Below are 143178 nucleotides of genomic sequence, written 5' to 3'. Positions count from 1 at the left end.
CTTCACTCAACAGAATACCCTGGGTGAAATATGAGCGTCCTGTGACACGAAGAACATAGTTTAATTATTTATCGCGCCGACGGAGCAGCGCGCGGAGCGGCACTCAGCAAATGGACATCAGCGTGACATCATCCAGTGAGAGCCAAAAGAAGTTACGCGGCAGCCCTCGTCAAAAGCTCGTGACGTCACTTCATGTGCGCGGCCCCACAAGCGGCAAGCGGGCGCCACACCCATAGGCGTGCGCACAGGGGGGGCAGGGGGGGGCGGCCGCCCCCCCTAATCATCTGAAGGGGGGCGCCAAATTGGCTCATATTTAGCCAATGTAACACATTAAAGTAAAAATTTCTGCTCAGAAATATTTTGTATGTGTTGCAATTTCATCGCATTGAAATAAAAATTTTATAACATTAAAGTAAAAATTTCTGCTCAGAAATATTTTGTATGTGTTGCAATTTCATCGCATTGAAATAAACATTTTATAACCATCCCTCTTTGCACTGCGTTCGGACCGCTAGGCCCGCGCACTAGGCCTTCAGTGGGAAGAGGTCGGGAGTAGCTGTAAGAAGGGGGGGGGGGCAGCGGTAAGACTTTGCCCCCCCTAATCGAGAACTCTGCGCACGCTTATGGCCACACCCTCTCAAGCAGACGCCGGTGACGTCCGCACAAAGCAGTGAGGTCAGGCAGGGATTCTGTCATATGCGCCGTTCGGGATGAAAGCACGGGAATTTGAAACAAACGATTTTCAGGCCATTCAATGTAATTAACTATCGCGTGCTGAAGTATTCCAAGTGCTGTTTCAGGTTCGCCAGGCTATTAAGCATCGATAAAAGCAATAAAAGTGTAGCATAAAATTTTCGTGTCAGTGCTCCTTTAAGAGATTACTATGGTGTCTTCAGGGCTTGCTTCAGAACATAAGGCTTTTGTTTACATATAGCAGCTCATACGTTGGGCGGATTCATCAAGATTGAATCATTTGATGGTACTAATCCTTTCAACTGAGAGGCTTGTCTTATAAAACGCTGTTCCAAACTTGCGCATTCGCTATGTTAACCAGAGTTGCTGTAAATGAGTTCAACTGTACAAAGAAACTTAATTTATTCAAGCAGTCTGAGTAAGGCCTACAGAAAAGGCATGCAGGTCTAGTCAAGAATCTCAAATGTGCTCTTGCTCCTCAAGAACACTGAAGCTTTATTTCTTGGATGGAGTGTAAAATTGTTTACTTTAGGTTTGATATGTTGGAGTTGTTTCGGGAATGCGTCGAGAATGCAGCATTTATTTGCTGCACTAGCTCGCATCCTCATAACAGTTACTAAGTATTGGGTATAACAGGGATGCAGTTATAGCCAGTTCTTGCTTCATGCCTAGCATAAATTGCACGTCGAAATTTGTAAATGTGGGGCTAAAAGCATAGCTCCAAGCTTCATACATTCATAACACAAGGTAACGTGCTTATTGTGTGCTAACTTGCTTGAATAACACTAACATGCGAGTAGATTTTGTGAAGGTTTGTTGCACTGCAAATCTCTTTAAAGGTGATGAAAGGCTTAGCCAGGTAACTCTGAAATGACAGTGTGCAAATGTCGCAAAAAGTGGCTCAATTAATGCTCATTTTCTTAAAGGAGCACTGACACGAAAATTTTGTTGCACTTTTATTGCTTTTATCGATGCTTAATGGTCTGGCCAACCTGAAACAGCACTTCAAATACTTCAGCGCGCGATAGTTAATTACATTGAACGGCCTGAAAATCGTTTGTTTCACATTCCCGCGCTTTCATCCCGAATGGCGCATATGACAGAATCCCTGCCTGACCTCACCGCTTTGTGCGGATAGAGTGAACTAGAATCCGCTCGAGAGGGTGTTGCACTCGCTCGCTGCTTGTGGGGCCGCGCGCGTGAAGTGACGTCACGAGTTTTTGACGAGTGCTGTCGCGTCACTTCTTTTTCCTCTCCTGGAGTGATGTCACGCTGATGTCCATTTGCGGAGTGCCGCTCCGCGCGCTGCTCCGTCGGCGCGATAAACGAAATCCAATTGAACTATGTTCTTCGCGTCGCAGGCCGCTCATATTTCAGCCAGGGTATTCTGTTGAGTGAAGGAAGCGAACTGTGCAATAATATTAACGCCGAAAATTGGTGTGAGTGCTCCTTTAAAACCTGTGCAGTGCATAAAGAATTTTCGTTTGCTAAGAACCAGTAATTAATGAACAGCGTGGCATCCAGAACATTTTTCTGCTTACTGCCAATGGACGTATAATTATTTTTTTTATGTAATCTGTTTGAAAGCAGGTATCTCTTCTGTGGGACATTTTTGCAGCTGAGATGAATGATAGAGCTTCTGTTTAAGCCTCTCAAACTGAAGACAGTGGCTTTACTTCCTTGTGTAGTCTTGCGTTACTAATTTTGACTTCTGATCTACCCAGGTGGAGTTTGTGGACGAACTGCCCAAGAATATCGGTGGCAAAATTCTTCGAAATTTGCTCCGCGAGAAAGAAAAGGCTGCGGTTACTGCTCAAAGCTGAATTTTACTCTCACAACGCAGATAGATGTAAACACACAACACACAACGAAAATCGTTCAGCCATGCTGCCTCTGCAGTTGCTCAATTTACAGTTGTCAATTCCCGCTAGGACACACTGGTTTTTACAGTTGCGTGCATATCATTATGTTAAAGGGACCACTAAGACAACATTCAACGTTGCTTTATTTGTAATACTGTATTGTTTTTTTATAACTCACTTTAGTTTTGTTCACACAAAAGTACATTTTTGTCAGTGAGAAAGTCAAATTTATACGGACTTGATTGATTGATTGTAGGGTTTCACGCGCAGATGCAACGCAGGCGATGAAGCGTGCCATAGTGGAGGGCTCCGGATTAATTTTGACCACCTGGGGATCTTTACCGTGTGCCGAAATCTCGTACACACGGGTGTTTTTGCTTTCCGCCTACACCAGAAAAATTTATAGGGACACTAAAGGCTGAAAAAACTTTTTGGTCTTAACTGAAAGGTCACACATTCAAAGCTGTTTTGGCCTTTGTTTAATGGCAGTCGATGCTTTGTTTGTTTTGAAATATAGAAATAAACAATTAGAGCTGTCATTTCTCTCTCACTTCTCTCCCATTTTTGCGTGACACAAGAAATCACGTTTCACATTGTGAAGAGGGACCACTTACTACGAAGCCATTCAAGGTGTTTTCAGCACAGGAGTTGTTTCCGCCTAGGAGAAGCAGAAAAAGCTCTGTACGTAATTTTCTAACACGCGCGCAGCTTTCTGTCAGACATGTCATTTAGCCAGTCGTGCCGGTAATCTCGGAGTTTCATTGCTAAATGTCGTACATAAACAAACACACAGAACAAAAAGGGGAAATTTCTTTCGCATTCACTTGCCCAAGTCATCTGACGGTACCTACGACTATGCAGAACATTGGACCACGATTGCAACTCACACAAACCTAATTATCAGCAGTTGTAGTGAAAGAACCTGCTCAGTAATGTCTGAGTGTCAGAGTTTGTGCCTTCTTGAGACACACTGAGCACGAGTTTCCACATTCTGGCATTTTACATTTAGTGCAAGTCCCCGTTGCCTCTGCAGTGTGTTTGTTTCAGAAAAAAAATCTTCACCAATCCTGTGCGTCACCATTAAAGATTTGCGATGTCGCAAAACATAGCGCAGGAAAGTGTATGAGGCAATACCTGTTTTGGTGCTTTCGGCACTTGTGCCTTAATGCTGGAAGTGGTTTGTGGATAGATTGTGGATGATGCACTATCCAATGGCACACGGAATGGTCAGCAGTAGATTGTGGATGTCGCACTATTAAATGGCACACGGAATGGCCAGCGTTGGATTGTGGATGTTGCACTATTTGATGGCTGCATGTACCTGTGAACACGTACGTGCAGCCACTCTGTCACCAGCAGACCAATTGGCAGATATCAGTTAAAGTGTCAAACCCTTTTGCCTGCCACAAAGTGTAAGCGCTAGAGTTACAAGTGATAGTTCTGGCGTCCCAGGTGAGTGTTCCAGTGCAACAGATGCTAGCGACACATCTGCTGCTGATGTCATCTCTACAGAGAATACGTCACCGCCAAGGCCTGGGCAGGCTGTGATCAAGAAACCCAATATATGCTGCTACTTGCACAGGTGCGATGGCTTGAGAGCTGGTGGTGTGATTTTCGTTGTAACAACGGATAAACTTTTGTTTGATCTGTTTAACAATGGATAAACTTTTGTTTGATCTGTTTATTATTATTTTTTTTTTGCTGGGAGGAAAAAAGCGGCCGGTGCTTCTGAACTGGAGACAGAAGGTGCCAGGTGTCCCAGCGAATGTCATATGGGAAGTGTGAAGGGTGGAATTACATGGCTCAGAATATATAAATTCTGCATGCAGAATATATAAATAATACTTCATTTTTTGTCTGGTCCAGTGGCCTATGTGGACGCACACTGGTTTTTTCAAAAGTCACTTTTTCACACATTTATGGAGCTGTGGAATTGGAATGTTGGATATGTCTATACACAGTCTAAGAAAACAGGCATGTCATGATTAAATCATTCTAACAGCGAATACGCTTGATGCTTCCGAAATTGTGTGCACTAATATGAAGACAAGAGAACAACGGCACTTTGTAAAGAAGCAAAATCCTGAAGGAGAATTGGGCTATCCTGGACAGCAAATTTCATTTGGTTGAACTTGATGTTAAAGTAGAAAAGGTGTTCGGACGAGTCAAAAAAAGGCTGTAAAAAATATTGGCAGCCACATGTAGAAAACCTTGCCCGAACATTTTTTTTTAAAGCAGCGATGCTTTGGTATTGGGCCGGTGAACGTGCGCAGGAACGCCGAGCGATGACGTCATCGCGCGCGCCGTGGCGCCGCTCGACCTGCGAGAATACACTGCTCGGCGTTCGTGGCGTGACCTCTCGCGTGCTCCTACTTGACAGTTCAGGTGCATTCGCACCTGAAGGGAGAAGCGCAAAAAAGCTCGCGCTATAGATGCCGAGTTAATTCAAGTCGGTTGCCGGCTGTCCTAGCTAGCGCGCGCTAACGCGCTCCACTTCGAAACAGATAAGAAAGGCTGCGGGCAAAACGACCCGGGACTGCCAGTCATGATGAGAACTTTCAGCGGCAATTTCGGAAATCTGTGTGCGGTGCAACAGAAGAAGAGGAGGAAACGACGCGACGATTTTGGTCCAATGCCGAGTATCACGCCGGTGAAGCGGCGGCGAATTGCACAAGATCCGGAATTACGAGCTCGCGTAATTTGTGCATACTTTAATAGCCGCGTGTTCATTGCTCTCTGGGGGGCTAAAGACGACACCAGGCAGAAAACTTGACCGAGTCTTGAAGCATATAACCACACAGAAAACTTGGCAGATTCTCCAAGCATATATCAACGCAATTGGTTAGGCTAATTTATATAAATTAGCCGAACCAAGAATATGCTAAGTGTGGCCGCCAGCTTCGCTGTTTGCCCCATGCAATTTTTTTCTTGCAACAGGTAAGCACCATTGCTCCGATCAATCCGAAGCCATTTGTGTTCTCGTCCGTGCGCTGTTGATTTTGTGAACAGCATCCAACTAGCACAACTTTCAACATGCTTGGAGTGAACTCTGAAATATCGAGGGAAAGCCGATGATTGATTGATTGTGGTTTTTAACGCGCCGAAGCAACATATCCTCACTACAGAGCGTACACGTTTCAGTGCAGGAGCTCTCTAATTATCAGTTCCGGACACACCGCGGACTTTGCAGAAAGCTATCACGCATTCGTTTTTCACTCATATTAATACTATTCCCGCTTGGAAATGATCCACACTGTCAGACTGCCCGCGGACTAACCAGACTAGGGATTTGTAAACGCCGCTCTTTTACATACTCGGCAGCAGCGCCACTTTACAATTTCGTTGTTTTTTTTTTTCCTTCAGGGCATACCTTTACCCCTTCTATTATACGTATAAACAATGTTTCAAGCATGAAAAACAGTTTTGGATTTTGTTTTCACGCATACCACACAGTTAACTTTCCTGGTTTTGATGACGTAAAACGGTACAACTGGCCAATGGCGTTGAACCTGGTTGATCTGGCTATCGAAAGAAACTCTATGGTTTCGAAGCTCGAAGTAGCGGAAGGGTTGGGTAATCGCCTTGGGCGGCGAATTCCTCCCTGTTCTGTGGCGAATTTGGCCTTGATCTGGTGACGTGGGCGTCGTACACATGGAGGAAAAGAAGCAAAACCGACTTCTCCGTGGGCGTACGTCAGCTGTCACGTGTAGTAGATCGGTATTCAGTTGGCGTGGTGTTCAGCGGTTGGAAGAAAACTTCCGCGACCTGCGTGGGCGCTCGGCCGATTAAAACTTGCCGACATCGAGGAAAAAGCAAGCGCAGAGAACAGGCAGCATGCACTCACGCGGACATTAGTTGTTCCTAGGTTACAAAATGAATACCACAAGCTTTTTATTTCGCTGCCAACTGCTGTCAGTAGGTGGCAAGCGAAAACTACCAGTTCAAAAGCTGGAACTCGTGAGATCTGTTCACCGCCTTCACAAGCACCTTGCGTACGTATCGTCTGAATTTATGCCTTGAACTAATCTGGCGCTGTCTTGTTAGCACTTCTCGATGCTTTATATCGGTTGCAGCAACCGCAACTCTGAAGGCTACTGGGAAGTCTTGGACAATCCTCCATCCGAATTTAATTTTTCAAGAGACATAATCGACTTCTGGGCTGCTGAAAGACGGGTGCGTCAATCGTCTGATATATATTATGCAAGATCGTGTGTGGAACAGGCGTTTTTGTTTTTGAGAGCTCAAATGTTTAAAATTCAATAGCTATGTGACGTATTTTGGACACCTGTTGCATGATTTTTCGGCGCACAAACTTCGGTACAACTTCATGCTGTCTGATTTTAACAGTCCCTGTAAAGTACACTTCACCAAAGGTGTGTGGGAAATGGAAAGGAGCGAACTTTCAGGAGAACATTTCATGGGTGTACACAATTGCATAGTGAACTTGTAAACACTATGTACGAATTCTTGCGTGCATTTTAAAAGTTGGCGTTCTAATACTGCCGTAATTTTTCGCCATCTAGAAAACTGGCAATGGCATTCCAGCATTCTGGTTCGCTAAGGAGACCAGCCGTGAGCCGGATGTCAAGTTCTCTTTTGCCGATCTCAGCCATCTTTCACAGAGGTAAGCATCGGCGGAATATCAGGGGTATCAGCATACATTAATAAGCCAAGATGTGAGCAATGCTTGTTAGCTGAAATTATTGCCTCATAAATGTGGCTATACATTTTGTATATTCAAAACAGTATTAATTTGCTTTTGTGTTTTCTCGACTTAATTTAGCAGCGATTTCTACAATGCATTGCATGGTAGATTTCTACAATGCATTGCATTGTGGATTTCTACAATACAATGCATTGTGAAAATATGAATAATCAGTAATGTTTCATTGTGCAGGTCGTTTCTCGAAACTACAAGTGGTACCTCATTAATTTAACAAAGTTTATTTTTTTCATGACAAAACGTGAGAGCTGCTCTGAAATTTCTGCAGGTGGTTTTCAGCAGTCTTACTTTGGTGACGGCGCATTGTCTTCAGTTCCAAATTTACATGATACTATGTGAACAGACCACATGAATTCCATTTTAGCCACTTGACAGGGCTATAGAAGTTTAGGTGGCCACGCAATAGGAGTGAAAATATATGTACTGTCGACTCGTTATTTGACGTTGGTAATTTGATTTTACGAGTTAATTTGATCAAAATTAGGCTTCTGCCATGCTGCAAAGCCATTTATTTGGATCAACGAGTGTCGACTCCATAACACGTCTTACTCAAGAAGCTTTATTTTGATTTATTTATTTGGATAAGTGCCCACAAACAGCATGATGCCTTCAGCATGGTGCACAGAAGAAACAAGGAGAGGATAGGGAGATGTGTACAATAAAGGAAGAAGAGCATAAAAAATGAAAATAATTACATCAATGGAACAAACATCACATGACTGACTCGCACATGATTCTACAACATAACACGCTCAGGCTTTAGACACATTTTTAACAGCTCGGACACAAGTGCTATAAAAGTCACATATACTCAGATCATGACTGACTCACACGAGTTTACAACACAACGCACTCGGGCTTTAGTCACATTTTTAACAGCTTGGACAAAAGTGCTATAACAGCCATGGATACTCAGATCAGGTGCTTCAAGTGAGTTGTAAAGGAGTTGCGTTCTCTGGATAGGACTTTTATGATTGATGGCAGGATAAAATAGTGGCAAGAAACGGTGTTGTGTGGGCACGTGAAAAGTGATGGAAGTTAGCAAAGCGGCAGAGTCAACAGCACCATGACCGAGCTTGTGAAGAAAGCACACATGGGGGGTGTTCTTCTGTCACTAAGTCTGCTCAATCCAATGTGGTCAAGTATTCTGTCGTACAGGTAATATATTCTCCTGAAAAGGTAGTGATGATAATAGATTCGAACAAATCTCATCTGGACTCATTCCACAGACAGTGACAAGTATTGAGGAACAGAGTTCCATACAGCTGAGGAGTTTCCGGCTATTCTTTCCGGCTATCTTTCCGGCTATTGTGCGTTCCCGGCTCTAGCCGGGAACGCACAATAGCCGGAAAACCCGCCGCGGTGGCTCAGTGGCTAAGGCGTTGCGCTGCTGAGCACGAGGTCTCGGGTTCGATTCCCGGCCGCGGCGGCCGCTTTTCTGATGGAGGCGAAAAGCAAAAACGCCCATGTGTACGAGATTTCGGCGCACGATAAAGATCCCCAGGTGGTCAAAATTAATCCGGAGCCCTCCACTACGGCGCGCCTCATCGCCTGCGTTGCGTCGGCGCGTTAAACCCCACAATCAATCAATCAATCAACAATAGCCGGAAAGAGGGAAAAGTATAAGGTAGGATCAGTGAACTCTTTTGTGACACGTGTTAAGAGTGCAACGAACTTCATTGCCCTGCTGCCTGTTCTTTCAATGTGGTGTTTAAAACTCAATGATGAATCAGTGTGCACTTCCAAGTCTTGTACCGTTGACACTCGAGTAATGGAACCCCGTGCAGCTATACAAAAATTGAATCGGCACCTGTCGACCATGGTATGATATCACATTTGCCTTGGATGGGTTGATACGAAGCACATTTGCCGAGCACCGTGCTGTAGAAGAGAGCACTCGTCAACCCTATCTATAGGCCGAAAGATCTTAATGTCATCAGCGAAGAGCATTTCAGAGTGTTGCAAGTGCTCTGCCAAGTCATTGACAAAAATCAAGAACAATAGGGGGCCCAGGTTGCTTCCCTGAGGCACCCCAGAAGTTGAACGAAAGCCACCAGAGAAACAACTCGAGACTCGAACAACGTTTGTACGGTTACGCAAATAACTTTCAAAGAGCATCAAGTACGTCTTACATATTCCATAGTGATCCAGTTTATGCAACAGCAAGGAGTGTGACAAATCGAAGTAGATTGCATCAATTTGGTGTCTTGAGTGTACGGCAGGGGCCACTTTGCTAAGAAAATCACACCGATTCATCACAGGTGAACGATGAAGAATAAAGCTATGCTGTTGTGTACACAGTTTCTGGGAGAAGTAAGAGTAAAGGCGGTTGTACAGAATAAGCTCCAGAACTTTGGACAAAGAGCAGTGATACAGGTCGATAATTGACCACAACGGAAGGGTCGCCAGACTTAAATATGGGTGCAACAATTGAGTGTTTCCATAGGGTTGGAAAGACTGCAGATTGTATACAGAGGTTGAAGATATGTCTCAATATGGGTCTAAGTATTGGTCCACAGCCCTTAACAATAAAGCTAGGGATGCCGTCATGGCCGCATGATTTTTCGGCTTTCATTTTCCTAAGGGCTTCACGGATCTCCGTCTCTGTAACTAGTAGTGTTGCTGACAGGCAGTTGGCCTGTACGGTCTTATCTGCATAGCCAGTGTAGCCAGTAGTAACAGCTGAAAAACTGGAGCTGAAGTCGCTTGCCAACAAGTCGGCAATTTCTGTTGAGTTGGTACATGCCTTGCCTGCAGCTGCGTGGATCGTTGAAATGTTAGTTGATCGTGAGCTATAACTGTGCGTGAACCTTTGGAACTGTCTGGGGTCTCATCTTAGAGACGTTTGTACCCTGTCGATATTGGCTTGCCTTTCCCATTCCAGCAGCTGCTTGTCTTGTCTTCTATATTCACTGAACGTTTTGTACGCCATTGGGCAGCCTGAAACGTTGTGAAGTTAACAGTGCACATGGGTCTTTGGGACCGAAAAATTTCCCCAAAAAGCACTTTTTAGGTATCACTTTTCTTTTGATTTGCAGAGTTTTTCCTCCGAGACTTCGGTACTTGGAACAGTACCAGGTACTTATAAAAGCCATCGAGGCCCGATTTCAACATTTTTTCAATAATTCCCCACTTCTTGGCCGCGAGTGGTAGTATTGCAGTGATAGGAAATTCTTGAGAGCTACATCCCAGCACGTAGTGCAGCTATGAAGGTCTTTTTTTTTTTTGCACTGTAAAGCTGAATGTTTAAACCATCCAATAACGGAAGCAGATTTTGTATTTTTCGTTTCAGTAGTTGTTTAATTAGCGTTATTTTTAATGGGTTGTACTTCAAACCTGGAAGTTAGAATTGATGTAAGCTTGTATGTGATTGCAAAACAAAAAAAAAACTGCTTCCCACATTTCATTCCCCGCAACTTCTGATATCTATCCATGCCTTACTGGCAATTTTTCGTTGAATAGTTTTTCCCCCACTGTTCTCAAGAACAATCAAGGAAGGTTTTTCATTAACTCGGAAACTAATTACCTCACATTAAAGCTAACTGGATATTTGAAATTGATTGATTGATTGATTGTAGGGTTTAACGCACCGACGCAACACAGGAGATGAGGCGCGCTGTAGTGGAGGGCTCCGGTTTGATTTCGACCACCTGGGGATCTTTAACGTGTGCCGAAATCTCGTACACACGGGTGTTTTTGCTTTTCGCCTCCATCAGAAAAGCGGCCGCCGCGGCCGGGAATCGAACCGACGACCTCGTGCTCAGCAGCGCAATGCCTTAGCCACTGAGCCACCGCGGCGGGTGGATATTTAAAATAAGCTAAAAAAACTGAACAAGCACATGAAGTTCCCTCAAAATTCACTGGAAAGAGAAAAAAAAATTTCTAGAACCAGTGTGCCCCCTTAATACAGACAGGTGTGCCTTATGCTTGAGACATTGTCGCAGCTCATTAGAGAACCAAATTGAATAGACTAGATGGACGGGAAGGGGGCGGTGGGATGAACCTGGCCGTTGCGTCCTGCAGTGCAGCAGTCCATTTGGCTATGGTCAAATATCCAGCTTTTGCCCTGCTTTTTGCGAGAGGAAGTTGTATGTGTGAATATTGTATACAGTAAAAGCTCGTTAATTTGGATCTCACGGGACCGGGAAAAATGTCCGAATTATCCGAATGCCGAATTAATGAATGAACAGGACAAACAAGATTAAAATCACGTTGGAGAAGCATACCTTTATTTGCTGAAGTATTTTGTAATAGGCGTCTGCTTTTTCGCGCAAATTCCGGCTGACATTACAATTTTTTTTAACTCTTCCAAGTGGCCAACAGCACGCAAACTGTCGGAACTGCTCAGGCAAACGTCCTCCAATATCAAAAGCGCCTCCGAGACTTCTCGTCTTGAGGTGCGATGAGGTCGCGGCTGCACCTCCTCGCATGACTCTTCGTCAGAATCGTGGTCTTCCTGGGCGCCCGTGGCATCATTAATAATTTCTTCATCGGTCAAGAGACGACCATTTGTCCCAATTAAGCGGTGCGGAACCGAATTCTGACAAATTAACGAAGGTTTGGCCCCATAGACTAACATGCACTTTGGTCGGGACCAATAGAGCCGTCCAAATTATCCGAATTTCCGAATTAACAGGTGTCGAATTAACGAGCCTTTACTGTATGTGTGCACAATTCCAGGGTGTCGGGCTTCCTGCAGCGAGATCTCGGGCTGGAAAAGGGCAGTCGGCTGATGGTAATCTTGCCCAAGACGCCTGAATTCTGGCTTATACTCTTGGCCGCTATCAGATCTGGTGAGTAGCTTTGTGCATACATATACGGTGATTGTCAGCTTTGTGTGCACTCATGGCAGATTTCCATCTGCTGTTGAGAAGTGCAGATAGACCACTGAAATGGACGGTCATTTCAGATTTGTTCGCTACAAAAAAAAGGGGGAGGGGGGGGAGAGTGTCGTCCTCAAACGTTCTACGTAATTTGAGGTACCGTATTTACACGGTTGTAGGTAGACCCTTTTTTTTTTTCAAATTTGACAATTCAGTGTTGGGGGGTCGACTTAGAATCGAAATCGAACTGTTCATTCTACCGGTACAACATTCTCGAAATTCTCTCCCTTGCTCGTGAGGGACTCTTTCCGTGATAATGAGAAAACTAATGGCCAGTTATTTGTGTGTTATCTGTGCTGTCTTCTCCACAGGCATCCTGCTGACCACGTGCACAACAATGCTGACAGCCAAGGACATCAAGTTCAGGCTGTCCAAGTTTGAGCCAGACTGCGTCATAGCGGGACCTAATGAGATGCCCGCTGTTGATGAGGTCTCACAGCGTAATCCAATTTTACTTTATTATTATTATTTTAATTTATTAATTATATTCTAGTTTTTTTGCACCATCAGCCGTTCGGCATGCCATCTCCCAGTTACGATGGCAGATTTCAGCCTCGCTGTAATTTTGAATCCACTAATACCTTCACATTAATAAGGTTTATTTCTTCTGAAAATGTATTTTTTTTTCTCTACAGTTACTGTTTTCTGTATGTTTATCTACGACACAGTGTCGTGTACGAGGCATATTTTTAACATGAAACACCCACGTGAAGTATTGTATATTATCTTCAGGTTGAGTTATGAGCATCAGGGGTGAATAAACACCTCTTTTAACATTTTGTTACAGGTTGTTGGCGGGTTTGACTGTGTGCGACACAAAGTTCTCGTCTCCAAGGGTTCAGCAGGGTATGTTTTTACTCTTTGTGTTTGTTAACAGTGTCATTAATTGCACACATTTTTCTTACATATTTACTAGCGGTTGTGCTTGGTATGTACTGTTCTCACCCCTTTCTACGGAACAATCGTAATTTCCTCTTTTACAGAAATAACTGGAAGCAGTTCGACACCCTTCTCAGGAACTCTCGCAATCCACATGAGGTACGTATAGCTAATTTTTGAGGCGGAAGCCTTAGCGAAAGCATGGTATGCGTGAGATTCAAAAATCATTGTCAGGTGCTCAGAATCGTGCAAAATATTAGAGTGTGAGCTGAGGGCCGGTGACCACGCGCCAAAGAACAGCGGTGTCAGGGGAGGGTCAGAAGAGCGCTCTGGGAGAGAGCGACGGAGCACGCTTTGGGCGAAAGTAGGCCGCTGCAGTGCATTCAGCGCGAGCTGTCTTAAAAGCTAGAGGTAAACCAGGCAGGAGGTGGCCTTGTAGCCTTCAACCCTGTGTCAGAGCTAATTCCGGTACCAGTGCCACATCCTCCCCTGGTGAGCCTGGGGAAACATTAGCGCGTAGTAATTGCCTTAGCAACGGTGCTGCCATGTTGGCCTCGGAAGTGTTATAATTGTCATGACGACCACGTGAGGAGGTGCAATGGATGTGGGGAGAGGTGGTGATGTTCACTTTTTGGGGCATTTGATTCTGCACCCCCCTTCCTTCCCACCCCCCACCGGCTTTCCTCTCCCCACCCAGCCATGGCCGCCTCCGTTGGGCCAGACCGGAATGCCGCTGACGCAGGTAGGCCAGGTCAGTGTACGCCGCTTGGGCAGTAAAGACGCCAGCACAAACTGCACTTGAGCACTTCTTTCGCGCTAAGTACGCGAATGCAATGTGAGGCGAGAAACACTGATTCACAATATAGCATACAGTTTTCGTTAAGTGCAGGGCACACACAACACAATTCCTATTCCTCAGCTCAGCTTCACGGCACACGAACAAGTTTCTCACGTTTCGCTACCATGATGCAAAAAGACTTCTTGTTGTGTTTCGCCCTGGTGTGCTTGGCGTCTTTTTTTCGGCACCGTAATCCCCGAGAAAGCACACGAAAGAAATCTCCCGCATCGTGAGACCCGCGCATTCGCCTTGCCTTACAGCAGCGGAGGCAGCGGTGACCGTTATCACCGTGGAGGATGGGTATTGCGCATGGGAGCCCCCAATCGCACCGGGGAGAAGAGGAGAGAAAAAAAGTGAGAGGAGGACTGTTTCCCCAGGGCTGCTACTTTTAGGAGCGAAATAATATAACCAAAAAAATCCCGGACCACCTCCACTAACGTGAAACCTGGTGAGGGGCGAAGCATGCAGTGTATAAGAGTATTCCTGGCACCTTGGCGTTCTTGCTAACGGAGATGAAACCGTTGGGAGATAGAGGTATACGGCTTTGCTGTAAAAGTCTCTTGTCTTTGAAGCACGCAGCTCTCTAGCGCAACATGTAAACGAGTGTCCCGGTGTTTTAGTACCGGGACTACATGAAACGACGATTACGACGACGACGACAGGAGATGTCAACAGGCTTAGCCCCTAAAGGGCTTCTCCCCTAAAATAACATCAGCTTGACCCAGGTGGTAAACAGGTGGCTCGGCAGTGATGAGTGATCAGAACGAGCTTTGGACAGTGCTGACCCCGGGGGGTGGTCCAGTGGTGACGGTACGGCTGCAAAGTTCAACAGGAAGTTATATAGCAGATCAACAACAGAAGGCCCAACTAGGCTTTCACCCTCACGTTCTTTAAAAGTTCTAAGCACCCATAACCTATTTGTCACATAACCATGGACAGCCCCCACTGAAGCAGCATAAATAAATCGAACGTGCAAGAGGGTTGTGACGTTACTTCAAAGGTGACACTGAAGGGGCTGTCCTGATGATGGAGATGATAAATGTTCCAATAGCATCTATTTTACTATAGCCTCAAGATACTAAATGGAATAATTTGATAATGCTATGACTCGTTACTGACAAAAGTTGAAAAATCATTGATCAGGCTGATCCGAAGGGTAAAAGTGGTGCTATGCCGTTTAATGAGAAAAGATGAGTTTTTAAAATAAAAGGGTGTGGCGTATTGCTTCTTGTTCACCAATGTACGTAGACTGAATTAAACTTTTCAACCCAACTTTTAGCCATGGATGGGTGCGCTGTAATCGAATGGGTATGGAAATAGCTTTATCAACTCAACGCTGCCTTTAATCAGTGAACGTGTAATCGTTTGGAAGTCATGCCTTGCAGTGTGCATGTTTTGCTTGACTGTGGTGTAGCAGACGGGGAGTTAATTTCAAGTTCCCCATTGTCTCTGTGCGTGTGCAGGGAGAGGTGACGCTCACGGACGATCCCGCCTTTGTCTTCTTCACCAGTGGCACCACAGGGCCACCCAAGATGGTGGAACATGCACACCACTACTGCCTCGCTCACCTCTCCACCGCCTGGTGGGCCTCTTAAATTAGCTCAATAAGTTGACGTATTGCCTGTTTGCTACGCTCAATCTCTCTCTCTCCCTCCCCCCCTCTCTGTATCTCCCTTCCTCCCCCTTCTGTCTCTCTCTCTCTCTCTCTCTCTCTCTCTCTCTCTCTGTCTCTCCCAATCTGTCCTGCCTCTTCCATCTTTCTTACTGGTAAGGTGTCATCCGCAGATTTTACTGTAGGGTGGCGTTTCCGACACTTGAAGTATTGCTCTTGTGGCAGAGCGTAGAGACAGACGTGAAGGAAGAGCATGTACCTTTAAAAACAGTGCGAAAAACTCGGACAGAGAGAGTGCAAACATGCACGAGCGCTGATGAACAACTGCGGCGGTATTCTCGAGTTTTGTCCCTTTTACGTCCCTTTCAAAAGTGTCCCTTTTGGAAAGCCCTGATTGGCTAAAAGCAAACAACCGGAAGTGACGTAACGCAAGCGTGGCCAACCTTCCTTTATGCTGCCAACGTCCACTGCTGAACCGGAAGTACGTCACGATGAAAGGGACGCAAAAGGGACGTTTTCAAAAGGGACAGTTATGAGAATACCGCCCCTGGTGAAATTTTATTAGAGTTGGCAATAGATAGAAGTTCTTCGTGCTGTTTTTAAAGGTGCATGTGTCACCAACTAGCCCAAAGTCAAGCTTAAGAGCACGTACACTTGTCGTAAAGACTGTGCAGTCTCTATGACAAGTGTGCGCTATCTTCTTTCAAATCCGTCTTTGTGCTTTGTCCCAATTATTCTTCAAACGACGCATCACCAACTAGCCCGACGCTAAGCGTTACTTATAGGCCAACTGGACTGAAAATTTTGAACTCTTGAAAACCCTACAGTTAAACCTGGATGTAACGAAATTGAAAAAAGTTCGCAAATTTTCGTTACATCCAGGTTTTCGTTACATGCAGTTTTCAAGTAAACACCAGGGAAATCATCACGAACACCAAAAAAAACATGCGGCAGATGCCGATTTAGCGCAACTTACCTCAAATGTTTATTTAACACAAAAAAACTGCGTTATTTTCGCCTGTGTCTTTCGCGTCAAAGACGACGCAACGCGGCGGTCCAGAGAAACGAACTCCTCCAATGCTTCCTCATCATCCTGCGAGCCGACGTGACAAAACCTTGCGCTTCCTCGGCACGGAGCTCATTTTCACAGCGAGCGCTCACAACGATACCCACGACGTCGCCGCGCTGAGAATGCGCTACGCCTAACAACAGAACACCTACCGGACCAGCCTAACCAGAGTGCGCTCGCCCGTTCGGCACGGCAGCGCCACCAGACGTCACAAAACATCGATGCTCGCATGGATGGCACGCACTTGCTTGCTGCAATCGTATGCGTTCTACCCGCCATCTTGCCCCATATTTTTTCCCCTATTATATAGAACTTGCGCGTTGTATTTACAAATTTTGAGTAGTGTTACGGCTCAAAATCATAAATGATCAGTGCCGCGAATTCGTTACATTCAGGTCGATTACCGCAACACCTTCGTTACGTGGAGGTCACAAATACATGGACTTCTATGGAGATGGAGTTGGGGATTGGAAAAAATTTGTTAAATCTAGGAATTCCTTACATGGAGGTTCGTTACATCCAGGTTTAACTGTATTTCTGTACAGTCTGCCTTAAAGGACTGCCACGTACAAAATATGGCAGCAGAAACGTGCATTCACGGCGCAAGCGACCAGAAAAAATGGGAGATTTTGACACCGAAATTGAGAAGAGCATGGCTTAGACTGAGCTTAGGGGCAGCAAATATTTTAATGCCTCCACAGAAGCCTTATTTCCAAAGCGGCGCCAAACTTCTCTTTCTTAGTCACGTAGCTTTACTTGAAGTTTTCACTACTTTTGGGTGTCCTCTTCTCGTATGCCTGAGGTGTAGCTCTCGCACGTTAAATGCAAGACTTCCGCTCCTTGACCAAGTTTATTGAGTTACTTTTTCATTCACGTACCGGCGTTATTACCTGAGGTGATTAGTTGTCTTTACTATAACACTGAAAGTCTGTAAGTGAATTTAACGGTTGACCTATCACCGGCAAAGACAGTACTGTAGCAGTTCACGCACTGCTATAGTGGGGAACTGAGTTGCACCCACTTTGACTAGTGGGGGTGACAAACTAATAGGCCTCCATTCATGGTGTGCATGCTTGTTGGTTTCTTGGCGCAGCCACTATCAGAACCTTGGAGAGCGCGACGTGTTTTGGTGCATGTCGGACACTGGTTGGGCCAAGGTGTCCTATGGTAGCTTCCCCCCGTGGCTCGTGGGAGCCTGTGTCTTCCAGGCTGAGATGCCCAAGTTCCTTCCCACCGCAACGTTGGCAGTAAGTTATGATCGCCCATTCAGGATTGTAGCTGTCAAATAGTAATGACACATGGCCATATTTAGTATCTGCTGTTACCAAGCTGGGTATAAATTAAATATGTTGATGTCATATTTTAAGTAAATGAACAGTGAACAAAGTTCCACAAACAAAAATATTTTGTTTGTTTTACGTACAGAAGTATTTTATTTTTTATTGCCGATTGAAGAAGCTGTGTGCGAGAGTGCTAGAAATGGCATTTGAAATCCCAAATGTCTCTCTCGGTGCTCATTTGGCTCGAATGTCACTTGCGCCGAATGGCATTTCAAAACCTACTGTAGCAGCACAACTTGGCATTTGGTTCAAAGGACATTTGGTTCAAATGACATTCGGACGCTAGTGTAGCAGGAGTATTAGTCTTATTGCACTCCTTGATTTGTGCACAGTTCACTGGTACCTTGTTCAGCTGCATCCCTCCGGCAGCTATTTTTACAAAGGCTGTCAAAAAATCAAATATAAAAATCCAAAAACATTGGAATATAGTCGTGTTACACAGAAACACATTTTATATCTGCAGTCAGAATGAAAAACTACATGTGTCCTTCAATTTTCATCATAATAACTGTAAAAATAAATTTTTTTGGTTTAAGACCGGTGTGCCCCCTTAAAAGTTAGCCTATAAAACGTTTGCCAGATCGGTCCTTGAATACATGAACACCATCTGCTTTCCGTATACCAACCAGCTTCAAACTAGAATAGAACGTATTCAAAGAAAAGTGATTGGATTCATCTGTAATAAATACAAGCAAACCGACTGCCTCTCGAAACTACGAAGGAAGGCAGGCATACCCAGTGTTCTAAATTGAGCGCTACATGCTCAACTCAGACTTATGTACCAGTTGATCCACAACCAATTAAATATCGACACTTCCAAATATTTCTCATTTTCAGAAACCAGAGGAACATGTCACAAACATTTGTTAACTCTAATTGAACCTCCATTTCGCATTGACTGCTTCAAATACTCCTTTTTTCCTTCGTGCAGAAAGTGGAACAGCCTTGATTCATTGATCACTAGCAGTTTATCATCACAGATTTTTGGAATTAGTAGAAAAACACTTGGAACTGCTTCCTGAGCTTACCGTAGCGAGATTTGTACTCTTTTTCTATATTTGACACATTCTTACACATTTTTTTATGAACTCTGTTGTTGAACCCTGCTAGCTCATAAAAAATGTGTTCATGTTTGCCTGCTGCTCTCATTTTGCATAGACTGGTTAAAACAACGCAAGTGTAATCTGTAAAACTGTTCAATTCAGTTTTTTTTTGTCAACAAACAGATGTATGTATTTGTCTGTTTTGCCCCTCTGCGATAAGCCTCATTGGATTGGCTGTATGTGCAAATAAATGAGCAAATTTGTGGGACGTAGTTCACCTTTTCTGGTTTGTGTTCCATTTCCCCATTTTGCAACAAGTTTTCTTTGAACATGCATTGGGCGTGCTTCTGTTGGGTAGGGTGCATCCGGTGTCATGAACTCGCTGCAGCGTTGCGATTGACGTTACCTTGTTACATTACCTGTTTTCATTGCAACTGACATCAGCTTTAGAGTGATGTGAAATGCGCCAACCTTTCATTTTAATTTAATTTTCCTAGGTTCTTCGGGATTACCCCATCACCAAGCTCTGTGCGCCCCCGACCGTGTATCGGGCGCTGCTGCGAGAGGATTCCTCTATGTACCAGTTCAAATGCCTCGATGACTGCGTGTCTGCCGGGGAGCCCATGGTGGGTGTCAGCAGCTTTATTTGAGAATTGCCGGGTGCAAAGAGATAGAAAGGTATAGAGGATTCATGGACAGTGAGAGTACTGGTTCTGATGGAAGCGAAAAGCGAGAACGCCCGCGTGTTCGAGATTTCGCGCACGTTAAAGATTCCAAGGTGGTCAGAATTAATCAGGAGTCCCCCACTACGAACTATCTCATTGCCTGTGTTGTGTCAGCACATTAAACCTCATAAAGAGGAGGAGGAGGAGGAGGAGGAGGAGGAGGAGGAGGAGGAGGAGGAAGAAAAGGAGGAGATGAAAAAAGAAGAAGAAGAAAAAGGAAGAAGAAAAAGAAGAAGAATAATGGGGCTTGCGGTGCAGTACAGCAAGAGAGCATCATCTAAAGAGCCTAGGTTTGGGTCGTAGTGGTAGTCTGCAGCTCACTAAGTCTGTGCAGTGTTTGGGTATGTTTGTGTGGACCGGGTACTCGTTTGCTTAGAGCTTCCTAGGCAGCCTGCATCTTCACTGTTTGTGGGGAGACAGCCAGAGCTTTTGGGATGTGATTGAGATAAGATGGAGAAACGGGAGGGGGGGTACTGCACTGCCTTGTACACATGACGGGCACAGCTATGTTTTTACACACAGATGAACAATTGGTGCCACTTAATAGCCGATTCATAGCAAGGCTTCAGCAAATCGCCTCTGTGAAGTTAGTAAGGCGCTATACCTCAGTATCTCTTGCTTTTATTTGGCCTCTGTTTTGCGCTTTTTGATTGTTACGTTTTTGCTTTTTTGGGCTTTTTTAATTAAGAGAGCTGCCAACCTGTATGCATGTTTGTGTTCTGCTCCAGAATCCGGAGGTTGCCATGCAGTGGCTGCGACTGACCGGACTGGACATCAGAGAGGGCTACGGCCAGACAGAGACGGTGCGTGTGGACACGTATATAATTGCCCGGTTGTGAGCTCCGATTGTCTTAGAGCTGGCAGGGGATGTGGAATTGCTAGCAGGCCCTGCCTCACTGATTCGCACATTGTTTTTACACTATCAGCTGCAGTGTGGAGGCTTGCGTGTTTTCGGTGGCACTTTAAGTTCACCCTGTTCTCATGCAAGGCAGTTCAAATTGTTTTATAATGATTGGCAACACTAATGTGTTACAGCGTAATTCAAACACTGCAGCTATTTAATGTGAAAAAAAAGGTAGATTGACGCAAGGAATTGTGCGCTGCACACGTCGTACCATATGGAGTTGTGCCTTAGTTAACCTGTGAACACAAAGACTTGGTTGGAAATGTGCCACTAAAACTTCAATCTGCTATATTTTGTCCTTTTATTTTTGTTGAATTTGCCATTTTCTTGCCCAGGTAATCTTATGCGCAGCACCGAAACATCTGCCAGTCAAGCACGGCTCTATGGGTGTTCCGCCGCGGAATACATCACTGCAGGTCAGTTCCAGCTCTTACTACGAATGGTGGGTTCCACTTAGCCGTGCTTCCAGATTGACATCAAGCCATGAACAGCAGTTGGTTGCTCGTTACTTTTGAAATGCACGCCAGCTAAATTTGGAACGACAGTAACGGAAATTCTTGGTATGGGAGCATCTGCGTAGGATTGGGATGCCAATTTCCTCACCGGCGTAATGCATTCACCGTAACATACAACCACTGTGTGTTAAAGGAGCCATGAAGAGAAAATACAACTTCGTGTAATTTGAAAGAACTAGGATTCAGTATCTCACTCAGCTCCACTACAGCCCCAAAAGATGTTTTTTTCAAAAACTTTCAAATTTTGCGCCACAGGGACGTGTTGTGAGCAAGAATGACGTCATACGGGCCAACAATAAAACACAATTTTCAGTGCGTTAACTGCACGTTAGCATTCAAGTGATGCGGTCAAATGGAACTAGAGTCCCCATTACAGACGTCCAGTCATGTGTTGTCGTGACAGGTCAGTTAGGGGGCTGCCAATTGCAAAAACAAGATTCCGTGACGTCATAGAAAAGTTTCGGGAAATTGGCTAGGGGGTCGCGACTGCTTCACACGTTTTCTTTAATATCTCTGTTATTTGTTCAAAGATTGCGATGATATTGGTATCATTTTTATCGGTAATAAGCCGTTTTTCTAATGAACCCAACTTGTATTTTGTCTTCATGGCTGCTTTAAAGGGACCATTCAGACAAAACACAAGTTTGATTCATTCAAAATATTGCCTAGTAAGAAGCATACTGACACCACTTTTAATGCACACCTAGCTCAAATATGCTACATAATTCGGAAAAAAAGGGAATGACCATGCAACTAGCTCATTTCCCGTAACAGAACCTATGACATCATGAGCCTTGCTGTGCAATTGGCTGAGGCCGGCAAAAGCAAACTCAAATTAGGCACGGCTTATAGGCTTGTCAAATGAACTATTTGCACTTAAATGTAATGCATATTCATTTTGCAGCAGTAAGAATGGTGCGGTAAACAATGAAAGTTACGAAAATGCACCAATGCACACTGCTGTTGGTACTGGGTGCACTATGCTTGTTTTAGCTGCACAGCAGTCCACCGCTTTAGAGTTGTCTTACACGACACTGGCCGATTAGCGTAAGCGACATTGTCTTACGTGACCCTGTTTGTCGAGCATACCACATGTTTCACAAAACGATTGCTACCTACAGTAACACAAACAAGCCAGGTGCCAATACGGTCAAAAACAAAGCAACGGCAGACAACGGTTCGTGGATGAGTACAGTAGCGCCATCTGGGAGGATTGACGGCAAGCAAGGCTGCAGAGCCAAATGATGCAGTGGAAGTTCGTTTGAATACGTGCACTTATGACTTCATTGCTGACATCTTGAAAACATAGGATTTGGCAGGAGAATCAAAATTTTAACCTAAATTGATTAATTTCTCAGTGAATACGGCATCATTTGCTGCCGGACAAGCGCTGGGGGCACTATAAAACACGTAATCTTTCGAATAAAACAAACTTGTATTTTTTCCGCATGGCCTCCTTAATAAGAGTACTGCTAATGTTCGAAGCCCACGTGCATATTAGCTTATTTCTAAACCAAATTTATTCATCGGTATTTTATGAACTGTGTCTGTGAGTAGGAATTGTAAATACATCATTCGAACCTTAAATTATGGGTCTGTAGAGTTTTTCATGTGATTCCTCCTTCCAGATTCATGACGAGAATGGGACGGAAGTTGGTGTCAATGAGACTGGCCTCATTGCTGTGGATGTGAACAAGAAACGACCCTTGGGGTTCTTTACTTGCTATCGGGTAAGTCCTATTTTTTCTTTCAAGTGCAGAAACTTTAGGGGCTTGCCTTGTTGTCGTAGCTCGCTCGCTGGGCCTAAGTAGAGCCACACGGCGTTCCGTTGTAGCGGCTGTCATCGCGGCGTAACCCAGAGGCTTCGAAAGCCAAGCGGTTTATATATTCATAAGCGTTTGAAACTCGTGAACCACTGGTCATACATCTCCTTGTTGTTTAGTGCAAAGAAAACTGCAGGTACATTTGAGGCAAAATATACGTAATTAACCGGCAGCACCCGCATTCATTGAGTTGTGAGAACGCTTGTTGGGTTGGTTTTTACGATAGTAAGCAAAATAAAAAAAAGTGACACGGCAATGCAGGCACGTGCAGGAGGAAAAGCAAGCACAAAAAGAACAGAACTCCCGCTGGCGCAGTTTCAGGCAGGGGGTGCGCGAGCACTGCGAAGGCGGGAAATTTGAAATGCATTGGACAAACCTCCGCTGAATTCATCAGGAAAGGAGTGAGACAGGGCGGCGAAGAGCATGATGGGTGTGGGTAAGAGTGAGTGGATAACGGCGCTACAGCCCATTATGGCAAATCGCTGCTCTGCACTTCCGACAGCTTTCACATTGAGTGGAACAAAAAAATTAATTTTTTAATAAATTTTAATTTTGTGTGTTCCCATAGAGCTGCTGTCGTGCTTGAAAAAAAGGGGGCGATATCTGTAACTGAGTGAGTTTGAGGCTGCGAGGACTAGATAAATATTTTTTGCCACAGTTAACCAGCGACTCTGCCACAAATTTCTTAAGAATGAAGCATTATCGTTTTCATCAGTCTTCTTTTCGTCAATTCCAAGCATGTTTTCTGAACCTGCTTCACGTCAAGTTATTTCTGCACATGTTTGAAGCGTTTCCCATTTTTCATCCTTTTCTCCGATAAATGTGTCCTGCTAAACGTGTCCATCTGTCAGGCCGCAAGTCAGTCTTCACAAGATTTTGGTCTATATCCCTACAATGCTCTGGCGTGCATTATAAAATCATCTGGTACGAGAAATTGTAATCCGTAACAAAAAGGAGGAATTACTTCAAACTGATGTTTGAAATTTTTATGCAGGGTAATGAGCTCCTATAAAAAAGACAGTGAAAAAGTTGGTTTTGTGTTGCTGGAATTACGTGCCTTTTTTTGGTAGCTATCTGGTAGCTACAGGGGCAATAATGCTAAGTGGTAACAGCCTTTTCATGAGCTAGAAAATATTTCAGGGGCACACTGGTATTAAACCGAAAATGTTTATTATTACAGTTATGATGATAAAAATTGGAGGACTTGTGTAGTTTTTCATTCTGATTGTAGATATAAAATTTATTTTTGTGTGAAGTGAGTACATTCAAATTTATTCGGATTTTTATATTTGGTTTTGTGACAGCTTTTCTAAAAGAACTGCTGGAGTGATGTAGCTGAACAAGGTACCAGTGAACTGTGCAGCAATCGAGGAGTGTAATGAGACTAACAGTATCATTCTATCTAGTCTGTGCGAGAAGTTGCGAGCGTTTGAAGTTTGGGCTTAGGAAGGTGGGAACCAGAAAAACCGGTTTTGCCTTCCAAGCCCAAACTTCAAGTGGTCGTAACTTTTACTACAGACCAGATAGAATGATACAGTTAGTCTTATTGCACTCCTCGATTTGTGCAAAGTTCAGTGGTACCTTGTTTAGCTACATCACTCCAGCAGTTTTTTTACAAAACGCTGTCAAAAAATTCAAATTTAAAAATCCAAATAAATTAATTTAGTCATTTTACACAAAAACAAATTTTATGCCTACAATCAGAATGAAAAACTACACAAGTCCTCCAATTTTCGATCAAAGACCCATATGCCCCCTTTAAAATGAAAAGCCAAATGGCACCACCACAGCCCATTCCTTACTCTGCAACTGGTGACGTCGTAGGCAGATTTGTGAAGCTGGCCACAGGAAGACACAATCGCGTGGGGGATCGCAAAAGTACAAAAAGCTTGTCTGGCAAAAATTTTGGCAGGCTGCTTTTCATGTACGCTGCTTTGAAGAAGACGCTTAGAAATTGTGGTTTCACACTTTATGTAACACAAAAACTGCAAGATGAACGAGAAAGATAACTGTTAAATTTTTGAGCAAAGAATTCGGCTTTTCTAGAAAAGTTGCCGAGGAAGCAACACAGTTTTTTTTTTCTTTTTCAGACTTTTTTTGCCTTATTGCCCCTTTAACCTATTTGCAGTTTTTTATGACTACACAGGCATTTCAGGCGGCTTTTGCTAAAACAATCCAGCAGTACGGCAGCTAGTAAAACTACGATCCTTGTAACGTAGCAAATGAGGACTACTACCCATCGTATTTTTTCATTTGAGGCCATCGTATTTGCCTCCTTTCAGGACGAGCCTGATAGAACAGCCAGTGCCTTTCGGAATGGCTTTTATTACACGGGCGACCGTGCGTCGAAAGATGCCGATGGATATTTCTGGTTTTACGCTCGTGCAGATGATGTCATCATCTCGGCGGGGTATGTGTTCTTTGATTTGTCTCCTTTGTTCATTCTTTAAAACTTGCTTCAAGAAATACTTTGTTGGAGATCAACGTCGAGAGTTGAACATTGCTTGTGGCACGAAGCCTGGTTGGTGGCTTTGTGGTGATTGAATGGGAGGTCTGGTTTTAAAGGGGCCCTGAATAGGCCTTCCAAGGTTGCCGATTCAACCGTGTGTTCGTTAGAGTACCTTTTCACGACAACATATACCAAATGTTACATCTCTGTGTAAAGTAGGGGTCACACAAACATGCACAAAAGAACTTACTTTCTTTCCTTGTTTACCTACCATTCTGCCGTACTCTGACGTAAAGTTTTGGCTCTGACGCAGTCTCAATGACGCACAAAGCACTGAACAGCACAGCGTCGCTATTGGTGCGCGCCTTTAAGGGGGTACACTGCTCTTAAAACAGCTTCCTTTCATTGTGAAGTAAACTCTGACACTTGTCAGTCTTGCTGCTTTTTTTCCCACTGATTTCCAACCACACTAAGCCTCAAGGCTTAGTATGGTTACTTTCAATTAATGAACTTCCTATTTCTTGCTTTGCTGAGAGAACTCGGTAGGCTTGCAAGCATTTTCACGAAAGCTGATCCCATACTGTGGCCGCTGGTGTAAAAAGTTTTGTACGTAAAGATGTTCTCACTGGATATTCCGTATATCCTTACCTAACAAAATAGCTAATAGTGTATAATTTGTACATAGTATTGGATAAACTTGCATCTTCAGAAGCTATGGCATTTGATTCATTTTGAATGAGTTAGGTAAGTTTTTTGTATTCGGGTCAATGTAAAAATTGGCAATTTCTACAATATTGATGTGGCTGATTTGCGAGGGATTAACTGAAAAGCATTGGAGAAGTCATAAGGAATTCCGAGCTTCACCAGCTGTTTTTTTTTTGCAACGGATCACAGTTTTCACGTGTGCTGCTTATATTGGCACCCGCAGCTATCGCATCGGGCCCTTTGAGGTGGAGAGTGTGCTTGTGGAGCACCCGGCGGTCATGGAGTGTGCGGTCGTCGCCAGTCCAGACTTTGAGCGTGGTGAGGTGGTCAAGGCCTTCGTGGTGCTGCACGCAGACTACAGGACCGCGGACACGAGGCATCTGACCGAAGAGCTTCAGCAGCACGTCAAGAAGCACACCGCACCGTACAAGTACCCTCGCAAGGTCTTCCTCCATTCCTGCATTTATGGTTCTGCGCTGCCTCTGAAGCATACTGGTAGTTTTCTTGTAACAACAAATGGACAGGCTGCTTGTTTGCTTTGTTCGACATGAAGATGACTTGGGTCGTTTTGAGTGCAGAACATTTTAGGGGCTCGCCTTGCTGTCGTAGTTCACTCACTGGACCCAAGTAGAGCCGCACAGCGTTCCGTCGTAAAGGTGTAACCCAGAGGCTTCGAAAGCCAAGCGGTTTATGTACCGTATAATGCGGAATATAGGTCGAGATTTTTTACAGAAAAAATTGCCGAAAAGTCACCCCTCGACCTATATTGCAGTCATTTGGCAGTTGTCATCTGGCGACCGGGCAGCCCATCGAGCCCATCCAAACCCCAAAGGCACCATCGCCACCACCATCAATCGGACGCGACGCCATCTTTGTTTTGTTGCTTCTCTCGCTGTCGGCGGTTGTGTGCGTGCTGTTTTCTTCTTGCTCAAAATGCACTTGGTGCTAGTTCACAGCAACATTTAAAAAAAGGGTGGGGGTTTTCCAAGGCCAATGACGCGTCTGCCTTGCACCAGTTCGGTATCACCAAGAAGTGTTGCTGGCGGCGTTAGCTGAAGGGGCAGCTCTCGGTATGCAACGCTCGGACGACCTCGCTTCATGGGCGCTGCTCTGTGCACCTGTGCTGCTGTACAAAGGGGCAAATTTTGTCCTCTAGCGTCGTGCGATGTCTCTACGAATGGATACCCCAAGATGTTTGCTGACCGTCTGCACAGACTGGCTGTCGCTACGGTCTGCACACGAGTGTCCCATGCTTTACGCTCGCTTCACGATGGCATCGTCTTGCGAGTGTTTAAGAAGTGCTGATAAGCAATTCCCTGGACTGCACCGAGGACGGCCTGCTGTTTGGGCGACAGCGAGCCAGAAGCAGTCGTCCGACGATACTTCAGACAATTTTAAATGAGTAATCTGAGACGAAACAAGTTATAGTCTCAATAAAACAATGGTTGGTACCTAATTATTTTTTTTTTGCATTTTTCGGCTACAAGGTAAGGGGGTCGACCTATATTCCGCCTCGACCTATATTCCGCATTATACGGTAGTCATAGGCGTTTGAAACTCTTGAGCCGCTGGCGCTTGTCATGCATCTCCCCGTTGTTTAGCGCAAAGAAAACTGCAGGCTCATTTGAGGCAAAATATACGTAATTAACCGGCAGCGCCCACGTTCATTTAGTTAGGAATGCTCGTTGGGTTGGTTTTTACGATAGTAAGTGAGAAAAAATGGCAGTGCAACGCCGGCACGTGCGGGAGGAAAAGCGAGCGCAAAAAAGAACAGAACTCCCGCTAGCGCAGTTTCAGGCGGGGGGCGCGCGAGCACTGCGAAGGCTGGGAAATTTGAAATGCGTTGGGTGGTAGCAGTGAGCAGATAATGGCGCTACAGCCCACTATGGCGAATCACTTTTCTGCACTTCTGACAGCTTTCACATTGAGTGGAACGGATTTAAGTTTTTAACATCTGTGTGCGGTGTGTTTGAATGGATCAGTCATTTGATAGCTTCGAAGGGGTTTGAAGATGACAGACATAGAATTGTATGCGACATGTCTAGGGAGCTTGTAATGTCTTCCAGGCTTGCATCAGAGCATAATGACTCATATTGGGCAGATTTAATCACTAGATTCAACCATGAGACCAATCAGACACCTTTCAACTTTATAGTGTGAACACTGAAGCTTCAGTTTTTAATAAATGGAGTTCAAGGATTTTTCACTTGACGGCTAATATCTTGAGGTTTTTGTTCGGTCACTTATTGCAGTAATTAACTTATGTTTTGTAACCATATCATGTGGCTGTATCACTAATTCTTGCTCGTTTATTTATCTAGCACATGTCCAGTGTTTTAGCTTGGAATGCAGACAGACTCTTCGCCTTGTTTGCTTCCTGAGTATGCGTGCGCATGTGCTCACTTAAAGGCCAGTGAAATTTTGGGCCCCTAAATGCACTGTTTTCCAGTAGTGTTACTTTTTGCTACGTGCAAAATTTTGGGCCCCTAAATGCACTGTTTTCCAGTAGTGTTACTTTAAAGGTGCTATGTGCAAGATTTGGAGGCCCAAATGTGTGTCACTGCATCGTGAATGAATATCAAAAACGTTGTTTTTAAAACTGAATTGCGACACGCATATTCCGAACTCAGGCAGCTTGGGCTAATTCAAACTATTAAATATATCGAACTACAGTCGAACCCCGCTACCACGAATGCCGCTTCAACGAAATTTCCGCTTCAACGAAATATTTCCAATTCCCCGCCAGCTAGCCATAGAAGTCAATGCAACAAAGTCCTCGCCACAACGAACCATTTGTCAGGCTTGCTTTCGCTTCAACGAAATTTTCGATGATTTGGGCTGGGTTTGAACAATTATTTTACAATAAAATAAGCATAGCGCCAGCTATCTGTAACTTTTTATACATTCAGGACGCTTAGTTTCACCGAAAACATGCGCGTTGCGACCACACCGCCACCCAAAACAAAACAAAAAATAACTCAGGGGCACGCCATTGCTTGATGGTGATAACGATGTGGCTGGCCGTCTTTACACGAGGCGCAGGCCCGCTTCGCCAAGGCCATGGAGCATGGAGGAAAGAAAAAGTTAGGAGAGGCCCTGACGTCACATTTGTGAAGCCGAGTCCCGCCATGACTTGAGCCCACGGAGCCCAGCACTCTATACCATCATCCTTTGCTGTCTCCGGTTTGATTTGACTAACATGGCGTCGCCCTGCCCTCCCGCTTCGAAGCGAAAACAGCTTCGCCGCTAATTCCTCGGTGCGATGTCATCTTCTAAGCTGTTGATTTCGCCTTCAATTTGCCCATTCTAACCCTCACCCAAAGTTTCAATCGAAAAACGGCCTTCGTTTTTGAGATAGAAGGACGATTTTTCAGCTCTTAAGCCTGGCAAAGTAGCGTTTGTCGTCGTCATAGCAACAGGCTCGCGGGATGGCGAACGCAGACGCCTCCGACGGCAGAGTTTTAAAACTGGCCTAATCTAAAAACGTTTGTCGTAGCGACTGCGCTGGTTTGCAAGTGTAGCGAAGCAGCCACATACCAAGCGCCTTAAAAATCTGTCCGTTCTATTCGCCCAAATTTGGCCTCCGCAGTTGTAAACAAGTAAGCAACATTGTCCATGGGCTCAAGAAAAATCACGTGACTTCCTCCACACTTTTTGCAATGCATTGGGGTGCTAGGGGCCTCTCCTGAGTATTCTTTCCTCCATGCCATGGAGGAACAAGGCGGAGCCCCAGAGCTACAGCCAATCCGTATCCAGTTGAAATTGCATGAATGTGCTCCGCTGCTGGCGCGGTGCCATCATGTATGCGTTGTGAGCAGCTGTCCTTGCCGTTTTCCTTCAACCATTCTTCATAGCCAAGAGCAAAAGTCATGTTTGCGTGTTTGGTCTTGAAGCCTAGTCATCCTATCTTAGTCGCGAGTGCGCGGTCATGTTAAATGTAAGCGCGCGCGTCTTGCCTGCCAAGGTCAGTAGCTGCCGTGCCCTGTCGGAGGATAAGATAACGGCACTGCTCCTGCCACAAGCGAAGGGGGGGCTTCCGACGGCCTAGCGGCTATCTGCAAGTAATCAGCTCGGTGGACACGCCTTGTTGTACAGCGATACGTTTTGCGCCTGCATATCTTCACCCCCCTCCGTAACGCGTTCTTTGGGTGCAGTGAAAAAACAGGTAACTATTGGTATGTTTGTTATCCGAATAAACATGAGTTATGGCGCGTCGCTCCTTTTTCTAAACATTGTATTATGCTGCCAATGTTGCGGAAACGTACGGGGCTATTTTTCTGGCCTTTCTGTGGTGTGTTGGGGCAGATTTCGCCTCAACGAATTTTCGCTTCAACGAAATTTTTCGCACGTCCCGTCAATTTCGTTGTAGCGGGATCCGACTGTAGTTGTGGCCCATATTACAGTTCGCTACTGTAACTGGGTTTGACTCTACTCCCAACTTGGAAGTGCATCAGAATGTATTGTTGAACTCAAAATCCATGTGAGGTTTTGCCAGTTAACTGTGAAGTGACTGAGTGCAAATGTTTGAATTTCAAAAATTGTTCACTGAACATGTATTTCTAAAAAACCTGTGCAAGGGATAAAGTTTTTTGCACATTGGGCACCATAACTAACGCGGTGCGTTGCACTCCTGTACTTGTCCACAGGTGGAGTTTGTGGAAGAACTGCCCAAGACAATCAGCGGAAAGATCCTTCGGAATGTGCTCCGTGAAAAAGAAAAAGCTGCTGCTGCTCAACGCCCAAACATAGTGTTACCACACTGATGTAAAACGTGATAACACAGCGAAGGAGAAACCTTTCAGCCATGCCACCGTCCATGGCTGGCAAGCGCTTCCTGCCACCTTTCATGCAAGTTCTCAATTCACCCTTCTCAGTTCTGCTCAACTACCTGCTACAGTGGCTCAGTGGCTAAGGCGTTGTGCTGCTGAGCACGACGACGCGGGTTCAATTCCCGGCCGCGGCGGCCGCTTTTCTGATGGAGGCGAAAAGCGAAAATGCCCGTGTGTTCAAGATTTCGGCGCACTTTAAGGATCCCTGGGTGGTCAAAATTAATCCGGAGCCCTCCACTACGGCGCGCCTCATCGCCTGTGTAGGCAGCGGCCTTAAATCTTAATATTAATCAATCATCAAATTGGTTCTGCTGAACTTTACTCAATTCCAGCTACAAACACAACTGTTATTTTTTTCGTGGCATGCAGCATCTTTCAAAGGGACCAGAAAGACAACATTCAATGTTGCTTAATTCATAATATTACATTCTTTATAACTCGATCGCTGCAGTTTTGTTCTACTCAAAATGCCGTTTTTATCACAAAGCAAGTGGCATTTAAAGGGACGTATTTCCGACTATTTGCTCCCTATATAGGCTTATAATTCACCAGATGTTTTTATGATGTACTTTGGTGCAGTGATGTTTTTATAATGTAATTGAAATTGGTGCAGTACGGCAGTATGCGTATGCAGAAACCACCGATTAACATACTAAACCTAGTAGAGCATTGTATCTGCATCAAAATGTGACCACTAGTCCCGTGCATATTTTATACACTAAACGGCAAGCTTAGGTTCTAATATGTCTAGAAATGGACCACTTGAACCCAACTGAGCTCTCGTTTTTTTGTGTGAGAGAAAAGTGCCCCGAGTTTTTAATATTTCTTGCTGTTTTGACAGCACGCAAGTGGACTAGTGTGAGCGTCAATTTTGTAATGTTTGGTTAAAATGCAGTGCATAGGGAGGTCCTCATGGTCTCAGCGCAACATTTTTAATCAACAATTGTTTTTAACAACATCAGCTGATCTGTAGATGCCAGTCAGGAATGTCAGTCAGAGAGAGGGAGAAATACGTTGACGGGCTTTCACTGCCTCTATCTCAGATTCATCTTACCTAATCATCTAGCGCATGGTTTCTCAAAGTGGGTTCCGCGGAACCTAGGGGTTCCGCAGGCGCCTCCTCAGGGTTCCGCGAGCCACTGATAAATTTTCCCTGGTTCCGCAGTCGCAAAGTCTTATATGGTGAACTTGAGGTGCGATCGATCTAAGGAACCTCCATTACTCACGCCCGAGTGTCAGTAAGCACATCTAGGCGCATAACAGGAACGTGCGAGCTGCGCAGCTTGTAGCCAGCCAGACTCCGAAAACGGGCTACGTGGTTAAGCTATTGCACTTGAATCTCGGCCTTATATTACCCCCATGCGCATTTCTCCTGTTTGGAGATAGGTGCCGCTAGCGTACGCATTCGCGTAAAGTCGACGGCAAAAAAAAAAAAAGCGGTACCCTTGCTTGCTTTTGAATTTATTGCAAGTTAATGTAGCATGAACAGAATTAAAACTGGCGGGAGTGGGAGGGGGGGGGGGGTTTCTTGGCACTTAACGGAACTTAGCAGGGTTCCCTGGGACCAACATGCTTGAGAACCCCTGATCTAGCGTAATTAAACACAGTTTATGTTAAACTTGGCATGCTTGTTATCCTGCCAAGAAAGCAAATTTGGGAATTTTTTTTGTGATGCTTTAGGGGCTGAGCTGCCGTTTAACAGCATGACGTACAGTGAGAAACTCGAGATGTGAATATTTACTCTGTTATGTTTTTACAGTTTAATGTGTTTTAATGCTTCTACATAATATCTTTTGTAGGCACTCCCAGGAAATCTGCAGCCATGCTTTTAAAAACTGGCTAATTTAATTAACAGAGCCAAGATCACAGGAATAGAAACAATAAAAGGAAAAAAACGAAAACTTAAGTGAACCCGAAAGAACATGTGGCAAAAGAGAGAGGAAAAAAAGAACTGAAGAGTTTTTGGAGTGCAAAAAGGTTAATGGCATTTGGCTTGAAACGTTTTTTTACATTTATAGATGAAATTTAACCAGACTGGGGCACAAGTACAGGGCCCGTTTGCCCGTACGCATAAGCTCCCGATTAAGTGCCCGCTTATGAATAAAACGCCAATAAGTCAAAGTCGGCCACGGCAAATAAGCCGGTAGCCCGAAAACCCGACGGAAACGCTACCTTAACCGAGCATTTGCATCCGTTTCGGGCAAACGACTTATTACCTAGACAGCGCTAAAGCCGTAGTTGAGAACTTATTCCCACACTTATTGCATTCAGGCAAACGGGCCCAGGTGTCTGTGACAAAGTGACAACATATCAGTTTCCAGTTGTCTTGCTTGGTTTCCATGTTTTGATTGCATCCTACTAATGAAATTACTGAATAAATTAGGGGGTAGATTTTTTAATTTTTGCTCAACTTTCTATGCTCAACTTTCTATGATGTATTGTACACAATAAAGAAGCTGTTTGTTTCTTTGTTTGTTTGTTTTCTGTAACTTTATTATAGTGTCTGTGACAAAACTAAACAGGCATAAGCAGATTTTCAGTACACGCACCCATTTTTCTATTTCAGTGTTGGGAAGCGTACGAATGTTTTGCTAAAAAAGACTCAGGTGGGCAAATACTCAAACCTTCGAACACTTTTCTATAGTGTTTTGTACTGTTCGATCTGATTTGCAGCACTTATCATTAAAAATATTGGAATGTTCACAATTTACAAATAATAGAGCAAAAAAAGTTGGCTCTGCCGCACGACGTGCATATTTTCAAGTTTCACTGCGCAGCATGCCCCTGTGGGTGGGCTTTCTTGCACCACACTGTAGCTGTAAAGGAAGGTTTAACACGTGTAAGCCTTGCATGAAACGAACGTGTGGTAACCGTAGTGTATGTTAGCTGAAGTGGAACACTACTTGTGCAGTTCTCATACGATGGAAAGAAGTTTCTTGTCAATGTAAGGGTGTGAGTGAGAAACTAAGCATTATTTGTTGGCTCGCAGAGGAGTCAGTGATACACATGCTGAATGCGATGCGTCTTGAGGAGCTGTCTATTATTCACGGCAGTAGGTGCCAAATTTTAAGTGAAGAGCACTTCAGGGCTGCACCTTGTCGTCGTAGCTCACTCGCTGCACCCAAGTAGAGACACACTGCATTCCGTCGTAGCGGCTGTCGTCGCGGCGTAACCCGGAGGCTTTGAAAGCCAAGTGGTGTATGTAGTGTAGCGTTGGAAACTTTTGAACTGCTGGTGCTTGTCATACATCTCCCCGTTGTTTAGCGCAAAGAAAACTGCAGGTACATTACAGGCAAAATATATGCACTTAACCGGCAGCGCCTGCGTTCATTTAGTTAGGAACGCTCGTTGGGTTGGTTTTTACGACAGTGAGAAAAAGTGGCAGTGCAACGCTGGCACGTGTGGAAGGAAAAGAAAGCACAAGAAGAACAGAACTCCTGCTGGCACAGTTTCAGGCAGGGGTAGTGCCAGCACTGCAAAGGCAGGAAAGTTGAATTGCATTGGGTGGCAGCACTTAGAGGATAACGGCGCTACAGCCCATTACGGCGAATCACCGCTCGGCACATCGGACAGCTTTCACGCTGAGTGGAACGGCTTTAATTTTTTTCCAATAATTTTTGCTTTTCTTAAATAATTTTTAAATTAATTTTTAATTTTTTTCTAACCTGGCCCCTCAACTCGAGAGAGATTCTGTTGTGATGTTCTCTGCATGTTGCGTCGGCCTCACTTCTTTATAAGTTGCATGACCATGATCGTGCTGCGCTTCTCAATAATGTGAAGCAGAATGAAATGCCAAGTGCTGTCCCTCGCACTAAAAGGCGAGATTCCTTTACAAAAACATTGTGGAAAGCTTACAGCAGTGCACACCCATTTGAGGAAGAGAGATACAAAGGCTTGCATTCCTTTTACCCCCGTTGAGTCGGAGAGGTAGGGCAAAGGAAATAAACTGTGAGCATCATGCTTTGGCCACGGTCACAACTCTCGCGTCTCTTAGATCTGACTTTGAATTGCACTAGCACTAATGTTGTCTCGAACGTCACCCTATTGGATGCCGCTGTGCGGGTATCGTTTTCAGGTGAAGGTAACGTGCTTATTTCAATGCAGCCGACAACACCCAGTGGCTGTGATTCAACAAACACGAGTTTCTGATACCCAAAGTGGACTTGTTGAATACCTGTGCTTGCCTCTGTTCAGTGCGCACTAACATCGGCAAGTGAAAATAATTGGGCCTGGCGCTGCTCGGGGTCATTCCACTGAATATCCTGCACAATTTCATGACTATAAACAAGATCTCGCAGTAGGCAAAGGTACTGCTGTTAGAGGAATTTATTTTGTGGCATTTTCGCTCGATTCTCGTCAGATCAGGAGGGGCCTAAAGTGTGGGTCGATGTGGAGATCGTGTAGAATGATGACACCTGGCTCGACGTACGGCTGCGTGGAAAAGAGACGGCTGCATGGAAAAGAGCTTGTCGCAAATGAAGCAGCAGATGTAGCTGTAGCAGCACTGCCTGCAAATACAGGGTAAACAGAACATCAAAAACGGGTAGGCTGAAGTGGAAGGCTTGCGTTTTCGTGTTTCAAATCTTAAATACTGTGTAGGAAAACTATGAAACGAGAAGAAGAAGAATCGAAGTACTATTGCATGCCTTTGCATCAGTTTTGAATGCAGTTGATTGAAATAGGGATACAGATCGCTCCTATACAGGAGGTCACAGGCTCGATTCCTGGAAGCGTGCTCGTTCTTTTGTTTTTCGTTAACTAGATGAACTCCTACGTAATAACTGCTGTCACGTTGCTATAATTTCGAACACAGCTGTACACAAGCGCGCCCACATACAATCACTTGCATGAACACTCGCTTTGCAGTTTCGATGTTGGCCCCAGTGCAGAAATTCTCACAGATGTCACCAGTAGCTTCGAACGGTTTGTTAGAGACGAGCCGACGGTACTTCCTGTAGAATTTCCTGGTTCTGCGCGTACCCACGCACTAAGCTCAGTTTTCCCGTGCTCTACTCGAGCTGGGGATGTATCTGCCAACACCTTATAAAAATGCATCGTGTCACCTCTGAGAGAGCTTAATTAATTGACAAGCTAGAGTGAACTAGCAGCACGTATTCCTTGTACCTCTTCCCCGTTTCCAGCTATAGGCACGCTTTTCGATCAAACACATGTTGCTTGCTCTCTCCCTGTAGTGGGATTGCTTGCCTCTCGCCCTTTGTTGATTTGCGGGCCAGCGCACTGCTTTCAAGGCGCCGCAACTTATCTTCAAGGAGTACCGATGCGAAATTTTCATGTTACGTTTTTTTTTTTTTTTTTTTGCTTTTATGGGTGGTTACCATCCCACTAATCATAGAATTGCACAGTAGGCAGTCAGTCGCAGCGTAAATAATTATTTACAGCCTTGTTTATTTGTGTAAATTTTGGTTTCGACAAAATAAACACTGAGGTGGCCGCCGTGACAGGGCGGCACTGGTGGCATCGCCATTCTTGTCCCACTGCCTTGTCGCACCGTTCTTGTCGCACCGCCAGTCTGTACGCGGGCGTGTCCAGACCGGTACGCACGTACCAGTACACGTGGTACAGGTACCAGGTACATACGTGGTACACACGCCGGAGCAGCGTGCGTCAACTGCAGCCAGCGCGTTGGCCACGTCACGGGGGCCCTCACGATTGCAAAAAGGTATCCGTTCTGAGCGTTCTGATGTGCACAAAGGTTAAAATGGATTTTAAATATGTTATACTGAACGGTCACTGTTGAAACCTGCTGAGAGATATATCTCCATATACAAAGGAGGCCTTTTACATAGTTATATCAGCTTTGAAATTTCGTGTCAGTTCTCCTTTAAAGGAGCCTCGTTAAAAGGACTACGCAGACAAAATACAAGTTTGGTTCATTAGGAAGGTTATTTTGTCCCGATAACAATTACATCAATTTTGTCGCAAAGTTCAAACAAGTTATGTAGATATTGAGGAAACATCTGCAACCCTGGCGACCCTGTGGCAACTTTTAACAGCAAAGCTGTTTTTGTTGGCTGTAATGTGTGAAATGTGCGGCATCAAAATTAAGTTTGGTTCATAGTTACTCCCGCCGTTTATCGCGCGTGTTGGCTCGCGTTTTACATTTAACGTTCAGGAATGGTAGACGAGCCCTACTGCGCATGCGTGAAGAAAGAAATATTAAACAAATTTGAGAAAGCGACAACTGTTTTTTGCCGGATGTGACACCAGGGTTTGAGAAACTTGCTGAAGATGGATAGCAAAACCGGCTTCTCCGTGGGCATACGCCAGTTGTCACGTGTAAATTTTAGGGTGTCGGAACGAAACGAAAACCCTAACCGAGAAACAACAAAAAAAAAACAAGAAAAAACAAAAGTTTGGCGGTAACGAAAACAAAACGTTTTTTGTTGTTCACGAGCAAAACCGAAAAAAAAACCTTTGTTTCGGTTGTATGAGTGGACTCATTTCAATTTCTGCAGAGAAATGGGAGGATGCTGTCGGTTAATTCGTGTGCATTAAAGCTTATTGCCTGCTCCCAACTGTCTCGACTATCATTGCTGAGCTCCCTGTCTGATTGCCGCGCGCACCTGGCCGCGATGCAGAAGTCGCGGCCTTCTTTATTTATTTATTTATTTATTTATTTATTTATTATTTATTTATTTATTTACATTTAACCTCGCCATTCAATATTATGAAACACGACATAGTGAAGAAAAAATGTTATATTTGGCGGCAACAGAAGCATACACAATTATCAGAGAAAGCAGCAGATTTCAGCCGCACACTCAGTGAAAGGAGCAAGTCATGCTGATCTTGTACACAGTGCTGCCAGATCGAAGCGGGAAACGTTTCACAAGGGGCGGGAGTGTCGGGCAAGGTATTTATTGGTTTTCAGTGAAAGCTGCCTACAATTATAAGCAGCTTTAATGCTTATCGTAATGCGGATGCGCGCTTGATCTCATACAGATCGAGTTTTAAGTTTAAACACACAGAAAAGGCGCGCTCGAGTTTTAGGACGTGACCCTTAAGACAGAGCTTTTTAAACAGGTAAAGACAATATAGAGTCAATAATAAAGCCCACAGCCGGATTTTGGATTGCCACAAATTTATTCATAGGAATTTTTTAGTGTTCGGGTCCGAGACGGAATACTCACGAATCGAGCGTGCGCGCGCTGCACGCTACCTGGTTTTCTGGAGGCTTGAAGTGTTCGCACCAACTTCACCGGTGGGCCCGGGTGTCCGAAAAGAAGTAGCGCTCGACAATTTTTGGTCTACGACCGCATATCAATCAAACCTGGGACTGCCAGCTTGTAGTTTTTAAGGACCAAAGGGAAAACTTACGACGTGCATCTGGTATAGCTGAGCCATCAAGCGGTGCACGACCAGAAGTGCACCGGATTTCTTCGTGTGCAGGAAGATATTTAACATATATATTTGCAAAAAATAATAAGCATTACCTAATGTTTTTTTAACATACATAATTCTCATTTTTTTTTTTCAAATTCATAACCCTCGATCGTTTAATTCATAACCCAAACAAGCCGTCTGCGTAGGGCTGGCTTTCCTGATTCGCTACTCTTCGGCGTGGGCTACAAAATCTTGAAAGGACCAAAAAACTACCCAAGGAACAGTTTTGCCTCCATCAAAGAAGATAGCCGTGATCCCCTACATCCATGGCGTGAGCCACAGGCTGAAGAAAATAGTAGGGCGGTCGGGTGTTGAGCTCGTGTTTTCTGCTCCTGCCTCTTCCGCAAAGTGAACAGTGAAAGTCCAGCGAAGGAAAAGTGCGCGAAGAAACATGCCAAGCCCTACGTTCAATGCCAGGGGGAGGTTATCTACGAAATACCACTGTCTTGTATAAGCGGTCATACGTGGGACAAACGGGGTGTTGCCTCAATGATCGTCTTCGGGAGCATGCGTGCGATGTAAAAAACACCACAGGTAGCACACTCACTGTCATCATCATCATCATCATCATCACCAGCCTATCTACGCCCACTGCAGGGCAAAGGCCTCTCCCATTAATCTCCAATTACCCCGTTCCTGTGCTAACTGCGACCAATTTATCCCTGCAAACTTCTTGATCTCATCTGTCCATCTAACTTTCTGCCGCCCCCTGCAACGCTTGCCTTCTCTAGGGACCCACTCTGTTACTCTTAATGACCAACGGTTATCTTGCCTTCGCATTACATGCCCTGCCCACGTCCATTTCTTCTTCTTTATTTCTACTAGTATGACGCGTTTGTTCCCTGACCCACTTCGCTCTCCTCTTGTCCCTTAATGTTACACCTATCATATTCCGTTCCATTGCTCGCTGAGTCGTTCTCAATTTAAGTTGAACCCTCTTAGTGAGCCTCCAAGTTTCTGCCCCGTAGGTGAGTACCGGTAAGATGCAGCTGTCATACACTTTCTTCTTTGGGGACAATGGTAGGCTGTCATTCATTATCTGAGAATGCCTGCCAAATGCACTCCACCCCATTCTAATCCTTCTAATTATATGTGCCTCATGGTTGGGATTCGGGGTCACAACTTGGCCTAAGTATATATATTCGCTTGCCACTTCCACGGCCTCGCCACCTATCTCAAACCGCTGTGCTGTCTTGAGGTTATTGATCATTACGTTGGTTTTCTGCATATTAATTAACACTCGCTGTACACGTTGCCAAGTGCCCAAGCTGATCACCCCTGTTTGAGAAAAGCCACAAGCTGGCGCGATACCGGGACCGGATGCGATGAGAGATTAGAGAAGCCTGAGAAATGCACACCCAGAAACAGGATTGCGTCAGCGCACCCTCCATTACTCTCACGGAAAAAGAAATTCACTTTCTTGGTGATACGTAGGTAGGGCTGTGATACATACCAGCTATGCGTGGTAGTTACTACATTTGTGTTAGTAATGCAGATTAAAGTACCTTACAGATCTAACTGTGCATTTTTTATTGCCTTTAGTTGTTCCTTTCTTTCCTAAAGATGGATATCACGTGTCTCTTATCTGATCCTGTATATTGCCCGTTCAGTGACAATAAACTCATTTAGTCAGCGCCCCGTCTGTGTGCCCTTTCTGTAGTCTAGTTTCCCGCGCTGTTTTATAACTTAGTAGATAGGGGATTGTTGTAGCATATACTAGAAGAAGACGGGAGTGGGTCAGAATTTGTAGGGCTGCTCAGGGCATTATATGAGGATAACAAGGCGCATATTACATGGGAAGGGCGTACGGGCACAGAGCCCGTGTACATACGAAGAGGTTTAAAACAGGGGTGCCCCCTTTCGCCATTGCTATTTACACTTTACAGTAGAGGAATGGAAAGACGATTGGAGGAGAGTGGATTAGGCTTTGACTTGTCGTGTACAAAGCAATGGAGAGTTGGTGGAGCAACCGATTCCGGGATTGATGTACGCGGACGATATAGTGTTGCTGGCAGATAATGCGAAAGACCTTCAAAAACTGGCCGACATTTGGGGTGATGAGGCAACGTGCCTAGGCCTACATTTTAACAAACAGAAATCTGGAGTCATGGTGTTGTAAAGAGGAAGCTCGTACAGCACGACTAAGGATTCAACAGGAAGCCATACCATTAGTAAATAAGTACAAATACTTGGGGATCTGGCTTAATGAAGGAAAAGGCTACCTGAATGCCCATGAAGAACACCTCGAACTGAAAGGGAGACGAAACGCAGCAGTAATGAAACATAGAGCACTTTGGGGATACAATAAGTACGAGGTAGTGCGAGGCACTGGAAAGGGGCAATGGTGCCGGCGCTCACGTTCTCTAATGCCGTATTATGCTTAAAGTCAGATATCCTGTCGTGACTGGAGGTTAACCAAAAGGCAGTCGGCAGATTAGCACTGGGAGCTCACAGTAAGACTACGAATGAGGCGGTACAAGGCGATATGGTTTGGGCTTCATTTGAGGCGAGGGAAGCGCAAAGTAAAATACGTTTTGAGGAGCGGCTTAGACATTTAGATAAAAAGAACTGGGCAGCCAGGGTGCACAGGTACCTGTACCTTAAATGTGTGGACACCCAATGGCGGAAGAGGACGCGAAAGCTGGCGACTAAATATAACTTGACCGCGATAAATAAGCAATGGGGGACAGTTAAAAAGCAAGTGAAGGAAACAGAGACGCTCATGTGGTCGGAGAGGATGGAAAAGAAGGGATCACTGGGAATCTATAAAGCAAACAAACAAGAGATCCGGAAAGAGAACTTTTACGACAACAATAAAGGTAGTGCGTTGCTCTTTGAGGCACGGGCTGGCTGCTTGAGAACTCTAACCTCCTTCTTAATTTCCCGTTTCTCTGCCCTATAAGTCTCCAGGGTTTTTTTCGCTTCCATTCTCTGTGCCCACTTTGTCGTCTGTGCTGCAGTTACCTGCTTTTTAACTGTTGTGTAAACCCCACGAAAGGGTAGCAGGTCTTGTAATTACGCTCAATAAAAGGTACAAACGCAAGGTGGTACAGGGCTACGCGCCCACATCCAGCCACGACGACCAGGTAGTGGAACGCTTCTATGAAGATGTGGAATCGGCAATGGCTAAAGTAAAAAAAAAAACAGTATATCGTAGTTATGGGAGACCTCAATGCTAAAGTAGGCAAGAATCAGGCTGGAGACAAGGCAGTTGGGAACTATGGTCTGGGCTGTAGAAATAGCAGGGGGGACCTACTAGTCGAGTTCGCAGAACCTAATAACCTACGCATCATTAATACCTTCTGCAAACGGGAGAGCCGGAAGTGGACGTGGAGGAGCCCGAATAGGGAGCATAAAAATGAAATTGACTTCATATTATGCGATAGCGCTGGCGTCGTGCAGGATGTGGAAGTGCTCGGAAGGGTAAGGTGTAGTGACTACCGTATGGTAAGATCTCGAATTGGGCTAGATTTGAGGAGGGACCGCAACAAGCTAGTACGAAAGAAGCCGATTAATGAGCTGACAGTAAGACGTAAAGTAGAAGAATTCAGGATCGCGCTGCAGAACCGATATTCAGCTCTTAACGAGGAAGCAGAGTTTACGACACAGGAAGCCAGCGACAACCTTGCACGCATTATCACGGAGTGTGCAGTAGAAGTCGGGGGATGGCTAGACAGGATACTGGTAAACTTTCCCAGGAGACGAAACATCTAATTAGGAAACGGCAAACCATGACAATCTCCACCCCAGCTGACAGAATAGAACTACTTTAGAAGGTAATCAATAAGCGCAAGACAGCTGACATACGGAAATATAATATGGAGAGGATCGAATACGCTGTAAAGAACGGAGGTAGCCTGAAAGCAGTGAACAGGCGTCTTAGCGTGGAGAAAAATTTAGATGTATGCACTTAAAGACAACCAAGGCAATGTCATCACAAATAGGGATAAAATAGTCACAGCAGCCGAGGAGTTCTATAGGGATCTGTACAGTAGCCGGGTCATCCAGGATAATGCCGAACGAGAAGGTAGTGCAGAGGAGATAGACACCCCACCAGTAACGACCGAAGTAAGGAAGGCTTTGAAAGAAATGAAAGGGGGCAAAGCACCTGGTGAGGATCAGATAACAGCAGAGCTCTTGAAGGATGGCGAGAAATTGTACTTGAAAAACTGGCAAACCTGTATACGCAATGCCTAATGACCGCAAATGTACCGGAATCTTGGAAGAACGCGAACATTTTCCTAATCCATAAGAAAGGTGACATGAAGGACTGAAAAATTACAGGCCGATCAGATTACTGTCAGTCATCCACAAGGTACTTACCAAGGTAATCGCTAACAGAATTTCTGCCACCTTAGCTTTCAGTCAACCTAAAGAGCAAGTAGGGTTTCGTAAAGGCTATTCAACAGTGGACCATATTCACACGATCAATCAGGTGATAGAGAAAGGCGCGGAGTATACTCAACCCCTATATATAGCCTTCATAGATTATGAGAAAGAATTTCACTCGGTCGAAACCTCAGCAGTCATTCAGGCATTACGGAACCAGGGTGTAGATGAGCATTATGTAAGAATACTAGAGGATATTTATATGTCCACAGCTACCATCATCCTCCATAAGGACAGCAGTAAAATACCTATAAGGAAAAGCGTCAGACAAGGAGACAGAATCTCTCCAATGTTATTCACAGCATGTTTACAAGAAGTATTCAGAACATTGGATTGGGGACAGGTGGGAGTAAGGGTTAATGGAGAATATTTCAGTAACCTCAGATTTGCTGATGATGTTGCCTTGCTAAGTAACTCGGCGGACGAGGTGCAAAGCATGCTTTCCGCACTGGACAAACAGAGTAGAACCGTGGGCCCAAAAATTAATGTGCAGAAAATTAGAGTAATGATCAATAATCTCGGGACAACACAGCAGTTTGAGATAGGTGGCGAGGCCGTGGAAGTGGTAAGCGAATATATCGACTTAGGCCAAGTTGTGACCCCGGATCCCAACCATGAGGCACATATAATTAGAAGGATTAGAATGGGGTGGAGTGCATTTGGCAGGCATTCTCAGATAATGAATGACAGCCTACCATTGTCCCCAAAGAAGAAAGTGTATGACAGCTGCATCTTACCGGTACTCACCTACGGGGCAGAAACTTGGAGGCTCACTAAGAGGGTTCATCTTAAATTGAGGACGACTCAGCGAGCAATGGAACGGAATATGATAGGTGTAACATTAAGGGACAAGAAGAGAGTGGGGTGGGTCAGGGAACAAACGCGTGTTAAGGACATATTGGTAGAAATTAAGAAGAAGAAATGGACGTGGGCAGGGCATGTAATGCGAAGGCAAGATAACCGTTGGTCATTAAGGGTAACACAGTGGATCCCTAGAGAAGCCAAGCGTTGCAGGGGGCGGCAGAAAGTTAGATGGGCAGATGAGATCAAGAAGTTTGCGGGGATAAATTGGTCACAGTTGGCACAGGACCGAGGTAATTGGAGAATAATGGGAGCGGCCTTTGCCCTGCAGTGGGCGTAGATAGGCCGGTGATGAAACCCCACTGTCCGCTACCGACTTTCCGTACCGCTTGGTAAGCTGTCTGGTCCTCCGTCTCCACCGCGTGTGCACGCTCCTCATATACAGGTACTTAAACACCCTCGCGGCCCATTTTCCGTCCTCCATGTCACGAAGTCGCTCCTCAAACTTTATCTTGCTCTGTGCCTCCCTCGCCTCGAAAGACGACTAGCCCATATCCTCCTGTACCGCTTCATTTGTAGTTTTGCTGTGGGCCCCCAGGGCCAATCTGCCTACCGCCCTGTGATTTACCTCCAGGCTCGCTTGGGTCTCTGGTTTCATGCACAGAACCGAATTTGCGAAAGTTAATCCTGGTAGCATGCCCCTTTCCAGACTCCCCTTACCACCTCGTATTTTCTGTATCCTTAGAGGGATCTATGCTTCATTATAGCCGCGTTCCGTCTTCCTTTCGTCTTAAGGTGATCCTCATGCGCGTTCGTGTAATCTTCGCTTTCGTCCAGCCATACTCCTAAATATTTACACTCTTCCACCAATGGTATTTCTACTTGCTGCACTGATACTGCTTTGTGCTCCTCGCCGTCATTAACTACCGTGATCCCCGATTTTTCTCTGCTAAAGGATAGCCCTAGGTGCGTCGCTTCTTCACCGCATATATCCATCAAGCCCTGCATACTTGTCCGGTTGTCCGCCATCATCCATATGTCGTCTGCATACATTAGTTCGGGGACCCGTTCCCCTAATATCCTATTTTCTTCTACCCACTGCTCTAGTTCGAACTTCACTGCCTGCATTTCTAACCTGTACAGCACTGACGTGACGGTTACTGGCCTATACGAGCTCGGGTTTGTCCTGTCTCCTTTGCCCTTGTACACTAAGTTCATCCTGCTCATTTGCCACGCAGCCAGTATTGCCTTTTCTTCTATCCTTGTTCTGATGGCTTGTAGTAGCTTTCCCTTGCTCTTCGGTCCTAACTGGTTAATCAACTCCATCGGTATGCCATCCGTGCCTACCGCGGTATTTTTGGGGACCTTTTCCTCTGCTCTTTTCCATTTCAGCTTGTCCCCATCGATCTCCAGACATTCCGGCCTACCCGCCGCGACATCTCTGTGTTTCTGCGGGGCCTCTTCATCCACCTTACCGAACTTCTCCGTGATGATTTTGTGTAGGTATGCCAATGCTTCATCTCCCTTGAGAGGAAGCATTGCTCGTTTTCTTTAGTACCGCCTTCTGTGGGTCTCGGGCGTTTCCCTAATGCCTGCACATGGTTACAAAACTTTTTCGGCGCGTCTCTACCCTTCCCTCATATTTGCGCTACCCATCGCTCGCTGTCCCCCTTTATTTTCGCCTGCACTTCCTGTTTCATTTGCTGATATTTCTCCCATTTTAGGTCCACCTCCTCCTGATGTCTCCCCATGCTCTTGGCCCGCCTGTGATCTCTAGACGCCTGTTTACGCCTCTCTATCGCCTCCTTTCTTTCTTGTTCCACCAGCTTTTGGGTGTTTTCTTTCTTCCCCATCTGTTGGCCCTCTCTGCCTTGGCTATTTTTTCCTGCATAGTTTTGATGAGCCTGTCATATTCCCACTCTTCTCCAGGATTTCTTTCTATGTCAGCCTCTATGCTTCTGGCTATAACCGCAATTTGTTTGCTGTTTAACTTTGTGCGCTGCCCCGGTCGACCCGTGTTTTCGCCCCCAAATTCCCCAAAACTGAGGTTTATATGCTTGTAGTCACTGCTCAGACTGTGGCCCCCTTCCTCATCTATGCTCATTCCATTCAACCATTCATAAAGTCCCTCTGAAATAAGGCAGTAGTCAATACTCGACTGTCTCCTACCACACTCCCACGTGATTTGACCCTCGCATTTTTGTTCCCTGTTTACTATATATGATCAGCTTTTGGTACTCACACATACCTAGCATTAGATTTCCGTTGAAGTCTGTGTACCCGTCTAAATATTCAATGTGGGCATTCGTGTCCCCTACCAATAGTACTTCCCGGAACATTTCAAATCCTCGATGTCCTTTTTTAAACACGCCACCAGTTTTTCGTTTTCTTCTTTGCTATCCTTACCCGTCCACAGGTACGACACCCCTAAAGCCATCTCCCTACCCTCAACTATCCCTTTCATCCACACATGTACTTTACAGTCTTCTTTCACTCTCTTCCAATTAGCCCCCGGCCGTATAAGCATACCTACTCCTTCGCCTTTTCTCAATCAAGCCGTCCTGTTACAACCTTCCCATACATACTCTCCGATTACCGGAGGTTCTTCTAAGTCCCGTAGGTGCGTCTCGGTCACAGCGTATACCTGGATATTTTCCTCTTCTAGCTGCTTACTAATCTCCATCCACTTCTCTTTTTTCTTGCCACCCTGCATGTTTATGTATGCGAACTTCAGCTTCCCCCTCTCTTTTTTACACGCCGTCGTCGTCCTTTTCATTTGCCTGCACCAATCTGCACCGACCCCGCTATCTCCCTTTGCTCCTTGCATTTGTCTACGCCATCTTCGCAAAGGCCTGTGGCCCCCGTAAAAAAGCCCCAGTTCCCCCCGCGTGTCGTCTTCCGATAGCTGTTCCCCCCTGCCCGCTGAAATGAACTCCGTCACGCTGGAACGCCCTTTTTCGGCCCACCCATCGGGCATCCCTGTTGATGTCTACGACAGCGAAACTCGGCTCCTTGCCCAGCTTCCGTATGTTTCGGTTTACCGCTACAACTTCCCTTTCTACATGCACTACTCTCCCAATGATCTCGGGTACTGTGCTCACGACGACCTGCACATGTGGGCACAGTGCCCGAAGTTCCTTCACCCCCTTTTCTAGCTGCTTGCGCACTCCCGCGCCCCTTCCCTGCAGAACGTCATTGGTTCCTCCTGCGATAATCGCTAGGTTCTACCCCTGCATGTTTTCCCACATTTTATCCTTTGCCTTTTCTAACACTACCCTGACCGTCTGCCCCGGGAACAGGCCAACCTGCACTCTCTCGTCCTCTCTCACCCGGCCTCTAATATCCATCTCTGAGTAGCGCATGCTGGAGACCCTCGCCACGATCACCATGCGTCTTTCGTCCTCTTCCTGTCTGCCCCCCGGCGCGGCCACCTGCTCCCGCACCGGCCGAGTCAGCGCCACTGCGGGATCGCTTTCCGGCGTGGCGTCTTTGTCATCCTGCTTTCCCTTCTCGGGGTCATGCACTGTAGACACACCTGCCTCGTGACCTACGTCATTCTTTCTCGGGATGTCACCTTCATCTTCAGTTTGACCTCAATTTGCGCCAAGCTCGCTTCGAGTGCCTTTCTCTGCTTTTGTTCATCTTTCAGCTCCTCCTATAGCTCGCCTACTTGAGCCCTGAGCTGCTCCTTTTCTTCCTCGAGCCGGTCGAGGCGCGACGCCAGCACACACACTCTACACCTGAATTCCTGCCCTTCCGCGTCCTCGACCGACTCGAACCACTCGAACCTCGTCTCCTCGAGCGGGTATTCGTGCTCGCAACCCGTGCACACCCCACCCGGCTTCTTCGGAGGCATGGTACCGCCCGTCCAAGGCGTGCCCAACTCTGACTTACTTCCCTGTCGCGTTCTCGCGCGCTCCCCTCCAATCTAAAAGTAAAACGCAACGTGCGATTCTTTCCTACAGCATCAATTCTTCTTTCACGAATTACTAACTAGAATCACCAACTATCACGCTTTCAAACCGCCACGGGCAACAACGGCGCGACACATCTGATTCGGTCACTTCCCTACGCTAAAAGCTACCGCTCCTTTCCACAAACCCTATTGGCTAAAACTACATCTCTCTCTAAGACATGGTCACTCTAAAAAAGGAATATTAAATTTCAAACTTATCCGTTGTCGATGCCTCCGCCGCACTCTGTACGTCTGCGATGATGATGATGATGATTAAATCGGGGTGACGGCTTGCGCCATCTAGCCTATCTTAGTAGTTTGAATTTGAATTTAGTCCATCAAACTCGGATTTCTTTTAAATTCTGACCTGCCGCTACCCCTGGCTGGGATGTGCGACCTTGGGCTACGCGCGCCGCGGTGCGGCAAAATACGCGGCCACGCCCCCTTTTCAACTTACGCTCTCTCCAAACGATTGGGACGGCCGGAGCGACGGCGCACCGCCGGCAGCCGATCGCGGCGGCCACGTACGTCTTTATGCAGTTGGCGTGGTGCTCGGAGGATGAAAACTTCCATGGCCTTCGTGGTCGCTCAGCCGGTTAAAACTTGCTGACATCGAGGAAGAAGAAGCGCAGAGAACGGGCAGCATGCACGCACGCTAGCATCAATTAGTCAGCTATAGGTTACAAAATGAATGCCAGATGCAAATTTTTATTTCGCTGCCATTTGCTCTCAGCAGGTGCCAAGCGGAAACTGCCAGTTCAAAAGCTGGAGCTCGTGAGATCTGTTCACCGCCTACACAAGCACCTCGTGTACGTATGTCTGAGCCGCGCTGCTTGAAGCCGGCGCTGTCTTGTTTGCTCTACTGGGTGCTTCTGTCGTTTGCAGTAACCGCAACTCTGAAGGCTACTGGGAAGTCTTGGACAATCCTCCATCGGAGTTCAATTTTTCGAGAGACATAATCGACTTCTGGGCTGCTGAAAAGGGGGTGCGTCAATCGTTTAAGATATATATTATGCAAAATCCTGCGCGGAATACGCGTTTCTTGTTTTAAAGTACGGAATTATTAAAGAAAAATTTTTGCTATGCCACGCATGTTGAACGCGTGTTGCACAATTGTTTGGTGCACAAACTTCGGTACGGCTTCATGCCGTCTCCAATAGTTCCGGGCCTGTAAAGAAGGCTTCACTAAAAGCATAGAAAAAAAAGAAAAAAAAAACGAACTTTCGGAAGCCAATTTGATGGGTCTATGGACACAATTGGGAAGTGAACGCACAAACCCTAGAGTAAATGTAGCTGGTCCTAGGTAATTAATGGTTAAATTCCTAGCTGGGCCCTGCTGGTCCTGCCTGCAAAGAAGGCTTCACTAAAAGCATTGGAAAAATGAAAAAAAAAAGCGAATTTTCAGAAGTGCATTTGATGGGTCTGCGGACACAACTGGGTAGTGAACACAGAAAAAGAAAATGTAACTGGTCCTAACTGATTTATGGTTAAATTCCTAGCTGGCTGTGATGGTCCTAGCTGGTTGTTTCTGGGACCAGCTAGTGCTAGCTGGAAATGTAACCATAATTAAACAGCTGGGAACAGCTACCACTTTCGTTTGGGTTAATTTTTGTGTGCATATTAAGAGTTTGCGTTCTAAAACTCCCACAATTTTTCGCCATCTAGAAAGCTGGCAATGACATTCCAGCATTCTGGTTCGCTAAGGAGACCAGCCGTGAGCCAGATGTCAAGTTCTCTTACGCCGATCTCAGCCATCTTTCGCAGAGGTAAGCATCGGTGGAATTGTATGAGGGGTACCAGCATACAATAATTAGCCAAGATGTGAGCAATCCTTGTTAGCTTCAATTATTGCCTCAGAAGTGTGGCTCTTATACATTGAAAACAGCATTTGCTTGCTTCTGTGCTTTGTCGACTTTTCACAAAGAATACGAAGAGAGTTTACACAACAACCGAGGGATGATTTTTATTCGTGAATGCACTGTTGAAGGATGGATAATCAGTAATTTTACTATACGGGTCATTTCTCGACAAGTGGTACAATTTTACGAGTGTCGAGGTTTATTTAATTTTTGACAAAAACTGAGAATTTCCCTGAAATTACTGCAAGTGATTTTCAATAGTCTTACCTTGGGGACGTCACATTGCATGCGTTCATTGCCAAATTTAGGGTGATGACACTGTGTGAACAGAGATAAAACCACATGTTCCCATTTTATCCACTTGACATTTAAGTGCTATAGAAGTCTACTAGGTGTTCGCGCAATAAGAATGAAAAAAATATATATATCAAAATTATCTTCTGCCAGGCTGCAAAGCTGTGTATTTAGAATTTGTTATTTGAATCATTTACTCAGTTTGTCTAAATTTTGGCAGCCTCATGCTATAATTTGAATCAACGAGTGCAAACTCTAGGCCTTATAACCGTACAGGGCTTTGCTTTTTGTCAAAAGAAGCTGCGTGTGTGAATATATATGTACGCACAATTCCAGGGTGTCTGGCTTCCTGCAGCGAGATCTTGGGCTGGGAAAAGGCAGTCGACTCATGGTAATCTTGCCCAGGACGCCAGAATTCTGGCTTATACTCTTGGCCGCTATCAGATCTGGTGAGTAGCTTTGTGTATATTGTCAGCTTTGTGTACTAAAAAGCAGATGCCTGGCAGACTTCCATCTGCTGTTGGGAAGCGCAGATTGGCCACTGAAATTGAGTCATGCCAGATTTGTTCTTACAAAAGGGGGAGGAGTTTGTACCGAACTGCTGTGCATAGTTTGGGATTGGACTTGCATCAATTGATGAAACGACACACGCTATGTGACGGTAATTCCATGTTTTATTGTGGAAGGTGATGGCTTTTTAGGTGGCTCAAATGAACTAGGTTTTATGGTCTGTCTACACAACTCTCAGTAAACAATACTAGGCTAACTTTGACAGCACTTTGCCTAATATGTGCTTGGAAAATAGTTCAAGTTGGGACATGTACTGTAAAAGTGTGTATGAGCAAGGTATTTGGAGAAGGGTATACCGTATGAACTTTTGTTTTTCCCTATAAAGGTCTGTGTAAACAGGTTCGGTACATTTGGACGAGATTTCGATGGTTGATCTGTTTTCATTAGTCTCTCTACTGAACTTGAAACAGTCAAACCTTGGTATAGCAAACATTACTGAAAGATTAAAGTTAAAATCGGATTGGTCGTGCTGATTTGAAATGGCGCTTGTGCTTTTTATAATGAAAGCTGTATAGGATATAATGTGGCTAAAAACATGTGTGAGCTAGCATGCAGGGTCAGAGGCTTTCCAAAAACTCGTCCCTTGTCTTAAAGGTTCCATTACTTGGACAATTGTATAGGGAATATGTGTGGTATTTTAGTCTTTCTCTGTGCGCGCTACAAGGGGAAGTGGGTTATATGCACGGAAATACGGTATATGTGTTATAGTGCAGCACAGGTCTGAAAATAGGGCTCTTTAGCTTCATACCATTGTGCATTTGAAGTGCCTGCTGCGTGCTGGGTTCATCTGGCATTCTTTGTCCAGCAATTTATAGGCGTATACTTTTGTAACGGACATCAGTTAAAACGAGCGAATACTGGCTCTCCGTGTGATTTTCAAGTGATGAGGTTCGACTGTTCAGTTAACCGGTAAAATATTCTCCTAACTCTCTTCCTTGCTTGTACTGTTGTTCTTTTCATTAACAATGAGCCAACGAGTGGCCAGTTGATTAGGTGTTATCTGTGCTGTCTACTTCACAGGCATCCTCATGACCTCAAGTACAACGATGCTGACAGCCAAGGACATCAAGTTCAGGTTGTCCAAGTTTGAGCCGGACTGCGTCATAGCGGGACCTAATGAGATGCCTGCAGTTGATGAGGTCATACAGCGTAATCCAATTTTACTTTATTATTATTAATTCAGTTATTTTACTTTATTCTCTCTGTGCCGTTAGCCATTTTGTGTTTCATCTCCCAGTTACGACGGCACAGTTTTGACCTCACTGGATTTCTTAATCCACTGATGTTTTAGCATTTATAAGGTGTTTTCCTTCTAGGGGTGGTTTCTTTTTCTGACAGTTTTTTTTAAATATATTTTTGCTTACAAAATGCTCATATGAGATGTGTGTATTGGTAATCTAAGCAACTGTGCTAAGTATTACAGTCAAACCCGGTTATAGCGAACTACAATATGCGTCGATTAGTACGATATATCCAATAGTTCGAAATAGCTGAACCCCCTAATAACGAGTTTCTTGTTACGAGTTCGCAATACGCAAACCCCCCCCCCCCTCCTTCTGACATCCCCGCATGAAGAAACGAACATAATAAAATATCCCTTTACCTTCCACAGAACTATCTATTTATTGCAACCAATAAAGCTTACTTTCCGCTGTAACTACCTACTTTCCCAAAAAGCAGTGATTCTTGTTTTCACTTTTGTTTTCACTACATTAGACATTATTTGCGTCAGTTGCAGTCCGTGTCCTTCAATAGCGAATCAATATTGGTGCAGAACATTCACTCGATCGCGACATCCTCCGCCTCTTCGGTGCTTCCAGCCATGGAGGAATCTTTCCTCCATGTTTCCAGCAGCGCCAGCAGCCACGACATCGGTGATGGTGTCGGCGTCCGAGGGGCTGACAGTTAGGGCAACGTCGTCGTTGACACTCAGGCAACCCTCGAAGGACACTCCTTTCAGCACCAGTGGCGTAAATCCAGAAAAATCACAAGGGGGGACAAACATCTTGCCAAGGCGGCCATTTTGTTTTGTGCTTTATTTTTATTTATATACAAATTACTATCGTGATTTGAATTAAAATAAGAAAAACGAGCATGCTTTCATACCTCACGTAATTGCACTGTGCTATTGCAGACGTTAAAAAAAGATCAATAAGAAATACTCTGTACAATATGAGTACTGATCACCTATAACATGTTTCCTAGCTTTCGACACTTCTAGAGGGTCCAAAAACGAGAGCGCGGTTTTTGCACGCACTGACAAAGTTTTTCAACAACCCTGGCAACGTTATGAGGTCTATAATGCCTTGATGAACGTGTGCCAAAGCCATACAGTTGAGGCGTTCCTCCCCCATCGTACTACGCAGCCATGTTTTCAGTCTTCTTAAGGCTCTGAACGATCTCTCTGCTTCACAGGAAGAGACCGGCATCACTAAGATAATCGTGAGAACACTCTCCACTTCCTTGAAATACTGGCGGGTGGACGTGTGCATGTTCCGGAGTACTGCTGCCACGTCGTCGACGGACTTGAGGTTGCAGTGTTCTTCGTGCAACAAGCGCACGCGAAACACGACTTTACCGATATCGATGCTCTTGTATCGTCGGATCACGTCCAAATCTGCTTCTGATGACCGGTTCAGAAGGACAAGTTCCAGTGCCCTGTACGTCACGATTCCCTCAGAATCTGGATTAAACCTCTTCTCAATGCCCGCTACAGCTGCATCAATTATTGAAAAAAATATTCGTCGAAAGTAGGCCCTTGCTTCATTTAGCACAACATCTGGAACTTTGGCGGGCTCTTTCCACAGCTCGCCGATGCTTCCATCTTAGTCCGGACTCGCTGACTGGGAGGGTTTAATCGTGAGTCACGCGCGTCGGAAACAGTTACGGACAGTGCCGGGAGTCACGTCGCTTCGTGGGAGGCTCAACATCTCCATCGTAGCCAATCAACATCTCGATCGCCGTTCCGAGGCCATGCATTTTCGTGGCAATTCTAGTGGCGCCGAGTTCGATATATCAGATGTGAACTTCGTTTAAGGAATATGTTTCGCGTGTATTTTCGTAACTGATCTTTCTTTGTTCGATATATAGCATAATTCGCTCTATCCGGGTTCATTATAACCGGGTTTGACTGTATCTTCAGGTTGAGTTATGAGCATCAGGAGTGAATAAACACCCATTTTAACACTTTGTTGCAGGTTGTTGGCGGGTTTGACTGTGTGCGACACAAAGTTCTCGTCTCCAAGGGTTCGGCAGGGTATGTTTGTAGGCTTTGCATCTGTACACTGTAAAAAATTTCTGTAAATTTACAGAGTTTTCACAAACAATGTCTGTTGCCGCACAGAAGTTTTCTGTGATGGTTAGTAAACAGAAACCCGTTAACAGAAAAAACACAAATTTTCTGTTATTTCCTCATCTTGACCAATAACAGGCGTGAAATCGTGAAAATATTGTACTATTTATTTGCATAAAATAGAATAAAATATGAATAATTTTTTTAATGTTCAACAAGAATTTTCTTAACCGTCAAACAGCGCCCGGCCGACGTTTTGTTGCGCTCCTGCAATTTTGAAATGCGGTACAGCGGCGGGCTTTTTTCTTCAATTTTTCATCTTCCCAGGGTGAGTACTAAATTTTAACTATGTCGTGTGGAGGCGGCGCCTAGTTCCTATTTATGCCTATCTTTTTCGTGCCTGCACTGTTGTTTGTTGGCTTCTTGGATGGAAATAGATTGTTATGAAGTGCTCACCCCGTACCGTAACGATAAGTCGCCTCGTGGGACAAGTGCGTTGTGCCGTGCCTATGTAGTGACGCTCGCCTTAATATGAGTTTTTTTTATGAATGTTGTACGCAGACGCGGCCGCCGTACTCTCCTTTTCCTCTCTATTTACCCGCTGATGACCTCGAATCAACACCACCTCGCGCGTTGTCTGTGGTTATACATAGGCATTGTCTAGCGTGGGTTTCTAAAAGTTCCGTAAAGACGAAATGAAATTCGGCGGATCAGATGCCGTTTTCCGTCGTGGAGTTTAGTGTGAAGGTTAGCCTCTGCTTACGGATGTTAAAATTACGGGTTCGAGTCCCCCCAAGCTTTCCTCTTTCTTTTTTTCTTTATGTGGTCGTGGCCTGCCTTTTGTAACAGCTGTAGATATACTTCACGCCCCGTATGAACAGATCGCTACTGGAAAAAGTTCCATTGGACCTTTTTCTAGTGGCAATCTGCACATGAGCGGGCTGCCGGTCCACCATGCTTGGCAGTTGCCTCGGGTGAAATAAACAAAAGGGCGCCCCCTCAGCTTGGTGCTTGGAGAGCGGCTATGCTTCTTAGGGCTGCACGTTTTTATTTTCCCTTTCCGGGAAGTTCGCGGTGAGTTCGTACATGCACACAAAAAAGGATTTCAAAGAAAGAGAAAAAATGTTTGAGGCTGACCACTCTGCGAGAACTTGGCTACCTGTGAGGGAGCAACGAAAATGAAAAAAATTGAAGGAAAGGGGGTGCTTTGGCCACTGCAGATTAGTCACGCGAGCGTGCGCCTGCTACCGTGGCATTAATGTGAGAGGCACGAGTGACAGCTGGGTGCGGGAGGGAGTGCAGGACCAGGATATTTCGCGCAGGGGTTCCCCGAAAGCCAAACATTTTTGGGGACGTGCCTTACAGCAAGTTTGATTCGCCGTGGTGGCCACCTGGAGGGCCGGTACTGGAGAACGGTCGATTCACTCCGTGAGGGCGGTCGGTCTTAATTTTTATTCAGCCGGCCAAACCGCTGCCGCTTAGGCTGAAGCCAAGGCTGATGTAGCCATTGATAGAGCTACGTAGGATAATCTGCAAATATTAATATTGATTAATAATTAGCACTAACTGGCTACTCAGTGAGCGGGAGCAGTTTGGCCGTTTGGAAAAAAATCGAGGTTGACTGCTCCCGCTGTGTACTGTGAAGCGGGTAGTGAAGACAAACAGTGAAATGTATTTATTCACCCCCTTGCAATGTTGGTAGTCTGCTATATATATTTCTTGCCTTTGCTCAGGTGGTACGTTTGGATCGCCTCAGTAGCACAAGAAAACGGAATGCAGTTATCAAACACCTGAGTCTAGCTTAACACTTCATTTTAAAAAAAACTGGCAGCTATTATTACAGCATGATACCATACATAAAACCCTGCAAACGATGTTGTTTTGTTGGTGCACATGTATTTTATATGCGGAACGTATGCTATTCTTGTTGCAGGGTTATTGCAGCCATCAACCCTGACATGGAAGCAAAGAAGGAGAAGTCAAAGCAAAAGCAGCATTTCCTGTTTCCAAATGTCGCATCCCTGATCACTGTGGTGGAAGACCACGAAATCTACTAGGCTCTCCAATTTCCCTGGGCAGCAATGAAGATGTCTCTGATGGAAGCGCCTTGCACCAAACGTGCCGCATCTTTGGTTACTTTGCTATTGTATGAATTGACATTTATATGTTCTCTGCTTTTTTGTGATTTCATTAATGTGGAAAAGGTGGTATGTTCCTAGTCTCACAACACTTCCTCCCTCATTTTTCATTACCGTGCTATTTGCGTTATGTTGCATCTTTCTGCTTCCATAAAGCGGGAAAAATGTCGGACTTTATTTTATTGATGTTCTTTTTTTTGGAAGTAGAAGAAAATGTGTTTCTAGTCCTATCGGAGCTCTCACCGTAGTAGTATTGTACTGTAGTAATACGAGATGTGAACATTTTGTAGCTTAATGTCACTGTAGAAAAAGTGTTCTCAGTTTAACGTCACTGATTAAGTTCAGTAAATAGTTCGTTTTGCCTCAGTGGCGTGTTTGTGGGCATTTCTGAAAGTTGAAGAAAAGGTGATCTTCCTAGCCTAACAACACCTCTGTCACGGAAAGTCTCCTTTTGTTCACTGTGCCACAATATCATGAATTGTGATTTTGTTTTCATACTCATAGATCCTTATATTTGAAATTGTTGATACGTTGTTCGTAACTGAGTTAATTCTAGGTAGCAACAGCCAAAAGTTTGGCAGAAAAATAAATAATGTCAATGATACTTTCACCCTGCTTTCTTGTGTGCCTGAGTGGTCACTTTATGCTGTGTACTGTACACCAGTAATTGTGTTGGCAGCTTCAAACAATATGATACAGGGTGATGTTTTATTTTCAAGGCAAGATTATTCTCACCAATGAAGCATAAAGCCGTGAATTCAACTGGAGTACTTTCAAGATGTGAAAAAGTAACAGGAAATATATTTTATGAAGGACGATAACCGAAACTGTGTCAAGGAGCTGAATACTTTTGCTTTGATTTATTTTGCCAGAGATTGATGTCAAAATAAGTCAGAGCAAAATTATTTAACCTTACTTGTTAAATGAGCAAAACAATTTAACCAGAAACGTGAAACAGTACATTATTATAATTTTCGTAAGAAAAAACTATGTATGCACACCACAAATAGTCTATAAAAAAGCTTCCAGTGAAAAACAGAAGGTTCAAAGATTTTCTGTGGAGGAAAACACAACCTTAAAAAACAGAAAAAGTTTATAAAAAAGCAGAAAACGGAATTGACATAAATTTTCTGTAGTGAGAAACAGAAAATGCTTGTAAAATAACAGAAACATGAAAAACCGAAAACAGGGAATTGACATAAATTCTCTGTAGTGAGAAACAGAAAATGCTTTTAAAATAATAGAAACATTAAAAACAGAAAACATAACTTTACAGAAAATTTCTGGCAGGACAGCTGCCAGAAAATGTCTGTTTTTTCGAGCAAAACTTTTTTACAGTGTAGGTATGTTTGTAGGCTTTGTTTGTAGGCTTTGCAGGGTATGTTTGCATCGTCTTGGCCGTCACGCTGTAGACAAGGAAAGGGCGATAATTGTAAAATTTAATACTTTTAAAACAAAGGACAAGATTCTTTCAAACGGCCGCAAACTCAAAGATACCGATTACAGCGTTGGCGAAGACTTTTCCGCCACAGTTCGAATCGCTCGCAGGCATCTTATCGCTTTCGCAAGGTCCCAGTCCTGTTTATTTATGTTGACCTTTAAAACCCTACGCATGGGCAAAAAACGCTTCATATTTGACGAATCGACACAAACGGTTAAAGAATTACTATAGCTAGTTCCTCGCAATCCACACGTGCGTCATGGCCCCAGATCCACCCCACGCCCACTACTTTCCCTCTCAGTTATCTTTACTAATATACGCAGTTTTCTACCAAAGCGAGACGTCATTTCTAATCTTGTTTCCTCGTCGAGCAGTAACATATTAGTTTTATCAGAAACGTGGCTATACCCTGACATCAGCGACCATGAAGTTCTAGCAGACCTTCCAAATTTTACAGTTTTTCGCAAGGACCGTATAGATAGGCGAGGCGGAGGCGTGGCTATTGCAATCAGCAAAGATATTTCTTGTACTGCAATTAACATTCAGACTGACCTCGAAATTATATGGCTTCTTTGCCACGCCACTCCTGAAACTGTTTTAATTGGTGCCTGCTATAGACCTCCCCACAGCACTCCCGATTTTGCTCCTAAACTTAACGACATGTTAAATGATCTAACTACTGCATACCCTAACGCCCGCATTCTCCTTTTTGGGGATTTCAATCATCCTCTCATTGACTGGGTAAACCAAATTACTTTGACGTCAGGAGAACCCGAAGCGCACGACTTTCTTGATGTGTGCCTAAACTTTAACTTAACCCAACTTGTAACTGAACCAACTCGCGTAACTCATACGTGCGCCAATATCCTTGATTTAATACTAACGGATCACCCTGAGAGCCTTTCGTCCATTTCATATCTTCCAGAAATTAGCGATCACAAGGTAATTCATGCTGAGTTTACGTTCAAACCGGTGTCTCGTCAGAAAAGTAAAAAAACTATACGTCTTTATGACAAAGGAAATTATACAGCTATCATTGATGAACTCCGCTCTTTCTTTCCATCATTCGAATCATTATTCCAAAATAGACGCGTGCAAGATAATTGGAAAATATTTACGGACAAAGTGGAAAATCTTGTGAGCAAATATATACCCACATTTAATTTCCAGGCCGACACTCAAAAGCCCTGGTTCACCAAAACATTAAAACGCCTAGAAAACAAAAAGAAACGCCTCTTTCGTTCAGCCAAACAGAAGGGAAGCCAATGCGCATGGGAAAAATACTATGTAGCTGAACATGACTACCTAGGAAAGATATGCGAAGCAAAGCACTCTTTCTATAACTATAACTTGCCGAACATTCTAAAAAGTGACCCACGCAAGTTTTTCGAAATAATCAACCCTCACCCAACTCAATCGACTAACTTCACCGATGATGCCGGCAGACCAGTGAGTGACGTCGATTGTGCAAACATCTTTAACAACGCATTTGGATCAGTGTTCACAAAAGAAACAGAAACTGACCTTCCATTTTTCATGCCGACTTTCACTATCGAACTCTTCATGCCATCCATCACATTTTCCGTGTCCGGTATAATATCTATAATAAACAACCTAAAGCTGTCGTCCTCCGCTGGTGTAGACAATATTAACTCCAAGTTCCTTAAAAACACTGTAGATGTCTGTGCCGAATACTTATGTTTATTGTTTTCGCAGTCACTCACAACAGGCCAACTGCCCGACGATTGGAAAAAAGGGAAGGTCATTCCAGTCTTCAAAACCGGTAACAAAAACTCGCCCCTAAATTATCGTCCAATCTCCTTAACGTCGGTGCCTTGCAAAATCATGGAACACGTCATATTCACTCACATTATCAGTTTTCTTGACAAGGTTAATTTTTTTCATCCGGCACAACATGGCTTCCGAAAAGGATTTTCATGCGAAACACAGCTAGCACTTTTTGTCCATGACCTTCATTCCAATCTCGATAATAACCTTCAAACCGACGCCATATTTCTAGATTTCACCAAAGCATTCGATAAGGTACCCCATAAACGCCTGTTACTGAAACTTTCCCACTTAAACTTACACCCCGCAGTCTTAATCTGGATCCAAGAATTTTTAAATAACCGTTCCCAATCTGTCCTTGTAAATAATCAGCTCTCCAATTTTATTCCAGTTACATCAGGTGTCCCTCAGGGTTCCGTCCTTGGCCCCTTGTTATTTCTAATATATATTAACGACCTCCCAACGAACTTAACTTGTAACATACGCATGTTTGCTGATGACTGCGTTTTGTATCGCACAGTAACTAATGTATCCGATCAAATTAGCCTCCAATGTGACCTTAACCAAGTACAGCGTTGGTGTGAACACTGGCAAATGGAACTTAATCCTAACAAATGTAAACTTATGTCGTTTCAGCGTCGCCATAACCCGCTGACCACTTCCTACATAATTTCTAACACTAATGTTCAACTTGTGCAATCATACAAATACCTTGGCCTAACTTTGTGCAGTGACCTAACTTGGACTGAGCATATCCGGACTATCATCGCGGCTGCTAATCGTACTCTCGGCTTCCTAAAACGTCATCTGCGCAACGCACCTCGCCATGTAAAATTACTAGCTTATCAATCCCTCGTAAGAAGCAAGCTGGAATACGCGTCGTCAATTTGGAACCCACACCACGCGTATCTCATTACTGCACTCGAATCACTTCAAAACCGGGCTACTAGATTCATTCATTCCTCATATGCCTATCACATTAGCGTGTCATCTTTAAAAGTAGAAATTGGCCTGTCCCCTCTGTCTTCCCGCCGCCGCATTGCTACCCTTTGCTTGTTTCATAAACTTTTTCACAGTCCACTTGCAATCGAACCTTACATCTCCCCCCCATTTCGCAGATCACATCGCATTGGCCATATCTTTCAAGTTACCCGTCAACGTTCCCGCACCGTTACTTTTGCCGCCTCATTTTTTCTTCGTGCAGCAAAAGACTGGAATGACCTCCCCCACCATATTGCAGCAATCACCTGTCCATCAACATTTATGCATAGCGTCACAAGCCATTTTTCAAACTAATTCATGGCTTTTTTGTACGTTTTTGTGTAACCCCACCCCTTATGTAATGTCCCTCCGGGGACCTTTAAGGTAATAAAATGAAATGAAATGAAATGTGTTTGTTAACAGTGGCATTAATAGCGAACGTGTTGCTTACATATTTACTACCAGTTGTGCTTGGTATGTACTGTTCTCACCTCTTTCTACGGAACAATCGTAATTTCCTCTTTTACAGAAATAACTGGAAGCAGTTCGACACCCTTCTCAGGAACTTCCACGATGAACACAAGGCACGTATAGCTTAGCATGGTATGCGTCAGATTCAAAAAATCGTTGTCAGGTACTCAGAATTGTGCAAAATATTAGAGTCTGAGGCGAGAGCCGGCGATCATGCACCACGGAACAGCAGTGTCAGGGGAGGGTTAGTAGAGGGCACTGAGAAAGGGCGGCAGAGCGTGTGTTGGGGGAAAAGTAGGCCCCTGCCGCGCGTTTAATGTGAGCTGCCTTGAGAGCTAAAGTTACCCAGGCGGCTTCTGGCGAGGTCAGTGAGGGGAACAAGCTTTGGAGGGTGCCGTCCAGGTGGCTAGCTGGTCCAGTGCTGATGGGTACGGCTGCTGGAACACTACAAAGTTCAACAGCAGATCAACAGAAGGCCTAACTATGCTTCGCGTTCACATTCAGAGAAAATTCTAAACAACCCTCGGCAATTTTTTTCTCACGACCGCGGAGAGCCCTCACTGCATAATTATAAATAAATTGAATGCGCAACGTGACTGTGACGTCACATTGAAGGTGACCCTGAAGGTGTTGTCTTGATGACGAAAATGATAAATGTTCCGATGCATTTAATATGGCCTCAATGCACTTTTATATGGCATGCATTTTAATATGACGTCAGCGTACTAAATGAAATAATTTGAAAATACTATAAATAACTGACAAAAGAAGAAAAATTATTGGTCAAACTGATGTAAATTTTGTAAGTGGTCGGTAATTTATGAGAAAAGATGAGTGTTTAAAATAAAAGTGTGTGGCCTATGTTTCTTGTTCATTAATGTACATAGACTGCATTAGGGGCGGATCCAGGTTTTTCTGAGGAGGCGGTCAGCTCCTATCAGTGATGATGATGAGAAGAACGAGGGTAGTAGCCTTTTCTGTTCACCGCAATTTCGTAAAGACAAACCATTAAGAAATAGAAAAAAACGCCAACTAGATGTTTTCTAGACATCTAGACATCTTCATAACTAGACGTCTTCTTGGGAGTATAAATAGAAATATTATGGGGCGGGGTCAGGACATCCGGACAGCCCCTCTGGATCCGCCAACGGACTGAATTAAACTTTACAACCCAGCCTTTAGCGATTGAAGGGTGCGCAGTAACCAAATGGGTATGGAAATAGCTTTATCAGCCCAACGCTGCCTTTAATCAGTGCAGGTGTACTCGTTTGGAGGACATGTCTGGCATCCTGCATGTTTTGACTTTGGTGTAGCACAATTTAGAGTTCTGCATTCTCTGTGCATGTGCATGCAGGGAGAGGTGACGCTCGCAGACGATCCCGCCTTTGTCTTCTTCACCAGTGGCACCACAGGGCCACCCAAGATGGTGGAACAGGCACACCAATACTGCCTCGCTCACCTCTCCACCGCCTGGTGGGTCTCTTAATTAGCTCAATAAGTTGACGCATTGCCTGTTTGCCATGCACAGACTCCTACCCCCTCCCCCTTTGTTTCCCTCAATGATTCCTGTCTGTGCCATCTTTTTTACTGGTAAGGCCTCATGCGCAGATTTTACCATCCGGATGTGTTTTCGAATTGGGGAATTCTCGTTTAAAGGATTGATCTTGGGGCTGAACAAAGAGGCAGACTTGAAAGAAGAAAACGTACACTTGTAAAGACTGCGCAGTCTTTGCGACAAGTGCACGCTTTCTTCTTCCAAGTCCGTCTTTGCATTTAGCACCAAGAGCAATCCTTCAAACAGTGCATCGACTAACTGTCGCGACAGCAAGCATTCGCAAGGAAAATTCCCCCCTTGAGGAAACCATGACTTGGCCTACTTTCGGTTAAGAACTGCATCACGTAAGCTGGGATTTAAGGGGAGTAGACAATTTCACACAAACGAACAAGAGTAAGTGAAGCAAGTGCATTCTCAACGCCTTCTGACGTGGAATAGAAATTGGTTTCACAATTTGCAGGCTTCAGCGTGCTTCCATTTATTTTCTTTGAATCCCAGGGGAAAATATTGTTTTTTCTAGCTGGATTATTGTGCCAGAAATTTTGTCTATTCCCGGTTACAACTTAAGAACGGCAACGGAAGTTGCCGCTGTGCCTCATCACCGCAGCCGGATGTTACTCCGCGTGGCGCAAGTAGTGCATTACTGGGAAACTTTTGAACATGGCACGAGCCGCTTCCCTTATTGTAAGGACTTAATATGCTTATAAACAACTGCAGCGACGACAAATAACTACACGAGAAAAGGCAGGCGATATCACGCATTCATAGCAATCTGTTTTCAAAACGCGCGCGCTTATTGACATCTGGGTATGTCGCTTAGACGTAGTGATACCGTACATGAGCTATTGTCGTTCTTAACTTGTTTTCTAGTATAGCTAGAAATATTTCTAGCTAGAGATAGGCAGAATTTAGAGCTAGAAAATCAGTTTCTAGCTCATTTCTAGCTGGAAGGAAATTTTTTTCGGCTGGCAGCTAATACTTCCAGCTAGCATTTGTCAGTCTGGCTGGGAGAAAAACAAAACATGCAAGCTGGAAATAATCTTCTCTAGCTAGACGTAGATAGACTTTTTCTAGTTAGAAGCTGTCGATTCGAGCTAAAATATATAAATCTAGTCAGAAATGAAGCTGGAAATTATTTCTTGCGAGAAATGCTCTTTCCATTTTCATGGGGGATGGTCCCTAAGGCATCATGCTTGAAGACCATTGGTCTTATTGTGGCATGCAGTTCAGTAAAGCTTCTGTGGTTAAGCGTTGAAAACTTGTCTGCCAGCACACAATCTAGAAAACTCTGAAAATGGTGGCAGCGCATGAAGAAGTGGGAGTGTATCTATTTTCAGGATATGTATTCAAAGTACCATATCATGCAGGCATGATATCCACATGATCAGTGAACTTCCAACAGATGTAATAGCCTGTTTTTTTGTAGTGGCCCTTTGCTACATACCCCGTAGCTGACAGATACTGCTGTGTGGCTTCCTAAGCTCGAAATTTTGTATGTCCACACAAGAGCACCTTACTGCAGTTGTTTTTTCTTTCTTCAAACGAGTGAGCATCATTCACTCATTGCTAGCTCATTTGGTAAAAAATCACGCCGTCCCCAGATCCACATAGCCACAAAATGAGGCCTGCCACAAAAATTCCCATTGGCTGCAAAGCTTGGTATGCAAATCCGGATTCCTATTGGCTGCGACCTGTCGTGGTGCTCTGTACGCAGGTATGCACTGGCTCTAAAAGTGGGTACACACTTTCCCGATATCCCCACTGGTAAGGTGAACAAAACTAAAGCCGTCCCACTCAACGTGAAATCTGTCGGAAGTGCAGAGCAGTGATTCGTCATAATAGGCTGTAGCGCTGTTATCCGCTCACTGCTACCACCCAATGGAATTCAAACGTGCCCCGTGCCGGGAAGAGCGCCACCGGGAGTTTTATTCTTTTCGTGCTTGTTTTTGCTCCTGCACGTCCTGGCGTTGCACCGCCACTTTTCTTCGCTTGCTATCGTAAAAACCAACCCAACAAGCGTTCTTAACTATATGAACGCGGGTGCTGCCGGTTAATTACGTATATTTGTCCTCAAATGTACCTGCAGTTTTCTTTGCGCTAAACAACGAGGAGATGTATGGCAAGTGCCTGCGGTTCACGAGTTTGGAACGGTTATGACTATATAAAGCCATTATGACTATATAAAACTACATATAGCGCTTGGTTTTAGAAACCTTTGTAAGGAGCCCTCAGAGGGGTACGCCGGGCTGTACTTGGGTCCGTTGTCTATTTGCGCCGCCTGATTACTGCAATCGCTTGACATCGAGCGTTACAGTGAGCTATAATGACAAGGCGAGCCCCTAAAGTGCTTTGCACTAAAAACAGGCGTTCGCCGGTGTGATGTCCTCGTTGGCTGTGAAGCCAATGAGGACTGAAATGGAGCGAGCAACAGAAATGGGGAAAGCTTCCGCATCATCGTTTACGTCCGCATCGCCTGGTGGGCATCCGTAACTTGGTTGGGTTGTCCGCTTAGGTTTACAGTCAAGGAGGGGCAGTAGCGTTATGTGGTGCCTAAACATGCCAAGCGAGCAACGTTTTCGGTTTCAGGTCGAATTGGGGCTGTATTATCATCTTAAGCAGCATCAGCATTAAACTCAGCAACACCGAACTCTGACATAACTTGGGGGGCAGTGAAGCTCAGACATTCTCACATTGTAAAAGGAAGTGTAGGTACCACTAAAGTTTGTCTTCTCAAATTCACCCTTATGATAATAATAGCAACAAGTGGCCAAGGGGTAATCCGAAACGTCCTTGTGGGAAATTAGGGTCTACAAATATATTAATGTATATAGAGAAGCCCGATTTTCAAAGGGGCACCACACTTTTCTTTTTAGTTACGTAGCTGCAATGTGAACTTGCCCTATATTGCTTTGACATCCATGATGGTACAGGTGCAGTTTTGAACGTTGAATGCAAGACTTCCACCCCTTCACCTAGCTAGAGTTATCGTTGCGGTCGCCTACCAACCTCTTTTTTAACCAAGACGATGAGTGCACTGTAACACTAAAAAGTCGGCTGTGAATGGCGCAGTTGACCGATCATTGAAAAAGACAGGACGTAACGCGGCACTGCTTTAGTGGAGTGCTGAATTGCACTCGCTTTGACTAGTAGGGGTGAGAAACTGATGGGCTTCCATTCATGGTGTGCATGCCTGTTGGTCTCTCGACGCAGCCACTTTCAGAACCTTGGAGAGCGCGACGTGTTTTGGTGCATGTCGGACACTGGTTGGGCCAAGGTAGCCTACGGCACCTATTCCACGTGGCTCGTAGGAGCCTGTGTCTTCCAGGCCGAGATGCCCAAGTTCCTGCCCACCGCAACGTTGGCTGTAAGATTTTATGTCCAGTTCGAGATTGTGCGTTATGTAACACTGTAACAGAGCCCTGTGCATAAAATTTGACCTGCTTGGAAGGAAATCATGCTTTTCGTGTCTGTTTCCTAGTTGGTGTTTTCTGGTTCGTGTTTCGTTTGTTCATTGCTCTACTTTCTAGGCAATTTCACAATCAGTTGCAGCAAGCTTTCTTTGCTTGAACGTGCATTGGACATCCTTCTGTCGGGTATGGCACATACAGTGTCACGAACTCAATGCAGTGTTGCATTTGACGTTGCCTTATAACATCGATTTTAGTGTGGTGTGAAGTGAGCCGGCCTTTCATCGTGTGCAGGTTCTTCGGGATTACCCCATCACCAAGCTCTGCGCGCCCCCGACCGTGTATCGGGCGCTGCTTCGAGAGGATTCCTCTATGTACCAGTTCAAATGCCTCGATGACTGCTTGTCGGCCGGGGAGCCCATGGTGGGTGTCAGCGGCTTCATTTGAGAGTTTCCATGTGCAAAGAGATTAAAAGTTACAGACGATGCGTGTACGCCGGCAGTGAGAGTACTGCTTCTTATGGAGGCGAAAAGCGAAAACACCTGTGCGTTCGAGATTTTGGTGCCCATTAAAGGTCCCCATGTGGGCAAAATTAATCCGGAGCCCTCGACTACGGCGCGCCTCATTGCACTTGTAGCGTCGGTGCGTTAAACCTCCCAATCAATCAATCAATCAATCAATCAATCAATCAATCAATCAATCAATCAATCAATCAATCAATCAATCAATCAATCAATCAATCAATCAATCAATCAATCAATCAATCAATCAATCAATCAATCAATCTGAATCGTATCGTATCGTATTGAATCAAATCAATCAGTGAGACTACTGAGAGACAGCTGTTTATTTGGCATGGAGACTTCGTCGTTCTCATCGGCAGTGACATTTTTTGGTGCTCTGAGTGGAAGACGGGTGCACGATTCAGCCCAAACTGGAAAGGTTGCAGGTGACCTAGCTTTGGTGCGAATGTTTATGCATTTTAGATCTTGTATATGCAGCTATTCTGTTGACTGGGAGTATGATTACGCACGCCACTGCTTTGTATTCTTTGGACTGATGTGCCTGTTCAGTGCAGAGTGGCCAACAGTAATTTTAATTATGAAAAGCAGAAAAGGAAGGTGTTGCATCACTACGTGTTAGATTAAATGAACACACAATTCTTAAATGCAGGTGATGCTTTTTCAAACGGTTTGATTATTTGTATCAAACTGCTTGATTATTAGTAGCACTTGAATATGCAAATTTTTTCCGTCCCCATCAAGTTTGAAAAATCGGTCGTCAGCGTAAAGGCACACTGGGTGAACGTGCTATATGTATATTGTCCCGAAGCGAAAGTCGACACAGTTGTCTTCAAAGAACACAAGTTTATTGGAGCGAACTTGTGCTCCCCTAACAACTCAAAGAATACACAGGCTGCGAGACAGCAGTCAAGAAAATGACGAGCGTACGTGAGCGTCGAGAGTCGAATACCGCGGCGTCTGCTCCTCAGGCTCTTATCTTTCGGCGCCATTCTCCAACCGTCGATTTACATCCAGAACAAAGAAGAATATTCTAGGCTGTTTACGTTAGTTCGGAATTCTCTCCCTACCAGAAGAGATAACTCATGCGGCATAGAAAGAAAGAATGGAACACGCGCTTCCCTTGGCACACAGATAACACAGATAACACAGACCGGCGCAGCCGGGTGGTAAAAGCAAAACATAAATAAACAAACCCAATGCATGGTTCGCGGCATTAACCCCCTCTAAGACTGAATCGACCCGATGCTAACATAAGCGGCAGTCCGAACAAATCAAAAATAAAAGTCCGTCATCGTGAGTAGGAAGGCTTTAAGCGAACCACGTGGACGACTTCGGGTCGCGTGCGTCGTCACGCGGTTTTTCTACTCTTGAAATGCAGTACCAACTAGCCCAACAACACGCGGTACTTAGTAAGGCACTGTATCTCCTTATCTGTTGTGTCTGCTGTGTTGTTTTTGCAGTTCAATTATCGTCCCAGTGCTTATTTTTATCATTTTCTAAGGGTTGCCAACCTGTAGGTGTTTCTGTGTTCTGCTCCAGAATCCAGAGGTTGCCATGCAGTGGCTGCGGCTAACAGGACTGGACATCAGGGAGGGCTACGGCCAGACAGAGACGGTGCGTGTGGACACGTAAGAGTGGCAGTACTGTACAAGTGCTACACAAATTTCGTGTGAAAAAACCGGGGTAGATTGACACAAAGAATTGTGTTTTGCACACCTCATAGCACATTCATTTGTGCTTAAATTAACCTGTGAACACAAGAACCATGCTGGAAACGCACCACTGAAAACTCGAGCTGCCTTATTCTTTACTTTGAATTTTTCAATTCGCAATTTTCTTACGCAGGTGGTCTTATGCGCTTCACCGAAGGATCTTCCTGTCAAGCATGGATCTATGGGTGTTGCAGCACGGAATATATTGCTGCAGGTCAGTTTTTGCTTTACTATGTATAGCTATGTTCTTAAGTGCTCAGCAGTCAACCTCAAGATTGGCAGAAATTGAGCCATAAACAGTAATTAGCCACACAAATATTTTTAAACAGATGCCAGTGTAATCCAGTTGAAATGGCAGTAATGAAAATTCTAGGTGGGAGAGCACCTGAGTAGGGGAGGGATGCTGAATTTCCTCGCTGTGACATAAGGCCATCTTGTGCCAAACACTCTGTGTAACTACCTTGTTGCAGCATGTATTCTCTGACTGCTTGCAGCTCTTAAGCACCTGCATGTTAAATTATTACCCCTCTTTTCTTACCACTCTACCACACCCCTTGCCACCCAAACCAGCCTAAATGGACATTTGATCTCCTCATGAAATTAGCAGCCCCACTATACTCTTCTTTAAAGCCCACGTGCGTATTGGTTCATTTCCAAAGCAAATATATTCATTAGTATATCATAAACCCTGTCTGTAAGCAAGAGTTAGAAAAATAGCCGCGTATCTGCTCCTTTCGTTGCAAATGTTGCCGAAAGACGATAGCCGACTGGTGCCCCCACCAAATAAAGGCCTCCCTCTCTATTTCCACTCACCTCTCATGGCGTTCTTCTCCCGTCTCGTTCTTCGCAAAATAACACGCTAGATGTTTGCTCAAGTCAATTGAAATTCACCGGATTGCACTGCTCCAAGTCGGGTGTCTCGATGTCAGCGCTGCCGTGCGGCGAAGACGCGCGTGAATTAAGGCACCCCGCTACAACATTTATAGAAGCACGTTTCCCTTCTCCACGAGCGTTCTAAGCGGAACGTGGGACCTATCTAGTGGAACCTTTCGTTGCTATTGCCCTTTGATTTCTTAAATGCCGCCGGGAGGTAGCCCTGGCAACACCGGGCGACGGTTTTGTGCCGTTTATGTAGTTTTTATTTGCTATCGCAAAAACCAAGCATCTATGAATTTTTTAATAAAGGAACGCTGATTTGCTGCCTTATAATTGCGCAATGTTTTGTTCTTGTTCAAAAAATGTTGACAAGTATGAACACTGACACCGGACTTAGACGTTTAGATTTGGCTGTGAGTGTATAAGACTATTGCGCAGCTTTCGTTTCGCTTTGACTGGGTGTCTGAATCGAGTCACAGACAGACAGATAGACAGACAGAGAGACCAAAATTTCTGCGTTCAAGCAGCCCAAAAAAGAATTTCATCTTTAAAGTTTTATTTAAACGTCGATTTATGGTTCTGTAGAGCTTTCGTGTGATTGCTTCTTCCAGATCCACGACGATAATGGGAAGGAAGTTGCCATCAATGAAACTGGCCTCATTGCTGTGGATGTGAACAAGAAGCGACCATTGGGGTTGTTCACCTGCTATCGGGTAAGGTTTCTCTCTTCCTTGTGTGGTCTTTTATAGCCCTGGCTGTGTTCAAGAATTAAGGCAACGTTTGCAGCTAAGCGGGGACTGGATAATTTTTTTCCCACAGCCAGCCATGAAACAGCCACAAATTTTGTCATTGCTGTTCTCAACTCCAATCCTGTCTTTGAACCTGCTCCATGCAGAGTTTTCTCGTTCTTCGTCTTCTCCTTCTCCAGGTCTTTTTACTTAAAGGGGCCCTGAAAGGCATTTTGAGCACACTAAATGAAGTAGCGCAATCGTTAGATTGGGTCGTCAAGGTAATCTGGACCAAGTATTACTCTTTTACGCGCAGCGGAAAGCTCACACTTTTGTTGCAAAGTTTGTCGCTTTTTTCTCACCCTTTACTTCGTGTTTTTGGACGCCGCCATCTTCACATGTCTACATCATCGATTCCCAGATGTTCGTCATGAGCTAGACATCCTGCTATTGGGCGGCTTTTTCACGCACTTCCGGCAAAGAGATGAGTCGTCTGCTCAGCGTCGACTCGCCGGCTGATCTGCCAGCGTAGTGCCGGAGTGCTTGGACATTGTACGACAAACGAAACAAGTGTAAACAAACGCTTAACCGTTCGTATTGAATGCAACACGGCCATAACACGACATGGATATTCTGTTACCGGAGTACGTTCCATAAAGAAAGCGTTGAAGCCCCGTGGCACTTTCGTGCAATCGCAGAGAACGCCCTGAGCCGAATGCCCGGGTATGACGGATACATTTTTTTCACTTCAAAACAATCCAGAGATGCGTTTCGAACGAACCCAACGTCACAACATGCGTTGCAAGTCTGAACCGCGATTGACAGACGATGGGTTGCCTCCTCCTGCCCGTCGTAAATTCGGCACTCACCTCGCGCGCGGTTTGCGGGGACGAACAGCAAGTCACTTAACTCTGGCGCGCAAGCCGAGATGGCTTTTAGTCACGCACACTGCACATACCCCATGCGAGGTTGAGTCGTACGTCGCTCGAGAAAGATAATTCAGACCATGGGAAGCACTATCCACCCGCAGAAGCGCAACGTCGCATTTCATCGCGAAACAAAGGCGTCCACAACACACACACCATCGCCTCCTGTAATGCCAAACGCATCTCACACTTCCTAATGAGAGTGAGTGGTACGTCTGCAGTGCCCACATGTCGCGAGGTGGGGCCTCGAGCTGAACCGGGATCACGCAACCGTAACTGACCTCTGGGGTGGTTTGTGCCTTGTTGCCAAGGCAACCGATGTTTGAGATCGTCAAAGAAAGGCGCTCGCTCCAGCGCTAGAAAGCTCAGAGCCGCGCCGGAGCATGTTTTGCTAACGTTGCCGCTCTCCACCACGCGTCGCCCCAAACTGAACTGGTCACATGATTGAAGCGTTTTGTGCACTGGTTCTGTATAGGTTTAAAATGTCTTTTTCACATGGCGCCGGCAGGAATCACCACCACCGCAAAATAAGACCCGGCACCAGCGGGGCCACATCTGAATCTGATACGGCGCTTTTTGGATAAACAGTGCGCGGTGCATGAAAGGGACCGAGCGCAAGATCCTCCCCAGCGGCTGCGAGTTCGCCGCCGATTAAAAGTACGTGCTGCACTGCAGCAACGCACACCGCGAAAGGGCAAGGCCAGGCCACCGCACACACGCGGCCAGATTTTTCATTCGCTTATCCATCCTTGAGCGGAGTGCGGAATTCGTGGTGTCAACAAAACTTGCCCGTAGCAGACGGCAGTCGGAGGAGCGTAATGCGGAAGTACGTCACCGCTGACTAGCGCAGCATCATGGGAGGGAGTGCTCGCGCGCCGTCAACAGTTGAAAAGAGGAGGAAACGCGGCGCGACGATAATGCGCGGTTTTTGATTTACGATTTCTCAGCTAATACTCATCGCTTTAACAAAACTCTTGCGGGAGGAGATTGCTAATACATTGTCTTATTTGGTTACATGTACATCCATGCATCGGCGGAAGGTATTTCAGGACCCCTTTAAGTGGAGGCAGCGGTCTTGAGGACGGAAAATTTGCTAAAAAATCAATTTTCTGTATTTTTTTTTGCACTTTACAGGGCCCCAAGAATGTACCTGAAAAATATTATAGCTGTACCATAAGTATTTACGAAGCTGTTGCTCTTTGAATTCACCCAAATGTCTGTTTTTACCTATGTTTCCAAACTTCGTGCCTTGTATTTTAAGAACCAATTTTTTCCCCACTAGGTAAACTGTCGGGTACAATATCTTGGGATGTACTGGTCACATTCACATCATTCTTACTCCATTTGGGAGCTTATGAACTGATCAGTGCAATAAAAGGACAGAAATATAGAATTTCTTTTTGCAAGCACAAGATTTTATGTAGCTCGTTTTATGAAAAGGTTGGTAATTGATGACTTGACATTTAATAAGTTTACAGCATTTGCAAAAACAGTGCTGAAATTACGGATGGGGTATAACTGCACTTCCTGGTCCTTCTAGAGCACAAAGGGATAAAAAGTGATCGAGTAGTTGATAGGCAGATAATGGAAAAATTGCCCGAAACGGAACCGCATAACATGTTGCACAACTCCGAACTTACGCCACACGGATGAAAATTTACTGCATATTTGTGCTCAGGATGTTAAAATACATGTAATGTGTAAAGCTTAAGCAGATAGGTTAAAAAATAGCAAAGATGTCCTCAAGACCAGTGTCCCCCTTAAAGTCCTGCGCAGTAGAAAAGGTAGGTCAAGTTAAGTAACTTAAGGTGAAATTCACAGCAACACTAGATTGGACCAGTCACGTATACTATAGACTTCATCAGAGCCAAGGATTCGCGTTTAATTCATTTTTCCAAAAGAAATTTCAGCGACGCGCCGCAAACATTCAAGGAAACTGTGCGCGCCCAATTCTAGAGTATGGTTGTGTTTCTTGGGACCCTTTCACTAATGTATTGAAAAAAAAGTTGGAGAGGGTGCGGAAAAGGGCTGCCAGGTTTGTGACAGGTAATTGTAATTTTAGAACAAGAAGTTCTAAAATTCTATAAGCCTGAGGAAGCAGCTGTATGTGAACGACGGAAAGTTCAAAGACTCAAATTTCTTTATGATATATACCATGGTAATACTGGAATAAATACAGAACGGTATTTAAAGACGCGTAGTTATATGTCCGAACAAAAAGATCACGCATATAAAATTAGAAAATATACCTGTCGATTGAATGTTTTTAAATACTCTTTCTTTCCAAACTCTATTAGCGACTGTAACGCTCTAAAAATACCAATATTCTCCGATACTAATTTCCTAACAGCCATAGAAACAGCATTTTGAGTTGATGAAATAACCCATATATATATATTTAACGTTTGCTTTGTACTTCTTTTGGTTGTTTATTTTGGATATGTATAATTGCTGCTTTCGTTGTACTACTGTGTTTGGTACATTTGTTACAATGCTGTGGTGTAAGTGTTTAGATTTCTCTTGTATAATGTTATGTATCATTTTAGTCTTTTTATAATTTGCTGTTTGTATTCTATTTTCCACTGTAACCCCCCTACAACAATGCCCAACGGGTGATGTAGGTACTTGTAAAAATAAATAAATAAATAAATAAATAAATAAAATGTGACTTGCTGTACGTGAAATGATGTTTACCTGCAAGTTAGTCCTCGCAAGATTTTGGTCCATATCTCTGCAACATTCAGGTGCACGGAATAAAAGCATCTGGGGCAAAAAACCATCACAATAAATAAAGGAATAAAATTGAAATGATGCTTCGAATTTTCAGATGTGTAGTAAACGTTTTGAAGTGTGAAATCGAAATGACTGACCAAGTCAAAAATAAAATGTTTTGACATTTCGGAACCTGTGCGGGTTGCTTGTTCAAAATACGACCCCTGACCAGACGAAGTTTTGTAGAACATTTGAATAAGTATAGTAAGCCCCTTATAAAAAAAGGCCAAAGGCAACCAAAAAATTGGTTTTTGCTGATAGAATGCTAAGCCTAGTTTAGATATGCACTTTACTGGGTGGCAACAGCCCTTTAAAAGGCTATAAAATAATGTCTGAAGTGAAAAGCAGAGTGGTATTTTCTACTTTTCAAAGTCCATTTTCTACTTTTCAATTTGCGACCTAGCAGGCAGTTTTACAAAGCATGTTCTAGGTCATGGTCTCTGAGGAATAAAAATCACGTGGGAGTTGCAAACGTACAGTGCGCGTCAGGCTTGTCTAGGGCAAGTGAGCGCGCGGCTTGGGAGCGTGCGGGCGACATCTGCTGATAGCGACTGGGTTAGAGATAGCTTGCCATTGCGCGTGCGCCGATCTCGGACAGGGTCAGGCCGGTCTTCGTTTCGCATGTGCCGCTCGATTTTGCAGACGCCACCACCCTCGAGGGGAGATTGTCTTTCACAGTGGCAGCCGGGAGCGTTGACAGGCCAGATAGACGCGTCGTTCGACGCGGTGCAGTAACCCATCAGGCGGTTACGCAATGCTAGAAAACTACCTCCGCTAATCTTCTGAATCTCATGTTTAGCAAACGAAAAGCACGCAACAAGAAAGCACTGCAGCGCTTTCCGTCAAAACTTTTGTGCGATTAAGTAACGGCTGCACTGATAATGCATGGCGTCAAATTATGCGCTTACCCTGTGTCACCGCCTACGATTGGCACTTCAGAGTAAAAGCGCCCCTTGTGGGGCGTGGCGCCTCTAAGCTTGAGAGGCCCATGCTATAAGATGACCGACCCGAGCCTGTCCGAGATCCACGCGCGCGCAATGGCAAGCTATCTCCAACCCAGCCACTATCAGCAGATGTCGCCAGCATGCTCAGAAGCCGCGCGCTCGCTTGCCCTAGACAAGCCTGACGCGCACTGTACAAAAAGTTGACCTGGCAAATATTTCGGCAGTCTGTTATGCTTGCTGCTTTGATGTAGACATTTGGGATTTGCGGATCCTTACTTTATGTAGCAAGAAAAGTGAGGATAACTTTTTAATTGTAGGGCAAATAAAACAGCTTTTGCGGTCAAAAAGTTGCCAAGGAAGCAATGAAGGGTTCTATCTTCAAATTCAGTACAATCCAGCAACAGTGCTTTCACCATTTGTGCAGCCAATGAAATTACGTCTTTTGCAAAAGTGCAAAGGACTGCCTATTTTCTTTTTTTCAAAAGACGATTGGGCTTGCCTTTCAGGATGAGCCTGAGAAAACGGCCAGTACCTTCCGGAACGGCTTTTACTACACGGGTGATCGCGCATCGAAGGATATTGATGGATACTTCTGGTTTTATTCTCGTGCAGATGATGTCATCATCTCAGCAAGGTACATCCTTGATTTGTTCACTTTATTCGTTCTTTAATTAAGATTGACTTCTCTACAGGGCAGGAACTTGCAGGTTCACTAAAGGGTTCAACTTAAATTGAGGATAACTCAGCGAGCAATAGAACGGAGGTTGATAGGTGTAACGTTAAGGGACAAGAAGAAGAAAGCGGAGTGGGTTAGGGAACAAACACGTGTTAAGGACATATTAGTAGAAATTAGGAAAAAGAAATGGGTGTGAACAGGGCATGTAATGCGAAGGCAAGATTGCGCCTTAATTGGTCATTAAGGGTAACAGAGTGGATCCCTAGAGAAGGCAAGCGTGCAGGGGGCGGCAGAAAGTTAGATGGGCAGATGAGATCAAGAAGCTTGCGGGGATAAATTGGTCGCAGTTAGCACAGGACCGGAGTAATTGGAGCTCTATGGAAGAGGCCTTTGCCCTGCAGTGAGCGTAGGCAGGCTGATGATGATGATGACTTTGATAAATACTTTGTAAGGATCAACATACAAAGTTTTGACATTTCACGTTCGTCGACGCGTGGTTACTGGCTTTGTGGTAATAGAGGTATGCCTTTTAATGCTATAGCAACGAACATTCCATCGGCGGGAAAAACTGTCGTCGCCATTGTCTGTTGTTTGTAGCAAGCAGCAAAATTCCTATGGCTCTGACTTGTATAACGCGTACCTCAGAAATAAAACATTAAAGAAAAGGTACGCACACATTTGCTGCAAATGTGGGTATTAACTGGTCTGATGTCCCCATAGGCTGCGGTGTATAATGTGGCTGGGAACGCAACACAAGGAAAAGGAGCGAGACTTTGAAATGGATACTTAGCGAAGTGGGTATGCGCCTGCCTGACTCTAAGCATAATGTTCCGTTTTGAGGTATGTCGCCAACCGGTACCCCCTCTTGACGTACAATGAGTTTGACGTTGCTTGGTATGCCCTCAGTCTTAAAGGGGCCATGAAGACAAAATGCACGTCTGATTCATTCGAAAGATTGCCTGGTTAGAATAACATTGACACCACTTTTAACGCAAACTTCACTCCAATAAGCTACATAATTAGGGAAGAAGAAATGGCCATGCTACCTGTTAGCTCATTTTCTGCACTGACGTAAAATATGACGTAATATATGGGCAGCTGTGCGAGTGGATTTGGCCGTCAAAAACGCCAATTAGGCAGGGCTTAAGCTTTCAGGACGAGTTATTTGCCGTTAAATTTAATGCATATCTTTTATAGCAGTGAGAATGGTAGGGTAAACAATGGAAGTTACGAACGCACATGTAGACATCGAAGCACCAGTGTGTACTGCGCGCACTATGCCAGTTATACCTGCCCAGCCATTTGGCGCGTTGAGCTTACACTGGCCAACTGGCACGAGTGACATTGTCTTCTGCGACTCTGTTTGTTGAGCGTACTCCATGTTTCCCGGAACCAGTACTTTCAAATGTAACAAACGTCTTGGCACAAATCTGGTCAAAACAAAAGCGAGGGTGTACAGCGGTCTCGAGCAGTATCATGGCGCCATCTAGGAGAACGACCGTAAATGAGGCAACAACTCATTTGGCCGTTCGCTGCAGCTTGACACTTGTACTTGATACTTGTTTCAAATTCCTGCCCGGGATCCGTCATAGCATGCTGCATACATCATAAAACACGATTTGCTGGGAGAATCAAAATTTTACCTTAAATTGTGCAATTTTTTAGTGAATAAAGCATCGCTCGTTTGCGGACAAGCGCTGGGGGCACTATAAAACACCTAATCTTTCGAATAACACAAACTTGTAGTTTGTCTTCAAGACCCCTCTAATATTAGGGCTACCAAATGTTTAGCCTAAACGTAGGTCTAAACAAGCGTGATTAGTCGTGGCCCTCAGCAATTGCAATGAAAAGAAGAATAGATGCAAGGTAAAAGATGATGGTGCTTTCATGTGGGTATCTTAACCACACAAGCATACTTCACAAATCAAATCAAGCTCGCTAACAGTGGCTCATGCCGACACTGACTTAGTGTATGCTACAGTGCCTTACTGTGCTGTACTGCCGTACGGGACATGTCATTCCGAGGTGAAATAGCATGTGGTGTAGAACTGGTGAATTGAAAGCACATGTTTTATCAAAGATTCAGTTAAAGCTGAAATCTCAACTATGGCTGCTTTGAATTAACAAAGTTGTTATTCTGCACTTTACTGAAGAGGTAACACGGAAGGTTTTCAAGCGTTTGCTGATAGCTATGGCCACTGGTGCAAAATTTTTATGCTTAAAAAAATTCTCACCAGATTTTTTGTGCGTTCGTGCCTAAAATTTCAGTTAATACTATCTCACAGGTACCTGGTGAATAAACCTTTACATTCAGAAAGTATAACATTTGATTCAATGCACTGAGCCTTTTCTATCTGAGTCGGTGTCAATGTCAGCAATGCCTATGATACTGTCAAAGCTAATCCTTGAGGTATTGATTGACAAGTGCAGACAGACTAATCATAAAAAAGCCTAACGTTCACCAGCATTTTAAGTGCAGAACACTTTATGGGCTCGCCTTGTCGTCGTAGCTCGCTAACAGACGATTTCAAGCTACTGCCGGAATCAGGCGGTGCAGCAAGATAATGAACCCAGGTAGAGCATGGTGTACCGTCATCAGGGAGTCACGCTGAGGCTTCGAAAACCACGCGGTTTATACGGTCGTAACCGTGAGAATCTCGTGAACCGCTCCCCATTCTTTAGCGCGAAGAAAATTGCTGGTACATTTCAGGCAAAATCTGTGTATATTACCGGCAGCCCCCTCGTTCATTTAGTTAGGAACGCTCGTTGGGTTGGTTTTTACGATAGCAAGCGGAAAAAGCGGCCGCGCAAGAAAAAAAATGGCGCGTTCGAAATGCCGCAGAAAGGCTCCAGCCGCGTAAAAAAATGGCGCACTTGAAATGCCACAGAAAGGCTCGAACCGCGCAAGAAAACAATTACGCGTTCAAATGACACAAAACAGCTCCAGCGCACGAATATAAAGCAAGGACAAAAAGAACTGAACTCCCGCTGGCGCAGTTTCATGCAGGGGAACGCGAGCACTGCGAAGGCGGGAAATTTGAAATGCATTGGGTGGCAGCTGTGAGCAGATAACGGCGCTGCAGTCCAATATGGCGAATCAGTGCTCTGCACTTCGGGAAACTTTCACATCGAGTGGAACGGCTTTAATTTTGTTCTTTTCAGCTGACCGTAATCCCTACCTCTGCATATATTTTCACCCCCCCCCCAGCTATCGCATCGGGCCCTTTGAGGTGGAGAGCGGGCTTTTGGAGCATCCGGCGGTCATGGAGTGTGCGGTCGTCGCCAGTCCAGACTTTGAGCGTGGTGAGGTGGTCAAGGCCTTTGTGGTGCTGCACGCAGACTACAGGACCGCGGACACGGGCCGTCTAACCGAAGAGCTTCAGCAGCACGTCAAGAAGCACACCGCACCGTACAAGTACCCTCGCAAGGTGTGCAACTTTTCAAGCATGCTGTTCGTTGTCTTGTAACGGGAAATCAGCAGGCTGTTAGCTTTGTTTGCTATACAAAGATAACCTTGGTCCCTTTGAAGCTTCTAATGGAGTCCGTCTAAATTTCTCGTAGAACAGGCCAGTCAGTCAATAGCTTCTGAGGAGATTGTCAATAGCAGAAATAGCAGTGGGGCACATCTAAACAGCTTGCAATGTCTTCGAGGCTTGCTGCAGAACGTCACAACTCATACTGGGTGGATCCAGTTGTTAGATTGAACCATAGGACTCTATACAAACACCTCGCAACCTAATACTGTGGCATCCCAGGTGAAAATAATATTTTCCCTGGCCGAATTATTGAACCAGAAATTTCTTCTAGCTAGAAATATTTCTAGCTAGAAATGCGAAATTTCTAGCTAGAAATTAAGTTTCTGGCTTTGTTTTGTTCAGACTGGCAGCTATTATTTCTAGCTAGCATTTGTTACTCCAGCTGGAAGAAAAAAAACCTGAAAGCTATAATCGTCTCTAGCTAGACTAAAAATTTGTTTAGTTAGAAGCTGTCAATACAGCTAGAATCTATAAATATAGTCATAAATGAAGCTGGAAATTATGATTTCTTACCAGAAATTCTCTTTTTATTTTCACGGGGGATGACGGCATTGCAGTGAGCAGCAAAACACGGTTGTAATGCCAAGCCATTGAGTGAGATTGTCGAGTACATTGTGCCAACCAGCTCTTTTATATGAATCTGACTGAAAACGAAACTAATTCAAATTATTGTAGTAAATGAAGCATAGATAAATGATGTGCCAATCTAGCCATTCTTAAAGGAGCCAGCTAAATAGCCTATTCTATGGGAGCAGTGAAATTTCACATCGTAAATGAATCCCGAAGATGTTTCACTTGGAATTTCATATCTTGGGGTGTTTTGTTTGGTCGCTCATCACAGGGGTTAAATTGTGGTTCATAGCGCTATCGGATGGATGGGCCACTAATCATCACCCAATTTTTCCGGTGGCACATGTTCAGTGTTTCAGTTTAGGACTCAGGCAGATTGTCTCATGTTCACCCTTTTAGTGTATGTGTGCTTAGGCACACATAAAGGGCATTTCAGACTACATTGTGCAAATGGGTTTTAATTAAAAACACTATAAATGCAAAACCAATGAATGTTTTAGGTGGGAAATACGGCTAGGTGGACGTGAGTACACAGAAGCAGTGCATTTTAAATAAACAATCAATACTTAATAAATCCCTAATTGCTTGGCTTAGAGTGCATACATATACAGTCGATTCCGAATAATTCGAAGCTGCTTAACTCTTTCGTTAGAGCGGGAAATCGATCAGTCCTTAGGGGTCCAAGAAAACATTTTATTTGTGTTAAACGTATCGATTAGACACATATTGCAGTGACATAAATTGCAGGTGATTCAAAGCCCTTTCAAGCGACACCACTTTGAATAATGTTTGATAAATAATGGGTGCGAAAAAAATTATCAAGTTAAAAATTTGTGTCCAGACGGCAAAGAAAATGACAAAAAAAAGAAATTGTGCACAACAAACCATCAGTGCTAGAAGAAAAATTTTGAATATACATTTTGTAGGCAAACATTTCAAAGTCCTGCCCTAGAAAAAAGTTGAGTTGCGGTGAGCAATTTGTCACATATAAATAAAAGTCAGCGTGCATGCTGCCCGTTCCTTTGGGGGAAGGCCAACCTCCATTTCAAATTGCTTAATTTCGGATGGTTCTCTGGAAGACATCTGGTGGTTTTATGTTATTAGAGGCACCAGTTAGTCCCCATGTGCTGTAAATACACCTTGTCAATGACTACGGCCAGCACAATATTCAGGGCAAGCAAGCTATGCAAAGAAATCCGCTTGGAGTTCAAAAACCGAACTAAGTGGTGGATGCTTGTTGACATATGTTTCAGGACTTCGCATGCAGTTTATTGTCATCTTCTGACTTGCTATGGTAGCCATGCTTGCAGGTTTAAGGTGCGATGCGCTAGAACCGTCCACGGCAAGCTTTCACGGAGCAGCTGTAGCGCGACAAAAAGAGTTGTTTACGAACCTCCTGTGTTGCAGCTCTACCTAACATTTTCACAACGAAACAATTTCAAGCCTCTTGGAGACGTCTTCTGAATAGATAGTTATTCTAAAAAGCGAAGAATAGACAGTTCTACTAAAAAGGGTCACCAGAGCTCCGGAAATACCCTCGTAGAGAAATGAAACTGGTCTGTGCTTGCGGTATTCAGGGATGATCGGGAGCGCTCTCCTCGTCTGAAGTGATATCCAACGACTTGGTGTTGTATTTCGACTTTCAGCTGGAGCTGTTATCGAAGAAGTAAGGTACGGGTGAAGTGTAATCACAAGCAATGTTCTTTTTTTTTGAGGAACAGTAGCGACGACGGAGGTGCCATGGCAAATCGGCTTGAAGTTGGGTAGCCGTGTAGTAGCTCCAAATATAAATTTTACATGGCAAAAATAAAACTGAAAGCGCTGGAAACTTGCTGAAAATGCTAGGTCCACTTGTTAGACGTGTGGGTGACCTTCAAAGATAAGCTTTGGCAGAATAGCCAAAGCTCAACAGTGAATAGCTGGTGTCATTTTCAGTTAATTATCTGCTCTCAACGCTGTCGGATTATAAAGGTGACAACAGAATTTGGTATTTGACTTGCTAGGAACCTTTCGATCAATAAAATTTGATGGTAAAGCAGCATGACCACTAGCGGCATGCTTTTTAACACGAAAGTGTTTTATGCCGGGGTACACCAAGATTTCACTGACTTCGTATCCGTCACGGATATGACACCGCCAGAAAAAGTGCAATTAACGCGGCGGCGCCCGGGTTCGAGCCCACGAACTCCCTCGCCGCAACGGAGGTACGGGGCGCTCTGCCAAGTGGCTACGAACTCAGACGTAAACATCTCTACGAATGCGCCTTATATCCTTCCCTATGACTCATTCAGATGGTGCTGCCGTCTCGGAGAGGCGGAGCGAAGTAGCACATCATGACGCTAATGAGCGACGACAGTTGGCGCCTCGATGCCAGTGCCTTTGCGTACGACGGACACGCGTAAATTGAGGCACCCTCCACTGCTTACTGCTTTGGGTGTGATGGCCCCTTGTAAGAAAAAAGTCACACCATCTTCCCGAGGGGAACCCTGAGGTGATGCGAAGCATCGCAGAGTTCTAATCCAATCCAATCCAATCCAATCCAAGCCAAGCCAAGCCAATCGAATCCAATCCAATGCCCCTCGCGAGAGAGTGTTCGCTATCGGAGAGGAGAGGGGTGAGCGGCGGAGAGCGTAGCTGGCACGGCAAGGAGAATGGGGGAGGGGTTGGCGCCGACAACACCGACAACAACGCCGGATGGATGCAGGGACAAGGCGAGTGAATGAGATGCGTCGCATCTAAAACTTGTATTAAGCGCCGCCGAAAGGCAACAACTATGACGGGTGAATGTCGCGTTCGTGACTGCTATGGTGCGATCAAAGACACGCCAGCGGGAAGCGGAACGCGTTCACGCGTTCACGGTCCAAACCATGAACTGTGCCTCTCGCGTTCAACAAGCTGAGCTCATCGCAACGCAATCGTCTGCCGTACACGCCACGGAGCAGAAAATGGTATTAAGTTCAGTAGAGTGTTAACTTTAGAAAAACAGGACCATGGCTTAAATTTCGTCGTAAGTAGCCAGCATACAAGTAGTGTTTGATGTGACTGAGTCTGTGTGCAATTTCCAGGTTAGGTCCGATGATAAGGTGACGCCGAGATAACAATGGGATGACACGTTTTCTAATGTAACATCAGTTAGTGTGTAAAAGGCTGAACATATGTCACGCCGAAAAATACGCATAACCTTGAATTTTAGGGGGTGAAGCTCCATTTCCCATGTTTCGCACCACTTCACAATGTTATTAAGTCAGACTGCAGCTCGCGATTGTCGTCATCACAACTAATTTGATGCTAAATGACGCAGTCGTCCACCAATAGATGCACTGAAGAAGACACATGGTTAGGTAGATCATTAATAAATATTAAAAAGAGTAAGGAACCTAGAACTGAACCTTGGGACACACCAGATGCCTCAAGGGCACACCAGATGCCACAATTTCAATTAATTGGAATTGTTGGTTAATTATAAATGAAGTGAGGGTACCATCATCTCTGCTTGCCATGCTGCGGAAAAAATGCACCATAATTGTAAGTGAAAAACCTATAATTTCGGTTAATTAGAAGTTATTTTGCAATCTAAAGCTTCGAGGCCATCGGAACAGTTGATAAATTTGCTATTTGGAAAGTGCAAATAGAGCTTTGTGTGCGGCGAGACGTCGGATGTGCTGACGGACATTGAAACCACTAAGATTTCTCAGCCCCGCGAGGCTAGTAACAAAATTAAGATCGACTACAACGTTGAAACTGAGCCACAACCGCTGGCTGTTGATGTAGAAACACAAACGTTGATGTTGAAAGGCCACACAGGCCTTTCCCTTGTGCAGAGGTTTTCATGCTGATATCAAATGCAGGAGAAGCTAGGACAGAATTTTAAGGGCTGGGGTTGTTGGCGTCTCCTGTCGTCATCGTAATCGTTGTATCATGTAGTCACGGTACTAAAATACCGGGGCCATCGTTTCGCCTCGCGCTAGAATGTAACGCGTACTAAAAAACACCGGGACACTCATTAACCCCTCGCGCTAGCGAGCTTTGCACTTCAAAGACAAGAGACTTTTACAGCAAAGCTGTATACCCCTACCCTTTCAACGGTTTCAGATCTGTTGGCAAATACGCCAAGGCGCCAAGAATACACTTTCACGTTAGTGCAGATGGCCCGGGATTTTATTTTTTATAAACAGTGAGCTTTCAAAGAATAAAATGTCCATTTTTGTTCTTTTTGAAGTTTTTGCGGTCCCCCTGAACTGCTTATTAACAGGTGTTTACTGTATTTCCAAATACGAAGTGCATGACTATATTGTTAAACTCAAAATCTGTGTGAGGTTTTGTCAGAAATCTCCAAAGGGACAGAATGCCAATGTTTACGTTCCAAAAATTGCTCATTATTGTTTGTTTTTTAAATTTTTTGCCATGGATCAGTCATAAGCCGCTTGGAAGGCATAGCTGACTCGGTATATTCTACTCTTGATCTCTACAGGTGGAATTTGTGGAAGAACTTCCCAAGACAATCAGCGGCAAGATTCTTCGGAACGTTCTTCGTGAAAAGGAAAAAGCTGCTGCTGCTGCGGCTGCTCGACCCTAGTGTTACCACGCTCACAGAAAATGTGATCACACAACGAAGGGGAAATCCTTCAGCCATGCTGCCTCTAAAATTGCTCAGTAGAAACTTATCAGTTCTGCTGAGTTTGACGCAATTCCAGCTATGACGCCACCTATGATTTTTGTCCTAGCACGCATATCGACGTTAAAGGGACCATAAGGACAATATTCAACATTGTTTTATTCGTAATATTACGTTGTTTTAAATCGGTCGCTAAAGTTTTGTTCAAGAGAAATTTACATTTTTATAAAAGTGGAAACCACGTCTAAGGGGAGACATGACTTAAAACAATTTCTTTTAATTTTCAAGTAAACTAGTGAGACTTATCAGTCATGCTGATTTTTCCCAGTGATTTCAAATATGCATTATTTTTTCAGTTGGTCAATTAGTTCCCAAGATAACTAGAGCTAATTAGAGATTAATAGAGAGCGATGGAAGCACTTGCTTGCAACTTCATTTTCTTCATGGTAGGAGCATGGTTTTTGATTAAAACATGGCTCCGGGGGTGACGACACATGCGTAGCCAGCACGTCAACCTATGAGGAAGTGTTTTTCATCTTTTTCATCTTCTGAGTCATACCATGTTTATATTGTGTCCGGAAGGGAAGAAGACAGGGATGACTCAGAATGGAGCAGTTATTTTATTGCTGGTGAGGATATCCCAGAAGCAAACATTGTGGGTGCTTGTCAGCTGCTCTTTCGTTCCCTGCTTTGAAATTTTGCTACAGAGTCTTGATGCTTCCCGAGTGAAATAGCCAGAGGTTGATCACCCTACGCAACTGAAGAATAGTGAGGTGTTTGCAACTTTTACCATTCTTCTTCTTCTTCTTCTTCTTCTTCTTCTTCTTCTTCTTCTTCTTATTATTATTATTATTATTATTATTATTATTATTATTATTATTAGCAGTCACAGACAGAGGCCAGATTGACGCAGTTTACTGTGATCGAAGTAAGGATTTTGACCTTCTTGTTCATCCACTGTTGCTCAAAAAACTTGCTCTGTGGCGTCAATGCTCCTTTAGTTACCTTCCTAGGCAGCTATCTTTATAACAGACGCTTTTATGTCAGTGTAAATGGCCAAAGATCTGTCGGCTACATTCCTACCAGCGGCGTACCTCAGGGGTCCGTGTTGGGCCCCCTTCTGTTCTCTCTTTTCATTAACGACGTACCTACCTCTATTAAGAGCTCGTGTTTTCTTTTGTATGCTGACGATATAAAGGTTTACAAAATAATTAATTGCCCAGAGGACTGCCTCGCCCTTCAACATGATATCTCGTCTTTCGCACGCTGGTGTCCTGAGCAGGGATTAATTCTAAACTCTCATAAAACTGAAGTTATCACCTCGGAAAACACATCCATTCCAATTCTCTTACACGCTTAATAATGTTCGTCTTTCAAAAGTTTCTGACGTTAGAGACCTTGGAGTGCTGTTAGACAGTTCCCTCAGTTTCACTCCCCATGTACGACAGATGGTCGGGCGGACCCTCCGCTCTCTGGGTGCAGTGTGCAGGTTTACAAGAGATTTCACTTCTCCTGTTTTTTTTTAAGCTTTACTCATCGGTTTGCCGCCCCAATTAGAATGCTCATCTTTCGTTTGGAATGGAACCTGCCCGTCCAACCGCCAGTATGTTGAACGAGTGCAGAAAAAATTCCTGTCAGTATATAAACACCGGCTAGGACGCAGTTCTGTTTCGTCCTCTAGTCAACATCAGCTACCTAAGCTCATTTCCTTGAGTTCTAGGAGCGATCGAGCTGATCCTCTTTTTCTGCACAAGCTACAACACGGAGTCATTTCCTGCCCAGAACTTCTGCCCCAGCTTATGCTCCGGGTTCCCCAGAAGTGCACGCGATCGTGCTATTCATTCCATACTGGTGCAAATAGTAGTCGTCACTCGCCTATCCACCGACTGCAAAGCCTGTACAACTTTCTTGGTGACAAATTGGACGTTTTTAATGGCTCCCTGGGCCAGTTTTGTGCAGTGCTGAGTAGTGCTGTTTGTCGCTAACCGTATATGTCTTACTCCGTTCACATAATCTTGCTATGCCACCTTGCTTTCTTTGCTCGTTACTGCATTTTATTTAACTTCTCGTTTGTATAGGTTTTATCCTTACCTCACTATCTTCTAATTGTATGTGTGTTCACTTAACTAGTACATTATTTGTGGCTAACTCTTCCGTTCACAGAGTGTGATATCATTGTTACTACCGTTCTTTGTGCTTGTATTAGTGTAGCGTACTTTTAGTGATCCGGGTTGTATGTATCATGTCATTTTGTTTTTTTTTATGTTTGTTAGTGTACCAGCACTAAGGCAACACCACCGTTCCAGGGCACTGAAAATACATTTATTATTATTATTATTATTATTATTATTATTATTATTATTATTATTATTATTATTATTATTATTATAGTTTGTATTTTGTTCGCACCAGGCAGCTGGTTTCCTATGCCATGTTCAGAAATGAACAGTACCGCGTCGATTTCACTTAGTGTAAGGTGTAAATATTTTTTTCAACACCGAGTAGTCGCTTTTTGCTTTTTAGCACCGCAAGATTCAAATTCAGCAATAAGAAAATAGGCACTTTTCGTCCGAAACAATTTAAAAAAAATTACACTTAAAGTTAAAGAGATATACTCCAGCCTACCTACTTCCTAAATTAGCTTATAATGCACCAGATTAGCTTATAATGCACTAAATTAGCTTATAATACCCGTTTTTTGCCTGCACAGCAGACAAAAACCGGGCAGTCAATACGCTGACTACATTCAAAATGACGCAGTGCGGCAGTAAGCAGGAGTCTCCCTTTCATGTACTAAACCTAGTAGAGCATTGTATCTGCGTCAAAGTGTGACCACTAATCCTGTGCAGTCTTCAAACACTGAACCGCCAGCTTAGGTTCAAATAGGGCTAGAATTGATCAACTTGATTTCAACTGAACTCTCGTGTTCCTCCGAAAAAAAAAAAAAACAATTGGCCCAAGTTATTTCTCGCAATGTTGACAGCACACTGCTGGATTAGTGTTAGAATCAGTCTTGTATTGTTCTGTTAATAGTGCCACATAGAGGTGGCACTGTGGCCTCAACCAAACATTTCACGCCTAAATTTGTTTTTAGCAGCATCAACGGATCCGTAGAGGCCAGTCACTAATTGGGGCTGATGACATTACCTAATCAGAAAAAGGGGGAAATACACCGAAGAGCTTTCACTGCTGCAATTTTTAGTTATCGTTCATAATTATCTAGCCTAATGAGAGTTCATGTTAAAATTGACGACCTTGTTTTCCTGCCATGAAAGTGAATTGGCATGTTAATAAATTAAATTATGCCAATTCATATTGCTTTAAACATCGTGAGGTACAAAACACCCACCGCTTGTAGAAAATGTTCAGTCCACCCGTGTAAACAGGCACAAAATGCCTCCAAAGTTGGAGGTCTCTTCACCTTTTTTCTTAGTTGACGGTCTTTTCTTACACCCTTTTTCTTTACGTCCTTTTTCTTAGTTTCGAACACCCTAATTTAAAGCTTTACGCCCTTCTGGGGAAAAAGGTGTTAAAATAACGAACACCCTTTTTGAAGGGTGTTGACGTGGCGAGGAAGACTTGTTTGGTATTTAATAAAATTCTATAAGTTATGGAACACAAAAACCACGTCGTAATTAAAAAGTTTTTGAAAATCCGCGTGTTGATTTGTGTATTCTCATAGTAAAATCCATACTTCCAAAATAAGCGCTAAAATATCTGTTTTTTTGCGACAAGCCCATCCACTCGATTGGGGGGCTTTACTCTGCTGGATATAAAAGCAAGAACAGCACATGTATTAAGTAAGTATGGTCTCCCTGTACCGCTTGCATCCCGTTGGTTTTCTTGCTCAATTCATTTGTGTTTCAACTGTAACTTGTGCGTATTAACTGTGTTGAATGCTGCGCGCTTCGCCGATTCACATTGCCACAGCGCATGCCGGATGCTCAACACCATTTTTTTAGGGTGTTGAGCATCCTCAGCTGAACACCCTTTTTTCATCCGTACACCATTTTTTTTGCCAAAACACCTTTTAAGGGTATTAGCCATGGGACGAGATTTTTACACCCTTTTCGGCCAGAAAGGGTGTAAAATTTAGTGTGTACCGTTTTCGACCACATTCAGCTCCTTTACCACGCAAGCGACTTCGTGTGTGCCTTGAGCGGCATTTTGAAGGGCGGTTCGAAGTGGTCGCTCGAGCGCCCCGCACCACTTTGCGTCCGAAGCCGCCTTCATGTTGCCACCGCCGGCCGCGCCGCGGGCTGCGCGCGGGTGACTCCACGGTGCGTTTTCGCGAGCAGAAGACAGCCCGACCGTTCCCGGAGAAAAGGTGACAAAGAGGGTAGAGAGAGCCCGTACGTCGCCGTCGCTTGCTCGCTCGGCAGTCGGGCGCCTTGCCGGCTCGTTCGTATCATCCGCCGGGCCGTGCAGGTCCGTTCGTAACAGCCGAAATCTTGCCCATTGCAAACAAATGCAATTTCGCCGGGGCCTTTTAGAAATTGATATCATCCCAAAACTCGTATCACCCAGAATCGTATCATTGAGGTTCCACTTACATGGACACTCAAATTTGTTAAGACCTGGCTGCCCAAGTTTTCTTTTGTGGGTGTGTTTTAAAAACTCCGTACACACTAAAGCAACGATATTCGTATCAGAAAATATTCAACTCAATTCGCGGTCCCTCATTTGATACTGGCACATCTTTACTTCTTTGCCATGATGGCCAGTACTCCAACTTAAAGGGACCCTGCAACACTCTTTGAACAGTGCAAGTAAACCTGCGCGATGTTTAGATCACACTGCCAGGAAAACCTGAGCCAAGCATTGCACGTCCACTAGAAGCGTTGAGATCGTAAATCGCTGTGAAAGACGCGGAAAACCCAACCGCACTCTCTTCAATTTTCCTCATTATGCACCCTGGCATGGCTTAAACGACGTCATTGAGGCCATGAATGTCCTATTGGCTGTCTCTGGTCAACTTCGCGGCTTATTTCTCGCATTTCCTGTGATGATCCGCTGTCGTCGGCGCTGTGTACTATGCCTGAACCTGTACGCGCAGTTATGGCGTTTTTTTGTGTTTTGAGTGCACGAGGAGTTTGAGTGATCAACTCAATACTCCCCTTTCAACGAGACCACTGGACAACAAACATTTATTGCTTCGAAAACGCCCTACCAGCCTGAGTGCGGGCTTATGAGCAGGCAGCCATGCCTGCTTTTTTGTGGCACCTAACAGTAAATAGACCCCTCCACGTTGCGGAGAAAAGGATGAAACTCCCCGGCCTGTAATATATCCAAGGCCGAAGGGAAGGCCGCGAGCCGCCCCCCTCTCCGCGAGAGCGCGCAGCCTTCGTCGCGTTGTCCGCGGTCGAGTTGAGAGGGAACAATTATGCGCAATTTCTCATCGCACGTAGCTTCGGTGATAGTGAACGGATTTTCATAATTCTTGCGGTAGGAGATTCCTGGGACAGTACATTTTAACCAAAAATATATCCCTAGTAGTCGATGGTAAGTGCTGCAGGGCCCCTTTACAATACTATGAGAAAGCACCCATCATGGGCAGTCTGTGTACCACACAAGGACTCCTTTTGGAGCTGTAGTGGCCCCATATGTTAAATTGCTCCTAATTTTTTAAGTGCAGAGCACTTTATCAGGGGCTCGCCTTGTCGTCGTAGCTCGCTGGCTGGACCCAAGTAGATCTACACACGGCGTTCCGTCGTAGCCGCTGTCGTAACCCAGAGGCTTCGAAAGCCAAGCGGTCATAAGCGTTCGAAACCCGGGAACCGCTGGTGCTTGTCATACATCTCCCCGTTGTTTAGCGCAAAGAAAACTGCTGGAACATTTGAGGCAAAATATACGTAATTAACCGGCAGCGCCCGCGTTCATTTAGCTCGGAACGCTCGTTTGGTTGGTTTTTGCGACAGTAAGCGAAAAAAACTGGCAGTGCAACACCGGCACGTGCGGAAGGAAAAGCAAGCACAAAAAGAACAGAACTCCCGCTGCCGCAGTTTCAGGCAGGGGCTACTGCGAAAGCGGGAAATTTGAATTGCATTGGGTGGCAGCAGTGATGGGATAACGGCGCTACAGCCCATTGTGGCGAATCACTGCTCTGCACTTCCGACAGCTTTCACGTTGAGTGGAACAGCTTTAATTTTTTTTAATGATAGCACCTTGTCTTTTTTTACAGACTGCCTAAATTCCACTTTGAGGTTCTCTTTATTAGTACTGTTGGAACTACCTGTCAAAAAATTGAACAGGTGCGTCTGCAAGTTGTATATCCCTCAGCTTCTCACAAGTGGCAGGTCCATGACTGCCGTTGTCTCAACAATGTGAAGCAGGAAAAAATGCAGCTGTTCCTCTCACTAAATGACGCGATTCCTCCTCTACAAAAACCTTGTGGTATGTTCCCAGCGTTGCCCATTCATCCTAGTAAGGAGGATACAGGCTTGCATTCCTTTTTTCTCTGTTGAGTCAGAGACGTGGGGGGAGGTGAAATCAACTGCGAGCACCATTTTTGGGGCCCGTTCACAACTCTTGTGTCTCTCGTAAATCAAACCTTGAATAGCATTAACGGTGTTTTGAACTTCACCAAATTGGACGCTGTGTGGGTTGTTTGAAGGTGCAGTTAAACGTACTTGTTTTAGACAGCCAACGATGTCAGTGGCTATGCTCCAATTGACACGAGTTTCTTATACTTGAAGTTGACTTGTTGAACACGTTTGCTTGCCTCTATCATCAGCGTGCAGTGAAATACCTGGAGATACTGGTGGTTTCAGGGCCCTCCCCTGAATACCTTGCACAATCCTATAGTGTAAACTAAATCCCATCGTAGCCGGAAGTTGACTTGTTGAACACTTTTGCTTGCCCCTATCATCAGCGTGCAGTGAAATACCTGGAGATACTGGTGGTTTCAGGGCCCTCCCCTGAATACCTTGCACAATCCCATAGTGTAAACTAAATCCCATAGTAGCCGGAAGTTGACTTGTTGAACACTTTTGCTTGCCTCTATCATCAGCGTGCAGTTAAATACCTGGAGATACTGGTGGTTTCAGGGCCCTCCCCTGAATACCTTGCACAATCCCATAGTGTAAACTAAATCCCATAGTAGCCCGAAGTCGATTTGTTGAACACTTTTGCTTGCCTCTATCATCAGCGTGCAGTGAAATACCTGGAGATACTGGTGGTTTCAGGGCCCTCCCCTGAATACCTTGCACAATCCCATAGTGTAAACTAAATCCCATAGTAGCCCGAAGTTGACTTGTTGAACACGTTTGCTTGCCTCTATCATCAGCGTGCAGTGAAATACCTGGAGATACTGATGGTTTCAGGGCCCTCCCCTGAATACCTTGCACAATCCCATAGTGTAAACTAAATCCCATAGTAGCCGGAAGTTGACTTGTTGAACACTTTTGCTTGCCTCTATCATCAGCGTGCAGTTAAATGCCTGCAGATACTGGTGGTTTCAGGGCCCTCCCCTGAATACCTTGCACAATCCCATAGTGTAAACTAAATCGCATAGTAGCCCGAAGTTGACTTGTTGAACACTTTTGCTTGCCTCTATCATCAGCGTGCAGTTAAATACCTGGAGATACTGGTGGTTTCAGGGCCCTCCCCTGCATACCTTGCACAATCCCATAGTGTAAACTAAATCCCATAGTAGGCCCCAGTACGGCTGTTTTACGCTTTTATTCTGTGACATTTTCGCTCAATTCTCGTCAGATCAGGAGGGGCCCAAAGCGTGGGTCGATGTGGAGATCGTGCTGAACGATGACACCTTCTGGCTCGACGTATGGCTGCGTGGAAATGATCTGGTCGTGGATGAGGCAGCAGATGTTGTAACGGTAGCAGCACTGCCTGCAAGTACAGGGTGAAGGGAACATCAGAAAGGGGCAGAGCGGAGCAGAAGACGTGTTTTTGTGTTTCAGATCTTAAACACTGTTCAGGAAAACTGGACGAGAGAAAAAAAATTAAATACCGTTTCACACCTTCACGGTAGGTTAGCTTTAAACGCGATTGAAATTGTGATACAAATCACTCCCGTACAGGATGTTGCGGGCTCGATTCTTGGCAACGTGCTTGTTCCGTTTTTTAACCAAGACTATAAAAAGAAAACACTCCTACTTTGTTGAACACGTTTGCTTGCCTCTATCATCAGCGTGCAGTGAAATACCTGGAGATACTGGTGGTTTCAGGGCCCTCTCCTGAATACCTTGCACAATCCCATAGTGTAAACTAAATCCCATAGTAGCCCGAAGTTGACTTGTTGAACACTTTTGCTTGCCTCTATCATCAGCGTGCAGTTAATTACCTGGAGATACTGGTGGTTTCAGGGCCCTCCCCTGAATACCTTGCACAACCCCATAGTGTAAACTAAATCCCATAGTAGGCCCCAGTACGGCTGTTTTACGCTTTTATTCTGTGACATTTTCGCTCAATTCTCGTCAGATCAGGAGGGGCCCAAAGCGTGGGTCGCGTTGCCATAATTTCGTGTTGGTACACAGCTGTACACGAGCGCACCCACACACAACTGGTTGCGCACACACCCATCGGCTTCAGTGTCAGTCTTGATGATGTCCCCAAGCCAGATATGTTCACAGATGCCACAAGTAGCTTCGAACTGTTTGCTAGAGACGAGTTGACGGTACCTCCTTTAGAAATTTCTTGTTCTGCGAGTACTCATCACGGACCACGAACAAAATAGGAGAGGAAACTGAGCTTTCTGGGGAAGCCTGATAACGTCACAAGCACTTGGCGAACGTCAAGTTTCCGGCATCTGGTGGCAAGCGAAGGAAGTGCGCGGTCATCACCACGGCCGGCGCACGTTCTGTTCGCGCTCGCCAAGTCCAACCCGGCCGCGGCATCGCGTCGGCATTTTGCCGGGCCGCCGAAACATTCTGTGGCCGAAGCGAGAGTGTGTGCACTTTTCTGCGCTACCGTTGCCTGAAGAGCCCACCTTCGCGATTAATTTTCTGTCAAATATAAACCGGCCGGTATGAGCGAATAAAAAAGGGACATTTTCTTTTAATGCGTAAGCAATCTTGCGCGAACACCAAGCCCAAAATACAAACCTGTAACAGCAAAAAAATGTAAAACCTGTAAACGCACGGCCTTATCTCGCCTGCGATGCGCTAGAAGCGAGTTGAGTGCACCGGCCAATTTATGGCGCGCGCACGCGCGCGCGCGCTACGTCCGAGATAAACGCGCGTTCCATCCCCGCGTCGTGCAGCAGCTCGAGCGCATAGCGATTCACGCCTTGTGGCGAATGCTGCAAACAACAGTAGGGCTTTTAATACATTCAACCAGGTGCCGCTGTGAAATTGTTCGCCGCCGCAGCTGCGGAGCTCCGTAGGTCACCATAGTTATCATTGTGACATTATCTGGTCGCTCGATCGCGCCGGCCGCAATGGGCGTTTCCTCTCCTGTATATTCTTGCTCGGTGGTACTCACCCAAGCGGCAGAGGCCGATTGCCAATGATTGGAAACCCCATGGGTCCCCATTGGCTTCCCAGCTATCGGCCACCCATCGGCAACTCGGCTGAAAGATTGATTGAGCGCCATGCAAACGGTGACCGGAAGGAGCGTCACAGGGAAAGCCCATCGGAGGCCGAGCTTTAGCGAACCAATAAAAGCCGTTCTTGTCCAAGCCCATTCTGTGCTCGCGGCGTGTGCAGACATGGCGGCTAGCAAGGTGAACCCGCAACAACACATAAAAGTAGTTACCTAAACAGCCACAGCACCGGGTCACGAAACAACGCCTACTATAACTAGAGTGTAGCGTTTTCGTGCGAGATAGTGTTACATGTTCTGTAGAAATGGGTCATTTGTGCGCCCTAACGCAACGGTTTCAGGCGGACTACTTCGATGGGCGCTGCTTCTGCGCTCCCTTTGTCTCCGTGGCTTCGGACCGGACAGACGTATCGCAGTGATGGTTCTGTCTTTTGTGCATTCAAAACGCCGTAGTAATCTTGTAGTTGTCTCTGAAGTGTGTCTTGGTATCGGTGGCTAGTCTGCCTGGTGGAATAACGCCGTTTGCCTACTGCGACCGGCAGCTGAAAACTTGAGTCACCATGTCATTTTTCAGTGTGCGGTACGCGAGAGCTCGCGCTCGTTCCCGCCTAAACTTCAGCTGTCATTCATACCGGTTGATGCACTTGAATGCTGCTTAGTGTTGTTGGCTCTTGCGAAAAATTAAGCGGTCACATACATGTGCTTCCAGTTGTGGGACGCCAGCTCTAGCTATTCTCTTTCCGGCTTTGTGTTTCCGAACAAGCGGCCGTGCTCCCCCTGCGTGCAGATTGACAACTTCCAGCATACGTCGAAGCAAGACTCGTGTCTAGTATAATAGTTACGGATGTATTAAGCTGGCCTGCTTAAACCTTAGCTATAAATGAAGCTTTCGTTTTATTATTTTCGTTTCGGCCGCATTCAGCCGCATTCACTTCTGCCACCTTCAACGACTTGCACGACTTTCTGCTAGCACAAGTTTGGAGATTGCCCCACCGCAGTACCGCGGCGTTGATGTGTTGAACATCTCAAGGGTTTTTGAAATTAGCGGGGAAGCGACCGCGGTTCGCTCAGTTCAGTTCGACAAAGCTACAAGATTTTTAACTGTCAGCTCTAAGTTCCCGAGTAGCACAAGTGCCGCGTGTGTCGCAGTAAGGCAGCGACTGGCTAACGGAGCGCCTAGGCTACAAGTTTCGCTACAACTCCGTCAGCATGACCGCTATTCTGTTGGCATGGCTACGACGTATGCAAAAGCTCCACAGGAACCGCACAAAGGTAGGCTCATGCATAAATTCATTAATGAAGTGTAAAGTCAGGGTAACGAATCTTCTCTCCTGGTTCGCATGCCTTCGTATTGTGGCTGGTACCGTCGTAGTCACAGACACTGTTTGGACTTTTGTCAACCACCCTCGTCCGCGTAGAGTGGTTATTGGAGCACGACGCGTCGCAGACCAGATATAGCACGACCGGGGAAAATAAAACCAACGCAGTTTCCTATGCACAAGTAACCTGACAAGCATTCAAAACAAACTATAATAACAGCAAAGTCGAACAATTTCACAATAATGAAGTGCGCATGTTACTCACCTACGAAGGTTTTCGGCAATGCCGCAGAACATACGGCAACGTTGGTAGCCCTGGCGAGTCAATTGTGCTTGCGCCATTTCAGAGACGAGCAGCAGTGTTGTGGCAAGCAGGAGGACAACGTTTGTTTTCGCCGACATCTTTCAGGGTTGTTACCGTTCTCTGAGTGCGAAATGGAGCCACAGTATAGTCGGTAACTCTCCGAACGACGACTGTATACACCGGAAACTAACCCGCCCTCCTTATACCGCACATGACGTTGAGACGATGCCGAAGGCCCCTCCGAAGTCCATTCTTTATCCATTTTCGCCTTTCGTGATACCGACCAAAGGAAACCTTCTGAAACGATGCGGATAAGATTAGCCCCTTTGGCATCATCCGATGTCTGTCGGTGACGCCGTTCGCATGCGGACATTGGTCGGTTTGTGTCTGCGTCGAATGCTTGGCGCCTCGCGGGCCTATGGCGACGGACAAACATCGCGGTCGGAACAACAGTGTAAGTTTGACCGCTGTACAGATTTTGTGCGGGGGGGGGGGGGGGGGGGGACTCTCAACGCCGGATGTGTTTAGAGATAAACGTAGTCTAAAGTGTCTTCAAGAAGTCTTCAAAACACATTATACGTTTCCAGGCACTTGAACTTAGCTGTTGAAATCCGGTAGCTCCAATGGTCTTAATGTCGGAGCCATTGCTAAGGTTCGATTTTTTGCAAGAGGCGGAGGAGAGATAACAGAAAAGCCGACTACGTAACCCGTTTTTTAAATGCTTAAGCATGTCTATATATGTTCAAACACCGAGGAAACCCGCCTGTCCATCTTTAACGCTTGATGTGTCACCTTGTCGCCGCATTAGAAAATGCCATCAACAAGAGGCGCAGGGCCTCACTGATATCAGGCTCCGTGTATTGCCCCCGAAAAAAAGCGCCTTCTCAGTAATGTCCCAAGCAACCGCCGCACGTCCGTGGGCCGTCTGCCGTACGTCCATTCCGGCTCTAGTGGACGTACGTACGTCCGTTTCAGGGCATATGGACCTACCATGTACGTCCGTGGGACATCCGGATTTCACACTTCCGTACGGCCAATGGGACGTCCTAAATTGGATGTATTTAGGGTGTTCAGTAAAAATTTCCATAATCACATAACGAGACGCTTATGTTCCTGCAATGAATACTACACTGCACAAGACCAGCGCACTACCGGACAGACAGGCATACATGAACACAGTGAACTTGCCTCACATGTTTCCTTAGAGGTTCTCAATTCTTATATATCCTTCCTCAAAGAGATCATCGTTGGAGTCGGCGAGGTGCTTCAAAAAAGTAAAAAAAAATTAGGCGAATTTAGAAATATGCAGATGTAATATGCAATATACAAGTCAGGGTGTTAATGTACAAAAACTTTTTAATTGAAAAGTAAAGTAGCTTCTTTGTTTTTGCGTTTATATTCAATTTAAGCCATATTTGACGCTTCGTAGTAACTTTGTACGGCCACTGGTGGATGTCATTCAGACTTGTTCATATTTGACGCTTCGTAGTAACTTTGTACGGCCACTGGCGGATGTCATTCAGACTTGTACATCTGTTTCTGGATGTCCACTGCACGTCCTGAAACGTACATCCAACCATGGACGTACAGTGGACGTAAGTGGCCGTCCAAACTGGGCATCGGATGTTCGACTGTATTTTGGACATCCCACGAACGTTCGTGGTAGCTTGGGGTATTGGCGTGCAGTAGTGAAGCCGACTTTAAAAGTGCTCGGTGTGTAGCGTTTTATAAGAATGGGGGTATTTATGGAACAAAGACCCAAGGGCTTTCCTACGCTGACATCAGACTGCTAATATGACGGCTGAAAATTGCCTTCCCACCAATGATTGAATTGTGTGTGTAGTAGTGAAACCGACTCTAAGCGTGCCCGGTCTATAGCAAAGCGGCTTAATTAAGCACTTTTTCGACAGTCCCTATATCTGAGTTTCTGGGTGGGTGAAAAGATTGCCGGATCCGAGAAAAAATAACAAAAAAAAACAGAAAATTGGCTTCCGCAAATTTTTCCTTCGTGCTGCGGAATTTCTTTATAGTAAACTAGCTATCTGGCTCAGCTTTCCTTACGTATTTTATTCCGAACATTCTTTTTCCCGGCGGTTTTTTGAGAAACCGCCGTGCAGGCCCAACGGGAAGATGTATTCAAAATAATTGGTCCGAGGCAGACATGTATGGACACTGCATGGGAACAGAGCAAACGGGAATCAGCAGTCGCTCAGTCTAAGAATCGTTGTCCCCCAGCATTTTTTGTTGCGTCAGTGGTTAGTGGGACAGTTCTTGCAATAGCGCCACATGTCACGGCGAGAAGATTATGTGGCGACTAAGCAAAGAATAAATTTGATCAAATAAATAAGGAATAAATGAATACACTTCACCTATAGTGCCGTAATTCGTAGCAACCGTGTTTGGTCGTCCTTTAATTGATCTGTTTTTTACTGCTTGTACCTACTTTTTGTCGGAGTCTTGTGGCGTTTTTTATTATATATGCCGCGTTACTCCCTTGCTTCGTACCGCGAAGACTAAGTTCAATTTTGGCTTATTCGAAAGAGGACGTTGACTCAATAAGCCCGTTTTTTAAATTGTTTTATTTACAAATGCCAATGATAACGCTGACTGAATGAAGACTAAATGCGATTTCGGCTCATTCAAAAAGATGACATTGACCCGATAAGCACGTTTTTTTTAATTGTTTTATTTACAAATGCCAATGTTAACACCACTGACAGTGTTATGTAGCGCAAAATTTGAAAGGTTTTTTTATGTCCTATTGCTTTCGGTAAAAAAAAAGTCGTCCGGCGCTGGAATAGAGCTGAATAAGCTACCAAGGGCTATGCTGTTCAAATTAAACAATGTTGTATTTCGTTTTTATGATTCCGCTAAATCTGATCTTTAGTGCCTTATGGGGCCATCACACGGCTATGATTATGGGCAATCTGCTGGCACCCACACCGACACCACCATCCCATCCTCATCGTCGGTGTTGGAGCTTGCCGCGAGCTGCCGAGCGAAGGAGAAGCAGGGGGCACCCGTATGTCGGCTGTCCGTCACGACCCGCCCACCGCACCAACTCTCGTGAGTACTGCTATACTCTGCTCTCACTGGCCCAGTAAACGTAATGGAGGCGTTTCACACTGACAAACTAGCACCTCTGTTTTCTTGTGCACACTTTACCGGCGGCCACTTGTCAACGTGCACCTTGACTGGAAGTGCCCATGCGAGAAATTCAGGGTGCGTGTAGGCAGTAGTGCAGTGGATTTCTAGTTCCTTCATAAGCAGCTGTAACAACACTTTGTAAGAATTAAGAAACCGTCCACCGACAGGCCGCTGATTTTGATCGAAGCTTGCGCTGCGTGCGCTGCTATTTGCGGAAGCTGCGCTTTCATTGAAGTGCGCACAGTAAGTAGCCTTCTTAACGCCAGTTGTATCGTCAGGGTTTTGGAGGAAACTCAAACATGTTTGTGGGCAGAAATACGTTGGCAGAATAATACCTTTGCATGCCAGGGAAAGCTGTGACACTTCAGCCGTGATTAATCGGGCCGATTAATTTGATTAGCCACACAAGTTTAATAGTTAGGGAAACGTAAGAACAGCGGTTTGAAAAGAAATGGCTGTGTACGCTTTCTTCGAACGCTCCTCATCTTCTGTCTTGGTCAGGATCGTAGCCATGGGGAGTGGTGCATGTTTCCCTGTCAAAATTTTTGATACCCATCCTCTCCTATCCGTTTACCCCGAAGGCGTACGCGCTGGGATATAGGAAACCAAACTCTCCGTCCCCTCCTCCCGTAAACGATGAGCAACCCCTGAAGTATTGTGTCCGTTACAGAAGTAGTGGCTCCAAGTTCAGTTTTTAACTAAGCATGCTGCGGTGAAAATGTTCAGACAAAACTCCGCAATGCTGAGCGAGCTGCTTATGCCTTGTCTTCTTCCCCGTTTTCCCGGCAGCTGCAAAAGAGACGACTTCCGGCTTCCGTAGACACGCTTGTCAAGATGAGGTAAGGGATCCCATATGTTTCCTTCTCACGCGGGGTGTCGCAAATTGTAAACAACAACAAAAAAGCAACAAGTACCGCGTTGTATGGGAGCGTTTTTCAATGCTCTCCTTAGGTTGCGCACTATAAGAACGCTTTCTATCATCCCATCGGTAGCACTGACCCTGATGCGAAATGTCTCCAGAGTGCACGGGTGTAGTCAGGATGGGTTGTTGGAGAAATGTCGGCCCTGGTCATCATTTTGTCTATTTACCATCATTTCATACATGGCCGCACCGTCCATCCCACACATTGTAGCAAATCCATGCGATACGGGTAATGATACGCAGTACAGGGAAAATAATGTACGAATCGCGAAATACAATGCATAATCATGTGTATAGAGTAATTATGTTATGAGAATACTATGAGAATGAGAATATTATGTATTGAGTACGTATTGAGTATTATTTATACATGATATTATGTACGTACATTTATAGCGATGTTATATTATAACTTTGCTATCGATATAACCAAGGACAATGCAACAAGCACGATGTTTGGGTGCAACAAATTCTTGGGTGCACGTAGAATATAACAGGCGTATAGTTTCAGAGGTCCCCTCGAAAGACAAATTATCAGAAGAAATAAAAAGAAACGTCTGTGAAGAAAAAGAAGTTTCGTTATAACAGTTTAACCTCGATTTAACGAAGTCACTGGGACCCGCGAATTATTTTGTCAAATCGGGATCTTCGTAAAATCGAGAGAACGACAAATTTCGTTCTAGAGAACGACAAATTTGTCGCCTATATTTGAAAAAGCTCGTGATTTTCGTCTGCGCGCGCTTCGTGAACAGCTGGAACACACACATCTGGTAGCTGGCCAGTGAAGTCAAAGCGTCCTCAGCACCCTCGTGTGCCCCAGAAAACCGCCTTAGAAGGTCGACGGCGTCCATCACCTGGCTTGGTGTGGGCATGGGAGCTTCGACAGTATCCGAATCGTTCGCAACTTTAGACTCCTTTTGTGCGCCGGAAACAAGCATCACAAGTTCAAGGCGATTCCACGAGAGAACGAACATGCGTGTGCACGACCATTTTTTGTTCATTCTTGTTTTTTTATTATATATGCGCGCAATATGGAAACCCCCGAAGATCAAGTTTGTTTTCTCCTGAGGTGCGTAGTTCGGGAGAAAAAAACGTTTGGATGTGCCCGGAGCGCAGCGGTGGTTCTGGCAACTGCAGATTTTTTCAAGTTTGCGTCTCTGTGTACGTCGAGGAGTACAAGGGGGGTGTATAAAATGTTTCGGGCCATAAACTAGACCAGAAGTTTAATCAGTGTAACGCAAAATCGGCGTCCAGCAGCGAACAAAAAAGTAAAAAAATAAGCGTGAAATCAGCCCAGACGATAGTTTGTTACTGTTTTTGACGCCCCCTATCTAAATTTCTTCTTTTCTGAAAAACTTGTAAGTCAGCCATCTTGTTGGCCATACGTGTCTGAACGCATCAGCAAAAGATGGTGTTTGTAGAAAATTTATAAGTACTAAAAAAATTGAATAACTTCGGCTGTTTTTCAGAAATTGCGCCAATTCAAAACTCAATATAAAAAAAACCCGCACTCGATTTTCTTAAAAATTGCGGAAACAAGACTCCTTTACTTGAACAAAAAAACTGTGGAAAAACATGTTGCATCATTTCGTTCAGAACAAAATTATAAGGGGCCAAACGTGGGGCTCCCGTGACGCGTCTTGGCGCGGCCGCTGTTGCCGGACGTTGCGCGGGTGTACACGGGCGGTAATTCACATTCCACTGCCACATGCCGGCACGGTCAAACTCTTTCTAATATTCCCAAACGAAAAAAAAAACTATTCTGGAGATTCTTCTTTTTTTTTTTTTTGCCCGCCTCTGTTTCCCTAATGTGTTCTCGACACAGTCTCGACAACGAAGAAATAGCACTGGTGCTATTTCTTCGTTGTCGAGACTGTGCCAGTGTTCGCGTCTGCGCCAGCGTTCACGAAGTCGTCGGAGTTCTGAACTGCGGCCACCTCGTCACGCCGACGAAGCTCTTCCAAACAACTGGGCGATGTCTCTTCCTGCTCGTGTTGCGGGCTTGTGGAGCCCGACGCTGCCTTGGACGTACAAGTGTGGGAGGTCCTTTGGAAGTGGGCGGGCAGTGTGCTACCGCTCCTACGCTGGCAGCACACTGCCAGACATTCTAGATGCCATATATTTCGCAAAACCTCTTTTTATAGGCACCTTTTTTCCCGGGATGCTTCGCTAAAATGGGTTTGGCGGCGAAGTTTGTTTCGTTATTTCGAGTTCGTAAAAACATTAAGCATATGGGCAACTACGGGGGAGAATTCGGAAAATTTGTAAAACCGGGTTTCGTAAAACCGAGTAAATCGTAAAATCGAGTAAAATCGTAAAACCAGCTAACAGGAGACAATTCTTTTGTGGTCGCTCCACCAAAGCAGCTGTGGACCGAAATTTTTTGTTGGTGCCCGTGCCCGGTCAGAAATCACTAAACAAGGGCTATTGCATATCAAACGTGCGCGCTGGGAAGAAAAAAAAACCGAATTCCGCCTCGTGCGCAGGGATGCAAACTCGTGCATTTTAAGTCCATAGCTTTCAAGCCGCCATGGTATTTTTCTTCTGACCAGCGGTACAAGTGACAGGCAAACATTATTTTCTCTCCAAAAGCAGAGACGATGAGGCATCCATACAGCTGCACATCGCTGAAAAAAACTTTACGTGAAACATGGATATGCAAAATTTTACAAATAAAACAAACCCTAGAAGTAATTATAAGTACGCCAGCAAGAAAATTACAGGACTGCATTGTTTGTTTTCGGTGATTGACTTTAAAGGCGAATTATTCTTCAATTTAGGGAAATTAGTAGTTATTATTCACAGACATTCAGAAATAATGATTCCCGGATCATTACTGGAAAGACATCCAGTAGTGTTGCACCAAGTATGCTTCACCGCAGTACTACCCCTTTGCTGTAATGCACCCTTTAAAGGGAAGTCAGTAATGAAAGTTAAGGAACGCAGCGAGCAAACCTACTGCAATAAGGATTATCAGGCGTCTAATGCTTCGCATTCAAAGGTTGTGAAGCGATACCAGTGTCGTTTAAGCCAAGACTGACTTACAACTTACCGCGAAGTTCAGGTTGAACAAGCAAGCTACGTGTGGCGTCATGCGTTTATCGGTTACGCGCAAGCCCTGTCAGTTGTGGCATAGGAGCAATCATATAAAAGGTAAAAACCCATTGCGGCTGGTGCGATCGAGCGACTAGATAATGCCCCGATGAATAGTAACGTGAACTACGAGGCTTCGCAGCTGCTGGGGCGAACGAGATGATAGCGGCCGCAACCACTCGGTGGTACTTCCCATAGCGGTGCCGGCGTGCAGTTTCTTTTCTCGCCACCAGATGCCGCTTGATTAATGTGCGCCAAGTGCTCATGACGTTATATAGCCGCTTCAGGGAACGATGTTTCCGCTTTTATCTTCCTTCTATATTCCGTGTCCGTGGCTGAGGCCGTTGTTCCTCTGTCCTGCTGACACCTGCAGGACCGATGCCGGGAACAAGGAGCGGCCGGTGGGCTCGGACAACCGGCTGCGATGGATGACGGCGGCGAGCCTGGCCACCTTCCTGCTGCTCTGCATCGCCCTAACCGCCTACTTCCTCTACGCCGGTATACTGCTGCTGGCTAGGGAGATAGAGAGAGATAAAGGGCAGGGAGAGAGCTTCTCGTAGAAAAAGAAGTCTACTCTGTTCATACATGCGACTCAGTTGAAACGCATGCGGCCTGCCGTATCGCGCGAGAGCTGCGATAGCACCATTGGCCACCGCAGTGTCATGGTAACCACAGCGCCATCTAGAGGAAACCAGCGTCAAGCAGGCTAGGCAGAAGTCGCCCTGCTCAAGTGGCGCCAGGGTTGCCGGAATTTTAAAGTCTGCTTTATCGCCACCTGTCATGCGATGCCGCGCGACATAGTAGTAGTAGTCGAAAAATTTATTATAAAGTCAGATTATTTAGCTCACAGTGGGTGGTGCCCTTAGTCCAGGGCCCCATTTGCTGCTGCGATCCGTCTTGCCCGGTCGATCAGTCCGCGCTGGTCGTCCAAGGCTGAGCTGGAAAGAACGGCTTCCCATCCGTAGGGGAGGGACTGGGTATAGGTCATAGTGTCGGGGGATTGGGGCATTCCCATGTAGTGTGATACAGGTTTGGATGTCCTCCGCAGGACTCTGGGTACATGGTAGAGTAGAATATGTGCCGGAGCGAGAGGCTAAGGAATGCAGTCTTCGAGAGCGAATTACACGCTACTGCATACCTACTCCGCTGATACCTTGGTGTGCATAAAATGGCATTTTAATAAACTCGGTGCCTCTTCTGTCGATGACAGCCCTTGCCTTCTATCAACAGGTTCGTCGCGGACTTCACGTAAGTATGCTCTCAAGCACGAATTTCGCGTGTGGGATTCAGTTCACCTGATGATTTCCTTCCAGAAAAAAATTCTGAGAACAGGTAATCAACTTGTTAATCGACAAGATTTAGGGGAAATCCCCAAGGTGGGGTAAGTTTCTGCAAATAAAAGTTTGACATCCACCTGTATAGCTTTCCTTTCTCGCCGTACAGCTGCATTCAGGTGGATGTCAAACTTTCCTTTCCAGAAACTTACTTCACCTTAGGGATTTCCTCTAAATCTGGTCGATTAACACCTGTCCTTCACTTCGAGTTGTTGATCAATTCGCTCTCGCGTTACAAACGACTAGCCTCCTGGTTAGCTCAGTTGGTAGAGCGACTGCTCCGGTTAAGAGGTGGTCCTGGGTTCGAATCCTAAACCAGGACGAATTTTTCTTCAACTGCGAAGTTTCTGGGGAAGCTGTATAGCTTTTATTTCTAGCCGTACGGCTGCATTAAGGTGGATGTCAAACTTTCCTTTACAGCTAATCAATCTGTTTAAAGAAAGGGGAAAAAAGTTTCGGAAAGTTATTCGGAGAACGTTTCAGCCGACGAGGCAGTGTAATTAGTTTAAAATGCTCACAGATATAGAGTACTGCATGCACGGTATTTATGAGCAATATACGCAGAAGTTAGAGGGGACATGAAGGCAAAATGCAAGTCCGGTTTACTAAAAAATGCGTGCCAATCCACCCTGTGAAGGTGGTTGGAAAGCGAAGCTGCAAACGACACCCACAAACATTACCAATGCGACGTCTCTTGAATTCCCACACGTGGCTCTACAAAGAGTGAAACCAGAGACAAGTGAAATGCACTTAGCCACGCCCTTTATTACGTCAAAGAGATATTCTTTGCTGAGGTTAAATCAATGCATGATTCATGAACGGTTGTTGGTATGTATTGCTGAAGCACACGAGTGGAAACTCTTCTTTTTTTGTAAAATTAAAGGAGACTCAAACGCTGTGTTAGACGACCTCACATCTCCTCCTGTCTCTGCCGCCGCCGACGGAGGCGACGAAATCGGCGGGAGAGATGGAGGAGAAGTGAGATCCCATGCGTTAGTGTGAGCTTCCGTTAATTTTTATAAGTCCTAGCGCATGCGCAAGGCGCGCACACGTCCGCTACATGTGCCGGGGGGCAGCGCACACCGGCAAGAGAGGTGGCGTGACACTATCACGTGGCATTCAGCGAGAACGCACGTGGTAAGCCCGCAGAGGTGCTCGGTGAGTGCACCATCTATCTCCCCTGCCTCCGCGTAGGCTCGTAACTCAATCGGTAAAACAGCGGACTCCTGCTCCGTTTTTCTATTCGTTCCAGGTTCAATTCCCGTCGATGCCAGCAACTTCTGTTATTTGTTTGCGGGAGTTTTCTGTTGACACCAACGGTCGCGACAGAACGCTTGGTAGGTAAAGGTAAAAAGCTTCGCTTTAAAGGAGCCATTAAGAGAAAATGCAAGTTGGTTTTATTCGAAAGATTTCGTGTTTTATAGTGCCCCCAGCGCTTGCCTGGATACAAATGGTGCTTTATTCACTGAGAAATTAAACAATTTAGGTTAAAATTTTGATTTTCCCGCTCAATCGTGCGTTTTCGTGGTCCCAAGTGACATCACGGGAACCGACCGCTCTGCAGCCTAGAATACCTTCATTCACGCATCCGCCGTACAGGGTAGAGACACGTAACGCTGGCGCCGCCATGTTCGGTTGCTCGCTCGCCGCCGAAGCAAGTCATTGTGTCAAAACCGCGCTAAAATTATCGCCGCAACGCGGTTTACTGAAGAAGTTTGAATCATATTGTCTGTTTCGCGTTGCTAGGTCTCGTCTCGTGGGAAACGAAAAGAATAACGCGTTGAGCCCGTTGGCCCAATTGCGGCGGCACGGGACCGTTAAAAGGTTGTCTCCACCCTGTACAGCGGTGTTGGTTTGTTCCCGCGTTTCTTTACGTTCCGTAACCTAGATGGCGCCACCATACCGTGGCAAGCGTTTGGTTTGTTTTTGCCCGCATTTAAACCTGGCTTGTTTTTGTTCTGGGAGAAAATATTCGTTCCCTGAAACAGTGCTCGCTCGACAAATGGGGTCACGTAAGACACCGTTGCTTGCGTCAATCGGCCAGTGTCGTCTGAGACAACCCCAAGCCCCGTAGTGCTGTGCAGCTAAACCAAAGCATGCTGTGCGCAGTACGAACAGCAGAACGCATCAGTACTTCTATGTTTACATGTGCTTTCGTAACTTGCCACTGTTTGTCCCATCATTCTTATTGCTTTGTAAAGAATGTGCCCTAAATTTAAGCGCAAATCGCTCGTTCGTCTAGTTTGTAAGCTCTACCTAATTTGCGTCTGCTTCTGCCAGCCTCCGCCAATCGCAGAGCTTAGCCCATGTGACATCACAGGTTCTGTTGCGGGAAATGAGCTGGTGGGTCGCATGACCATTCCCGTTTTTCCTAATTATGTAGCTTATTTGAGCGAAGTTTACGTTAAAAGTGGTGTCAGTATGATTCTAACGAGACAATCTTTTGAATGAACCAAACTTGTGTTTTCTCTTCATGGCTCCTTTAAAAAGACTGCATTGTCGTGATACCCACGATGTCAATTTTATAGCAATCTTCAGATAATCTGCACCTCAGGGAAAACAGATTAGGCAGCGGGGTCTCAGCAGCCACTTTCTTGCGAGCTCTCAACGACGTCACAGAATCTGGTCTGGGCGGTCGGTGACCATAGCCAACTCCAAGAAACGCGACTGGGCGATTGTAGTGGGGCATCTAGCTCCGTTTGCTTGCGTCCCTTGAATGTCAACATGAAGCATGGTATAACTAGGTTAAAGGAAAATCCGGCGGTCCTATGTACGCAGAAAACTCATTGGGCGCAACCCCATGGGTATGCCCCTCCCCTCTCCCACATAAAATTGGCCGCGTATCGGCTCCTTCGTTGCAAATGTCGACAACGGCGGGAAGGGGCGGCGCGGCGGGGAGGGCGGAGCAGCAAGTTACAGCTTCGCTGGTTAACCATCTGTACGGAGTGCATGGGCGCATTTTAGTGTGCCACTTATTGAGTCTCAGCTGATGTAGGGAAGCGCGAAATTTGAAAGTTTTCATAATGTATTGCAGCTTTATTTTGTTAAAAACAAACGGCATTCGGGGCTTTAATGGGGTTGAGTTGGTTAATAGTTCTTTCAAATTAAACAAGGTTGTATTTTGATTCATGGCCCCCTTTTTTAAAAAGTCATTACACAGTCAGTAGAAATCAAGAAACGCCCCACGATGCATACCAGACGTTCCTTACAGTGCAATTTTGAACGTATCGGGACTCACATTCCTTGCAGCCGTACCAGGGCGCATGGCAAGACCAGTCCCCGCGGAAGAGCCGGGTAAGAACCACATGAGCTTGCGCAGTGTAAGCTTCTACGGATCTTTGCAACGAATTCCCGGGACTTTCACGTGCCAGGCTGTGTACAGCCTTCGGGGGTAGCGAAAGTAGTACGATTGTTAATAAATTTTCGTCAGATAAAAAAAAGAATACGCCCAGCCACTGCTCTTGGATGAATTTCCTCATTCTCTTAGTTTAAAAACCTCACAGCGCTGTCTATTGTAAACATACATAACTGAAATTTATTTATTTTTTGGTTATAGCCTCGAATTCACGGTAATCGCTTTAAACTTTATCGGAGTTCCGGAAAACAAGGGAAGGGCCCTGCGTCCTCTGTTGTTTGCGAGGCTTTACGTGTCATGCTAGGCCTTCAAGCTCGGCATGTGTGGTGAAGAAACTATGTTGCCCATCAATTTTCCTTTTTCCGTGGGCTTCGGGCCCAAAACGTATTTGCTCACCAGGTTTCATTGATCATTCATTTGTTTATTTGCTCATCGCTGTTCCCGAAACTGCGTGCGCAAGTGTCGATTGTGCTAAGTGACTGTCCATGGGACTAAACACTTTTTGTGGTCTCTATTCTTGGCATTACAATATTGTTTATACCTTTCTTTTGCTATTTTTTGAATTTCAGCTCAGGTCACGGAGGGCAGAAAAGAAGCGACAGGTAAAGAATACGTGAGACCACCTTTATTTTAAATTCCGAGAATTTACCTCGACTAAACAATACATGCAAACTGTCCCATATAGTTGGAATGAATTCGTGATGAAATTCTTGCACTAGACGAAAGAGTAGTGAGGAAGGACATAGAAGGCCAAGCGCACGTCCTCCCTTAGTCCTCGTTCATTTGGCTCAAGAATTTCATCGTGGATTACTTGACTGATTGGTGATGTGTGTCTGCGCCTTCGCCTGCACCTTCATTTGCTTTTGGAAGTGCGTTTACTTCATTGACTTTTGGTTGGAGAAACATGCAGAGAGAAAGAGAGAGAGAGAGAAAGAGAGAGAGAGAGAGAGAGAGAAAGAGAGAGAGAGAGAGAGAGAGAGAGAGAGAGAGAGAGAGAGAGAGAGAGAGAGAGAGAGAGAGAGAGAGAGAGAGAGAGAGAGATAGATAGATAGATAGATAGATAGATAGATAGATAGATAGATAGATAGATAGATAGACAGACAGACAGACAGACAGACAGACAGATAGATAGATAGATAGATAGACAGACAGACAGACAGACAGACAGACAGACAGACAGACAGACAGACAGACAGACAGACAGAGAGAGAGAGAGAGAAAACTTGCGCTGTACTTTTTGTGCAGCGCTCGTCCCACCACGCTTCTGGCTGTTTCGTTTGCTTAAAGCTGCTTTGCCCCTGAAGATGCAAATTTACCGTCTAGCCATTGTGCAGTTCTGCTCGACGGTTAGAGTATAACTGAGTAGAACTGAGATACCAGACTAGAGTAGTATAATTCCAGAGTACGCGTGCTGTTGTCGGTGAATATTGTTCGCTAGGCGAATAGCTGAAGGGAAACCTACGCACGCATTCATGAGCGTGATTACGATTAAATGACGAGGAACATACAAGCACATTCGGACCGGTTGTTGCGTTATTATGTAGTGTAGCGGGAAATGAACCCGCTTGAAAAACCCCTGCTCCCCGTATTATCGCAAGGCATGGTACATAATGCCTATATCAATTTTCCCGATTCTCTACATCTTCTGTTGTATTCACACAGCCTTAATTGACTTTAGTGTCCGTATTTTGCCCAACAATTTACATCTGAAGTTCTGTGACCATTGAACCATAAGGGTGATTTCAAGCAACCGTGAATCGGAAAGCCCCTACACTAAGAAATCTGTGTCCCGAAATTTCCACATCAAGATGTCCTGGCTCCCGGGTGGAAAACCTTCTTGCAGTTTGCAGTATACTATGTCGATGAGTCAGCCTACCCATGTTAATTTATATTTAGAAAGCAAAAATAAAAAAATACAACCGCTAAAAAGAAGCCAACGCGCGTGTCAAGCTGGGGTTATACTCGCTACTGTTCTTTGAAACATGTCTTGCTGTTAAGGACCATGTTTTTCAAATCTATTCTGCAGAGACACCCAGGCACCACCAAAATAAGTGGATCACCTACCGTGAGTATAGGCTGAACAGGCAAGCTCCTGTCTGGTTTTAGTCATGAGGCGCGGATAATACGTACTTTCGAGCCGAAGTTGCGTATTTCGAGATAAATCTAACGCTGTAAGCCTCTAGGCTTAAGCCATCGTTGGAATAAATATGTGTGTCAATTTAAGGTTTGTTGTAAGAAGGCTTTCTAAATTAACGGTGGTTTCTTTCTGTCGTGAGGGTATCTGCAGCTGTTAACCCAGTTTAGATATATCTGGGTTCCTGAGCGCCAAAAGGCTCCTTGAAAAACTTGTGTCATATTGTACCTCACCTTGAGTTTTTTGAGCTAATAAAGCTATTTGTGCAGGTTTTTTCTCTTGCCATCTCAAAGGATGGAAAATTAATGAATTAATATAAATCCAGTTGTAGCATCATTCTCAAATCTGAATTCGTAGAGGGCATTGAAATTCTTGAAATAATAAATAAAAATAACATTTTAGTGGAGGAAAATTGTCGCAGAAATTATAAAAGTGTACACCGTTAAAAGCTTACGAACTCAAGCCGCATTTTGAATGCAAATTTCTCTGCATTCGAAGGGCTTATTTTTTTTTTCGCATTGCTTCGCATTAATTTTTCGATTCGTGCCATGTGCGCAGGAATAAATACCCCCTGCGCCTACATTTCTGTCAAAATTTTTGAAAGTCAAATTTCTTCAGGAAATACAAAATTTTTTTAACATTGAATATAATATACAGGAGGAGGTCCCAAGGTTGCCAAACCGCAGGCGGGGCCTCCTAAGCTAGCTGTTGTAAAGCTAACAAGTAGTGAGCGCAACATGGAACCAGTAAGTGCATCAGTCGTTATACTGTACCCATATCGAACATCATTTTCCATTTTCGCTCGCTGTGGTTGTGCAGACGACGCGCCGGTGCGGGTGACGCCCAACGTGCTTCTGTGCGCCACGAACGGCCGCGGCCCCGCCGTTTCCGAGAAGCTGTCGGCGGCCCTGGACGCCTACTGCACGCACGCCATCTACACGGGCCCGCTGGCCATCGCGCGAAAGCAGCCCAGCGGCAAGCTCTACGTCCAGGTAAAAGGTGCGCCTCTCTATGTGCGCAAGCACGCAGAAGCAGCGACTTTCCTGTCACGGTTCGAAAACCACGCTAAATGCAACGAGCAGAAGCGTAAAGTACGCGCTTCTACTCGTCATTTGTGTTTTGCTACATTTTAAGGCTAAAGCATTAGTTCTTTGTTTCAAGCACGCGAGTTGTGAGGTACAGAAACTAGGTGGTACAAAAAAATTCCGCCACCTTCGCATTGAGACGCGAACACTGAGTAAACAGCGGTGCTGGTGGTCATCACTAGCTCTAACTTGGCTTTTCTTTGGTCTGCCGACTGATGACGCCGAGCGCACACGCACACTGTCTTTCTCTTCTAGGAGAACATCTGCACATCAGAGCTTACGTCATCACTAGGCGCAGCCAATCGGCGACGCGCGCCTCCCCGCCCGAAAATCTGCGCCGCGACGCGCACTCTCCACACGGCTGGCCGGTTCCTTGCCTCTTCGCCACGTCCCGTCACACTTCTTGACCCAGTTTTTTAAAGCCAAGGGTTCTGTCGCAACCGTCTGCATCAACAGAAAACTCCCGCGAACAAATGAAAGAAATTACTGGCGCCGCCTGGAATCGAACCTGGACCGGATAGAGAAACGAAGCGACAGCCCGTTGTCTTACCAACTGAGCCACGAGTGCACGCGGAGACGGGGGAGATATACGGTGTACTGAGCGAGCACAGCTGCGGGTTTGCCCCCTGCGTTTTCGCTGAATGCCGCGTGATAGCGTCACGCGACCTCTCGCGACGCTGTGCGCTCCGCCCACGGCAGGTGTAGCGGCCGTGTGAGCGGCAGTGGTTCGTCCATTTCGTCCTCGAAGAGTTTGGACTCGTGTGCAACACTGATACCAAACAACCGGCTACCACCTGTAAAACGAGCATTGACTTAACCTTCACGAAGAATATAACTGCGGTGAAAATGCAAAGTCTGAGTGCGCATCCACCGATCATAAGGCCGTTCTGAACGTCGTGCTTAAAGGGGCCATGCAGACAAGTTTGTTTTTGTTCAAAACATTTTGTGTTTTATAGTGTCCCCAGCGCTTGTCCAGTAGCAAAGGATGCCGTATTCACTGAGAAATTAATGAATTTAGGGTAAAATTTTGATTCTCCCACCAAATCATGTGTTTTCGTGACGTCAGCAATGAAGTCATAAGTACGTGTACTCAAACGAACTTCCACGGCGTCATTCGGCTCTGCAGCCTTGCTTGCTGTCTTGCCCAGATGGCGCTCCTATACTCATCCTCGGACCAGTGTTCGCCGTTGCTTTTTTTTTACTGCATTTCCAGCTGGATAATTTTTGTTACTGTAGAAAGCAACCTTTTCGTGAAGTATGGGGCATCTTAGACAAACAGGGTCCCGTAAGACAACGTCTCTTGCACCAATCGGCCAGTGTCGCGTAAGATAACTCCAAAGCGGCGTACTGCTGTGCAGCTAAAACAAGCATATTGCGCGCAGTACCAACACCAGTATCCGCATCGGTCTTTCTATGTTTACGTGTGCTTTCGTAACTTCCACTGTTTTTCCCACCATCTTTAGGGCTTTAAAAAGAATTTGTCCTAAATTTAAGCGCAAATAGCTCATTCGGCAAGCTTATAAGCTCTGCCTAATTTGCGTTTGCTTTTGCCGCCCTCCGCCAATCGCAGAGCTGTCTGGCATGGCATCGTAGGTTCTGTTGCGGGAAATGAGCCAGTGGGTCGCATGGCCATTTCTTTTTTTTTCCCTAATTATGTAGCTTATTTGAGCGAAGTTTACGTTAAAAGTGGTGTCAGCATGATTCTAACGAGGCAATCTTTTGAATGTACTAAACTTGCGTTTTGTCGGCGTGGCCCCTTCAACTTAAAGTTGATTGATTGTAGGGTTTAACACGCCGACGCAACGCAGGCGATGAGGCGCGCCGTAGTGGAGGGCTCCGGATTAATTTTGACCACCTGGGGATCTTTAACGTGCGCCGAAATCTCGTACACATGGGCGTTTTTGCTTTTCGCCTCCATCAGAAAAGCGGCCGCCGCAGCCGGGAATCGAACCCGCGACCTCGGGCTCAGCAGCGTAACGCCTTAGTCACTGGGCCACCGCGGCGGGTTCCAACTTAAAGTTCAACAGCAGATCAACAACAAGAGGACCAGCCATATGCTTTCGACTACAGATTCACGGAAGTCCTGAGCATCCCCCGAAATGTTTTTTGGACATGCATCTATATTCCAACTCACCTGTTTACCAGTTCTTGCTTGAACCAGAAGACGGGAATATGAATCTAGCGGGGGACAAAACACTCAGGTGGCTCACACTGCAGACGAAGTGCGGTGTATGTTATTATGCACACTGCTACGTGCTATTCACATTTATTTTTTCTGTTGGAAGCTTTTTTCGGTCTTTAGAAGGAACAGTTGACATTTTAAATTTAATATTTCATTTATTAAGCTCGTTATCATCTTTTCATTTCCCGAAAAACCATTTAAAAAGGCCATGAAGACAAAATCCAAGTTTTTTTTTTCATTCGAAAGAGTGTCTCGTTAGTATAACACTAACTCCACTTTTACGTAAACTTTACTCAAATAAGCTATAATAATGACGAATACGGACAACAGACATGCGAAACCCTATAGCTACTTTTCTGCACTCAACTTGTGACGTATTATGGGCAGCTAGTTGCGATTGGCTGAGGCCGACAAAATCCAACAAAGATTAAACCTGGCATAAGCGACATTGGTACTCACGTGGCCCTCTTTTTTGAGCATACCCCATGTTTCACGAAACGATTACTACAAACCGTAACAAAAATAAGTCAGGCACAAATCCGGTTATAAGCTAAGCTAGAGCGGACAGCGGTCCTTGAGCGGTATCGCTGCGCCATCTAAAAAGGCGGGGAGTATACAGGGCAACAATAGATACGTTTCGCCGCTCGCGGTGGCGTTCGTCAATGTACTATTTTTTGTTTTATGTACATGCCCTTAATACGTCATTAATGACGTAACGAAATACGCGATACTGTTAGAGAATTAAAAATTTCGTCTAAATGGTTTACTTTCTCAGTGAACAAATCATTTTATGGTGCGGATAAGCGTTGTGGGTACTATAAAACACCAAATCTAACTTGCATTTTGTCTTCATGAACTCTTTAGAACATCCATCGCTTAAGACTTGTTACTCACTCACTCACTCACTCACTCACTCACTCACTCACTCACTCACTCACTCACTCACTCACTCACTCACTCACTCACTCACTCACTCACTCACTCACTCACTCACTCACTCACTCACTCACTCACTCACTCACTCACTCACTCACTCACTCAATAGCTGAGTGAGTGAGTGAAATAACTATCTAGGAAGCTAACTAAATGCTTACCTACTGGTAATATTCAGCGCGAAGTGCTTCTGAGTTACGCTGTGCGCGCTTGATACGCCGGCAAAGCTTTGTGCATTGTGGTGAAATTAAGCGTGTGGCGGTGAAGCCAGCTCATCAACTATGTTTCGACAAGCCGGAGCCTGGTTGCCGCGAGTCACTCAGACCGGTGAGTCGTGAGTCAAGGGCAGCCATTTGTTAAACCGGTGCGAACTGAGGTCACTTCGAGCTAACTGGTTCCACTGATGCCTAGTTTAGCAAGCTTTCTGCATACGGCGGCCGTGCGTTGGACTCAGCCGTCCCCGTCCTCTCACCGGCGCAACGTGCACCGGCCTCTGTGGAGCGAATCACGGGACTTGTGGGAGGTGTATTGTTCACTTGTACTTTTTGGTGCCGTGCGAAACACACCGAACGCCTGTTGACGGTTGGGAGTTCCGGGTACTTATGCCCGCCCCGACGCGAGCCGGGCAGTGTCTGCTGGGCCGTCGTGGAGAACGCTTCTCTGCCAGTTCGAGTTGTCATGTTGTAAGCACGCCAATGTGCCGCTTCCTGTACCATCGAAGTTATCTACTCGCCATGCATTAAACAAGTTTGGCTCTTGGCTCTGCGTCGTCGGCACGGAGGCAACTCCCCTGCAAGGCTCTCGCCCATCACGTTACCACAACATGATGCTCTCCCCCATGTAGCATGACCTAACTAACCAGCTATCAAGATGGCCATAGCTAACTAAATAACCAACCAACCAACTAGCTAGCTAACCAACTAACGAACTAGCTAGCTGGCTAACTAAATTAACTTGGGTATTGACTGGGTGATGCGTGACTGCGTAACTCCCCCTCTGCTTCCTCGATCGGTTGACGTCCCATCGACTGTCGCGCGACCCAGACAAGGCCGGCTACCGGGTGTTCAGCGGCCTGTCCAAGACCTTCGAGCGGTACCTGTCGTTCCGGTGGGACGCGGCCTCGTGGAACGAAGGCGACATGCTGCAGGCGCTGGTCTCCTACCTGCGCTTCTTCAAGCTGCGCGGCATCGAGCTGGTCATGAGCAGCCACCTGCAGAAGACCAAGTTCCTACGCTTCTGCCAGGTGACAGCCCGTGTACAAGTTTCTGCGCGCCGACGCACTGCGCCGGACGGGCTGAGCGCTGCAGCGGGGACGCAACTGCGTGACTGCGCATGCGTGGCTATGCACAGCGCTGGACTCTCGCAATTGCGTCAACCCCCCCCCCCCCCCCCTCCTTGCAGGTTAAACCGAAAACGCTAACACACTTAGCTAGGACACCTCGACGTAGGTTCTGTTCTGCACTCAGGTTTCTACTCTTCGCGTCTAAGACAACTCTACTTGCCTCGGAGGCCGTAAAGCCTTTTATTAGGTGATCCACTTGGGCCGTGTATACCTATGGAGTGCGTCACGTCACGTTTTACGAACTGACGGACAGATGAGCAGATGTATGGGGAAGTCGAACAAGAATGCTTACGCATTGAAACGGGCTTTTCTCAAGCGTGTAACTGTTTCACATCCCTCCCCTTCATACCGTTACTCCTCCCTCGTTTCTCTCCCCTTCGATGTCACGTGACCACCTGCAATGTTGTTGGTCAAGCTAGAGGTCAAAGTGGGACAGTCCATTCGGCCTCAGATAGACGCCGTCAACCTAGGTTCAGCGTATTGTGTGCAAGCGTTTTCGCGGTAATAAACACCTCTGACAGCTAGCACAGCATGCTTCGGGAAGACCCAGTTTCTCTTCGCCCCGCTATTACACCCGTTGTGCGAACCCCTCAGCATCGGGACTTCCATCGACCACTTCCCCTGGATAAGATTGACCATTCAGGGGCATCTATTCTCACTACCACCTACTCGCTGTCATAGCCCGTCTTGTTGAGGCCAGAAGATTTAGTTTAGAGTGTAAGAAGTGGAACTGTTTTCGGACAGGATCTGGTTTCCTTATCATTGCTTGTATCTTTGACGTTGAAATGATTTGGCACAAACACATATCTACACATGCAGCTGCGTCAGGGGGTCTCGCTCAACAAAACAGCACCTGGCGACTGTAGTAGGTTCAGCTTCTTTATGCCTTAATTAAGATGCGTGGCGGTAATTTATGACGTCACGTGAAATCAACCGGTAGCCTCCTTTGTGCACTCAAGATGTTCGCTCTTGTCTGTACTCACAGAGCTTTGTGTACAAGATGAAGGACAACGCCAGCCTCATCATCAAGGTCGAGAGGACCGTGGGCCTGACCAAAAAACTGTTCGAGAGGCTCGCCAGGCAAGACCTGCTACTACCGCGAATTGCTTGCCACGATGGATTCATATATACTATGCGCCGTGACCTAATGTGTCGTAGTTTTGGAATCTGGGTTTTCTGAATGCTTCCACAAACTACTTTTTTGGACGCGCTACAAGAGAGAAGGTTTAGCGTGAAAATACTCTGTAGAAGACACGTACTCTGCGTTACCAGGGTGGCACTCTCCAAGCCCCTTAAGCACTGTTAACTTGAAGGGACATTTTGTACGTACTGCTTAGAACCTGTACATTGTGGAAAAGGAGACGTTCCGACAACCTGGGCGCTTGTGTGGGTCAAATAGCACGTCATTATTAAGTACAAAAGCATTTTCTTTACGTGTAGTCCTCCTGGTCAGTGGCTGCTGTGGCCTGACCATCGCCTAATGTCAAACTTCTGCGCCATGCTTTCGCAAATTAGTCGGTGTAGGCTCTGCAGGTTAACGAATATGCATTTCTGTGCGCTAAGAATAACTAGTTGAGTATTCGTGATACATCACCATCGAAATTTCATGATTACTTTGGCGAGACGTACGAAGAAAGAGCAACGCGAAATGGGCACTCTCACCTAAAAGTGCCAGTAGCGTTGGAGTGATAAGAGGCATTTAAGGGCACAGACGTAAACAAGAAACAGACGCATCCCCCATGCCGAACCCAACCACAGAGGGCGCTAATAGCACAAAACCTACGCATAGATCCCCAATTAAGCTCATATCTTAGTTTGCAAGTTACACGCATGTTTTACACTTTCTTCCATGGGTCTATAGACAACATGCAGACCATGAGCAGTACAACGCGCCAACTTCAGCCAGTCATAGTTATGCTTTTTTACAATCACACGCTTCCGAGGTTTTTACACACATTTTGTAGTTCCAGGTCTTTTACAATTTTAGCACACGAACAGAGTCAATGCCTTGTTAGCTAAGTGTAAACGCCTCGTAGATGTGAAAGTACCGATTATCAGCGCCTGTTTTTAAGCCGATTCATAAACCTTTCGCGAAACGCATGCGAATAAACTGAAATAAACGACGTACATAAGAATTTTAGTGCTGGGCCCCGCTCACTACAATCTCGTGTTTGCTAGTGCCTCAGAGTATTTAATTTCGTCTCTGTTGGGTCTCCGCATATCGATTCACTGAGCAGCCTTCCGATGTATCTGGTCCTGGAGACGCAAGTGGTGAAGGTGTCCGGCATGCAGACGAGGCGGTTCCCGAACCCCTACCAACCTTTCGCGGGATCCCACCAGAAGGACGTCTACATGGCAAGTCTCGAACGTAACCCACACGCTGACAGTGTGGAACGTTTTCGTAAATTATGCTGGCTTTGTGCGTGCTGTGGGTACGGGTCGGTTACTCTACTCACAAGGGCAGGAAAACGAAAAGTAGGCTTAATGCGCTAAACTGAGGTTCTTAAACGGCTGCATCAGAGCAGCAAAGGAACCAGCGATACTCAATGCAACAGGGACATTAACCACTCGTTTGGTTTGGTTACATGCGAAGAAAAATAACACGGGAAACTTTTCTTGTAAATGTCCTTTGTGTTGTTCTTCGTCGTATGTAATCTATAAGCGTAGTTGGAATAAAAAATTACACCATCTTCCCGCGAGGGGAACCATGGGTAGATGCGACGCATCGTGGGGTTTCCGTTGCGTTTCCGTTATGTTGTTTCCATTTAGCGTGTCAATTTGTTGTTGTTTCCGTTATATTACGTACGGTTGCGCCGACCATCGCGATAGCAGGCCTGTTAGTCTCCATTCAAATCATCGGTGGTCATCGGATATCATCGGAGCGGCGGAACGACTGAGCGGAGCGGCGCAGTTACCGCGTTTATATGTACCGCGCGTTAACGGTGAGGGGAATTAGAGAGAGCAGCGCATGCGCATGTGTTAGTTGTTTAACCGAGCGCTAGCGCGCGCTGACGCGAGCTGGCACGGCGACGGGATCGAGCGCTAACACGCAGATGGCGCTGCGGTGAGAGCGGCGTTAGCGCGCAGCTGGCGCGGCGAGGAGAATGGGGGAGGGATGCGGACTACGGACTACGGAAGATGCCGGAGGGACAAGGCGAGTCAAAGAGATGTGTCGCATCTATAAAAATGTTTTTCAATCAAAACTTTGGGTGATGGTAAGGAGGGGCAATTGAAGGCGAAACACCATGTCGCACCTAGGGCTTAGCGACGAAGCTGTCATCGTTGCGAAGCGGGAGGGCAGGGCGCCGCCACGTTGGTCAACTCTACGTACGGAAGCAACGTAAGGAACGCAACGTAAAAGTTCGAATCTCACTGAGCACGTCCGCAAGACTCACGGCGACCCTTTGTGTTCTGAGCATGCGCACTGGTCATCCGTGCAAGCTCTACGTACGTGAAACTAAAACTGCCTATTGACTATTCGCTTCGGTCGCAGTGAGAGCATAGTCCGTCTCCCTATTTCCGTCAGGAGAAAAATACCTGCGCACGTTCAACCTGGTTGCAGAAGCTGAATTAGCATGGCATACTGCAAGCATAATTTTATTACCACGAAAGTGTTTTATTCCCGGATACACGAAGATTTCGCTGAAGTCATATCCGTCACGGAAGTGACGCCAGTACAACGAAGCGAACGTCCTGTAAAGGGTGCACCCCTGCACACAGGGTCTTCTTGCGGGGAAGCAACCTTTAGTACCAAAGAGTTACCACCTGTAACAGGGAAAAGAAAGTATTTCGGGCCTAATAAGCTTTAGTGCCTGCCCTAAGCAACGCTAGTATTAAACCAAGAGTGTAAAACATCGTTATATTAGCCCTTTTTGGTAAGATGACATGTCATCACCCCGCTTCAAAAGGGAAACCAATAGAAATCATCATCATCATCATCATCAGTACGTTATCCTTAGGGCTGTTCGTTTTCGGGTTTTATATTTTAACACGAAAGTGTTCTATGCCGCGATGCCCCAAGATTTCACTGACGTCATATCCGTAACGGAAATGACGCCAGTACACATTTGCCGAAGTGACCCGCCGGCAGGACGTCGCTCGCCAAACACACCCACAAGACAGCCGCCGACCCGCAAATCATGCTCAGCTTCAGATATCGCTGCACATTTCACTTTCGTGTTTTACCAATTCCTATGACGGAGGACTCTACCACAGTTTTTTTTCCATTTAGCCATTACCCAGTTATTGCTTAATGCGTGATACAAAAGTTGACCTTCACCTTTAGTCGTGACACAGGGTTCAAAAGTATATGCTTATCGCTCCACTCGAAGTTGTAGAAATCACTTGCGTCAAGTGTGCGCACGCGCACCTTCGGGCTTCAATATTCGAGACGTCACGTCATTTCCGCACAGGCCGTACTGCACGTGCACACTGTAAACGGTTCGATGTACAAGTCTGATGACAGTATACAACTAAAAATATCCCGGGCCATCTCCACTAACGTAATACGTGGGATGGGCCAAGCATGCAGTGCATCTGTATTCGGAGGTTGCAAGGCTCTCTTTTTCCACACGGCACGCGTTGATTGGGCGCCGGAGAAGCGCCAGTGACTAGCGCTTGCTGAGGCGGTGGCGCCGTCTCTTGCGTTGAACTGGATTTAAGCAATTTGCATGCCCTGTCTGCCCCAATTACGGGCAGTGTCAGGGGTCAATGCGAGCCGAGTGCTATTGCCGCCCTGGAGGCTTGTCCTTAAAGAAAGACAGTTTATTATAACCCACACATCAGGCCGCAGCGACTAGTGGTAGCAGTGCTGCTCTACAAACAGAATTTCAGTTTTCATGCAACATGGTAATACAACACACTGCACAATCATTGTATGCGACGGGCAACAAGCTACTAGAAAATCAGTTCATTCTCGGTAATCACCGAGGCCCCGGCGTCAGGCAAGTATGCCTTATCTGCTTCAACCGACCACTCGACCCGATCAGGCCTAGCGTCGAGAGCCGGAGGTTACATACTTGAGTGTAACAAAAATTATTACCCGTCTACAAACAGCTTCTGCTTGTGCTTGACGATTGCTGAAACGGGCAGGGAGCGTTCCACAAATCTTTAAATCATGTTAGTTTATTTTGAACCGGTTTTATCCATTATGCACTTTTCTTTTAGTGCGCGTTACGTTCTAGCGCGAGGCGTTTGAAAACGAGTGTCCCGGTGTTTTAGTACCGTGACTACATGAGACGACGACGACGACAGGAGACTTAGACAGCCTGAGCCCCCAATAACGTAGTTGGTACTTCATGATAACCACCGTTGGGAGCGAAAAATTTCAAAGGACGTGACAAAAGAACAGGTGCCTTTTTTTGTTTCGGTGGCTGTCATGGAGTACAAGGAAGCAGGATGCGATATAAAGGTAATAAACGCGTGAAAAAAATTTGCGCGGTTTTTATAGAAAAGTCGCTTTCTGTAGCTATACATAGCACGTTCCCATCACATCGCTAGGATATCAGACAACTTAGGTAGAGTCTTGACACCAAGGGAATGATATCCGATGCGTCTTCTCTTTAGCTAAGGCTGCCAAGCAGGGCCGCCTGGTGGTACACCACCTTGACCAAACTTCTCGCGTCGCTGTGCAGCGCTACCGGCTGTGGAAGGTGCACCCGTGGCGTCGGCGCCTGCACCTGGACAACGTGTGCTTCACGCTCTCCATGGCCGTCATCAAGGAGCAGAAGGGCGCCGTCAGGAACACCATGCTCGGATACAACTACACCAGCCTCAAGGAGGTCGGCGCTGCCTCTATTCTTTTTACTTCTGTCCGCGAATACAGGGTGGTGGAACACTTCAGAAAATTTTCTTGAGTGAACCGCCGCTCTGTTCGCGCTCAAACTTCACACGAAGGTCGCATTTTATGGTCTATTTTGTTTGACACCGAGAACAAAGAGTGTATACTCACCTGTTTATTCTGAAAATAAATAAAAATGATTTTCGCCTATGGGAAAATGGCGGCTGATCTGGACGTGCGAGCCAGCGTGAGTTGATGATGATGATGATGATTAGTAGCCTTCCCTTTGAATCGGGGCGTCGGTTGTCAGCAAACGACTTGCCTGTTTTATTACGCTTACTTGCCCTACTCCCAGCTAACCTATAGATTTGCTTCCTCCCTCCCATGTCTCCCTCTTCCCTGTTTTAAACTAAACGCCCCCACCCCCCTTTTTTCTCCCCTCGCTGTTGTAAATTCTCATCCGTATGATTACTCCGCCTGCATACCCATCCCTTCCCTACTTTTCCTCCACCACCACTCCAGTCGCCTCTTCGTCACCTCTATGGCCTTGAAGTTGAGGTTGCCCTTCGCCCCAAATTTCAAAGCCTCCGCCAGCGTCGTTTCCTCCTCACCCCGCGGTGGCCGTATCTCTGTGCACCTCCTGACAATATGGTCTATAGTTTCCCGATCACTGCCGCAGCATGCACACGTTTCATCCTGCTGCCTGTACCTACTCGTGTATGCCCGGGTTCTCAGGCACCCTGCCCGTGCCTCGAAGAGCAACGCACTGCCCCTCGTATTGCCGTAGAATCTCTCCTTCATTTCCCCGTTTCTCTGCCTTATAGGTCTCCAGTGTTCTTTTCGCTTCTATTCTCTGTGCCCACTTCGTCGTCTCTGCTGCCTTTACCTGCTTTTTAACTGTTGTGTAAACCCCGCTTTCCCCTACCGACTTTCCGTACCGCTTGGTCAGCTGTCTGGTCCTCCGCCTCCACCACGTGTCCACGCTCCTCATATACAGGTACTTAAACACCCTCGTGGCCCGTTTTCCGTCCTCCATGTCACGAAATCGCTCCTCAAACTTTATCTTGGTCTGCGCCTCCCTCGCCTCGAAAGACGACCAGCCCATATCCTCCTGTACCGCTTTATTTGTAGTTTTGCTGTGGGCCCCTAGGGACAATCTGCCTAGCCCTCCGATTTACCTCCAGGCCCGCTTGGGTCTCTGGTTTCATGCACGGAACCGAATTTGCGAAAGTTAATCCTGGTACCATGACCCCTTTCCAGACTCCCTTTACCACCTCGTATTTTCTCTATCCCCAGAGGGCTCTATGCTTCATTATAGCCGCGTTCCGTCTTCCTTTCGTCTTACGGTGAGCCTCATGCGCCTGCGTGTAATCTTCGCTGTCGTTCAGCCATACTCCTCAATATTTATACTCTTTCACCAATGCCTCCTCCCTGAAATAAAGTCATTCATCATCATCGCCAATGGTACTTCTACTTGCTGCACTGATACTGCTTTGTACTCCGCGCCGTCGTTAAAGACCATGATCCCCGATTTTTCTCTGCTAAAGGATAGCCCTAGGTGCATCGCTTCTTCACCGCATATATCCATCAAGCCCTGCATACTTATCCGGTTGTCCGCCATCAACAATATGTCATCTGCATACATTAGTCCCGGAACCCGTTGTTCCACCACCTGCCCGTTTTTCATGTAGGATAAGTCGAACCCCAGCGTACTGACTTCTAGCTTCTTTTCTAACCCCGCCATTTAGATCATGAACAGCAGCGGAGAGAGAGGACATCCTTGTTTCAAACCCTTGTAGGTGTATACAGGCCTATTGTATGTTACCCCCTCCCACACTATTTTCACTTGGTTCTCCCGGTATAGCTCCCTGAGTAAGCTAATGAATTATGCCCCAACTCCCTCGCCCTCCAGGATACTCCAAAGCCGCTCCCTGTCTACGTTATCATACGCGGCTTTAATGTCCAGAAAGGCTAACCACAAAGGTCGGTTTTGCATCTTCGCAACCTCTATGCATTGGCTTACCACAAATAAGTTGTCGTCTAGTCTTTTGTCTATTCGAAACCCATTTTGAAGCTCCCCTAATATCCTATTTTCTTCCACCCACTGCTCTAGTTCGAACTTCACTGCCTGCATTGCTAACCTGTACAGCACTGACGTGACGGTTACTGGCCTATACGAGCTCGGGTTTGTCCTGACTCATTTGCCCTTGTACACTAAGTTCATCCTGCTTATTTGCCACGCGGCCGGTATTGCCTTTTCTTCTATCCTTGTTCTGATTGCTTGTAGTAGCTTTCCCTTGCTCTTTGGTCCTAACTGGTTAATCAACTCCATCAATATCCCATCCCTGCCTGCCGCGGTATTTTTGGGGACCTTTTCCTCTGCTCTTTTCCATTTCAGCTTGTCCCCATCTATCTCCAGACATTCCGGCCTACCCGCCGCGATATCTCTGTGTCGCTGCGGGGCCTCTTCATCCACCTTACCGAACTTCTCCGCGATGATTTTGTGCAGGTATGCCAATGCTTCCTCTCCCTTGAGCATCTGCCCCTGCTCGCTTTCCTTCTGTGGGACTCGTACGTTTCCGTAATGCCTGCACATGGTTCCAAAACCTTTTCGGCGCGTATCTACCCCTCCCTCGTATTTGCGCTACCCATCGCTCGCTGTCTCCCTTTATTTTCGCCTGTACTAATTGCTGCACTTCCTCTTTCATTTGCTTATACTGTTCCCATTTTAGGTCCACCTCCTCCTGATGTCTCCCCATCCTCTTGGCCTGCCTGTGATCTCTAGACGCCTGTTTACACCTCTCTATCGCCTGCTTGATTTCTTTGTTCCACCAGCTTTTGGTCCATCGATTGACCCTCTCTGGCTTGATCTTGGAAAGACGGCGCCACCTTGGGTATGCAGAGCGAAACGCACGTTTGGGATTCACGCTAGGAAGGAGCCGAATGGTGTTGCACACGATCAAAAAATCTCTTTCGTCCCTACTTTACGATTATCACAAATAGTTACATAACAGCTGATACCAATCATAATAAAATATTCCCACGGTTCATCGTTGACAATAAACGTTGGATTTGTTTCCTCACCCGCTTTCACATTTTCTGATTGTCTGCAACACCATTTGGCTCCTTCCTAGCGTGAATCCTAAACGTGCGTTTCGTTCTGCATACCCCAGGTGGCGCCGTCTTTCCAAGATACACTTGCGCTGGATCGCACGTCCAAGTCGGCCGCCATTTTCCAATAGGTGAAAATCGTTTTTATTTATTTTCATAATAAACCGGTAAGTACCGTCGCTGGTCCCGGTGTCCAACAAAATAAACCAGAAAATGCGACTTTCGCGTAAACTTTGATCGCGAACAGAGCGGCGGATCGCTAAGGAATTTTTTTTTAATTTTAAGAAAGGAAGGTCCCCGATGACTTTGGTAGCGGAGCGTAGATAATTTTCAGCGTGTGAAAAAAAATGCGTAAAAAGGTTAAAACGAGGTCATATGACGTCAAAATTTTGATATAGCGGCTTATACTGCCTCTAAAAAATGTGTCTCAGCATTGCACTTGTGTTAAGAGGTGAAGCAGACATAAAGGGGATCAGTGCAAGCTTGGTCTTCGTAAGCAGCCTTTCCCACATCGTGTGTTGGACAGTGAAGAACGGCCATCTACGTTGGGAGTGTAGTTGCAGCCCAACTTTATACTCCTCTCCACCGACCCCACCGTCTCTTTCCCGAGTCTTGTATTCTCCTCGCCAAGCGGGGCGTCTCTCCCCCGCTCTGCCATTGCGCAATGTCGTGCGCTCTTCGATGGACACCTGTGCGGCGCAATAGAGCTTGCGCCGTGATTAGTGCAGCCGCACTATACCTAATTCCCTATGTCCACTATGTGTCCTTTCCCTGTGTGTCCTTTATCTGCGATGCAGAGATCACTCCACTGTCCTGTTAATTAAAAATAGCAAATCCACTCCGTATAGATGGTACTCACTGAAAAGTTTAGTCGTCAATTTCTTCGCTTGGCAACACCGAAAACGGCCACGGACATGGCGCGACTTGTGCCACTGCGCCCGCGCGCCGCAGAAAATAAAAACACTGACGTGCGTCGTCTGCTCCGTTTCAACCCGGTTCTCAACGGCGGTGTCAGCAGAGATGTTATTAACCGCGCTCACATTGGAGTCGAGGCGTTACTGGGCGTTAGGTGGGGTAGAGTTTGGAACGTCCACCACACATCATGGGCTTGGGCACGGACAAGTATACCGCCATCCCGCGGAGCCCGACGTAACCAGTCACGGCGCACTCACATGGTTGCCTGCTTGCGTACCTCGCCAGTGAATACAAGCTATATAGCTAAATCCCAACACCGCGAATCCCACCAGAGCGCCATCTTCGCTAGACTTCCCTCTTTACAGCGTGAAAGGGATCTGATTTTGTTCCTTGTGCTGACGATCCATGACGCCAGAAATGACGGCGCACCGTCAGCTACATGTCATTGCTTCCTGCAGCCGTGCCAGCAAAGCGGCTTGCGGAAGGGCATCGACTGGAAAGCCCTCTCTCGGTTCCGGGAGAACAGAACCATCTACTACGCGTACGACAACAAGCAGACGCTCACCAACAAGGTAACTGTTCAACTTCTACAGATGCCGGTCACTGTACTACAGGGAGTTTTCAAGAAAATTCAGAACTCTCCCCCCCTCGAAGACCTGCCACGCGTGATCATCGAAGTGGCTGCATTTAGCTAAGGTCTCAGTAGTTGTTAATTATGTTTAAGGTTCCGAGTGACGTGAAATGCAGCAGTCGTTGTTGGAATTTTCAAAGGACAGAATTAACACCATGCATGGTAGCGTCTTGATTTCCATTTTCAGCTCGTATTTTAACTGAGAGACACGTACTTTGCATGTACACCGCTGTTCGCAATCGCGACGAGATTGGCGGAGCCATTTCAAGCACTTTCTCTCTTGCCCGCTCCAAGCAGGAAAAAAATATAGGACCTACATTGGTAATAAATGGCTCAAATTGTTTCAGGCTACGTGTGATGTAGGTTCTCACTGTTAATGTATACGTATTATTTTTCAGTGACCATCAGATGCTTCCGCACATCTCCCCCTCTTCCCCGTCAAGCTCTGAATGGAATTCCGTAACCCAACCCCTATCGAACTTCCCGGCTACCCCAACACTCTTGACCGGCGCGGTCTCCCGGCCGAGTGCCTCGATGCCAGCGCTGCCGTACGGTGGAGACGCGCGTGAATCGAGGCACCCTACTTATTCCACATGCGTTCCAAGCTGAACGTGGAACATATGTAGTGGAACCTTTCGTTGCTGTTGCCGTTCGATTTCTTATATTGCGCCAGGAGCTATAGTGGCGCGAGCGACAGCGGGCGACAGAGTGAATTTTTTTTCCGCAGTTGATGTAGTATTTCATTTGCTATCGCAAAAAAAAACAATCATCCACGAATTTTCAAATAAAGGAACACTGCAAATGCAACTCATGTGTTGATTTTCTTCCTTTGTATTTGCGTCATGTGTTGTTCTTGTCCAACGGTGCTGACAAGTATGAACATTGACAACGGACTTAGACGTTTAGATTTGACTGTGGGTATATAAGACTATTGCTCAGCGTCTGTTTCACTTTGGCCGGGTGGCAGAACCAAGCGACAGACAGGCACAACAACAGACCAAAATTTCTGCCTTCAAGTAGCCCAAGAAAGACTATCGTCTTTAAAAAATTCACTCCGCCGCCTGCTGTCTCCCGCGCCATTATAGCTCCTGGCGGCAACTTAAAAAATCAAACAGGAACAGTAACGAAAGGTTCCACTAGAAAGATTCCACATTCCGCTGTAACGCATGTGTAGTAACTAGGGTGCCCCGATTCACGCGCGTCTCCGCCGTACTGCAGTGGTGGTATCGAGGCACCCGGCCTGGAGCAGCGGAACGCGGTAAATTTAAATTGACTTGAGCAAACCTCTAGCGTGTTTATCTTAGAAGTAGCGAGACGGGAGAGGAACAACATGAGAGGTGAGAGGGAAAGAAAACGGAGGCTTTTACTCGGCAGGGGCGCCAGACGACTATCGTCTTTCATCGACATTTGCAACGAAAGGATCAGATACACGACCAATTCGTCTTATTTGTTTTTCTAGAGCGAATGCGTGAGTTCGCGCCTTACTCGCGTAGCCAAGTACACAAATGGACGCGAATGCAAGGGTACCAGAGATTGCCCGAAAACGCGCTGATATATTGTCTTTCACGGCTTCACGTTACCACAGTAATCACCCCAGTCGTTTGAACCTTCTTCGCTGCCTCGCACATTGCGGGACTAAATTTCGTGACTGCGGCCCGCTCACCGATGTGAGTTTGAGACCCCTGCTGTAGAGAGATAGAGACAGAAATTAACTTTATTTAACAAAAGGGTTAATTCAGCGCGGTGGCCGAAGACCATAGTGCTTTGACGACTATAAGCTGCCCGACCCGTGAGTTCCCTCTGTAGATCCAAGTTTGCGCAACCCAGCGTTGCTTCAACACTCTATAGACGTCCAGCAGTCCCTAAACGACGTGGCGTGGCCGTTTTCTTTGCAGATCTGGCGGCTGGCGCACGAGTTCCCGCGGTACTGCGTGGCCGTGTACGACGTGGAGATGGACGACTTCGAAGACGTCTGTCCCAAGAAGAGCGTCCCGCTGCTGCGCCTTGTCCACAAGCTCGTCACGGCCACCAGGAAGACCAGGCAGGACTGACCGCCGGCCACGTCACGCCTCTCCGTCCAAGGCCAGAGGCGTTGGGCACGTCTACCGAGAAATACTGGAGAATGCTAGGGTGCAGCAGGACGTCTGCCGACTGCTGGGTGTCCTGTCGCTGTTCGGAACGCTGGGATAAAATGCATTTGCTCCCAAATGTGCTGCCAACTTTCTTGTTTGATGCGCGGGCATCCGAAAATGGTGTCACTCTGTCACTTACCGTTCTTGAGGCATGCACTTTGCTAGTCTCTCCGCGCATCCCTCGTGTTGTTCCTACGCTTTGATTTATTTTCAAAGAATGGTAGGGTTTATCCTATACTTGCAAGCACTGGGATACGAGCCCTCATTCCATTCTTAAACATAAATGCAGGTTCTCCTGCACGCCGTTAGTGTATCATACAGCCGTGTTCCACAGGGCGCGCTTTTATCAGTCCGTTTGCATTCACAATGTCATTCTAAACGCAGAAACAAGTGAACCGAGGCACTAACTTCCAATGCCACATCACCTATTTCTCTCTCTGGCCACTTAAATATCTCAATACTGAAAACTTCAGCAAAAGTGAGCATGCGGACACATCGGAAAGCACAGAACGTAAGCTCGAACGTAGCTATGTGTGCGAGATTAGCATACACAACACACGCCGTTATCCCTCCACTCTATAGTTCATCTCACAAGCTAGCTGCAGCACTGTGGAGGCTACATTGTTATCAATAGTGCGCCCACTGAGGGCGCCTAGTCCGCCGTGAAGGGGGTCCTGAAAGGACACTCCCTTCTCCCTTTCGGCAAGTGGCACCGCACGGCCCCGGCGCCTTTTGTCGCTTCCTTCGCGGTGAGTTAGGCGCCCTGAGGGGGACAACAATGTAGGCTCTACAGTGCTGCAGCTAGCTTGTGAGATGAACTATAGTTTCGCTTTACTGCGCTGCACAGCACTGAAGTCACGGCAGCGGTAACTCATCTGCACGCACCAAACGGTGTTGTTAATTTGTGAAACGTAAAAAGATGAAAATGTCAAGTACGGTGGATCGGATTGAATTAGCCGAGCTTCCGAAACTGATTAAGAAGTAAAATAAACGATATTCGTGCATATAACATGGCAGCGATCGAGGAAACGCTGCAAATATGGGGAAGCTTGTAAGAAACTATAAAAACAACTACAACTTTAGCAACTATAAGCAACTACATGGGGAAGCTTGGAAGCAACTATAACTTTCTCCTATTATAGCTAGGAGAAAGCTGGCGATTGTTAGACAGGATATACGCAAACAGAGACGAGCACAGTAACATTGCGCACAACTTGGACGAGATAATAAGGTAGTAGAACGATTCTACACTACGCTGCATGCCAGCGACACAAGACCAGGGGTATAGTGTCGCTGTCTACTCTTCTTTGTGCCTCGCAAGAAAGAAGACGATGCCAAGCAGAAACCGTCGGGGACAGGCAAGGAAGATAGAACACGTTCTTTTAAATTGCCGCAGCTTTTCCTCGATGTGACGCGTGCACGCAACTTGAATACGTTTAATCGGCTGAATCTACCGTTATCTTTACCCGTTATTTTTTCCTTGAGTGCTCCCGTCATAGGATATTGCCACAGAGATGTTGTGATCGCCTTTCACTCCTTTGTTGCGGCGACAGGTCGGATGCCCTGCTAGACAGCTATGTCTTCATTCGTAATTTTTTTTTCCCTCCTGTTCTATCCAAAGATTTATTTTTCTTCTCTCAATCTTTTTCTCGTACTTCACTTTTGTTTTCTCTCTCTAAAATAAACCAGGTCGCAGCCTAATCATTACAGGCAGCTCCTTGGCCAATCCACCACGTGGGTATGCGCCATGACTTAAAGATCCAACCGACCAACCAACCAAACAAGAATGCGAGGTGACATTCACCGAGCTGCGCTGCAGGATTTCAAGGCTTAATTTCTATCTGTTCAGATCAGGACTTTCACCTACGGAACTATGTGTGCGGTGCAGGTCCCTGAAACGATTAACAATTTTTTCTCGACTGCCGCCGCTTCTCAACAGCTAGACAACTGCTTTTGAAGGGCCCAAATGAGCGTTCGAGGTTGACTTTTTTGATTCCACTTATATTATCTATTGGCGCATTAAATTTGGGGTTTGCAAAAAGGGATATATGTAATTACATTCAAAATTTTCTTTCTGCTTCAGGTCGTTTGAATTGCTGAAGGGTGCTAATTAATGGGTAATTCGGGTCTTATTCATAACTAAGTTTCCTTTTACAGCCACTTTCCGGAAATAACTGATTTTGCCCTGGCCAATCCCTCTTCTGGGTACGTGCCAAAATCTTTGAGGACATCATCATCACCATCATCATCATCATCAATAAACGGCACCAAAAGACCGGCAGGAGGACCGGGACATGAAGGGCCAGCACCCGTCCTCCCTCAAGGCCGCCACCCGGCAAGGAAAGAGGGCCAGTGCTCGTTACGTGGGCGTTCATCGCAACAGAAAGTACCCTGCGACTCCGGGTGATGGTCTCTTTCTGCAGTATGCTTCCAGCGCCGGGGATTACTTGCAGACGCCTTCGACAGACGCCATTTGCCGGGCTACACGGCGCAGAGCAGACACCTCGCAGACACCTCGCCCCTCCCTCTTCGCACCCACGACCTCTACGACCAGCTACTCCGCTACGTGCTCAGCCCTGAGGAACTGGAACGCTGTGGCTACCCCCGGCTATGCCCTGAAAAGCCCGGCCACGTCTTATTTAGGTAGTGTCTATTATCCAGGCAACCGTGAGAATTACGGTCAGAAATTTCTCACGGAAGTCGCCTCTAATTGGCTAAGAATGGTACCCGGAGATTCTATGGGGTACATATTCCCTAATAAGCCGTGTTCGCAGATGCCCCTGTGGCGCTGTGGTATAGTACTTGATATTAAACAAGAAGGCTCAAGTTCGAGTCCGACATTTGGATGTTTTTTAAATGCAGATCATTTCTTTAACTCACATGTAGCGTCCGCCGTCCGTCCGCAACAGCTCAGCGCGCAGGTGCGCCCTCTCCCCCACTCCTCATCTCCCGCATCACGCTACCCTCCTCGCTCTCAACAACAGGTCCGCACCCCTCCCCCTACACTATATAAAAAAATAATACTTACCGGCGCCTGGTTTCGATCCCACGACCCTGCGGGCGGAACGCAAGGTACATGGTGCTCTACCCACTGCGCCACAAAGCCGACACAGAATGAAAGGCTACGAACGCGCCTTATATCCTTGACTCATTCAAACTACGTCAAGAAGCTGCTGATACAACGCATTCACTACCTGTGGGCGGAACGCGAGGTGCATGGTGCTCTTCCCACTGCGCCACAAAACCGACACAGAATCAAATGCTACGAACGCGCCTTATATCCTTGACTCATTCAAACTACGTCAAGAAGCTGTTGATACAACGCATTCACTACCACCAACTCCCCAAACACTAAACGTTAACGCAATTCGCCGCGAGCTCGACATGTAGGTGGCGACAGCGTCGCGCTGCTAGTGTGGATGCACCGCTGAGCGGCGCGTAAGAATGCATACTGTTGGCGCGCTTCGTGCCTTTTTCCCGCCGTATGTGCGCACGAAAGGTGCAAACAAGAGTGGTATGCTGTAGTTCGGTTCCTCAACGTTCAATGTATAGCATGGAAGCGGCAGTCAGTTTTCATTACTACGCCAAAAAAAGCGACGACTCATCGGGAATCTCAGAATGGCCGTAATTGTGACAATGAACTTGTACGCTGTGGCTCGAGCAAGCTTGATATTTCCATACTATGACTTTGAGCCTTCAATAAAAGCATAAATAGAAACAAATCAGGAAGCCTCGATCTCTGAAATTCAGTTTACAACGGCAATCTGAATCGCTTTCACTGGTAGCATGACGCATTCTTGCATTTGTGGGATGCCCTGAAATTGTAACACTACTTAACTGCCCCGAAATTCTTTCTAAGAGCTTACGATATTTTTTGTGTGTTCAAAAGGCAACATAAAATTACTGAATTTTGATCAGCGCAGAAATATAAATGTAACCGCTCTAACGGGTCTTTTAAATGAAATTTTAACGACTCTGAAGGAAGGTTTGATGAATAGCGGTTTCGGATCACTTATTTACGGCTTTCGTTGCAAGTGAACTTGCGAATTGAATTGTCAACGCACGCAGTACAATCAACATCTCATGTTTAGCTAGGTTTTCGCAAAGTGACAAGCAGGTTTACAGTGTGCAAACCAAGCTTCTGGGACCTCACAGTGAGCACATATTTTCTGTTACGGCTGCTCTGTTGACCATTTGCGTTCCTTTTAAAATCTAACAGGTGCCTGCTACAGCGAGATGTGTTTGCATTATTGCGTATAAGGTCGCTTACGAACCCTGAAGATGGCAATGAATGAAGTTGCGCTGTTACAGATGTAGTAAAACATTTCCTTTTTATTTCTCGTTGCGAATCAGCGCAACGGGTTCCCGGTAACTACTTTGTTTTGTAAACTCAATATCGCCTGTCTTGAAATTTAATTCTTGAGGATTGGTTAAAAAATGAAATTATGTGGAGGAGGAGGAGGAATAAACTTTATTTCAATATTAGTTTTTGTAGTAGTGGCAATGGGGGGTCTTCTCAGTCCAGAAGTCCCTGGGCGGTCGCTGCCAGGCGGGCCCTTTCAACCAGCTGAAGCTGATCGCCGGGGTCCGGGCTGGCTAGCATGCCTTCCCACTGCTCATGGTTGGGGGAAGGAGTAGGGGGGAGGGATGGTGTGTGGGAGCACGCCCAAATCATATGATACAGTGTGCAGGGTTGGGGACAGTACTTGCAGGTGGCGGAGTAGGAGGTGGGATGAATGGCGTGGAGGAGGGTGCCGTGCGGGTAGGTGTTGGTTTGAAGGCGGCGGAACGTGGTGGCTTCTTCCTTAGTCAACTTCATTTAGTTTTTTTTAGGAGGTAGGGGGGGGGGTCCTGCCAACGTTGCAAGAGCAGCGAGAAGAGAACGCAGCTAACGCGAAAAGCCGAACTATGGTTATCAGTATTACTTACAATCGAAACTACACTAGGCGTCGTGTTCTGTAGCGGTGAAAAAGCAGCACGTATTTTCAAAAACCCCCCTTTGGTCCGGGATTGTCCAGGAATTGTGGCTTGCCTTTTTCAAAATTGTATTGAAAGCAAGCATTGTGCACTTCACGTAAATGTGTTAAAATAGGAACTCTAGTTTTCACGACGAAAATAAAAGTACTTTCCCAAGCATAAGTTTTGTCCGCTGTTTTTACTGCGAGTCAAACATTTGTCGTGAAATATGCTGCTGAAGTAAATACAAATTCAGCCTATATGTGCCTAAACGGCAGTATTTGGTGCCTATAAAAGCCTAAATGGCACTTTTCAGTGCCTATGATAGGCGCCTGAAACCGTGATTTTTCGGGCCTTAAGTGCCGATCTCTAGTCACGAGCTAAAAACTGAGAGCGTACCTTACCGTTGCCAGATGGAGGGGGAGTCGCAGGGAGGTGCTCGCCCCAGAGCAGTCAAAAACTCATTCATCCAACCATCATCATCCAACTACGCTGCTCAGGTAAGGTCCCCCAGGGTGTTGCGGGGGTTTGAACACGAAAGTGTTTTATTCCCAGATACACGAACATTTCCCTGACGTCATATCCGTCACGGAAGTGACGCCAGTACAACGAAGCGCAAACGGCCTGTAGTGGGTGCACCCCTGCACACAGGGTCTTCTTGCTGGGAAGCAACCTTTAGGTCTAAAGAGTACGTTATACTTATGGTTGTTCGTTTTCAGGTTTTATATTGTAACACGAAAGTGTTTTATGCCACGATACCTCAAGATTTCACTTACGTCATATCTGTCAGGGAAATGACGCCAGTACACCTTTGCAGAAGCGACCCGCCAGCAGGACATCGCTCGCCAAGCACACCCACAAGACAGCCACCGACCCGCAAATCATGCTCAGCTGCAGATTTCGCTGCACATTTCCCTTTTGTGCTTTGCTGATTGCTGACAGAGGAATCAACCCCACTTCTTTTTTGTTGGTTTAGAGCAATGGTCTTTTTATTTTCCTGGACATGAGAGAGAGAGAGAGAGAGAGAGAGAGAGAGAGAGAGAGAGAGAGAGAGAGAGAGAGAGAGAGAGAGAGAGAGAGAAAGAACTTTTTATTAGAAATGGATAGGAGCGCCAGTTTCATTTTGCTTGGTTGTGCTTCAAGTCAGCAATCTGTCATCTCTGCTCAGCGGTGCGCGGCGCAGCTCGATAGCCATCGGTTTGACCACTGGTTCATTGCTTAGTCCGCTGCCAGGTAGACTGATGTGTATGCTGCCTTGTGAGCTGGACCTCGTTTTTTGTGCGCAAAAAGTTATAGCTATGGACTCAGGGCTCACTGGGTTCTTCATTGCATCCTCGCTTTCGGAGGAGAAAGAATCAGCAGACATCTCCTCCCCAGAGCTGCTGCTGTCCTCGTGCCCCGAGGACTCATAGCCGTTCACGGCGGCTCGTTTTTCCGCGGGGTCACAACTTAGGAACAGAGGTCTGTTAATGTCGCACGGGTGTTCTACCAGTTTTACGTTGAACGTCACGGTGCCCTTGCCCAGCATCTTCGTGGCATTTACGTTGAGTCGGTGGCCGTTGGTGACAAGTCGTACAATGCGAAAACCACAGGAATCCTACTATTTTAGCGGCGAAGCACCTTAAAGACTCGCTTTGTCCAGGGCTCGGCGTCCGTGTACACAGTGTTGCGCATGCACGAGGAGCATTGGATTGGATTGGATTGAATTGAAATGGATTGGATTAAATTGAATTATATCGGATTGGATTGGAATTGTATATACTGTACCCACGCGCTGTCACTCATTTATAAGTGCGAGTGGGCAATGCCACGGGTGATTTACGGTAAGAACGGTCCCCGTTGCTTCGTCCACTCGTCATGATTCACTTCGTGGAGATGCGTGAATTTTTTATCACAAAGATCACCAGCTTATGAAGCTGACTACCCGTTAGACCTTTAGTGAAGTAGTAGCATAGTGGGATCCTGTACGACGAGGAAAATCAACTTACAACAAAGCAGAGGAGGGCGTTGGCTAAAACCACACCGCTGCTGCTACCGCGCCAATTCTAATGAAACGTCCGCTTGCCCAACAAAGCAGTCCCGCTGCTTGTTTATGAAGCTTTTCTGCGCATCTCATCAACAATGAGAGAGCACGCCCTTGACTGTGGCTTGCTGAGGCTTTCTGCCTTAGCCTTAGGGCGAACCTCAACCAGTGTCGTGAAGCCTGTATCGCCACTTTCGAGGCCACTACACCCGGACAGAGTATTTCTGCAGGGCATCTTCAAAAGAACTTCAGCTCATATGTCTTATGGTAGATAGGTGACTCAGAACAACACAGCTATGGGCTATAAGGGAGCATGTCAGCCTTGCCTTCTTAAAATTCCGCACTTTTTCAAGCAAGAAGAACGCGGAATTCAGGCTCGTTTTCAGAGGCCTTTTGCCGTATAAAGAAAGGTCCACAGAAGCTGTTTCAGCTGCTTGTATATACCTGCCAGCAGCCTGGTTGAGTCGCATCATTTGACTCCTGACGAAGCGTCTGTGCGCCCTGCGTCCCCAAAACGAGCCATTTTTTTTATGAACGTTTATTTTTCCACAGGGCATATATATGAGATTATGAGGTGATGGTGATTAGATGAAAATGAAAATGTTCGCTTCGCGGATGAAGTCAAGGAGTGAACGATGATGGCGCCCATGTATCCATGCGGCGTATGCGGAGGCGTCGTCTACGCAGAGGCCCGTCGTCGCAAGGTGCCGCAGTCTCGTCGGCCTCAAGGCGAGGCAGGACCACAGCAAGTGGTGAAGATCGGCAATCGCGTCGCTGCGGTGGCACACTGGGCAACCAGGGTTTGTAAAGGAACCTCGGTATTGAGGCCAGTGGCGGGTCACGGCGGGAGTTAAGGCCACCCCCACCCGAATCCTCCTGAGCGCAACCTCCTCTGCACGGGTAAGACCCGGGGGGAGGGTGGCAGCACACGGTGGAATGAGAGCACGTGTGCGGCGCCGGAGGTGTTATTTTCTCGTCACCAGGAGAGTGGCATCATCCAGCTCTAACGGGGAAGTCGGAGATGGAACGGATGCTGCCAGTCGGGCTGCTACGTCTGCCTTGCTCTGTGGGTCGGTCACGTGGAACCCATTCAGTCAGAATCTTGTGAGCGATTCCTGCCGCAAGTTTATGAATACTCTGAGCCAGCACAGGGCTACGACTAACTATCCGTAGTATGCGGCTGCTTGTAGAGCATCGGTGCGAACTACGATGCGCGCCCCGGGCTGCAAAGTGATTCCGGTTACAGCAATCAGAGCCTCTCTAATGGCTACAAGTTCTGCACAGAACGATGATGGAGGTCCCGGGACCTTAAATCTGGACGTCTTGCTGGGGGCTGGATGGCTAGTGCAATGAATGGTAGTGGCAATCACAGTCTCTTGTATACTGGCGTCAGTATATAATATGATAGAGCCGGTTGGAAGGAGGCTATTCGTGTCGGCGATGCGTTGTTTGGGGGCAGACGCCGAAATGTTGGAATTTGGACGACGAAGGTCAGTTGGTTTGTTGCCACTCAATTGCACGAACTGCCACGGGGCTGCGGTACTCGCTGCGGTAGGGCTGGTAGCGTATGAGAGACTGCGTAAGCTATTAATGGAACGCCACCGCTACGCGAATGGACGACTCTAAGAGGCTGTTTTTACAGGCTACCCTGCTGTTGGCGGCCAGTTTCTGGGAGCCCGGCTTCTGGCTGCCCGTCACCGTGGGAAGATTTCGGCAGTGGCATATTCCGCAGCCACTTTCGCCAACATTGGAGGATTCCGCCACGTTCGTCTGGCAACGTGGATCGTGCACTACCACCCTTGACAGGACCGGCGCGGCATATAAACAACGACCAGCAAGCGTCCACGTTGGGCACGCCACCGCTACGCGAATGGACGACTCTAAGAGGCTGTTTTTACAGGTTAGTTACAAGGTCGGTGCTACATGCGTTCGCAGTAGCAATTACTTCCTTCTAGCGGTGTCGTGCCCTCGTGAATTGGTTGCGGCGAAAAAAACACTGATGTTTGTCTCATCTAGCCTTGGCTCCCGATTGTTAAGCATTTTGTTGTTGCTTTGCGGTGACGTTGAAGCGAACCCTGGTCCGATGAGCAAAGCTGAATCAGAAGCATTCGATTGCGCTTTGGAAGCAATCCAAAAATTGGAAAGAGGTCTGATTTCTGTTTTGGCCGACATTGTGACGCTCAAAGAAAGCCAGGAAACGATTAACAGTGATGTAAAGTGCATATCTGAAAGGGTCGCAAAATTGGAGTCAAACTGCTCTTCTTTAGGTAGTTGCTCTGTCCCACCAGAAAACACAACCATTCTTGATGTCGCAGACCAACTACAAAAAATCACTTCCCGGTGTGAAGATGCAGAAAATAGGCTAAGGCGGTGTAACTTGCTTTTCTTCGGACTTAAGGATGACGATAAAGAAGACTGGGCGGCGTCCGAAAAGAAGATTATTGGTTTCTGCAAAGAAAAACTAAAAATTGCAATGACTGAAGCAAAGTTTGAGCGAGTACACCGATTAGGTCGGTTTAACGCAGATAAAAATAGACCTATCATTGCTAAAATGACTTTTTTCAAAGATAAACAAACCATCCTTTCTTCCGCTCGCAAACTAAAAGGAACAACGTTTTCTATCAGCGAAGACTTTTCATTACCGACAAGGCAAGCAAGGAAAAAGTTGCTTGACTTTAGCAAATCTCTTACAAAATCATGGAAATTGTCATTCGACAAGCTTCGAGTAGATAACGATACATACGTTTACGACAAAGCCACAGATTCGGTTGTTGCTTTAGTTGCTTCCCCTGTTATTCCGTCTGTCACATCCACGGGCCCTTCTGTCGTTCCTCCTGCTACGTCATCCATCACCTCACCCCATGCATAGCTAAATAGTGCCGCGTCATGCCATCCGCAGCACACTGATGCGCATTGTGGCACCGCACCTTTTATCTCGCTAGCTTACACTAATATTCGTAGCCTACTAGCAAAACGCAGCCATGTTAGCTCTTTTTTAGAAGATAGTAATACTGACATTCTCGCACTCACAGAAACTTGGCTTTGCCCGGATGTTCTTGACGCTGAAATTCAAATAGATAACAATACGTATACCATTTATCGCAAAGATCGAATCAACCGTAAAGGAGGGGGTGTGCTGCTGGCAATTAAGAACAGCCTTTCGTCTAAGGCCATCCCAGTTGAATCATCAATTGAAATCCTTTGGGCCACGTGTCATACACGTTCTGTAACATACTGATTGGAGTTTGCTACCGTCCGCCTGATTGTAAAAATTTATTCGTAGAGAACTTGAGAGATAGCATTTCTGAAGCCGTCATGCTGTGTCCTTCTGATTACATTTACATTCTTGGCGATTTCAATTTTCCGAACATTGATTGGGCTACGCTCTCGTCCTCCTGCCAAACCTCCGTCGAATTCATTAACCTTTCTTTAGATTTCAACTTCTCACAAATAGTCAACGAACCTACCCGTGGACCAAACATTTTAGATTTAGTTTTTACGTCGGCCCCGGAAACCATTCACCCAATATCTAACCTAGAAGGTCTCTCTGACCACAACATACTCCAATTTGAATTAAAAATGACGTCACCGTTTACTGGTCTTTCCACCAAACAAATTCGGGATTACAATAGAGCGAATTTCGACCTCATCAATGCAGAACTCGAATTATTCTTCGATCAAACATTTCTACCATCTTTCGATTCTCGAAATATTGAGGAAAACTGGCTAATCTTCAAAAATAAAATAACGGATTTAGTAGGCGAGCATATTCCATTAATTACGATTAAAAATGACAAATCAAACCCTTGGTTCACGAAGTCCCTTCGGCAGCAACGCAGCAAGAAAAAACGCCTTTACAAGCGAGCGAAGCGTATTGGTACTGGCGAGGCGTGGCAGAAATACAAATGTTTCCTGGATACATACTGCGCAGCAATAGATGCCGCTAAAAGTAAATACTACTCGCATGACCTTCGTTCTTTACTAAAGTCAAACCCAAAAAAATTCTGGAAAGAAATATCCCCGTCACGCGATACGAACAAGATCTTGCTGAAAAATAACGACCTAGCTTCGGTTCCCGATTCAGAGTGCCCCACTGTATTTAATCGATTTTTCACCTCCGTATTCACCCTGGAAAGCCCTGGTAGCATCCCAGATGTTCGTGAGCACAATTGGGCATATATGGAGTTCATTGAAATAACTATCGCTGGCATTGAACGCCTTATAGACAACCTTAAAATTTCAACTTCCGCAGGTATTGATAATATCAACTCAAAAATACTAAAAGGCACCGTTACTAGTTCGAGCAAATTCTTATACCACATCTTCCGCCAGTCATTAGCATCGGGTCAGTTACCATCTCATTGGAAAATGGGTAAGATTGTACCAGTTCATAAAACTGGCGACAAAGGCTCACCCAACAACTATCGCCCCATTTCCTTAACGTGCGTGTGCTGCAAAATGCTCGAACACATCATTGCGTCACACATTTTCAGCCATCTTGAATCTAATCAGTTTTTCGTAGGAAATCAGCATGGCTTCCGAAAAGGTTTGTCGTGTGACACCCAGCTATTCGAATCACTACCGATCTGCACCTTAACATGGACAGTGGCTTACAAACTGATTGTGTCTTTCTGGACTTCTCGAAAGCATTCGACCGTGTAGCTCATTGTCGTCTCATAGCAAAATTATCAGCTCTTCGGCTAGATTCACTAACATTGTCATGGCTTCGCAACTTTATTACATTCCGTCAGCAGTTCACCGTAGTCAACAATTTTTCTTCCACTCTTTCGGACGTAACTTCGGGTGTACCGCAGGGCAGCGTTTTAGGCCCTTTACTATTTTTAATTTACATCAACGACTTGGGTACAAATTTAACATCATGCGTTCGGCTCTTTGCTGATGATTGCATTATATACCGTAAAATAAATAATTCTGATGATCATCTAGCCCTTCAAAATGACCTTAATCTGATTTCAAGCTGGTGTGACACCTGGCTGATGTCACTAAATTTAAATAAATGTAATGTAATGATTTTTAGCCGTAAACGTATTAACTCTGATTTTCCGTATAGCATAAAAAGTAACTTGCTAACACGGACGTCGTCGTACAAATATCTTGGCATCATTCTCACTCCCAATTTGTCTTGGTCGGACCACATCTCTAGCATATGCGCAAAAGCTTCTCGATCACTTGGTTACCTACGACGCAACTTACGCAATTCCCCGTCTAGTGTTCGTAAACTTGCTTTTCTTACATTCGTCCTTCCACAGCTAGAATTTGCTTCTTCTATTTGGTCTCCTCATCAAAATTATCTAATTGACATGATTGAGTCTATTCAGAATCGAGCTGCTCGTTTCATATCATCTAATTACGACCGATACGCTAGCATCACCCAGATTAAACATGAATGCTCCCTTCAACCGTTACACACACGTCGCTCCTTAGCACTTTTATGCCTATTTCATAAATATATTTATTCCTCGAGATCATCTGAGTTTATTCTTCACCACCCAATTACCATGTCACGTAGACTGCACAACCAGTTCAGCTTCTCACGCATTTATGGTTCCACGCATGCCTTTAATTCATCTGCCCTCCCACGTGCAATACGCCTTTGGAACGATCTCCCCGACGTTATCGCATCTGTTTCATGCCACGAAACCTTTCGACGCCATTTATCTGATCATTACGCACCGTAATGTTTTCACTGTACAATTTTTGTATACCTTTTATTTTATGTTTCTGGCTTTTAGCGATATTCATTATCTCCGAAATGCGCATGTTGGCTGTGTCTTTCATGAATTCCTGTACCTTTGATTGTATACATACCTACGTGCAGTAGCTATAATACCATTTTTGTTAACTTCAGTTCACATTCTTGACTTGTGTTTTTCCTTCTTCAAACATTTTATTTGCTGTGTTTTGACTTCTTACTTGTGTTTATTTTCTTGCCTTGTGGCTTTTTTTTTGTTTCTCTGTCGGTAGTTCCCCTTTACAAATTATGTGCTCCCCCTTACGCTATGCCCTTCCATGGGCCTGTAAGGTATCCTGAATAAATAAATAAATAAATGCTCGCGCCGAATCACACAGTGCATTCTTCAATTTCCGAGCTTCGCGACGTTGATGAACAAGTTCATCCAACGTGTTCAGTTGGGCTTGTTCCTGGAGAGCAACTATAGGGGTGATGCGTGGAAGCGCAGTAACTGCTCTCATAGCCTCTCTGTTAATCGCTTCCAGTCGATCCCACTGTGTTGCCGTCAAATGCTGGAACTGAGCAGAGTAGACCAAGCGCGGTTGTACAACTGCTCTCACTATTTGTCGCGCCACGTGTGAGCTGGCTCCACCAGCTTTGGGAGCAATACGGCGTACGGTACTAGTGACAGCGTTTGAGCAGCTTGGTGTTTAGCCTGAGCAAGCCAAGCTGTCGCCGTTCCTGACTGGTGTATCAGCAATCCCAGGACTTTGATTGCTGGGCTCTACTGCAGTGGTTGCCCAGACAGATGAAGGCGGATGGGACAAGCAGCAAGCTTTCGGCGGCCCCAGCGGTTGGCAACGATGTGTATGGTGTTTTACTCGTTGATAGCTGAAGGCCCACCGAAGAGGCAAAGGCTGCGGTGACATCCAGGGCTGACTGAACGAACTCGCTTGAGTTTCCAGGTCATGGTGAGTGCTCCACACGGTGATGTCATCGGCGTAAAGGAGAAATTTAACAGCCGGTACATCATGAAGGCGCCATGCCAGTGGTATCAAGGCCATATTAAACAAGGTCGGAGCCAATACCGATACTTGGGGCACACCACGTACAGGAACGAAGGACCCAACAGCTTGTCCGTGAAGGCGTATGACAATTAATGTCCTGTCTTGAAGGAATGACTGGACGAACTGCCGTACCCGCATGGGAAGGTGGAGCATATCAATTGAGTCCAGGATAGCAGCGTGACTGATGTTGTCATACGCTTTTTGGATGTCCATTGCTAGGATGGTCCGAACAGCATGACTGCGGGTTGACGACAGTGTTGATGTTGCCAAAACGCTAAGCCCGTCCTCCGTGCCAAGTGATGGGCGAAAGCCTATTTGCGCGGGGTGGTAATACCCATGCTGTTCAAGCCACCACGACAAGCGAGTGGCTAGCATTTTCTCTGCAAGCTTGCAAACCGTCGCCGTAAGTGATATTGGCCGCAGGTTTTCTAGCACCATCGCTGGCTTGCCAGATTTTGCTTTGGGAACGACGTGCGCTGTTTTCCAGCTGCCAGGGACGACTCCACTAAGCCATACCTCGTTGATGGAATCGAGGAGCTGAGCGAGCACATCCTTGTTCAAATTCTTGAAGGCTTCATAAGGAATAGAGTCCGGACCAGGCGCAGTTTTCCGCTTAGAACAGTCTATTGCCGCAAGCAATTGTGCCATCGTAAAAGCCGTAGCAATACCTTCGATGTTAGAAGACAATGGAGGCTTGTCCACATGTGCAGGGAGGAATCGAGGGGAAGGCAATAGATTTCGGACAGGTGTCGCATCATAGAACGGAAAAAAACGCTCTGGCCGCTTCCTTAGCAAAATCTTCGGGACCTAGCCTAGCCGCAAAGCAAGCATGGGCAGCCGGATCCGGAGGGCGCCGTCCACGTTCCATCGCCCGGAATGTTCGCCATAGAGAGGCATTCGAGGTCTTCGAGGAAAACCCTTAACACCAAGTATACCATTGGCGACGCGATAGGTCTTTTTCGTATCGGCGTGCCTTCGCTGTAAGGAACTGAAAGCGCGCACGGGCGTTTGGAGAAGCAGGGTCACGAGATGCTGCAAGATTTTGTCACGATCTAGACCCTAACCGGACCTCTAATCGGGCTCCAGGTGCCATAGGTGGTTGCCCTGCAACCACCAAGTGATGTCCGGTGCATAAGACGCCCCACGGGAATACTGCACCGTTCTGCGCCGGGCTACATGGTTGAGCAGCACAAAGGTCGCATCCTCAAACGCATCCCGCACACGCCTGCCACGGGGACTTGATACGGGGTAACCCCACTCTAAATGGGGTGCATTAAAGTCCCCAACCACCAGAATTGGGCACCCTGCAGTATTGCTGACGAATATCCAATAGCCAGCCCAGATTAATGCGTGAGGGTGAGCCACCTGCGGGGTGAGCCACCTCACATAGCAAGAAACCGACAACCACTGTTGCCCTTGTAAATTGAACTGCAACTGCCACTACCTCCTGATACGAGTTGCACCACCGTTCAAGGGAGAGCTGAATTTGCGGCCGGGTAACACGTACGCCGACACATGTATATACGGCCGCCTTTCCCGGAGGCGCCACAGCGTGCACACGACGATCGACCATAGATGGGGACACATGCATGACCACTGAAACCCGAAATAGCAGGCAGAGCGCTTGTTTCCTGAAGAAGCAGAGCCCAGACGTGCAGCTTGTTGTTGAGTATACGAGCCTTTAGCTCAGGGCCGTACCAGAGTCCTTCAAAACATAGAAGGACTCTGGCCGTACCCAGAAATTTTTTTCGGGGGGGGGGGGGGGGGGTTATGAATTTTGGGAAGGGGGTAGTTTTGCTGAAAGCAACAGTAAGTATTGTTTACGTGCTGCCCGGGAAAGATTTCGGGAGGGGTTCGAACCCCCAAACCCCCCCTCTGGGTACCCTGCTTTAGCTCACCAATCTTCGATGACAGGCCCCATGCAGTTCCACTGTAAGACGTCGGACACAGGTGGAGTCGCCAGGGTGATTAAGAGACCAAGCGCTGTAGGAGTACTGATGTCAGGTGCGATAACTGGTTGACCATAAAACACAAGAGCGACGTACGAAGTCGAGTTGTCGGGAATCGCGGACGAGTTTTGCGATCCGAAAAAGGGCGGCGGCTGGCGCATCGTTGGTGCAGGTGTTGAGGACAGGTCTGCGCATTGGTCAGGTCGCTTCCGGCGTAAAAGTAACTCTCGGTGCCGCCGGAGTTTAGGGACTTCTGCTAAGAGTTGAGCAATTTGCTCATCAACAGCCATTGTGTTTGAGCACTTTTGTTCTTCCGGCGAGCTCCGGTCCGATACAGGCTTTGGCTGCAGACGCTGAGAGCAGTCTTCAAAAATGGAGGGTGCAGTACTTTTCTTCATTCGTCGCCTTTTGCCTTCGATGAAATATTCGTTCTTGAAGTGGAACTTTAGTGTAATCGGTGCCCAGCCATCCCGATGAATCGCGACAAGCCATTTGCATGTTTTTCTTCTCGACTGATTCGCACAGAGGCACAAAACAATAAGCCATCTCATCTTAGCGAACCGCCGCCATTTGCTCACAGAAGATTTGCACGTAAACGACAGCGAACGAGAAAATACGATGGCAGTAGCGGACGCGCGCGGCTGTCGTCTGCTCAAGCAGCTCCGCTGCGCCGCGTGTTTACGTGGCGTACCCACGCGGTTGGAAATTGCAGTGGCGGTGCGCGGAATCGACGTCCGTCTGAAGGGGAATTGACAGGCCATGAGAGAAAGTATACGGGGGGGGGGGATGCGGGGGGGGGGGGGGGGGGGGGGGGGGCGCTGGCCAGGCTAAACAAATTGCCGCAGGGTTTTGGTTTCGGTTTCGAAATTGCATAAAAAAAATGTATTAGTCAAGTTTTACTACAATTTTTTGAAGCATTTTGTAATTCTCAGACAGATTTTTTCGAAAGTAGTTTATTGTTTTGCATATTGCGACGTTATAAACGTAAATTTTATGTTTGGACGGTACAAGAGGACAGAATGCTTGGGAATCGCTTTCTTCGCGCAGAAATAAAACTGTGTTTGAAGTTTTCTGACGTGTAGTTCATGATGACACTGAAAAAAATTGAGAGTACCGTGCAAGCGTGCAAGACTATGTTCTTGCACAAGAGACGCAG

General features: G+C 45.9%; 5 protein-coding genes and 2 long non-coding RNA genes across 9 annotated transcripts in view; 6 read left to right on the top strand and 1 right to left on the bottom strand.

The window, feature by feature from the left end:
- Positions 1 to 3094, top strand: part of LOC144138229 (acyl-coenzyme A synthetase ACSM3, mitochondrial-like) — a 29215-nt gene extending 26121 nt beyond the window's left edge. The window contains exon 16 of the mRNA XM_077670422.1: positions 2418 to 3094. Within this exon, the coding sequence (XP_077526548.1) occupies positions 2418 to 2516 (99 nt within the window). The 3' untranslated portion in view covers positions 2517 to 3094. The remainder of the gene's footprint in view (positions 1 to 2417) is intronic.
- Positions 3095 to 6157: 3063 nt separating this feature from the next.
- Positions 6158 to 33365, top strand: LOC144138228 (acyl-coenzyme A synthetase ACSM3, mitochondrial-like). The gene is made up of 16 exons (XM_077670421.1): positions 6158 to 6547; positions 6629 to 6728; positions 7079 to 7179; positions 11959 to 12071; positions 12473 to 12591; positions 12949 to 13007; positions 13145 to 13199; positions 15342 to 15460; positions 17653 to 17806; positions 19440 to 19568; positions 20396 to 20470; positions 20907 to 20987; positions 22715 to 22816; positions 25192 to 25319; positions 26287 to 26506; positions 30710 to 33365. Exons 1-16 carry the CDS (start codon positions 6429 to 6431, stop codon positions 30824 to 30826), a joined length of 1791 nt encoding a protein of 596 aa, XP_077526547.1. The 5' UTR covers positions 6158 to 6428; the 3' UTR covers positions 30827 to 33365.
- Positions 33366 to 47340: 13975 nt separating this feature from the next.
- On the top strand, positions 47341 to 83612 carry LOC144139689 (acyl-coenzyme A synthetase ACSM4, mitochondrial-like). Its single transcript, XM_077671976.1, has 17 exons — positions 47341 to 47359; positions 48178 to 48250; positions 48327 to 48426; positions 49107 to 49207; positions 49931 to 50043; positions 51185 to 51303; positions 53362 to 53420; positions 60334 to 60388; positions 61630 to 61748; positions 65041 to 65194; positions 65532 to 65660; positions 67301 to 67375; positions 67607 to 67687; positions 68961 to 69062; positions 74226 to 74353; positions 77604 to 77823; positions 82973 to 83612. Exons 1-17 carry the CDS (start codon positions 47341 to 47343, stop codon positions 83075 to 83077), a joined length of 1752 nt encoding a protein of 583 aa, XP_077528102.1. The 3' UTR covers positions 83078 to 83612.
- Positions 83613 to 83755: 143 nt separating this feature from the next.
- On the top strand, positions 83756 to 102586 carry LOC144139236 (uncharacterized). Of its 3 annotated transcripts, none has more exons than XR_013316108.1 (4): positions 83756 to 83891; positions 97128 to 97306; positions 98177 to 98226; positions 101776 to 102586. It is a non-coding gene; the product is annotated as an uncharacterized LOC144139236 (long non-coding RNA). The 3 variants fall into 3 exon arrangements; XR_013316109.1 differs by having other exon boundaries at positions 83770 to 83884; XR_013316110.1 differs by lacking the exon at positions 83756 to 83891 and adding an exon at positions 86850 to 86916.
- Positions 90826 to 94447, bottom strand: LOC144139688 (uncharacterized). Its single transcript, XR_013316298.1, has 2 exons — positions 94202 to 94447; positions 90826 to 90964 (listed from the first exon to the last, which is right to left on the bottom strand). It is a non-coding gene; the product is annotated as an uncharacterized LOC144139688 (long non-coding RNA).
- A 3413-nt stretch (positions 102587 to 105999) lies between the features above and the next one.
- On the top strand, positions 106000 to 116246 carry LOC144139687 (uncharacterized). The gene is made up of 8 exons (XM_077671975.1): positions 106000 to 106030; positions 106661 to 106693; positions 108118 to 108156; positions 109045 to 109224; positions 113469 to 113668; positions 114753 to 114847; positions 116005 to 116122; positions 116232 to 116246. The coding sequence occupies exons 1-8, from the start codon at positions 106000 to 106002 to the stop codon at positions 116244 to 116246; spliced, it is 711 nt and encodes a 236-aa protein (XP_077528101.1).
- A 3159-nt stretch (positions 116247 to 119405) lies between these two features.
- On the top strand, positions 119406 to 126377 carry LOC144139235 (uncharacterized). The gene is made up of 3 exons (XM_077671653.1): positions 119406 to 119547; positions 124031 to 124144; positions 126099 to 126377. The coding sequence occupies exons 1-3, from the start codon at positions 119473 to 119475 to the stop codon at positions 126252 to 126254; spliced, it is 345 nt and encodes a 114-aa protein (XP_077527779.1). The 5' UTR covers positions 119406 to 119472; the 3' UTR covers positions 126255 to 126377.
- Positions 126378 to 143178: the final 16801 nt, after the last annotated feature.

The sequence above is a fragment of the Haemaphysalis longicornis genome, unplaced genomic scaffold (assembly GCF_048455015.1).
Source record: "Haemaphysalis longicornis isolate Haplotype H1 unplaced genomic scaffold, Haemaphysalis longicornis Haplotype H1 scaffold_5, whole genome shotgun sequence".
Taxonomy (NCBI): domain Eukaryota; kingdom Metazoa; phylum Arthropoda; class Arachnida; order Ixodida; family Ixodidae; genus Haemaphysalis; species Haemaphysalis longicornis.
This window is presented reverse-complemented; position numbering and strand designations above follow the sequence as displayed.

Excerpts from the sequence above, each read along its gene's own strand:
- LOC144138228 (XM_077670421.1), top strand. The coding sequence starts at position 6,429 with ATGAATACCACAAGCTTTTTATTTCGCTGCCAACTGCTGTCAGTAGGT. Across the intron at positions 6,729-7,078 it reads TCTGGGCTGCTGAAAGACGG|AAAACTGGCAATGGCATTCC; the intron begins GTGCGTCAATCG and ends TTCGCCATCTAG. Across the intron at positions 12,072-12,472 it reads CTTGGCCGCTATCAGATCTG|GCATCCTGCTGACCACGTGC; the intron begins GTGAGTAGCTTT and ends TCTTCTCCACAG.
- LOC144139689 (XM_077671976.1), top strand. Across the intron at positions 49,208-49,930 it reads CTCAGCCATCTTTCGCAGAG|GGTGTCTGGCTTCCTGCAGC; the intron begins GTAAGCATCGGT and ends GCACAATTCCAG. Across the intron at positions 61,749-65,040 it reads GCTCACCTCTCCACCGCCTG|CCACTTTCAGAACCTTGGAG; the intron begins GTGGGTCTCTTA and ends CTCTCGACGCAG.
- LOC144139687 (XM_077671975.1), top strand. The coding sequence starts at position 106,000 with ATGGCAAGACCAGTCCCCGCGGAAGAGCCGG. Across the intron at positions 113,669-114,752 it reads AGTTCCTACGCTTCTGCCAG|AGCTTTGTGTACAAGATGAA; the intron begins GTGACAGCCCGT and ends CTGTACTCACAG. Across the intron at positions 114,848-116,004 it reads CTGTTCGAGAGGCTCGCCAG|CCTTCCGATGTATCTGGTCC; the intron begins GCAAGACCTGCT and ends TTCACTGAGCAG.
- LOC144139235 (XM_077671653.1), top strand. The coding sequence starts at position 119,473 with ATGGCCGTCATCAAGGAGCAGAAGGGCGCCGTCAGGAACACCATGCTC. Across the intron at positions 119,548-124,030 it reads ACTACACCAGCCTCAAGGAG|CCGTGCCAGCAAAGCGGCTT; the intron begins GTCGGCGCTGCC and ends TGCTTCCTGCAG. Across the intron at positions 124,145-126,098 it reads AGCAGACGCTCACCAACAAG|ATCTGGCGGCTGGCGCACGA; the intron begins GTAACTGTTCAA and ends TTTTCTTTGCAG.